At 58.7% G+C, this 122,724-nt stretch overlaps 5 protein-coding genes and 1 long non-coding RNA gene across 14 annotated transcripts; 3 read left to right on the forward strand and 3 right to left on the reverse strand.

Annotated features, from left to right (window-relative positions):
* Positions 1-549: 549 nt before the first annotated feature.
* ICOSLG (inducible T cell costimulator ligand) lies at positions 550-17,752 on the reverse strand. Of its 4 annotated transcripts, none has more exons than XM_055373700.2 (7): positions 17,571-17,584; positions 15,203-15,243; positions 13,622-13,972; positions 12,027-12,317; positions 7,992-8,156; positions 6,762-6,797; positions 550-5,771 (listed from the first exon to the last, which is right to left on the reverse strand). In XM_055373700.2, the coding sequence occupies exons 1-7, from the start codon at positions 17,582-17,584 to the stop codon at positions 5,761-5,763; spliced, it is 909 nt and encodes a 302-aa protein (XP_055229675.1). In that variant the 3' UTR covers positions 550-5,760. The 4 variants fall into 4 exon arrangements, with proteins under 4 accessions (XP_055229675.1, XP_055229676.1, XP_055229680.1 ...); XM_055373701.2 differs by having other exon boundaries at positions 550-5,855; XM_055373705.2 differs by lacking the exon at positions 13,622-13,972 and having other exon boundaries at positions 17,571-17,752.
* Positions 17,753-22,174: 4,422 nt separating this feature from the next.
* Positions 22,175-38,366, reverse strand: DNMT3L (DNA methyltransferase 3 like). The gene is made up of 12 exons (XM_055373698.2): positions 38,199-38,366; positions 37,613-37,725; positions 37,254-37,298; positions 36,099-36,178; positions 35,904-36,016; positions 34,990-35,161; positions 32,856-32,943; positions 31,393-31,481; positions 28,414-28,489; positions 27,609-27,748; positions 25,825-25,910; positions 22,175-23,302 (listed from the first exon to the last, which is right to left on the reverse strand). The coding sequence occupies exons 2-12, from the start codon at positions 37,716-37,718 to the stop codon at positions 23,134-23,136; spliced, it is 1,164 nt and encodes a 387-aa protein (XP_055229673.1). The 5' UTR covers positions 37,719-37,725; positions 38,199-38,366; the 3' UTR covers positions 22,175-23,133.
* Positions 38,367-61,566: 23,200 nt separating this feature from the next.
* AIRE (autoimmune regulator) lies at positions 61,567-74,751 on the forward strand. Its single transcript, XM_004062893.5, has 14 exons — positions 61,567-61,845; positions 62,279-62,453; positions 62,700-62,855; positions 63,239-63,313; positions 64,059-64,172; positions 65,373-65,518; positions 65,705-65,785; positions 66,812-66,927; positions 68,018-68,117; positions 68,750-68,932; positions 69,546-69,667; positions 70,219-70,321; positions 72,209-72,271; positions 73,572-74,751. The coding sequence occupies exons 1-14, from the start codon at positions 61,714-61,716 to the stop codon at positions 73,641-73,643; spliced, it is 1,638 nt and encodes a 545-aa protein (XP_004062941.4). The 5' UTR covers positions 61,567-61,713; the 3' UTR covers positions 73,644-74,751.
* Positions 74,752-75,953: 1,202 nt separating this feature from the next.
* PFKL (phosphofructokinase, liver type) lies at positions 75,954-103,861 on the forward strand. Its single transcript, XM_004062894.4, has 22 exons — positions 75,954-76,126; positions 83,028-83,101; positions 87,563-87,640; positions 88,670-88,859; positions 89,544-89,709; positions 90,204-90,248; positions 90,478-90,586; positions 92,805-92,900; positions 92,998-93,090; positions 95,027-95,152; positions 95,909-95,973; positions 96,641-96,704; positions 98,284-98,430; positions 98,688-98,758; positions 99,517-99,604; positions 100,244-100,396; positions 100,968-101,132; positions 101,332-101,393; positions 101,630-101,741; positions 102,441-102,540; positions 102,639-102,744; positions 103,203-103,861. The coding sequence occupies exons 1-22, from the start codon at positions 76,042-76,044 to the stop codon at positions 103,348-103,350; spliced, it is 2,343 nt and encodes a 780-aa protein (XP_004062942.1). The 5' UTR covers positions 75,954-76,041; the 3' UTR covers positions 103,351-103,861.
* Positions 103,862-105,421: 1,560 nt separating this feature from the next.
* On the reverse strand, positions 105,422-115,829 carry CFAP410 (cilia and flagella associated protein 410). Of its 6 annotated transcripts, none has more exons than XM_055373709.2 (7): positions 115,513-115,825; positions 114,225-114,243; positions 112,425-112,471; positions 109,479-109,708; positions 108,291-108,462; positions 106,945-107,367; positions 105,422-106,809 (listed from the first exon to the last, which is right to left on the reverse strand). In XM_055373709.2, exons 1-7 carry the CDS (start codon positions 115,794-115,796, stop codon positions 106,800-106,802), a joined length of 1,185 nt encoding a protein of 394 aa, XP_055229684.1. In that variant the 5' UTR covers positions 115,797-115,825; the 3' UTR covers positions 105,422-106,799. The 6 variants fall into 6 exon arrangements, with proteins under 6 accessions (XP_055229684.1, XP_004062944.3, XP_018873254.2 ...); XM_004062896.5 differs by having other exon boundaries at positions 107,271-107,364; positions 115,513-115,814; XM_019017709.3 differs by having other exon boundaries at positions 107,271-107,367; positions 115,513-115,813.
* Positions 115,830-115,874: 45 nt separating this feature from the next.
* Positions 115,875-118,007, forward strand: LOC129529255 (uncharacterized). The gene is made up of 2 exons (XR_008674718.2): positions 115,875-116,377; positions 117,337-118,007. It is a non-coding gene; the product is annotated as an uncharacterized lncRNA (long non-coding RNA).
* The last annotated feature ends 4,717 nt before the right edge of the window (positions 118,008-122,724 follow it).

Below are 122,724 nucleotides of genomic sequence, written 5' to 3' on the forward strand. Positions count from 1 at the left end.
GGTGGTGAGTTGGTTGCTGTTCTCAGCAGGATCCTGGGTGTAAACGGCCATGCCTGTCCAGCACGGCTTATGGGGCTGAGCATGCGAGAACTTGCGTGGCCTGTACCTGTGCAAACGCGTGTGCCCTGGGTATCACACCCAGAGCCCTGCTGTGTGAAGAAGCCTCAGTCATCACGTGTGAGCTCACAGTGGGCCTGGTCATGGGGCCCCTTCCACATGGTGCACTGCTGCTGCAGGAATTGCTGTGTCTGCAAATTCTGGACATACCAGACCCTAAATAGAATGCTGGGAGCAGGCAGGTTACAGAAGCCTCTGAGTGTGGCAGCTCTATGGGAACTGGGGTGCTTCACTCACAAGTATTTGAGGTATTACAATGTATCCAATCTTTTTTTTTTTTTTTTTTGAGACTGAGTCTCGCTCTGTCACCCAGGCTGGAGTGCAGTGGTGCAATCTCGGCTCACTGCGACCTCTGCCTCCCGGGTTCAAGCAATTCTCCTGCCTCAGCCTCCTGAGTACCTGGGATTACAGGCGCCTGCCACCGTGCCCAACTAATTTTTTTTTTTTTTTTTTTTTTTAGACAGAGTTTCGCTCTTGTTCCCAGGCTGGAGTGCAATGGCGCCATCTTGGCCCACTGCAACCTCTGCCTCCTGGGTTCAAGCAATTCTCCTGCCTCAGCCTCCCGAGTAGCTGGAATTACAGGCATGCACCACCACACCCGGCTAATTTTGTATTTTTAGTAGAGATGGGGTTTCTCCATGTTGGTCAGGTTGGTCTCGAACTCCTGACCTCAGGTGATCTGCCCACCTCAGCCTCCCAAAGTACTGGAATTACAGGTGTGAGCCACCGTGCCTGGCCAATTTTTGTATTTTTAGTGGAGACGGGGTTTTACCATCTCGGCCAGGCTGGTCTTGAACCCCTGATCTCGTGATCCACCCACCTAGGCCTCCTAAAGTGCTGGGATTACAGGCATGAGCCACCGCACCCGGCCTGTTTATTTTGTTTGTTTGTTTGTTTGTTTAACTCCCCCTGCACCTCCGCCAAAAAAAAAAAAAAGAAAAAGAAAAACTAACCTGTGACTCTGAAGTGTCTGGTAGCCAGGTGCGGTGGCTCACACCTGTAATCCCAGCACTTTGGGAGGTCGAGGAGGGCAGATCATTTGAGGTCAGGAGTTTGAAACCAGCCTGACCAACATGGTGAAACCCTGTCTCTACTAAAAATACAAAAATTACCTGGGCATGGTGGCGCACACCTGTAATCCCAGCTACTTGGGAGGCTGAGGCAGAATTGCTTGAGTCCGGGAGGCAGATGTTGCAGTGAGCAGAGATTGCACTCCAGCCTAGGTGACAGAGTGATACTCTGGCTCAAAAAAAATAAAATAATAAAGTCTCTTGCCTTTGGAGTCGGGCATGAAATCTTAATCCGTGAGTTTTCTACCTGGGCCACGGTGAGCCACTGACCACCTTCGGCCTGGATGGAGGCTGGCCTCCAGAGGGTCGCCAAGCTTTGCCAGTGCTCCCTGGCCTGCGTGGGGCCTGGCTGAGGGCGAGGGCAACAGGAATGCATTGTGTCTGGGGCTGAGCAGGACTTGCGGTGCCTGGGCCCTTTGAGCCTGGTGACTCCTGAGTGTGACTCCTGAGTCTGACCCCATCACCTGTGTGGGCTGACACCAGCACCTTCCACGCTGTGCTTCTGTGTTTGCCGCTGGTCTCCAGGAGTGGCCACTTCTCCATCAAATAATATACTCCAGTCTTCACGCCCATGGCTTCCCCCAGACCCCAGCCCAGCCAGAGAACAAAGGCTCAATTTTCCTTCCCTTGCAGCTGCGGTGGTTGCCACCACATGGAAGGCCCAGAGGAAGGGGGGTCTGGAGTGGCCTGGAGCTGTGGCCTCCCCAGGCTATGGCCAGGCCCGCCAGGAGGAAGCCCCTTGCAGGCTCCAAGGTTAACGCCGCCAAACCAAGTCCTGATCCTGAGAGGCTGGCTCAGGATGAGGATGGGCGGTGGTGTCATGCACAGGCACCTGAGGTCCCTGGCTGCTGCGGCACAGAGAGGCCCCCACGGAAGGACTCCGCAGGTGCTGGAGCTCGCTCCCTGCATGGACAGCTGCAGCCTGGGCAGGGATAGGGGAACAAAGCTGCAGGCCCGGCTCATCATGGAAATTCAGACCGGTGAGCCATGGAAGGACATCGCCAAGTCCATGTAGGGTGAGCTGGGGACAGCATGGGGAGTGGGAGGGGGGACAGTGGGGAGGAGGGAGAGCGGGGTGAGCTGGGGACAGCATGGGGAGGGGGACAGTGGGGAGGGGGGAGAGCGGGGTGAGCTGGAGACAGCATGGGGAGGGGGACAGTGGGGAGGGGTGAGAGCGGGGGGAGCCTGGGGACAGCATGGGGAATGGTGGGGGTGGAGGAAGGTGGAGGGAGGGCAGTGCATGGAGGACAGTGGAAGAGGGAGGCAGTGGTGACAGTGGAGAGGGAAGACAGTGGGGAGGTAGAAGGGAGGAGGGTAGGACAGTCCAGCCCCCATTGGCAGGGGCAGCTGGGGAGAGCAGGCCCCACCTTTGTGTGCCCCAGGGCCTGGGCCTGCCTGGTTAAGAGTCTGCACACTCCTAGAGCTGGAGCTTCTCAATGTCGCTCTTGCAAGGTGACCCCACACTCCACTGGGGACAACGCAGGGGGCCCAGGGGTCCTCCCTGGGAAAAGTGTGCTGTGCCCCGCCATAGGGTTCATGGCAGAAGCCCCTCCCCTGAGCTCAGGCCTCACCTCCGGCCACTGAAGACAAGGAGATGCAGAGAGGAGGCCTCTGGAGTCTTGCCCCTCACCCCTGCACCCCTGCAGCACAGGCAGGGTGTGGCAGCCTTCTTGGAGGCGCCCAGGCCTGGACAGCTATTCCAAAGCCATAGCTGCCCTCCCCAGGGTGGGTCGCTTGGTCTTAGGTGCGTCCAAGCTGCAGAGCCCAGTAGACAGAACCTGGATCCAGCGCCTCACTTTACAGGAGGGGAAACTGAGGCACAAGCATGTGCTACCTGGCTCGGGGGCCAGCAGGCAGCCTTTTCCCTTCTGTCACCTGCCCTAGGGATGGACCGCCCCATCTGCCAGCCTTGACTGGAGCCTCCCTGGTGGATGTTTACTGCACACCTACTATGTGCAGGGTGGTGCAGCTGGCAAGAGTCCCCTCTCCTGTTCCACAGACCGGCAAGGTTCCCCTGAGCCCTGGGGCAGGCAGGACCTTTGGCTGGAGGTGGGTGTGCAGGGCAGGGTCTCTGAGGGGAGACCTCAGACTGTGAACTTGCGGGTGGATGCTTCTCTCTGTCGGGGCCTCCCGTGTCCAGAAGATGTTGAACAGCATCTGAGGCTTCCACCCGCTGAAGCTGAGGAACAGCCCCCAGCTGTGACAACCCAAAATGCCTCCAGACCTGGCCCCATGTCCTCCAGGGGGACTGAACAGCCTGGTGTAGGGCAGGGTCCCCTGAGCAGGAGTGGCACCTGTTCCTGCTCAGACCACAGACAGCTGAGCTGGCTGTGCCCAAGACTCCCTGCACCCACCGAAGCCACAGGATACAGGCACGATTTGCATCTTACTCTCTTAAGTCAGGTTTCTGGAGATGGCTGTCCCAACACTGGAATCCAGCCTGTCTACAGCAAGGGAGAAAGAGGAAGCTGATGTTGGGCTGAGAGGGGCAGGCGTTACAGGGTGGGTCTCACAAATGCCGACGTGACAAGCAGGGTTTCTGAGGGGGCTTCAGGGACCAGCAGGGAGGCGAGACTCAGGCACTGACCCGCAGAGGGCATGGCCTTGGACGCACAGTGGTGACAGCAGCCTCCAAGTGTCCCCCGTGCCCTCAGGCATGAGGGATAGAAGCTTCTGGGGCCCCTGCATCTTTCCTGCCCGTCCCCTGGTGAAAGAAAATCGCCTCCGATGGCAAAAGCTGGGGCCAGACTCCCTCTCCCTGCATTAGTGTCGCCGTCCTGCCTGTGAGGTCCCCGGGCCCAGGGCACCTCCTGGGACACCCGAGTGGTGATGCACGACCCCTAGTCCTGGGGCTTAGGACCTCTGGGTGCCCCCGCAGGTCCGTCCTGGAGTCACTTCACAGTCACTGCAAATGGGCACCACACCCCACTTTCCAACGCCCCAACTTTCCACACCCAAGCAGCTCCTTGTCCCTGCCAATCAATGCCCGGTGATGACAACTGTTCTTTTATAAACACCACACATCTTCTAATGCTTTCATGTTAAAAGCGGGAGTGGATCCCACATTCACTTAAAGGCCCAGGTAGGGACTTTTTTTGCAGAAAACCAATTTCTTGTAACAAGTACTGGAACCTCATTGTAGCCATGAGTCCTCACTCCTCCTTTTGTTCTAAGTCTGGGTCTGAGAAGTGCAGGCCTCACACAGCTGTCAGTTCCAAGTGACCAGGGCTGTAACAGGTCCTGGCTGACCCTGGGAATGTCAGGGGATTCTGGGAAGTAAGAAGGAGGGGCATTTGCCCATAGCCCCGGGGCAGACACTGTGTCCCAAGGGCCAGGCCAGGCTGTCTACTCCATCTCCCTGGGGCGAGTGCACCCCGGGTCACCTGGCAGCGTCCTTTCCAGCCCTTCTGGAGACAGTCAGCAGCTGATTCATTCCAGGAACCAGCATGGCAGGTGCCGGGGCTGGTCAGGGCCCAGGGCTGTACCCCTCAGCACTGGGCCACCCCGTCTCCTGCACCCTTGGGACTGTTGGGCTCCAAGGAGCCTGGTGCTGGGGTCGGAGGTCTTCATCAGGACCCTGGGGACCCTCAGGGTTGAGTGGGGTGGGGCTGCTGAGGGTGGTGGGGGCCGGGGGAGCCACCTCTCACTTTGGGGATCATTGCTGAGGTGAGAAGGGGACTGTGGCCACCAGGTGATACCCTCTCCATGCACCTAACTGCTGCTCAGGACTCTGGGGACCGTGTTGCCAGGCCTGTGCCTGCTGGACATGGGCGTCTCCAGCCCTGCTGGGCTGTGTCTTTCTTGCTGCAGAGCCAAGAGCCCCGGCAGCCCCTGTAGCTGGCCAAACACGGCCCTGGCACAGCCTTTCTTCTGGCAAACTCCACCCGTGCGTCTTCCAAAGGTGGCTCAACTTTTCACCAGAACAGCCGAGGGACATTGTTCCTCCCAGGGAATGTGGCAGAGGACACTGAAGCCCAGCGGGGACTTCCGGGGGCTCCTCGGTGCGGACGGCTGCCTACACTCGTGGGCACACACATGCGTGGGTCCTGTGGCTTCCGGGCGGGAGGCAGGTTGGGAGCGTTCAGGGCAGAAGAGCTCCTGTGACCGTGTCCCCTGCAAACAGCCTCACGTGACCCCAGCAGCACAGAGGCCGTCCTGGAAGAGCGGACGCCCAGTCTTCTTTTTAAACCAAACACCCTTTGGTCTCAGGATCCCGCATCCCACGGGAAGACAGTGGGTCTGGGGTACTGGGAAGAGCCTGGTGCTGAATCCCACACGCTCCGGGTAGAGACAGCCCATCACCAGTCCCTTCCTGTGGGTGACTGGCAGTGACAGCGGGGAGCCCACTCACTTGGGGACATTTGCCTTTGGTGTGGATGACGCTTTTGAAAGGGCCTCATTCCAGGATCACAGCCAACGCCAGCAGGTTCTCCCTGGGATCCAGCAGTGGTCCTTCTGGGGGCTGCCCCAAGTGCTCCCCTGCAGTCTGTGAGTCCATTCTCAAGCTGCCACCTGGCCTCTCATGGTGGCGTCTCACGGAAGCCCTGTCCACGCTCCGGGCGGTGAGCTCCGGTCAAACATGGCCTTGGAAGGGAGATGAAGGAGAGAGAGGAACATGAAGCACCCCTTTCCATTCTGCAGGCAGACGTCGGTTTTCTCAGGACTCAGCTTGGAGGAAACAAAGGGTTTAAAGCTTCGGAAACAGCGGCCTGTACAGGGAACTTCGACTGGCTCTGACAGGAACAGGCCAGCTGTGTTTTTAGCGAGCTGTGTTCCTGCATCATGTGGATGGGCCGACCTGGCCTTGGAAGTGCGTTTCTGCGGTCGGCCATCAGCTCACCTGGGTCCACAGGTGACACCACAGCGTGGTGGCTGCGCACACCCTGAGCCCACTGTCCCCGGGGAACCCCTTCTCCTGGGTGGCAAACGGGGCTCAGAGGGGATCCTGGCCCATGGTGGGGAGCCCGGCTGGCCTGCCTGCGAAGCCCAGCGCCCCTTGCAGACAGAGGCACCTGCCAGGTGGGTGACCGTGTGTGGACATTTTTCCCAAATTGGACAGGAATCCACATCTATGTTGCTCCTGGAACTGAGGGGCAAACCTCCACCAGGAGACAGGGAGCCGCCTGAGAGCTGCAGGAGTGGCTGCCACAGAGAGAAGCTGGCGGTGCCCGGACCCGCTCCGGACCCCATGGGGGCTGGGCGCCGGTGCCTGGACCTGCTCCGGACACCCCATGGGGGCTGGGCGCCAGTGCCTGGACCCGCTCTGGACACCCTGGTCGGGCCTGGGCACTGGGGAGCACAGGGGTCTAGCACTCGTCTCTCTGCTTCTGTGCATGTTGGGAAAATCCCATCGCAGTGTGAGAAAGTGCACACCAGGATGCCATCCCATGCCAAGGGGAGGCTGCAGGAAATGTCGTGCACACCATCGAGGGCTTCACTGCGTCTCCAGGAGCAACAGTTGTTCAAGGCAAGGGACTTTTGCCTTTTGAAAGTTTTTTGAAACTCTGAAAGACAGCTGGCAGCCAAGCCTCCCCTGGGCCCCCCAGAACCTGCTGCTTCCCACGGCAAACTCACCAGTGAGCTCTGTCTCCGGACTCACAGCCCAGGCACCTGGAGGACAAACCAAAATGGTCAGGGCAGCAGCGACGGGGGGTGTCCCTAAAGCCCCTGGTGTTCCTGAGCTCTCAGCAGCCCCCTAAACACCCTACTTGGAAGTCTCCCCGAGGCTCCCAGCTCCAGGCGGGGAAAGCACTCACAGATGAGGGGCTCCCCGGGCCACGTGGCTTTTGAGAAAGATCCTCTTAAAGGGGTACGTGCCTGGGGAGCACTTAAAATGCTGTGACCTGGCTCTGGGGCCCTTCTGCGGCCCAGCCAGCAGTGGCATCAGGGCTGTGGAAGATGTTTCTGGGATGACTGAGATTGGCCACAAATGGGAAAGCCAGGGGCAGCCCACAGGAGCCGCCCCTACTCCGTGGCCACTGCGCCTGCACTCCATTGACTGCCACCCTTGGGGGGTTCTGGGACGAGCCCCACCCCCGTCATCAGGACCATCACTGCAGCCAACGTTCAGGGCTTCCTGCGCCACTGCGTCCTGCTGCTGTGTCTTACGTGGCTGAAACACAGACCTCCGGGCTCTGTCGCGGAGCTGGCCAGAGTCACAGACCCACAGGGCAGGGGTGCTCAAGGCAGCCTCAGCGGCTTCCCTGGAAATGACCACCACCCCGGCCTCTATATGCAGAAGCCACCCTGCCCACCCGACCTGCAGGGCAGACCTCGCAGTGCCCTTCTGGCTTGGCAGTGTCAGGAATGTCAGAGATGCTGGGTTTCAAAACCACTTTGTGGGAAAGTTCGGGTTGCTAAGCCTCATGAATATTAGTGCTACCACAACAAAGTTTCTTTTTTTTTTTTTTTTGGGGACGGAGTCTTGCTCTGTCACCCAGGCTGGAGTGTAGTGGCATGATCTCGGCTCACTGCAAGCCCCGCCTCCCGGGTTCACGCCACTCTCCTGCCTCAGCCTCATGAGTAGCTGAGACTATAGGCGCCTGCCACACGCCCGGCTAATTTTTTGTATTTTTAGTACAGACGGGGTTTCACCGTGTTAGCCAGGATGGTCTCCATCTCCTGACCTCGTGATCCGCCCGCCTCGGCCTCCCAAAGTGCTGGGATTACAGGCGTGAGCCACCGTGCCCAGCCTACCACAATAAAGTTTCAAGCTAAATCAGTATCAGTGGGGGAAGTTAAAGCAGGCGAACGTTCACACCAACAGAACAAACACTAACATCCACAATATGGGGCCGTCTCTACCTGCATAGCTGTGTTGGAGGCATCGGTCCCTGCACACCCAGCCTATGGCCACCGCCACGACCACAAGCAGGCACAGGACAGCCAGGATGCTCCACGTGGCCGCGTTCTTCTCGCCGGTACTGACTGGATTCTCTGTGATCTTGTCTCTCTCTCCGATGTCATTTCCTACAAGAAAGAGGAAAATAACCCGACTTAAAGGATCTTAGAGGAAAAGGGTCTTTTTTTTCATCCTTGAGTAGAAAGTGTTGCAGGGAAGTATTTATTCCAGAGAACTTCCCTGACATGATTTTGAGGTTTTAAAAACACCAAACTGATGAGACGAGGGTTTTCTCTTGCAGAGGGGCTTCATTTCCTGCAGGGATCTTGTTCCTCCCTGTCCTACCTGGGAGAGGCGATAACCCCAACCACAGCCAGGGGACCATAGGGCTGGGTATGGTGGGAAGCACAGGTTCTTACTGGATTTTTTTTTCCTTTTTTTTTGAGGCAGAGTCTTGCTCTGTTGCCCACGCTGGAGTGCAGTGGCCTGATCTTGGCTCACTGCAAGCTTCGCCTCCCGGGTTCACGCCATTCTCCTGCCTCAGCCTCCCGAGTTGCTGGGACTACAGGTGCCCACTACCACACCTGGCTAATTTTTTGTATTCTTTTAGTAGAGACGGAGTTTCACCATGTTATCCAGGATGGTCTCAATCTCCTGACCTTGTGATCCACCCACCTCGGCCTCCCAAAATGCTGGGATTACAGGCGTGAGTCACCGCGCCCGGCCCTTACTGGATTTTTAAAAATCAAAGTGAGGCCAGGCACGGTGGCTAATGCCTGTAATCCCAGCACTTTGAGAGGCCAAGGCGGGTGGATCACCTGGGGTTGGGAATTTGAGACACACCTGGCCAACATGCAGAAACCTCGTCTCTACTAAAAATACAAAATTAGCCAGGTGTGGTGGTGCATGCCTGTAATCCCAGCTACTCGGGAGGCTGAGGCAGAATTGCTTGAACCCGGGAGGCAGAGGTTGCTGTGAGCCGAGATCGCGCCATTGTACTCCAGCCCGGGCAACAAGAGTGAAATTCCGTCTCAAAAAAAAAAAAAAAAAAAACAAAAAAACAAGGTGAAAGCCACATAACATAAAATTAACCATTTCATTTTATTTATTGAGTTTTTGAGACAGGGTCTTGCTGTATTGCCCAGGCTGAAGTGCAGCGGTGTGATCATAGATCACCGCAGCCTCGACCTCCTGGGCTCAATCAGTCCTCCCACCTCGGCCTCCCAAGTAACCGGGACTGCAGGCGTGCACCACCAGGCCTGGCTATTTTTTTTTTTTTTTTGTAGAAATGAGATCTCACTATATTGCTCTGGTTGGTCTTAGGGCTCAAGTGATCCTCTTGCCTCAGCCTCCTAAGTAGCTGCAACTATAGGTATGCACCACCTTGCCCAGCCAAAATGAGCCACTTTATGCTTTATTTATTTATTTACTTTTTTGAGACACAGTCTTCCTCTGTCGCCCACTCTGGAGTGTAGTGGTGCGGTCTCAGCTCACTGCAGCCTCCACCTCCCGGGTTCCAGCAATTCTCCTGCCTCAGCCTCCCGGGTAGCTGGGATTACAGGCACATGCCACCACACCTGGCTAATTTTTGTATGTTTAGTAGAGAAGGGGTTTCACCATGTTGTCTAGGCTGGTCTCAAATTCCTGACCTCAGATGATCCACCCACCTCAGCCTCCCGAAGTGCTAGGATCAGGTGTGAGCCACCCCTCCCGGCCCAAAATGAACCATTTTAAAGTGAACAATTCAGGGTGCCAGTGCCATCATAACCACCACCTAATTCCAGGACCTGTAACCCCCAAAAGGGAACTTTGTGTCCATGAGCAGTCACTCCCCACTCTTCCCTGCCCTCTGCTGTCTTTCTGGGCAGTTCATCGGGGAGAATGGTCGTGTCCATTTCAGATGGACTGTGAGCCCGTGTCAGCAGCAAGAAGGAGCAGATCCAAATGAGGGGGTCTCAGAACAGCTGGGGCCTCTAATTTTTCTCTTAAATTTTGTTCTCATTTAGTGCTTCATGGCACTCCCTTCAAATTTCACTTTTAAAACTCTAGCTTGGATGTGGTGGCTCACACCTGTAATCTCAGCACTTTGGGAGGCTTAGGCAGGAGCATCGCTTGTGTCCAGGAGCTTGAATCTAGCCTGGGCAACACAGTGAGGCCCCATCACTACAAATAATCAAAATTAGCCAGGCAAGGTGCATGTGTCTGTAGTCCCAGATACTCAGGAGTCTGAGGCAGGAGAATTGCTGTCCTCCTGCCCCAGAAGCCTCCAGTTTGCTTTGTGTCTCAGTGGCTCACCCTATTCTGGACACTTTGCATACAGAGTCCCACAGGCTTGTCCTCAGGTGTCTGGCTCTGTCACTCGCATATGGCCTTGAGGTTCTCCATGCCGCAGCGTGCGTCAGGACAGCTGCCTCCTTCCTTTTTCAGGCTAATTCTCCCCTGCACACATGGATCACGTTTGGTGCATCCGTCCACCCACGAGGAACACTTGCGTGGTTCCCACCTTCTGGCTGCCATGGACATTCACGGACAGGCATTTGTTTGAGTCCCTGTTTTGAATCCTCTGGGCTATATCCCTAGGAGAGAACTGCTGGGTCCTGCAGTGCTTCCACGCTTAGCTTTTCAAGGAACTGCCACGGCGTTCCCCATGGCAGCTGCGCCCTTCTGCTTTTCCACCGTGATGCACAAAGCTAACAATGCCTCTGGTCTCTGTGTGCAATGCCTTTGCCCTTCAGAGAGCCGTCCTCACCGGCAAACAAGCAGCGGCATCCCCCTGGGAGCTAGTTCTGAATGCCCGGCGCGTCTCCAAACACACTTGGAGAAACCACCTGGACGGTGCTCAACCTTGAACCTCTGAAGCTTTTAGACACTGTCCCGATGCCAGGTGCCAGCCCAGAGCTTCAGGTGCAATGGGTCTGGGCATGGGGGCTTTCATAGGCTGCCCAGATGACCCCACTGTGTAGCCGGGGTTGAGACGACGGCCCTGGGAGAACCTTCTGCTGCCACCTGGGCTGCTCTATGGGGAGTATGCTGGCTGGAAGGCAGTTATCAGAGGCTGCTTTGGGAGCAGCCCCTCATCCTGCTGCACGCAGCTCACAGACTCTGAATGTTGAGTCAGAAGGGCTGAGCCCTGATTTCAAGAAGGAGAATGTCCAGCTCTGCTGGGGATCCTGGCGGCCAGGGTGGACTTCGAGGGTATGACCTGTGCAGGCTTCTGGGGTTGAGCTCAGAAAGGCCGGCAGGAGGTGCAATGCTTGTGGTCACTGTCTGGAATTCTTAATGCTCCTGAAACAAGGAGCCCTGCATTCTTGCTTTGCACAGGGCCACACGGTGAGTCCTGCTGGCAGCCCCTTTCCTGCAGCCAGCAGGGCCCCAGGATCCCTCCTTGATCATCTCCTGCCTCCACCTTCTGCCTCTCATCCTGACACAGGAGATGGGGACACAAATCGGGAGGGCCTGTGTCCTCTACAAAGGAGTCCCCGTAAAGGCACCCCTTCCACAGGGCACCCCTTCCACAGGGAGGAGCTGGGCACCCTTTCCACAGGGAGGGGCTGGGCCAGCAGCCGTGCGCAGTGGGATTCCCGTGTCTGGGGGCTTCAGTCTTCTCAGGGGACACACGCCCAAGAGGCAGGGAGCTTGGGTGGGGGCTGCACAGCTGTGGGCTTCTGTTCTGGGCTGCTGCTGCCTAGCCCTGCGGCTTCTGAAGTGTTACCCAGCCTCAGAGTTCAGCCCTCATCTGTAAAGTAGGTTTAAGAAAACTGACTCCAGGTGAAGAAAATGGAGCAATATGCACTGGGCACGGCACCCATTCCTGTTCCCGGAGACCGCGGTGGTTCTCACTGTGCGGCACGTGCCTCTCACCTCCTCTCCCTTCCAACCACCTTTCGGGTGCTGAGCCACGTCGAAGGGACTTTTTGTCTCCTACCTCAGAGGCTCTCCCAAGCCAGCCCTGGCCCCACTGTCGGGCTCAGCTCAGCACGCAGGCGCCGGGACCTTACCTGTCTGGCTGCCGACAGTCAGGTTCTGCTGCAGAAGCACGTTCTCTATGCAGCAGCCAATGTTCACGCTGGGGGTCCGTGCGATCCTGAGCACGCTGACCACGTCATACAGGCCCCGCGTGTTCAAGAAGACGGTGTCATTCTGCAGAGCCTGGTCCAGCAGGCTGTTGTCTGTCTTATTGATCCAGTACACGTTGGGCCTGGGGTAGCCGTTTATGGATGTACACGTGAAGGTGAGCTCATCCTGGGAGGGGCTGTGGGGGGCGCTGACGATGGGCACGCTGAAGTTTGCTGCAGGGGAGGGAAACAGGTTGTGAGAGATGCCAGGCCCTGCTGGTCAAGAAACAGAGGGTACACGGTGCCAAGGCTGGGTCAGAGGGGAGGCGGCCCATTGTGCCCCGACATGGGTGACAGGCCAGGACCAGGGCTGTGGTCTGAGCAACAGGCTCCGCCCTGTCCTGCCCAAGAGTCATCTCCCAAGCCAGTCCCAGTAGCCAGGGACCGCTGAGCCTGTCGGGCAGTGACTGGCACCCACAGACCCCCCACTCCACGGCCGTCGGCTGTGCCGGGACCCCCTCATTTGGATCTGGTCATTCTCACTGCTGACACAGGGGCTCACAGTCCATCTGAAATGGACACAGCTGTTCTCCCCAATGAACTGCCCAGAGCTCCTTGGTTGCCTCTTATTTTTCTCTTAAATTTTGTTCTCATTTAGTGCTTTATAGCGTTCCCTTCAAATTTCACTTTTAAAACTCTAGATTGGGTGTGGTGGCTCACGCCTGTAATCCCAGCACTTTGGGAAGGTGAGGCAGGAGGATCTCTTATGTCCAGGAGTTTGAGACCAGCCTGGGCAACATAGTGAGACCCCATTTCTACAAATAATCAAAATTAGCCAGGCGAGGTGGCATGTGCCTGTAGTCCCAGATACTCAGGAGGCTGAAGCAGGAGAATTGCTTGAGCTCAGGAGGTCAAGGCTGCAGCGTGATCACGCTACTGCACTCCAGCCTGGGCAACAGTGAGACCCTGTCTCAAAAAACAAACTAACTGGCCGGGCGCGGTGGCTCACACCTGTAATCCCAGCACTTTGGGAGGCCGAGGCAGGCAGATCACGAGGCCAGGAATTTGAGACCAGCCTGGCCAACATGGTGAAACCCTGTCTCTACTAAAAATACAAAAATTAGCTGGGTGTGGTGGCACACGCCTGTAGTCCCAGCTACTCGGGAGGCTGTGGAGAATTGCTTGAACCCAGGAGGTGGGGGTTGCGGTGAGCCAAGATCGTGCCACTGCACTGCAGCCTGGGTGACAGAGCGAGACTCCGTCTCAAAAAACAAAAACAAAAACAAAAGCTAACTAACTCAAGAGGCAAAGACAGCAAGGGTAGGAGCTCTTCCGGGAAACCAAGCAGCCGCAGGTCATGCACTAAGGATTTTTCAGCTGTTTAGTTTCCCTCGAAGTTAGACAGAAGCCTGATAACACAGATGAGAATTTTCTTCACTGGAAGAAACAGTGAATGAGCCAGGGAGGGGGTTTCATGAACACTTGTCCACGATGTGAGGCTGGGATGGACCCAGCTGTCCCCGCCTCGATGGTCCTACCTGCCACATGCAGTGTAACCTCAACACTCAAAACCTCCTGGAATCCCAGGGATTGGCTCAACACCAGGCAGAGAAACTTCTGCTCGTCCTGGGGGGTGACGTTGAACAAGCGCAGGGAGAAGTCGCCCCGCCGCATGCCGGCCGGTGACATCAGGGCTCGGTTCCGGTAGCGGCTGTCCACGTTTGCCAAGGAGCTGTTCTGTGGGATGTGGTAGGTCACCACGGTTTTCGATTCACTGGTTTGCCAATATACGTAAACATCATTTAAATCAAAACGGCTTCCTTCAGGGCAAGTGCAGCTGAGCTCCACGTCGCTGCCTACCATCGCTCTGACTTCCTTCTCCTGAGTATCTGCAATGGCCCAAAAGATGCAAAATCTGTTTTCGGAGGCTGATGCCCAGCCCATGAAGCTACTCTATGGGGCAGGCTTTGGGTTTCAAGCCTCAAACACCAACGGTGGCTCAGAATTTATTAACAAGGGACATGTAGGAATACAGTCAAACTTGAAAAACACAGACATTTCATGGTGAGGTCCATGTCAGTCTTTGGCTTCGATGACACACTCCTGTTATGTAGGGGCTGCCATGGGGAGGAGCGGCTGGATGGGGCCTGGCCACTCAGTGTTATTTTTGTTACTCAGCACTACTTTTACTACTTCTCGGGAGTCTATAATTAATGCAAAATAAAAAGTTCTTTAAGGGAAAGGCATTTAAGGGAAAACAATTTCTCAGCAGTTACATTATATTGCTGCTCACTTGCAGTAAGAAAGCTGTCACAAATGCAGCAGACACAGGGTAGCTTTACTGTTTGTGCAGTTACGTAAATGCCTGTGGGAAAATCTTTTTTTTTTGAGATGGCGTCTTGCTCTGCCACCCAGGCTGGGGTGCAATGGTATGATCTCAGCTCACTGCAACCCCCGACTCTGGGGTTCACGCCATTCTCCTGCCTCAGCCTCCCAAGTAGCTGGGATTACAGGTGCCCGCCACCACGCCCAGCTAATTTTTTGTATTTTTAGTAGAGATCGGGCTTCACTATGTTGGCCAGCCTGGTCTCGAACTCCTGACCTCAGGTGATCCACCCGCCTTGGCCTCCCAAAGTGCTGGGATTACAGGAGTGAGCCACTGCACCTGGCACCTGCAGGAAAATCTGTGTGTGTCCCCTGCCCCCAAAGCCCTCTGGGCTGGAAGGCTTGGCAAGGTTTCGGGTTTGTGCTGCGGAGCCTCATCCTTATTCCTGGCTCTTCCAGAGGCTGGTGGCTCTTAGGGCTCAGCAGGGCTGCTGCCTGGGACAGGGAGACCAGGGGACCCAGGAAGCCCTGGCTCAGAGGAACTGCATTCTGCCCGCAACAAACACGGAGTCAAACAAGAACTCCGGAGTTTGCAGAAGTGTTTCCCTTTAAGGAAACGCTTCTATCCTGTGCAGCAACCTAGGTTTAGGGTCCAACTGTCTCCAAAGGGCCACTTGAGAAGCAAGAAGGAGCCTGGTGAGGCTGCTCCCAGCGCCCTGCGGCCAGCAGTCCACACAGCCGGAGAGCCCATCTCTGAGCTGGGCGCCCCATGGCAAAGCACCCCCTGAACTTACCGGCTCGAAGGCTGCTGAAGAGCAGGAAGAGCAGTCCAGGACTGGAAAAAACAACCAGACAGGCAGGTGAGGTGGGGCCACCAGGGAGTTACTTGTATCTTCCAAACAGGAGCAGGCTGGTTCCCATGGGCAGGAGGTAGTTAGGCCCATCACAGAAATGTGAAGGCAGAGCCAGGAGCCTGCCTGCCTCTGTTCTCCATGGGAATTCGGGGTCCGGGGCCAGGACCACCACGCCCCTGCCCAGCACAGCAAGTCCGAGGGGCTGGCAGCCTCTCACCACTCTCTAGCTCTCGTGGTAACAAATCCCCAGAAACACAGTGATGCTGGCGTGAGGATGAAGGGGAGCGAGGGACACCACTGAGGCTGGTCTAGCCTTCCTGGGGACAGATGCCAAGAAGTTGTAGGAAATCAGAAAAAAAAAAAAAGCTCTCAGGGCACATATAGTAGGAGCGTCATTTAAAATGCCGGGGAGACGGAGAACATCAAGCGTGCCCGTGACAGGGTCAGGTGAGTGACGGGACAGCCCTGTGGGGAACGCGGATCATTTTGAAACCAAACCTGAGCTCCTCCTGTTTCAGATCCTGCTGCAGCTGGTGCCCCTGCCTCGGGCAGCAAATTCCCCTCGTGACTCCAATGCCCCTGCCATCTTGGGTCTGGGAGCCTTTGCACCCTGCACGCCACAGGCTCGCCACCTCCTCCCGCCAGCCCCCAGGATGCCTTCCCCACGTGGGGGCCCTTAGTGGCCGGGACCACTTTGGTAGCAGTGCTTACCCCAGCCCCCCAAACCATCAGTTTCTGGGGCCAGCTCCCCATGAAGCAGGAGCCCCTGGAGCAGGGACATCTCCTTCTCTGATGTCCCTGCACCTCCAAGGTCTGGGAGACGCTCATCCCTCTTCTCTGTGGCCTCTGCCTGGGAAAGCTTGGGGGCTTTGTAAGTCAAAGGTTGGTCTTGTGGGAACCTCCCAGTGGGCTGTCCCTGAGCCCTGGAGCCACAGAAACCCCTGCCCCACCCACGATGGCCGTCATCTGAGTCTGCATGGAGGTGTGTCTGTGCCAAGTGAGCACACATGCACCAAGGCCGCCCCTGGCCACCAGGGGCTCTTGAAGCCTGCAGGCGGCCCTTCCTCTCTCTCCCACTCCCCCTGTTGGGGCCACCATTCTGGCTGGCAAGATGGCTGTGATGGCCTCCAGCAGGCCCCCTGCCTCCACCTGTACCTCCCTGCCTCCAGCCTTAGCCCCTTCAAGCATCTCCCCAGAGCCCCCAACTAAACGACAGCTGTGAGAACCCCTCTGTGCCCCCATTTGTCTCCCACAGTGCCCATATTCATCACCAGCCCACAAGGCCCCTCCTGTCTATGGAGGCCTCCTCAGGACATCTGGGGGCTTCCTGGGCCAGGGTGGGGGGTGCCTGCTCCAGGCTGTTTCTGGCTTCTCCCCTCCCTGGCTGCTGCCTAAGCAGCGGCCTCTGTGTCCTTTCCTTGGGCCCTCAGCACCCCTGCATCGAACCTACCCCCACCCCGAGCTTGCCTCAAGAGCCAGCATAGACAGGGCCGCCTACCTGAAGGTGTGGGTGGCGGAGGGTAAGACATTTGGGAGGGCTATGACATTCCGGGACCTTTAAATTCTTTCTCTCTAGGGCAGGAACATAACTGCATACACTTCTAATGGGGAGGGGACCTGGGGAGTGTGACACCGCTGTGGCCCGGCTCTGGGCTGTGCGGGAGGCATCCTTGGGGTCAGGGGCCTCACAGATTCACCCAGGGGAGCACAGGCTGCGGACCCTACAACGTGGGTTGCTAAGAGTATATTTTGGATATTTTCGCAAAAATCCAGGAGGAAGCTGTCACTCCTGGTCCAGGCAGCCCCGCCTTCCCCAGTGTGGATCGGCTGCCGGGCTGCGGGGAATCCCACGTGTGTGGGGGAGGGCGTGTCCGCAGACCGTGGGCACCAGCTGGCCTTGGAGAGCGCTCGGCCGGTCACCTCCCTCCTTCTCCCTTCTTCTAGGAAATCAGCAGTGCCAGGGAGTGGAAGGGGCAGCGCCCGTGCCCCGGCGTGCAGGGTGCGCCCGCCTTCCCTCCCTCCTTCCAGCGTTCGCGGTCCTCCTTCCCTGGCAGGGACCCCGCCCCCGAGCCCGCCCCCGCACGGCTGTGCGTCCTGCCGTGGGTCCCGGTGCCAGGCCCCGCCGCCCACTGCCGTCCACGCCCCGCCGGCCGCCCCCGCGCCTCCGCCGCCCGCTCCTCGGACCCGCACTGCCAGCCCGGCACCTCCAGGCGAGCCCCGCAGGCCCCGCGTCCGAGCCGAGCTGGGGACGCGCGGGCCGAGCCACCCCGCCCCTGACCGCGGCGCCTCCGCTCCTTCCCCGGCTCACCTGCCCAGCCGCATGGTGCGGGCGGAGACCTCGGGGCGCGGAGAACTTGGGCCGCCGGAGACCTCGGAGAGGAGCAACCTCGGGGCGCGGGAGATCGGCTCTAACTGCGCTCCCGCCTCGCCCGAGGCTCTGAGCGCCCAGCGCGCGGCGTGCTGGAGGCAGCCGTGTCCCCGCCCCGTCCCCGCCCCGCCCCCGCCCCGCCCCCGGCCTGGCTCCTCTGGCGACCGAGACCGCCCCGGGACAGGAGGCGGGGCGCTGCGCGGCGGCTCCGGAAAGTTCGGCTCTGCCCAGACGTGTGCCCGTCGGCCGGAGGCGGGACAGAGGCAGGTCGGCCTGTCCGCCTGGACGCGGACCTGGGCGCCGTAGGTGCCCTGGGAAGCGCAGGGGTGGGGGGTACCCGGGAGGAAGGTGGCCAGGGGTGCTGCGGGTGCCGGCGCAGCGGGGGAGGGGACCGTGGGAGGCAAGGGCCGTTCCCCGCGCCGCGCACAATGCGCCGGTCCTGCGGCCCTCCCCGAGGAGGAGTCCGGGGACCCAGGCCCCAAGGCTGGGAGAGCGCCAGGCCCCTGGCCAGCTGCGCTCCGATGATCTCCAGGACTTAGGCTAGTGAGCTCAGCGACTGCTGAGGAATGAATGATTGAATGAACGCATGCATGAATGGAAGGAGGGAGGGAAAGTGGGCGGGCTCTACCCTCTGGGCCAGCCCCAGCCCGCCCCCACCTAGCCTTGCTCCCCTAGCCTTCTAGGGGTCTGAAGGGCGCTGGCGCAGCCTCTTTGCATAACACTGGCTCTGAGGATCCCCCGCCGAGAAACCGAGGCAGCCTTGCGGCTCTGGGCTCGTCAGCCTGGGCAGTGGCGTCTGGCCTGGAGTCTGGGGCAGCTGGTTTGGGAAAGGCTGCACCACGCAACCGAGGGTGGGACCCAGGGTCCCTGCTCCTTCCCCACCGCACCCAGCCCACCCCGCCCTCCCTCCCTGATCCCTGCAAGCCAGGTGAGGCCCAGGGGGGACGTGACTCCCTTTCTGCAGAGACCCCTCCGGAAGGGCCTGGGTGAGGCTGCTAGACAGGGCAGCGGGGCACCCTCCTCCTGGAGCCCCCGCCTCTGGGCTGAGGCTCGGATCCCCACCGCCTCCTGCGCATGGAGGAGGCGAGAAGCGCAGGGAGACGGGGGCCCCAGACGGCACCCCGCAGGCTGCCATTCCTTCAACCAAGATGTAGAGAACGCCGTGGACAAAAGTTTTAAAAAAATTCTGAAACCTCTGCCCGTGGGAAGTCAACATTTTAGCGGAGCAGAGAGGCCAGGCACAAAATAAGAAGGCGGAAGAGACGGGCTGGGGGGAAGGGCAGGGAGGGCGGCGGGAGGGCAGGTAGGGCGGCGGCGAAGGCGCAGGAAGCCCTGAAGCCGGGCGGCTTCCCCCTCCCAGGCCACGCTGAGAGACGGGGGTTGGGGGGATTTAAAATCGCGCGCCTGGCAGGGGCGGGGCGGGGGCCACCTGTCCTCCGGCGGGAAGAGCTGGGCAGGGCCCGCGGCGTGCAGGGCGGAGGCACTGGCGGTCCGCACACGGGTGAGGCGAGGCGCGTAACCCCATCTGAGCCGGACTCTTTAGGACGAGTCCCGTCCCTGGACCCAGAAAACCCGGTCCAGCGCCAGCGTGGACGTGCGCTTCCCGGGACACGCTCAGGGACGCCGGCTAGGACCGGCGAGGCTGGAGGGGTGGCGATGTTGGGGGCTGAGGTTCCTCGCCCCGGGGCGGGCGGCTGCTGGTAAGAGACCGCAGGGCCCCGCAGGTGAGGAGGGCGCAGGTGAGCCGGGCGGGCGGGCTGCGGGCAGCACCACCTCCTCCCGGAGGCCCTCCCTGATTGACCGGCCGGGATCCGCGCGCCTCTGGGCCTGCGGCTGAGGTCCGGGGCTGCGCCGCGCCGATTAGCTGACGCCGGGCCGAGCGCCCCACCCCCAGGGCCGGGCGCACCTGAATCCCCTCCACCCGCGGGACTGCGGGGAGGGGGACGGCCCCCGGATACCGCGTGGGGGCTTTGGGAGGATGGGAAATGGGTCCTGGGGGAGCAGAGCCTCCCAAATTAAGGCCTCCCAAGAGCGCGGCCGGTCATCCGCGGCGGCGAAGGGAAGGTGCCCTGTCGGTGGGTCCGGACCCCGCAGCCCCCCAGTGCCGCCCGGGGGCGGTGGGAGAGGGGCCGACACCGCAGGGCCCGCCGTGCTGTGGCCGAGGGGGCAGGTCCAGGCTGTGCTTCCCGGGCAGACGCCGGAGACCCCAGCAAGCCAAGTGCTGAGGGCAGGCCCCCCCGAGAGAGGGGACGCCGCGTGGAGGGCACAGCCAGGCAGGGGCAGGAAGGCAGCTGGGCCAGAAGGGGACACTGAGGCAGGCCGAGGCGGCCGCGGGGGAGGGTGCCAGGACCAGCCCAGGAACCTCGGAGACAACGGTAAGCGGTGGCTGGTTCAGATCCCAACTCCGGAGCTGTGTGACCTCAGAAAGTTCCTTAGCCCCTTGGTGCCTGCATCCCCTGATGTGTGACATATACATGAATGGCGTTGTTGTAAGTGAACGCACACAGCACACCGGCACATGGGTCACAACACTTAGATGGGTTTAGATGAAGAAACAGGAAAACCTTTGGGAAGTTTTCTGTAGTCAAAGGAAGGTTTTCGTTTTCCCCCTCAACCGTGACTGTTTCTTGGGCCGGCAGGATAGGCTTTTGTTCTAGGGGTGTGGAGAGAGGGCCCCTTGGCAGTGTCCAGGGCCAACTGGGAACCAAGCAGGAATCGTATTTGTGCAGCCTGGAGTTCGAGGCTCTGGGTGCGAGCCGTAGCGCTTAAGCAGGAAGCAGCTGCCTGATGCCCCTAGCCCCAGGCCGCCCTGCTCTGCCGTTTCGAGGGTGTGGGGGTCTTCTGATCTCCGCCTTGATGCACCTCCAGGCCCGGGTCCTTTTGGGGTCTGCCACAGCAACCTGCGTTTGACAGCATGGGTGTCGGCTGATGCTGAGAGCTCAACTTCTGGTCCAAGGAAGATCTTTTCTCTTCGGGGAACAGTCATACATTGTTTAACGAAAAGGATACATTCCTTCTGAGAAATGCGTCCTTAGGTGATTTTGTCCTTGTGTGAACACAGAGTGCACACACTGGCCCTGGTGGCACAGCCTGCTACACGCCGAGGCTGTGTGTCACAGCCTGCTGCTCCAGGGCCACGAGCCTACACGGCAGGTGACTGTGCTGAATAGCGTAGGCAGCTGTGACTCACTGGTATTTGTGTATCTAAAGCCATCTAAACATAGAACAGGTGCAGTAAAAATACCGCGCTGTGATATGGGAGCACTGTGGCATTGCTTGTTGACCGAAGGTTGTTAGGTGGTGCATGACTGTAGGTTCATTTCCTGTGGGCGCTGGAACTAATGACCTCACGCTTACTGGCTCAAAACAGCAGTCTATTCTGTCTCAGCCCTGGAGAGTGGAAGCCTGCCTGGTGGAGGCGCTAGGGGAGCATCCTACCTGCCTCTCCCAGCTCCGGGTGGCCCAGGCATCCCTGTGCTTAGCTCCAGCAGCCGCCTCAGTGGCCGTGTGGCTTCTCTGTGTGGTCAAGCCTCACTTTGCCCCTCTCTTATGAGGACCTTTGGGATGACACGTAGAACCCACCTGGATGATCCAGGGAGGCCTTCCACCTCAATTTAATCCCGTCAGCAAAGTCCTTCCTTTGCCACATGAGGTAACATTCACAGGATCTGGGAATGGGGACATGGGCATCCTTTGGAGGGTGGTTCAGCTGAGCATGGGATCATGATGCAGGTCCTGTGTATAAAATTCAAATACTTGGAAGGCCGGGCACAGTGGCTCACACCTGTAATTCCAACACTTAGGGAGGCCAAGGTGGGAGGATCACTTGAGCCCAGGAGTTTGAGACCAGCCTGGGTAACAGAGCAAGACCCCATCTCTACAAATAATTTTTAAAAATTAGCAGCGCATGGTAGCATGCACCTGTAGTCCCAGCTACTCCAGAGGCTGAGGCTGGAGGATCTCTTGAGCCCAGGAGACGGAGGCTGCAGTGAGCTGTGGTTGTGCCACTGAACTCCAGCCTGGGAGACTAGCTAGACCCTGTCTCAAAAAATAAAAATTTAAAATAAAATACATAGAGAATCTCAAGGTGGTGTGGACAGTTCTGAGTGTTGGGGAGAGAACAAAAGAAGGAAAGTGCATTTTGGGTGGCAGAAAGCCCCTAACAGAGCCTTGGGCCCCTGCTTTGAAGCAGCCCTCACAAACTGACCACGAGTTATGTTGGGCCCATGACACTGGTTCCCTGGGAGGACACAGCCTGAGCCCAGCCCGCCCTGTCTGGAGCTCTCACCACCCTGCCTGGCCCGTGCCCATGGGCGCACAATAGCTTCAACCCCGTTTATGTGTCAGCTCAAGCACGGCCTCCCCAGAGGGCTCATTTGCACTTGGATGCCCTCACCTGTGCTCCCTCTGTGGCTTCAGGAACCCTGGGGTCATTACAGAGCTTGCTAAATTCATCCCTGGATGTGAGATGTGTGTCGTAAGCATCCAGGACTGTCCCAAGATGGGAGAGGCATCCAGTCATGTTCATTCAAGTGAAGGCTTCTATTCTACTTCCAGATACACATTTTTAACCTTCAAAGGGTCCAATTTTAACCTTTCTTCCACAAAGCATTTTACGTACCACTAATAGTCCCAGTGCAGACCCCAAAGTTCCCCTGTAAGATTCATTTCCTGTGATTCGAGCCCATCCTGAGGCAGAGCTTTCCGCTGGGTTTATCCTCACTGAGACTCAGACTGCAGAGGGCCAGGAGGAGCCCTGCTTTTTGCAAGCAATACCACCTGGGGTAGGACCCACAAGTGACATCCTTTGTGCGTGGATCTGGCCTTGGCCTCTGCACCGTCTGTTCAGCAGTTCCCTCCTTTGCCTGCCAAGGCTGAGGTCCTGTACTTTTGTGCGTGGATCTGGCCTTGGCCTCCGCACCGTCTGTTCAGCAGGTCCCTCCTTTGTCTGCCAAGGCTGAGGTCCTGTACTTTTGCAAAGGTCCAGGCTGTTTGGTGCAGCTACAATCAGGGTGCGTGGTTTCTCTACTAACGCAAACAGCGGCCTCAAGGGGAAGACCCCGGCAGAAAGTGCATCATGCGGGACACGGTGCAGGCGCTCCGAAGACGCCTCCTGCTCACTTCTGGCCTCCACCCCCTGCCCTGCAGGGTGACAGATGGCTGTGCCTATACATAAAACACCAGACGTGACCAATAACTATCTTACAATAAATATACTTGAACTTCTCAACTAGAACACAGAAATGCTTTCAGGAAGTACATCGCGCACCACCACGTGTGGTCCCGTGTGCAGCGGCGTGGGCCTCGCCCCGTCCCATGAGCCAGCGTGATGGGGGAGAGACCCTGAGTCTCCAGAACCCAACGGATCGTGGGTCTGCAGTGAACGACGCAAAAAAAAAACCAGAGATGCAAAGAAACAAGAATCCGAAGAGGAAAGAGACAACGTGAGGAAAGTTGGCTTTGTTCTAGGAAAAGTCTTTTTCTTCACAGTGTAGTGACTCATTTATAAAGAGGAAGTGAGTTCTGTTGAAAAATACTTGAAATATTCTCTTAGGGGGAGAAAGCAGTTCTTCACCAGCTTGGTGGGCCACTTGGCCGCGAGCTTCGAGCTCTGCTTGTTCTGGGCCAGCAGGGACAATTCTTCTTCCGAAACCAGAGCCCAGTGCCTGCTGCTGAGAGGAGGGGAGGGAAGGTTGTGAGCAAGCGCAGCACCCACCGGGTGGCCCCGGAGATTGGGCTGGGAAGGAATCGCTGCGAGGGGGCGAGGGGAACAGCCTGCCTCTCAGTTGTCCCAGGTGCCTAAGACCCCCCCCGCCCCGGAACCCCCGCCTGATTCTGGGAGTTTTTCTCATGGAGGTGGAGTGAGCAGCAGGGGATCAGATGACTCCCCTTGCCTCCTGCCTCCCCTGGCCGGGGGCTGGTCCCCTGGGAAGCAGGCTGGGGGGTCACTCCGTGTGAACAGCGAGCTCCAGGGCCATCGCTAGAGGATGTCACCATCCCTGGGCAGCACCCCCGCAGAGGAAAGGATAGGACTCGGGGCAAAAGTTGGCCAAACCCTCACAGAGTCAGCGAGCATTCCCAGGGAATTCTATCACAAAGGCCGTTCCCTGGGTTCCTGGGGCTGCCTGTGCCGGGAGCCCCAGCCCTGGGCGCAGGAGGGCAGGTGGGGAGAGGAAAGGTCCCCTGCCAGCCTGCTGTGAGGAGCCCTTGAGGAAGACGGGCTTTGCAGACTTGGCACCAACACCCCCTCTCCTGCTCCCAGCCACCCCACTGGAGGCCAGGAACATTTCTCAGTTTATTTTGGGGTGAAGGCTGCGAGTGAAGTGCCAGATACAGTGTCCCCCTCCTCCTCCTCCTCCTCAGGCACCCTCCCTAGGGCAGTGGGGACTGTCCTTAACCATCCTGGGGGTGATGGTGGCTACCCCTGCAAAATGATTTCTCCTTTCAGTGAGTGGGTGTCTCTCATGTCACTGTTGAGACACCCAGGAGCCTGGGAGGGAAACCTGTGGGAAAGAACTGCCAGCCTCCTTCTGGGAACCAGGTGACCCCAGGATCACGGCTCAGGTGGATCCAGCCCTCGAAACCCTGTGAGGAGCTCTGTGGAGCCTTGCTCAGAAAGGGGGGCTGGGAAGAGGCAGCTGCCAGCCCACAGCCCAAGCCTGCAGGGGCCACAGGTGTGGCCACTGGAGGGGAGGGAGGCGCCTTTTGTGGAGCAGCAACCCTGGGTCTGGCTGCACCTGCCACTTAAGAACCCTGATGGGGCGCTGTTCTCACTGCTGTGTGGACGCATAGAGCCTCCGGGGGCCAAGGAGCCTCTGGGGCCAGGCAGCAGGTGAGGCATGGCCTGTAATGCACACAGGTGTTGCTGGGTCTGCCCCCACCTTCACCCCCGCTCACCCAGCCCCACAGAGCCTGGCATGGCCTCCCAGGAAGTGACATGGCGGGGAACAGGCTTAGGGTTAGGGGGAGGTTGTGTGAAGGCTGGCATGCAGGTGAGAGGGCTTCTGAAGAGAAAGCATTCTGGAAAAGTGCTTCAGCTCAGCCCCACCCAAACTCAAATCCAGGGGAAGCCAGGCCACCAAGACCTGCGGGTGCCATGCCTTGGCAGGTGCCAGGCAACAGGATCGTGCCTCGGTGGTGACGTGGGAGATGCTGGAACCCGGGAGGTGAGAGGGAGTAAGTTTCCAGAACTCACTCTCAGGCAGGAGGAGACATGACTCAGCTGAGCCAGAAAGCGCTCGTTCCACACGAATGCACGAGGCACGCCAGGCGAGTGTGGGAGTGAGGGGATGGATGGGCGGTTGGCTGGAGGTCGTGAGGTCTGGGCCGCCTGGAAAGGCTGTTGAGGGGCAGGGGCAGCTGGGAGAGGCTGTGGGGGCAGCAGAAGGGGGTGCTTAGCTGCAGAGAGGGCACGTGGGGAAAGGCCATGTGTTCAAGGCCCCAAAAGGTGGGGAGGGCAGCCCAGGAGTGCACCGTAGGGGGTGCAAGCGTGTGGGTGGGTGAGACTGATGCGTGTGTGCCTGTGTGATTGTGAGCACGTGTGAACGTGTGGATGCAGGTGGTAGTCGTGAATGTGCTTGTGTGAGCATGTGACTGAGGGAGCATGTGGGTGTGTGGATGAGCGTGACTGTGGGGATGACTGTGTGTGTGTGTGCATACATGAGCACACAGGCGTGTGGATGAGCGTGACCGTGGGAATGACTGTGTGTGTGTGTGCATACATGAGCACACAGGCGTGTGGATGAGCGTGACTGTGGGAATGACTGTGTGTATGCATACATGAGCACACAGGTGTGTGGATGAGCGTGCAAGTGAGTCATGTGAGTGTGGCTGAGTGTGAGCACGCATGAGCTTGTGGGTGTGCAAGGGAGGTGGGGAGGCCACACGGAATGAAAGCCTGGGGGCTGCAGCCGATTCAGGGCCAGGCCGCCGTGGCGCATATGGGTGTCCAGGGGCTGGACTCCGAGAAGCTGAGAGCCAGTGCTGGAGAAGCTCCCCAAGGGGAAAGGGGCATCCTCAGGCTTCGGTGCCTTCAGGGTCTCAGGGTGGCCCCGAAGGCTGACCGCAGTGCCACTGGGGCACAGAGGCTGCTCTGGGCTTGGCTCTGCTAGACAGACCCCATTTCCTCAGTGAACCCCGCTTCTGGGTCCATGTTCCCCTTGACCCTGAACGCTTTCAGCTGCCCAGGAAATACCTCCTTATGGCTGGGATGTTGCTCCACACGCGGACAGCATTCTGCAGGGATCCGCCGTGGACATCTGGGATGGTGACTGGCTCCATCTGGGGGCGGGAGGGTCGGCCGTGGGTCAGGGGACCTGGACGGTAAGCGCCCCCCACAGGCCCACTGGCCTCAGCCGCCAATGGCCCTGAGTGGTCAATGGACTTTCTAGCCCGACTGTGTTCCCTACGTCCTTTTTTCTTATAAATCACCTTTGGAGAAAAATGCTGATGAATTATTTTAAACTGACAGAACAGACTCTGTGGCAATAAGATATCAAATTACAAACAGGACCTCAGGCCGCGCCAGGCAAGGGTCGAGCCGAGCCGCGTACCCTACACTGAGAGGACGGACTCTGCCCTCACGCCACAGCTGCTGCTTTTTCTGCAGCGGCTAAACACACACTGGCCCCGCGATGAGGATGAGCAAGATTCAAACGACTGCAGCTCATCCACCTGCAGATGCCAACTGACCACGTTCCACAGCCATGACCACAGCTCTGACTGGGCAGGAGACTGACTTCAGGAACCTCCTCCTGATAAGGGACCCCGACCACAGACTGGCTCCGGCCGGTTTACAGAGGTTGTGCTCTTGAGGGCCTGTGTCCTGAGAAGACCTCTGAGGTTTAGGGCCTCATTGCGACACACTGACATGATAAGACTCCACCCCAGAGTGAACAGAGGTCGTGTAAGTTACACGGATTTTGTTCAGTACGCATGCAGCAGGACCCCCTTCATCAATATTCACCGCTCCTCCATAACCTGCCACACAGGTTTAGCCAACCCGGTCAGCACGGAGCTCCTGCCCCAGCCACCCCTCCCCTTCGAAGTGCCTCCTCCTGGCTCCTCTGGTCTTGGTGGAGGCTGTGCTTCCCAGCCTGGGGGACGGGACCTTGCAGGCTGTGCCCCTTTACAGAAACAAAGTCTCCTGTTCTAAAAGCACAGACTTTGTGATTTTCAGCTCATGGCGTTTGCTCCCCTTCTGAATAGCTGGATTTGCATTCCAGCCACTCCACGAGATTCCAGCACCAAAGGAACCTTAACGCCACCTGGATCCCCAGCAAAGGCTCTGGCCCACAGGTGCTGCCCACTTGGTGGGTCGGGCCCCCGCTGGTTGTGGCCCCTCCATGGAACCCGAGAGCATGAGGAAATTCCGCCTCCTGAGCCTCACGCCTGTCTCCTGTGGCTGAGGTGTGGCCGTCCCTCCCCAACCCTGGAAGTGTCTGGAACACCCGGCCCATCAGCCCCAGAGGGGACCCATCCGCTGAGTCCAAAAGTGGCTGCTCTGACAATCAGGATTCAGACGTGTGAAGAAAAGGCTGTATGTGTGTGGTGTGAGTATGCGTGCACGTAGTGTGCCTGTGTGTATGTGGTAAGTGTGTCCTTGTGTGCGGTGCATGTGTACAGTGACTGTGCACTGCAGTGTGTGTGCACCTGTGTGTGTGGTGTGATGTGCGTGTGTGTGGGTGGAGACTGAGGGGGCAGGGGCAGGAGGTGAGCCCCCGAGGCCGTGTTCTGTGAGCACAGGAGTGGTGCGAGGTGGGACTGCCCTCCAATGCTGTCCTTGAAGGGGCTTTGTGTCCCAGGCCGCAGTCCCTGCCCGGACTGTACAGCAGCTCTCCTGGGCCCTGTACACACCTGGAAACCAGGGGCCGCAAGGAGTCAGGCCCGGAGCCTGGGGTGTAGACTGAGCTCCACCAGAAAAGCCCCTCCCTCACGTGGGCAGGGGTCAGAGGGCGGCCCACGCAGCCCTGCACGCACCTCCAGGAAGCGAGATGCGACGTCCAGGTCTTCCTTGTTCAGCACCAGATTGTCCACGAACATCCAGAAGAAGGGCCTGGGGCTGCCTGGCTTGGGCCGTGCGTACTGCAGGAGCCGGTGGAACTGGAACAGGTACCAGCCTGGAGTGGGGTGAGGGGGCAGGGCTGAGGGGGGCCGGGGGGGCTGGTCATGGGGACGCTGTTCAGGTGCATCTGGGCGGGGGCCTAAGGAAACTGGGGCTTGAGAGAAGGGCTGAGGGGGTCTAGGGGACGCACCGGCCTGGGTCTGAGGGATCCCCCTGCCCCTGTCCCTCCAGCAGCAATGAAGCCCCGCCCAGTGCTGGGGCCACAGAGGTGCGAGGACCCCTCCTCCCCCAGGCAGGCCTAGAGTGGGGAAGAGACAGACAGGCAAGCCCGAGGGAGGAGCTGACGCAGAGCGCGTGCCGCAGCACAAATACCGCCTTTTAGAGGAAGCTCCAGAGGACACGTGAGCTGCAGTGATGTGGGCACGCTGGGGGCTGCATGGGGTCAGCGGGAGGCTTGGGGGCACAGGGAAGCCTGCAGTGATGGGGACGCTTACTCTGTTGCTCATGATGAGGGGTGCATGGGTGTGGAGCTAGCTCAGAACTCAACCAGTCGGACACACTGAATGCGTGCAACTTACTGTATGTCAGTGGTGCCTCGATAAAGCTGGTTTTGAAAAATGCTGACAATTTGCAGTTTCTGCCCTGGCATGGAGGTGTGAGGAGAGAGGAGAGGAGACAGGGGTGGTGGGGACAGGCTGCCAGAACTGAAGCATCACTCACTGGGAGGACGGTCACAGGTGTGGCCCAGGGGAGGTGTGGCGCCGTACACAAGATCGAAGGGTCCCCACTCCTCCACCTGCAGGACAGAGGGGCGTGGGCACTGAGAGGCAGCAGCAGTGGGCAAGGTCGCGTACGGCAGCACGAGATGACCCCAGGGCAGACCCTGCTCAGCTCGCAGGGCCCACAGGCCAGGGCAAGCTGAGGAGTGGAGCCCACTAGGGCAGAGCCACCCACAGCCACCACCAGCCTCAGGGGCTGCCTGCCTGGAGCCCAGAGGAGAAGGCTCCGGGTCTGAGGTGAAGACTCTGTGTCATGCATTTGGGGACTGAATTCTGCCTTTATTTTTTCTTGCTCAAATTCCTTTCTAAGGAGCGTAGGGGAATCGCGCCTTACAAACCACGAAAGCTTGTGGAATGGGTGTTTTTGACCCGGTATATTGTGACTCTGCCATGGCATCACACGACAGACAGCAGACTTCCTTATTTTAACTCAAGCGTTCCTTTCTACTGACTCCCAGTTTTTAGGCAAAGCTCAACTCTTTCAACCAACTGCCAACTAAAGAATCCCTAAACCCACCTATAACCTGTAAGCTTCAAGATATCCCGCCTTTTGGGGCTGATCCAATGCACATATTCTATATATTGATTGATTGATTGATTGATTTTTTGAGATGGGGTCTCGCTCTGTCACCCAGGCTGTAGTGCAATGGCGAGATCTCGGCTCACTGCAACCTCCACCTCCTGGGCTCAAGCAATCCTCCTGCCTCAGCCCCCTGAGCACCCCCAGGTGCACATCACCATGCCTAGCCAACTTTTTTGTATTTTTGGTAGAGATGGGGTTTCACCAAGTTGCTCAAACTGGTCTTGAACTCCTCAGCTCAAAGTGCTGGGATTACAGGCGTAAGCCACCGCGCCCGGCCCATGTACTGTTTTCTGATTCCACCTGCAGTTCGCATCTCCCTGAAATGTACAAAACCAATTGTGCTGGGCGTGGTGGCTCACGCCTGTAATCCCAGCACTTTGGGAGGCCGAGGCAGGCGGATCATGAGGTCAGGAGATCGAGACCATCCTGGCTAACACGATGAAACCCCGTCTCTACTAAAAATATAAAAAAGTTAGCCAGGCGTGGTGGCGGGCACCTGTAGTCCCAGCTACTCGGGAGGCTGAGGCAGGAGAATGGCAGGAACCCGGGAGGCGGAGCTTGCGGTGAGCCGAGATCACGCCACTGCACTCCAGCCTGGGCGACAGAGCAAGACTCCGTCTCAAAAACAAATAAATAAATAAATAAAATAAAAAATAAAAATAAATAAATACATAAAACCAAACTGTAATTGACCGTCTCAGGTGCACTTCCTCGGGATCTCTTAAGACTGTATTTCCCAGGCCATGGTCACTCTTATTGGCTCAGAATAAACCTATTTAAAAACTTTGGCAGAATTTGGTTTTCTGTCTGTCATCACATTGCCCTTAGAGAACCAGTCCTGGGAGGCCCAACATGCAGACTACCTAAGGAAGTAACTGTCATCTGTGAACACAGCAGGTGCCGTCCGCAGCCCTCCAGGAGCTAACAGCAAGGGCAGAGCCTTCCCTGCTGAACAGAAACAGCCCCCACAGAGTAGGTCCCCAAGGACCAGGCTATTCCATGGCCGAGCTGGAAGAAGACAAAACATAGCCACCCAACAATCTTGCCCGAACTCGTGCCCTTTAGTCACAAAAAGTGACCAAGGGGAGGCTGTGAGCAACACTGGCTTCATTAACAGTGATGGCCCTCACTCTGTCATTCTTCTTAAATAAAAATTAACAGCTGGACGTGGTGGCTAACACCTGTAATCCCAGCACTTTAGGAGGCCAAGGCGGGTGGATCACCTGAGATCAGGAGTTCAAGACCAGCCTGGCCAATATGGTGAAACCCCGTCTCTACTAAAAAATACAAAAAATTAGCTGGGCGTGGTGGCGGGTGCCTGTAATACCAGCTGCTTGGGAGGCTGAGGCAGGAGACTCGCCTGAACCCTGGAGGCGGAGGTTGCAGTGAGCCCAGATTGTGCCACTGCACTCTAGCCTGGGCAACAGAGACTCCATCTCAAAAACAAAAAACAAAAAAGCCCCCCAAAACTTAAGATAGTCAAGTATCAGAACCCCGTCTCCTGATAGCACCAGTCTACAATGGATTCCACTTCCCTGGACCCCCTCAAATCACATAACAGCCCGAATCCCATTAGCCCCAAACTCCTCATGCCTCCGGGGCATCATTTTGTGTCCTTCCACGATGTAGCAAGTGGATAAACCTAACTGTTGACGGCAGGTGCGACCTGAGGATCTCCGAGTGCTGAAAAGGCATGGTGGGGTGGGGACAGCGGAGGTGAGGGGGCGCTGCTGGTGCCAGGCCGGGACCCCCCAAAAGACCTGTACACAGGCGGCTGCTCATGCTTCTCTCACAGTGGCATGGGAAGGCACCAGGGCAGCAGGGAATCTGGCCTACAGGGGGAACGCACGACTAGAGCTGTGTCACCTCCTTCCAGCAGCGGAAGGATGCTTTCAAACAGTGACCAGTTGTCCAGGTCAAGGCTCGGCCTCCTCATTTTAGAGGGTGGAGTGGGGGTTCAGCCCCTCCTTGCCGGACAGCACCCCATCACAGGCAGTGGAATTTGGCTACTTAGATTTCAAGATGTTGGACAAGATGTTTGCCCAACTGCCCTGCTCTGAGCTCTGGGCTCTGGGCTCTGGGCAATGCTGGGACCACCAAAACGTGCTGCTCAGCCCTCCACTGTGGGGCGTCACAGTGGTGGCTGGGCCGGCGGGAGTGGGCTGACTCCTGTCAGACCCAGGATCCCCACCAGACTGCCGAGAGGCCCCCGTGTGTTCAGGACTCCTCCCAGCCCCTGCTGCCGCCTCCTTGCCCGCCTCATCCTTGGCATTTCCTCTGAGGAAGCTCGCACCCCCGCTCCCCCTACAGTGTCTGAGAGTTCACGGCGGTACTCACATCCTTCCTCACTGTGTCTGTGACATCAACCACATGCTTCAGTTGTCCCGGGTCAGAACCACTTTCCAAAAAGCCCAAACTCATCAGCTCTGGATGGGGAGAGACCAGAAGGGCCCAGAGGGTGAGCGTGGATTGTGCCCCTACAGGGACTCGAAAAGGCTGACGGCTGATCAGAGGACCCTCCCACCATTAAGGAGCCAACTGTATATTTTTGTTGTTGTTGTTGTTTTGAGATGGAGTCTCCCTCTGTCGCCCAGGCTGGAGCGCAGTGGCCTAGTGGCGTGATCTTGGCTCACTGCAACCTCCGCCTCCCAGGTTCAAGCGGTTCCCCTGCCTCAGCCTCCCGAGTAGCTGGGACTACAGGCATGTGCCACCACGCCCGGCTAATTTTTTTGTATTTTTAGTAGACACAGGGTTTCACCATGTTGGCCAGGCTGGTCTCCAACTCCTGACCTCAAATGATCCACCCACTTCAGCCTCCCAAATTGTTGGGATTACACGTGTGAGCCACTGCACCCCGCCCAACTTTATCTTCTTAATGACGTGGCAGGAGGATTAAGGATGGAGGTTTTTGTCTCACAACAAGCTAAACAGGCAAACATTGCCAAGTATTGATTTAAGAATGTCAAGCACGGCCAGGCACAGAGGCTCAAGCCTGTAATTCCAGCATTTTGGGAGTCCAAGGCGGATGGATCACCTGAGGTCAGGAGTTCAAGACCAGCCTGGCCAACATGGTGAAACCCTGTCTCTACTAAAAACACAAAAATTAGCTGGGCGTGGTGGTGAGCCCCTGTAATCCCAGCTGCTCGGGAGGCTGAGGCAGGAGAATTGGTTGAACCCCGGGGGCAGAGGTGCAGCGAGCTGAGATCAAGCCTGGGCAACAGAGCGAGACTCCGCCTCAAAAAAAAAAAAAAGGATGTCAAGGACTATATTACAGCACCAGGCATTTCTGGGATGCGATGTCACCTCTGGCTAGGAAATCCATAGAGCGGTGGAGTCCACTCCACTCTGCAGCTCGTGTGAGCTACAGATCCCTGGAACGGCCTTGGAGGAGGCCCTGGCTTTCTCAGCCCCGCCTGGGCAGCAAGACCTTGGACAGGCTGTGCAGGCGCTGCGGGATCAGGCTCCTGGTCGGCTGCATGGGGCAGATATGTGCTCCTGCGTGAGGCCGCTCTGAGACACTGTGGGCCTTAGTGGGTGTCCCAGCGGGACGCATCCCTAACGGCCAGAGGAGAGGGAGTGTCTTCATGGATTTGGCTGTGCCTGCGGGGCCCAGAAGACAAGTGCCATTTCCAAAGGCCCCAGTGCAGGGTCAGCATGGGCCCAGGGTGGGGAAGGGTGCAGGACACCAGCAGCTGGCCGGTCTAGGGGAGGGGGTGGGGAGTCCCGGGGGGTGGCCTGAGGGGCAGTCAGGTGTGTGGAGGCATCTTTCCATGTGTGTCTTTGGGACGTCACTGACTCACCTTTCTTGATGTCTTCAAAAAGGGACAGCACCCGGACTGGCTGTCTCCTCCACACAGGCACGGTTTCGAACATCTCAAGGGGATTCTCCTATTTATTAAAAAACCATAACAGGACATTGTGCCGGCTACTTGGCTACAGAGCCCTTGAGTTACAATGAAAATTCTTCCCTGGATGAACACTCACTCGAGACTCACCGGAGACACACATAAGACACACCTGCTGAGGCTGACTGGGCCTGTCCTGACCAGCACTGCCCCCCCAGGAAGGCCCACTCCACCCCCTGCCCCAGCCTCAGTCTCCCGCTCTGACCTGTCTCCAGCCGAGAGACAGTAGGTGTGGAGGGGTTTGCTGATTTTTTTTTTTTTTTTTGAGATGGAGTCTTGCTCTGTCACCCAGGCTGGAGTGCAATGGTGCAATCTTGGCTCACTGCAACTTTCCGCCTCCCGGGTTCAAGCGATTCTCCTGCTTCACCCTCCCGAGTAGCTGGGATCACAGGCACCCGCCACCACGCCCGGCTAATTTTTGTATCTTTAGTAGAGACGGAGTTTCACCATATTGGCCAGGCTGGTCTTGCTCATCCAGGCAGCTTCCAGAACCTCGGAGAAGAGAGCCCCAAGGCCAGAGATGCCAGGGAGAGGTGAGCCTCGGGGCAGGTGAGGCCTGTGGTTTTCCCTGCCCCTGCCAACCTGATGGGCCAGGCGGGCAGCCAGCTCCAGCCTCACATGCTCCCTGTTAGAGGGCCAACCCCCAAGGCCCAAAACTCGGGGGCCTCGGCTTTCAGAGTGCTGGGCTCTGTTCCTATAAAATACCTTCCCATCTGACCCTTTCCTTCGAATCGGAGCAGGCTGAAGCTTGCTAGGCAGGGAGAGATGACTTCGTTCAACCTTAACAAATGTGAGCTGGAGGCCAGTGCAGTTTCATGGTCAGCTCAGTGGTCCCTTGCTCCCCGCTGGCTGCCTCACCGGGGGCCACACCCCTTCTGTAGGAGCTTTCCGTGGCTGGCCTGCAAATTAAAACAGACTGGAGGGGCTGGGCCCGGTGGCTCATGCCTGTCATCCCAGGACTTTGGGAGGCTGAGGCAGGTGGATCACTTGAGGTCAGGAGTTCGAGACCAGCCTGGCCAACATGGTGAAACCCCGTCTCTACTAAAAGTACAGAATTAGCCGGGTGTGGCGGCGGGTGCCTGTAATTCCAGGTACTCAGGAGGCAGGAAGGAGAATCGCTTGAACCTGGGAGGCCGAGGTTGCAGTGAGCCAAGAGGGTGCCATTGCACTCCAGCCTGGGCAACGGGGCAACGAGCGAAACTCCATCTCAAAAAAAAAAAAAAAAAAAAAAAAAGCAGACCAGGGGACTTGGCACAGCAGAAATTATTCTTTCACAGCTCAGGAGGCCAGAGGTTTTGAAGTGAAGGTGTGCCGGCAGGCGTGCCTCCCTCAGAAGGTGCCAGGCGAGGACGTGCCAGGCCTCTCCCCCAGCCTCTGGGGCTGCTGGCACCCATGGCTGGTGGACACCTCACTCCAGTCTCTGCCTCCATCATCAGGTGCTGTCTTCTCCGTCTCCATTTCCCAAATCTCTTACAGTGACACTAGTCGCTGCATTGAGGGCCCACCCTAAATCTGGAATGATCTCATCTCGTGATCCTTAACTAAATTACATCTGCAAAAACCCTGTTTCCAAATAAGATAACATTCACAGGTAAGGGATGGAGACTTGGATGTCCCTCTCAGAGGGACAAAATTCCACCTTCTCTGCCTTTGTCTGAGGTTCCTGCCGGCCCCCCTGGCTCCTCGGCTGGACTCCCAAAACGGGTCACACCTGGCCAGCACAAGCCCAGGCATTTGCTCCTGAGGACTGGACTTTGAGACGTGCCAGCCACCCTCTCCCGGCCCCTCTCCTATCTGCTACCAGGGCCTCGTTCCTAGGCTTGGAAGCAACAAAACTGCCAAAGCAGTTTACCCAAAGCCACCATCTAGTGGAAGCCGCTATCGGAGAGGAACCCAGGAAAGAGTGTTTGCTCCCGAGGCTGCAGCCATGGTGCCCGTCGGCGCGCCTGCATTCTGCAGCGGGAACCGAGGGAAGGCTGTAAGTCAGGGCCTGCTGCTGCCGGGTCCTGCCCCTCCATGGGCTCCTTACCGACTCTCGGTCGTAGAAGGCCTTGAGCTGGCTGCGCCACTTCCTCCGACGCTGCAGCAGGCCGCTTCGGGAGGACGGCAGGCACAGGTAGCACACCCAGTTGCTCATGGCGTGCACCTTCCCCGAGGTCCCAGGGCCGACCAGGCTATCCACACACTCGAAGCAGTAGCATCTGAGGCCAGACAGAAAACCACAGCAGCGGACATGACAGCCCGCCTCTCCCGAGGATGGCGGAGGTGGGCCTGATTGAGCCTTGTTTTGGAGGGAAAAGTCACGCTGGAGCTCCCTTTAGGAAGACCAGGTGGTGGACTGGGAAGGGGCACACGGTCCTTCCTAGAGACGCAGAGTGACAGGAGCCAAGCCAGGTGCAGAAGACAAGGAGGTGGATTCACAGGCAATGACAGATCCAAGGAACCCCCTAAGCCACCTGTCTGCCCCCAAACTCGAGCCTGCAGAAACAGCGTAGGGACTCCCAGCAAAACCAAATGTAGCAACAGCAGCTGGGGGAGAGAACTTGAGGCGGGGGGAGCTGTAAATATGAGGATGGCCCAGAAGGACCGAGGAGAGGAGCCCACGGAGGGAGCCGAGGCCAGGGAGTAATGACTGAGGGGTGAGCATACCCCTTGTCACCCCGGTCATGACTGGCAGCCTGGGGTGTGGGGTTTCCATCGCTCCCCTGCACAGTGATGTGGCAATACCAACACCGAAAAGAAAAATCACAATCGCCAACCGTAGACACCCACCTCCCATAGCTCAGGGCTCTATGCCAAATGACGCGTTGGAGACAGAAATCAGAAGCTCTCAGGGAAATCATCCATTTGGGAGGAAAATCCACCCACACTCCAGAATGAGTAGCTGAAAGGATGGGTGTGTCCTCAGCCCCTTCACCCCCCTGGACAGGCCCCTCGCCTCACCGGGTGCAATCAGGGTTTCCGCAGATGAGCAGCGTCTCTCCGGAGCAGCAGATGGAGCAGTAGGATTGGTACCCGTCATCGTCGTACAGGAAGAGGGCATCCAGGAACTTGTCCTTGGAAGGAGCAAAGCAAGGCTGGCTTGTGTCATCCCTGCTCTGAGGCCATGAGGGAGTCACCCCCAGCCTCCCTGCCTACCTTACACGGGGCGCAGATCCCTCCCTCAAACAGAGGGTGCTGTGTGTGAACCTGGAGACTTCCGCAGCAGATGCAGATGTCTAAAGGAAACATTAAAAGCACACTGTGTTTTCCCAGTGCTGTCAAATACAGCAGACGACTTAGGAATAAATTTAGCCAAACAAATATGAGACTTATACACTGAAAACTGCAAAGCATTGTTGGAAGATGTTAAGGAAGATGGAACAAAATGGAAAGATATCCCATGTTCATGGATCAGAAGATTTAACATTGGCTGGGTGTGGTGGCTTATGCCTATAATTCCAGCACTTTAGGAGGCTGAGCAGGAGAATCACTTGAACCTGGTAGACAGAGGTTGCTATGAGCCAAGATCATGCCCCTGCACTCCAGCCTGGGGGACAGAGTGAGAGTCTGTCTCAAAAAAAAAAAAAAAGAAGAAGAAGAAGACTTAATATTGTTAAAATAGCATGAGTCCCCAAATGGAGCTGCAGAGCCCTCTCAAAATCCCAGCTGGCTTTTGGGCAGGAGTTGACAGGCTGATCCTAAATTCATACGGAAATGCAAAGGATCCAGAAAAGGCAAACCCACGTTGAGAGAAAGTCGAGGAGTGGTTGCCTAGAGTTAAAAGAAGGGAAGCAAGAAGGGGGAATTTGGAGTGACTGTTACTAGACATGGGTTTTCTTTTCGGGGTGATGAAAACCTTCTAAAATTAGATGGTGATGATGGTTGCTGACTCTGTAAATAAACTAAAATACATTGAACTGTATGCTTTAAATGAAGCTACAGGGGCCTTGGGAGGGGAAGAAGGGATACACGTGGCACAGTGGTGTCCACTGCCTCCTTCCAGGATCTCACTGTCACCCAGGCTGGAGTGCAGTGGTGTTATCATAGCTCACTGCAGCCTCGACCTCCCCAGCTCAAGCAATCCTCCCACCTCAGCCTCCTGAGTAGCTGGGACTACAGGTGCATGCCACCATGCCTGGTTATTTTTATTTTTTTGTAGAGACAGAGTCTCACTATGTTGCCTAGGCTGGTCTCAAACTCCTGGGCTCAAATGATCCTCCCACATTGGTCTCCCAAAGTGCTGGGATTATAGGTGTGAGCCACTGCGCCCCGCCTCTTCTGTCTGGTGTGGGCCAGTATGCAAACACTCACCTTCTATATTTCGCTGGTTAGCCTTGACTTCATATGCAATAAGATCTGGAAAAGAAGATAAGAAGTAGCCCCTTTCTTCTTCCTCTGATCTCTTAATTTAAATTCGGCCAGGAAGTGAGCATCACAATTCGTTTTCCAAAGTCGCAGGAGCCTGAGGTCCCCTGCCATCCCGCCCTCACACCTTATCTTGGTGTGTTAACCGCCCATACCTGGGGGACGACTGTGGGTGGGGAACCTCCTGCCCCAGCCCGGGTGTCTGAATAATGCATGAATACTCCAGAAGCCTGGAACTCCAGACCTCATCCAGGCCTGGGATCAGCATCCTAAGTGACTGGTCCAATAAGCAGAGGAGCCCTCACCTCTGCCTGTCCCGGGTGAAACGGAGCTTGAGAGCTCACTGGATCCCACCAAAATCACGTCCATGCTGGGCTCGGCCTCTGGGTCCAGGGCTGGGATGGCCGCCATGGGGATGCTGCGTCAGGACACACGGACACAGACATGAGAAAGCCGTCAGCCCCTGCTCAGATCCCTGATGCACCCCAGCATGGGAAGCAGCTTGCTGAGCAGACCCTGACTAGTTCAGGCCACCTGAACCCCTGCAGTGACACCCACCTGCCCAACCCAGGGATGAGGGGCAGGACAGCCAAGGCCAGTGCCAGCCCTGAGAGGGGCTCAAGGGTCCCCTGAGGCGTGCCCCCCACCTGCCTGGCCCTGTTACAACATGGAAGATGGGGCAAAAAGGGGAGGGCAGGGGCCTCATGAGGACCTGGGGCCAATGGCCGCTGCAGCCCCTGCTTTCCTCTGGGCCCAGCCTTCGACCCCTCAGGGACTCCCATGCCCCAGCCTCCTACAGTGTCCCTCAGGCCCAGCAGGGACCCCTGGGGATGGTCTTGGCCAGCCGCACCCTTGAAGGCAGGATGGTCAGGGAGTGGGAAAGAGACTCACGGGTTTCACGGGGCTGCTGCCACGGCTCCGGGTACAGCCAGCTGGTGGGTTCAAGGTTCCAGTGGTCCGGGGCTTCCAGGCTCAGGGTCCCCGGGGAGGACTGGGCCATGGAACGAGGGACGGCGCAGGCAAAGAATGAGCTGGAAGGATCCAGGCCCACCTGGGACAGCGGGTGGCCAGAGGTCACCAGGCTATGGGGGCGAAGAATCTGGGCGTGTCCCGCGGGGGCGGGGAGGGGCGGGGGCGGGGCAGCCCTTCAGTGCCGGTTTGCAGTGGGAGGGGCGAGGAGCTGCAGGGGGTCACTTGGGGTGGGGAGCTAGGAAGCTGGGGGAGGGGCAGGGAAAGGGAACCCTCAGGTGGGGAGGGTTAAGAGCTCAGTGGGGCTGGGGGATTGGGGTTCAGAGGATGGGGCCCTCAGGGTGGAGTGAGGGGTGGGATTTAGGGACCTCAGTGGGGGGTGGGGTTCAGGGAGGGGTGGAGATGGGAGGACTGGGGATGGGGCAGATGAGGGGGGTTTCAGTAGAGGGGGGCCCTTGGGGTGGGGTGGAGGATAGGGGTGGCTGTGGGGTAGGGGCAGGGCGCTCAGAGGTGGGGTTTAGGAAGGTCATAGGGGTGGGCTTCAGGGCAAGGGTGAAGAAAGGGGTGGAGGGGTGGAGGGGTGGAGGTAGGGCAGGGCGGGGGGTTTAGGTGGAGTTGGCCCCCTGGGTGGAGATGGATGAGGATTAGTGGAGGTGGCCCTCAGGGCAGGGTGGGTGGGTGGAGGGCGGGGCTTAGGGAGATCTGTTGGGGGATTAGGAAGGGAGTGGGGGTGGGGGTGGATGGTGAGTTGGAGATGGGGGCCTTCAGGGGAGGTGGTCCTTTGGCTGGATGGGGGTGATGATAGGGTGAGGGTGGGCACTCAGGGGCAGGGCTCAGTGGCGGGGGGCGGGGCTCAGGGCAAGGGTAGAGACGGGGTGAAAGTAGGAATGGGGGTGTGAGGCCGAGGATGGGGGTTTCAGGGGAGGTGGCCTTTAGGGCAGGATAGGGGTGAGAATGGGGTGGGGATGGGCCTTAGGGATCTCAGGGTCGGTTGGGATGGGAGTGGGGGTGGGGGTAGATGGTGAGGAGGAGATGGGGTGTTCAGGGGAGGTGGTCCTCTGGCGGGATAGAGGGAGGGGCGTTCAGGAGCCGGGCTTGGGAGCTCAGTCTGGAGCCCCAGGTTTGGGGGGCAGCTGTGGGGGAGAGAAGGAAACAGGGAAGGCCCTGGAGGATGGGGTAAGGGGTGTTGGGTGGGGAATGTCAGGGCAGGTGGGGGGTTGGGGAGCTGGGAGGGGTAGGTTCAGGGTGGGGGTGGAAGGTGGAAGCAGGGAAGGGAGCAGGAAGGTGGGGTGGGCAGAGGGGCAGTGTGGGAGGTGCGGGGTGGGTTGGGAAGGGGGACTTTGTTGGAGGGAGGTTGGGGGCTTCAGAGCAGGGGGCGGAGGACCGCCGGGCAGGGCTGGAGCAACAGGACAATTGTGGTGGTCGAAAGTGGGAGAAGACCCTTGTGGGAGGTAACCCCCCTGAAGTGTGGGCTGGGCCTGGTGACTTCCTTCTGCAAGTACTGCATGAGGGGTGACCACACAGGGGCAGCCTGATGACCCCTTGGCCCCTGGCCCAGGCCAGCGTCTCGGGGAGGATTCGCCTGGGTGGGTGCCCCGCACGGGGGCTTTCTCCCCCGACCCACAGCCCAGCCTCTCCAGGAGTGAACTGCTGGGTCCGAGCAGAGGCGGCCCAGTGCCTGAGCCCTCCTCCCTGGGGCAGTCAGGCCGCCCAACGGGGGAGTCTGAGAAACTCACAGCGGGGCGGGGTGGGGGTGGGGACCCTGAGGCACTGCGACAGTGAAGTGTCACGTGGGATCCCGGGACAGAGAGGGGCGGTAGGGAGTGGGAAATCTGAATAAAATGTGGCTCCTTGGCTCTAATTTGGTGTGTCTGCAGGTTTGTTCATGTAACCACAGTGTCCATGGGGGCCTGAGGGCTGGGTGGGGGTTGCGGCAGTTCAGGACTAGCGCCTCAAGGTTTGTATAACTTTAAAGCTGTTCTAACATAGTTACTTTTTTTAATGAAAAAAAGTGAAGGGAGAGAATACTGAGGATGACAGTGAGATCACTTCCCCGTGTTTGAGTAAAATGATCTTGTTTTCTCCTCCTTTTGTTCCAAAGAGCTTTGTTTTTCAGGAGCTCACGGGATTGAAAGTGATTAGAAGGAGACAGCGGGAGCAGCAGGCCCATCTGTCCCCTGACCCCAGCCCCACACCCAACCTCCCCTGCCCTGCAGGGCTGTTCCCACCAGCACAAGTGGAAAGGGGAGAATTCCTGGGGGCTGGTTTTGGCTCCAAGGAAGCGCAGTTTTCTTTTTTCTTTTTCTTTTTTTTTTTTTTTTTGAGATGGAATCTCGCTCTGTCGCACAGGCTGGAGTGCAGTGGCGCCATCTCGGCTCACCGCAAGCTCTGCCTTCCGGGTTCACGCCATTCTCCTGCCTCAGTCTCCCGAGTAGCTGGGACTACAGGCGCCCGCCACCATGCCCAGCTAATTTTTTGTATTTTTTTTTTTTTTTAGTAGTGATGGGGTTTCACCGTGTTAGCCAGGCTGGTCTCAATCTCCCGACCTCATGATCCACCTGCCTCGGCCTCCCAAAGTGCTAGGATTACAGGCGTGAGCCACCGCACCCGGCCTGTTTTTCTTTTTCTTTTTCTTTTTTTTTTTTTTTTTGAGACAGAGTCTCGCTCTGTTGCCAGGCTGGAGTGCGATGACGTGATCTTGGCTCACCGCAACCTTAGCCTCCCAAGTAGCTGTGATTACAGGCATGCACCACCATACTTGGCTTTTGTTTTGTTTTGTTTTGTTTTTTGAGGAGTCTCCCTCTATTGCCCAGGCTGGAGTGCAGTGGTGCCATCTCTGCTCACTGCAACCTCCAGCTCCCTGGTTCAAGAGAATCCTCAGCCTCCTGAGTATCTGGGGTTACAGGCGTGCACCACCACGCATGGCTAATTTTTGTATTTTTAGTAGAGACAAGGTTTCACCATATTGGCCAGGCTGGTCTCAAACTCCTGATCTCGTGATCTGCCCACCTTGGTCTCCCAAAGTGCTGGAATTACAGGCGTGAGCCACCGCGCCCGGGCTGCCAGGCTAATTTTTTGTATTTTTAGTAGAGATGGGGTTTCACCACGTTAGCCAGTACGGTCTCGATCTCCTGACCTCGTGATCTGCCCGCCTCAGCCTCCCAAAGTGCTGGGATTACAGGCGTGAGCCACTGCGCCCGGCCTTTCTTTTTTTCTTTTCTTTATTTTATTTTATTTTTTTTGAGACAGAGTCTCTCTCTGTTGCCAGGCTGGAGTGCAGTGACATGATCTCGGCTCACTGCCACCTCACCCTCCTGAGTAGCTGTGATTATAGGCACGCATCACCATGCCCGGCTAATTTTTTTTGGGGGGGGGTCTCGCTCTATCGCCCAGGCTGGAGTGCAGTGCTGCCATCTCGGCTCACTGCAACCTCTGCCTCCCAGGTTCAAGCGAGTCTCCTGCCTCAGCCTCCCGAGTAGCTGGGGTTACAGGCGTGCACTACCACGCATGGCTAATTTTTGTATTTTTAGTAGAGACGAGATTTCACCATGTTGGCCAGGCTGGTCTCAAACTCCTGACCTCATGATCCACCCGCCTCAGCCTCTCAAAGTGCTGGGATTATAGGTGTGAGCCACCTCACCCCGGCTGCCTGGCTAATTTTTGTATTTTTAGTGGAGACGGGGTTTCACTATGTTGGCCAGTCTGGTCTCGAACTCCTGACCTCAAGTTATCCTGGAAGGGCAGTTTTCTTTTTTCTTTTTCTCTTTTCTTTCTTTCTTTCTTTTTTTTTTTTTTTTTGAGATAGAGTCTCGCTCTGTGGCCCAGGCTGGAGTACAGTAGCAATTTCAGCTCACTGCAACCTCCGCCTCCCGGGTTCAAGCGACTCTCTTGCCTCAGCCTCCCTAGTATCTGGGATTACAGGTGCATGCCACCACACCCAGCATTTTTTGTATTTTTAGTAGAGACGGGGTTTCACCATGTTGGCCAGGCTGGTCTCGACCTCCTGACCTCAGGTAACCCGCCTGCCTCGGCCTCCCAAGGTGCTGGGATTACAGGTGTGAGCCACTGTGCCCGGCTTCCGGAAGGGCAGTTTTCTAACTTCACACCCCAGAACCTCCTGCAGTAAAGGAAGGTTCTGTCCAGGGCGGGTGCCCTGGCGTAGGCCACAGGACAGGAAGCCCCTCGCATCCATCAGAGCCCCCAGTCCCTGTGCACCCCACTGCTGCTCAGCAGAGACCAGAGCGGTCTCAGCAGGAGAGAGGCCCGGTGCTCTACAGATGGGCCCCAGAAAAGCTGGCCTCTCATGGGGAGCTCTCTGGGAGCTCAGTCCCTGAGGCCACCACTGGCATCGGCCCCTGTGATATACCCACCAGCATGCGGACCACAGGTGCTGGTCACTGGGGGACCTCTGGCCTCACTCTCCATGCCCCAGCAAGCCCCAAGGACGCAAACGTGGCAGGGTGGGCCTTAAAGCTCCCCAAGCAGGGCTACGGGGGCTGGTGGAGCACAGCCCCCGCTGTGTGGCTGCCCCTTCCTGGCACTCATGGATGCATCTGGAGTCTTCCTTCTGCATGAGCTCCCATGTCCTCTCCAGCCTGGAAGCCCTTCTGCATGAGTTCCCATGTCCTCTCCAGCCTGGAAGCCCTTCTGCATGAGCTCCCATGTCCTCTCCAGCCTGGAAGCCCTTCTGCATGAGTTCCCATGTCCTCTCCAGCCTGGAAGCCCTTCTGCATGAGCTCCCATGTCCTCTCCAGCCTGGAAGCCACCTGTGTGCTGGCTTGATGGGGTGACCCACAGCTCACTACACATTGATTTCTCTTTTTTTTTTTTTTGAGACGGAGTCTCACTCTGTCACCCAGGCTGGAGTGCAGTGGCGCATCTCCACTCACTGCAAGCTTACGACATTCTCCCAAGTAGCTGGGACTACAGGCGCCCACCACGCCTGGATAATTTTTTTGTATTTTTAGTAGAGACGGGGTTTCACCGTGTTAGCCAGGATGATCTCGATCTCCTGACCTCGTGATCCACCCGCCTCGGCCTCCCAAAGTGCTGGGATTACAGGCGTGGGCCACTGCGCCCAGCCTACACGATGATTTCTGATGCTGTTGACCCTAGGGGTCTGGAAAGGCCCCTGTGACTCAGCCTGGCCTTGGCCTGGGCCCAGCTGGACCCGGGGTGGCCACATACAGCCAGGGCCATGAGGGTCAGGAAGAAAGGACAGGATGGCAGCCTCCACTGTGGAAGCCCCAGGAGCCTGGGGGTGGTCACTGAAGCCTCACCCAGACCTGCTGGCCAATGCACTGGACCCCAGCAGGGGCTGCCGCTTCTCCCACCCTCCAGAAGGCACTGTCATGGGTGTGCTTGGGAACAGAGTGCATAGTCAGATTGTTTGGGACACACTGTCTGCCCCTCACCTACTTGGAGGGTTGCGATTTATATCCCTGCGTGAAGTTTCTGAGAAGCACATAGGACAGACACGCTTAATCAATGGAAGCCTCCATCTCTTCCAAAGCTGCTTCTGCAGAGAGCCTTCCCTTGATGGTGCATTTATAAATGGCACGTGAAACTGTGTTTCAGAAAACACCCATGTGGGAAATCGCACTCCAGAAGTGGGAAGACCGTGCAACTCATCTTCTCTCCAGGAGCCCGTGATAGTGCGAGGACTGGTGCCGATGGCCCGCTGGGGGCTGGGGAGGCCCGGGTACCCCATACCGTGTGCCCTCTGCCCTCCAGCCCACAGTGTGGAAGACACTGTCTCACCTCTGCTTGATCAATCTATAGACAGCAGGAGCCAAAGCCCAGCATCTGGAGACACACTCATGTCCTTGGGCCTCTGAGGGGCAGACTGAGGTGGTGATCACGGCAGGCGAAGGGGACGTGGTGACCCCTCCACATTCAGTGGCCACATCGAGTCACAGCTGTAGTGGGGTGGGGGGTGATATGTTTTGTGTTTGTGGAGTGAATGAACGAATGAGCAAACATTCATTTTTCTCCCGAAGACAAAGTGCCGCTGGAGTTAGAGGTGGCGTGAGCTCTTGCGTCTCCTGGTCTGGAGAGGACTGCAAGGCGCCCCAGGGCCCATGGGTCCCCAGACTGCTCTCCAGCGCCACACCCAGGCCTGCGGCTCTCTCAACCTTGGATGAAGCTGATGCTTTAATATTGAGAAAGACAAGCCTGGGAGTGGGCCCAGCGCCCACAGTGAGGTCCTGGTTCTCTCCTGCAGACGTCAGCAGCCTCACAGAGCAGGCCTCAGACAAGGCTGTTCGGGACAATAATAAAACGAGTGAAAAAATAAGGCCGCTTCCAAATCGTGGCTCCCACAAAAACAAGGTCCCGGGGCCACCCACAAAAATGACCGAATATCCCCCTCTCCTGGCTGAAAGGGGTGTGTGCAGCCTCTTCCCGGGCCATAGTTGGGGTTCACTGAGGCTCCCCGTTGAAGAACCACAGCGCTCCTAGCCGAGCCCGGTCCAGAGCTGCCACGGTGAGCACGGTCAGATAGTCAGGGACACACTCCGGTCACAGTTGGCATCTTTGTATTAGAGTCTCCGAGAATCCCGAAATACTACATCTGCCTCACCCGTTAAATTATCCACCATTTCCCCCAAACCTACTAAGTAAAGGAAATTTCCTTTATGGTACATTTATAAAAGCCATGTACGAAATTGTGTTCTGGAAAGCACGAGTTTTATGATGTTCGCATATGTCACATACTTTCATAGCTCAATATTCAAAAGCTGCAAAGTGGGAACAGTGAAATGGTGCTGGATTGTGCAGCCCCCAATGCTACTGAACTATGACATGAAATCTCTGGCAAAGCTTAAGTCTCTCTTCTCTGTTCCTTTCATTTTCTTTGTAACCCTTGGTTGTTTTTCTCTTATTAATTTGAAAGCCTCTTTATATGTTAAAGATATTGACTCATATAATCCTTGTATATATAAATCACAAGTATTTTCTTCAGCTTGTTAATCTATTTTAATGTTTAATGGCATTTTTCTATGCAAGCATATTACATTATCATTTAGTCAGGTCCATGAGTCTTTTTTTCTTTTTTTTTTTTTTTGAGAAGGAGTCCCGCTCTGTTGCCCAGGATAGAGTGCAATGGCGTGATCTCTGCTCACTGCAACATCCGCCTCCTGGGTTCAAGCAGTTCTCCTGGCTCAGCCTCCCGAGTAGCTGGGATTCCAGGCACGTGCCACCATGCCAAGCTGGTTTTTTTTTTTTTTGTATTTTTAGTAGAGACAGGGTTTCACCATGTTGGTCAGGCTGGTCTCCAACTCCTGACCTCGTGATCTGCCTCCCAAAGTGCTGGGATTACAGGCGTGAGCCACTGCGCTTGGCCCTGTCTACGAGTCTTTTTTTAGATTTCCATTCTTCCTAACACATTTAAAAAGTTCCTCTTCACCCCAAAATGGTATAAGCATGCACCTTTATTTTCTTTGGATATTTTATTTCATTTTTTCCATTTCATTATTTCATGTCTTCAAGTCATTTTATGTATTAATTCTAATTGGAATAATTTTAGTGTTTGCCATGGCTTTTGCGAATTACTATCCAGTTCTCTCAAGATCACTTTTGAATACGCCCCCCATTCCCTGATGCATTCAAAACCGTGTGTCAATCACCTGCCTCTCTGAGTGCCTGGGTCTCAGGCTTTGCATTTCTCTCCAGGGGTGTGTCAGTTTCTGCCTTGGAGCTCCTGCCACGCTGGCTGTAGCTTTATACCATGTTTAAACACCCCGCGCCGTGTGACAGTCTTCAGAAGTGTCTTGTCTCATGTTCACTCACCTTCCACAAGAACATTAAATCAAGTTCTTTGAAAAATCCCATTGGTAATTTGATTGGAATGAATGGTATTAGATTTACACACTAATTAAGGAAGAACTGACTTGTAAAAATACTATTAAGAAGTTAAATCCAGGCCGGGCACCGTGGCTCACACATGTAATCTGAGCACTTTGGGAAGCCGAGGCAGGTGGATCACCTGAGGTCAGGAGTTCGAGACCAGCCTTGCCAACATGGTGAAACCCTGTCTCCACTAAAAATACAAAAATTAGCCGGGCATGGTGACACATGCTTGTAATCCCAGCTACTCGTGTGGCGAGGCATGAGAATTGTTTGAACCTGGGAGGCAAAGGTTGCAGTGAGCTGAGATCGCACCACTGCACTCCAGCCTGTAGGACAGAGCAAGACTCTGTCTCAAAAAAAAAAAAAGTGAGTATTCACTGGTATTGTGAATATTTTTCCATTATATTTTATTTCCCTTTTCTTTCTTTTCTCTTTTCTTTTCTTTTTTTTTTTTTTTTTTTTTGAGATGGAGTCTTGCTCTGTCGCCCAGGCTGGAAGTGCAAAGACACGGTCTTGGCTCACTGCAACATCCGCCTCCTGGGTTCCAGCGATTCTCCTGCCTCAGCCTCCTGAGTAGCTGGGATTACAGGCACCTGCCACCATGCCCGGCTAATTTTTGTAATTTTAGTAGAGACGGGGTTTCACCATGTTGGCCAGGCTGGTCTCAAACTCCTGACCTCAGATGATCTGCCCACCTCAGCCTCCCAAAGTGCTGGGATCACAGGTGTGAGTCACTGTGCCCGGCCTAGTTCCTATTTTAACATCAGAATGAATCTATGCATATGTCTACAACTGAAGCCACACTTATGCTTGCAGATTAAACAGTGGCACGCTGGACCCCACGCAGTCTGAGCCCTCGGTCCCGGCTTCCCGTTGCTGGCTGGCCCATCATCTGTGGAGAGGGACGCCCGGTCTCTCACCTGCCCCCACTGAGGGACATTTGGGTAGTTTCCGTTCTTTTGTCCTCCCTCTTAATCTCAGGGGACTCCCTTCCAGCCCTGAACCAGGCCACATTCTCCTCTATTCTCTGTGCCTCAGCAGGCCAGGAACAGGTGGGGACATGGGTGTGGAAGGGACGTCCCCAGAGCACCCTGGCCTCAGTGCCCGCTTCCGTGGCCTGCAGTGGCTCAGGACCAGCACACCAGAGACCCGGCAGGGCTGAGGAATGGCTGGAGTCTGCCTGGGGGCTCAGGGCCAGGGCTGAGGATGCTGGAATGGGGGTGCCTGCAGAGGCCCTCTGACCCGGAGACTCCCTGTGTGTTTTCTGCACACGTTGCTATCACTCAAGGGTTGGCACCTTTCCCCAGCACTAACCCATCAGCACGTCTGGGGCCTGCTCCCCTTGTCTCTGGCCGGGTGGAGAGGCTGAGGGAGCCGTGTTCTTTCTCTTGTCCATGCAGCGGGTGTGTCCAGACATGCTCCAGGGCAGGCCCTGGGCAGACGCTGGGAGAAAGCCAGCCAAGTCTCTGGGAAAAGTGGACCCACCATGCAGGGCTGCGGCTCCGAGGCCAAGTGGGCTAGGGCGGGTTCTTTGGGAACCTGGGATAGCCAGGGGACCCTGCTATACAGGGGTGAGGCCAGAAGGGAGGCCTGCTGGGCAGAGGGAGGGTTCCTCCACGGCAGGGAACAGGGACTGGCTGCCTGGCAAAAGGCCAGCAGTGAGGGGCTGGGAAGTCAAGCTGCGCTAGGGTCTGGAGGAAGAGCAGGTGCTGGGCTGGGCCAGGAGGGGGCAAAGGGTGCAGTGCCTTCCTTTCTGGTGCCAAGGGCCACGGGCGGCTGCCAGTGTAGAAGGCTCCTGGGGCCCCTCTGAGCACAGGCTTCTCCTCGGTGTTGGGGGCTCTTCCTGCCCAGGGGGGAGCCTGTAAACCAGCACAGCCCTGAGCACCTGAGTCGACAGCAGAGGGGCAGGGCCCCAGGTGAGGACTGTCACAATGGGGCCAGGGTGAGGATGCGCCTTGGCACAGGTGGCCGGGTGCGGGTCCAGATGACAGGCTCCCCTGGGCCTCCAGCTGAGGACACCCCACTTACCCACCTCCCTCTGTCAGGGCCACCGTCTGACTCTGGATTCAGGGTTGACCAATGCGTTCTGGATCCTTTCCTTGTCCTTCACCTCTGCACTGCCTCATGGGGACAGACCCTGTGGGAAGCTCCCATCAGCACCCAATGCCCTGTGGTGGTTTCTTCCGTTCCTTTCGTTCTGGGCTTTCTGACTATGGTGGAGCTGGCTGTGTTTGCTGCTTGTTTTTAACCCCTTCAGTAACAAGAGCTCCGACTACAAACCCCAGTGCTGATGGGGCCCATGCCAGGGGTGGGGATGCCAGAGGGCTGTTCCCTGGTGCCACGCTGCTGACTTCTCGGTGCTGATGGAAGGCCCAGCAGGGGAGAGCCACCTACCCTGGCAGTGAGCAGGTGGGCAGAGGAAGATGTGGAGGGTGGAAGGGAGGGGGCTCTGTTCTAGGAAGTCCTTGGAGACCCCTGCGGGGCACCTTGGGCTCCCTCCGAGTGGTGCAATGTGAGCAGTACCTGGATCCCATCCAATGGTGGTGTCCACACCCACCAGCACCTCCGCCGGGCAGGCTGGCAGAGGCCTGAGCTCAACCTCGGTCCTGGGTGTGGGCACCTCCGCCGGGCAGGCTGGTAGAGGCCTGAGCTCAGCCTTGGTCCTGGGTGTGGGCGAGTTTCTGCAGGTTATGGGGGGCCTCTGAGGGGAGCCAAGAAGGGGTTCCCCCCACCAAAAGCCTTGAGGGGTTCAAGTGGCCCCAAGGACACAGCTCTAGAAATCAACAGGGTGACCCCAAGTTTCCTATAGAAATGCCAAGGACTTCTAAGAGCAGAAGCAAGAGGATCTCTGTGTGGCCAGACTCCAAAGACGTTGTTGTGTAGAGCCACAGTCACTAAGACCACAGGGCCCAGGTGAACCAATGGACACACGGACCGTGGAAGGGGGAAGATGCAGAAACAGACCTCATGCCTGTGGACAGCTGGCCTTCGACCAAGGAGCAGAGACCATTCAATGGAGAAAGGGGTATTTCTAGTGCCAGGGCAACTGGACATGCACCTGCAAAAGGATAAACCTCAGCTCCTGCCTACTTCACACCATACACAGAAGTCAATTTGAGGCCAGGTGTGGTGGCTCATGCCTGTTATCCCAGCACTTTAGGAGGCTGAGGGGGGCAGATCAGTTGAGGTCAGGAGTTCAAGACCAGCCTGGCCAACATGGTGAAACCCCGTCTCTACTAAAAATACAAAAAAACTAGCTGGAAGTGGTGGAGCGCACCTGTAGTCCCAACTACTCAGGAGGCTGAGGCAGGATAATCGCTTGAACCCGGGAGGCGGAGGTTGCAGTGAGCCGAGATCCCATCACTGCCCTCCAGCCTGGGTGACAGAGCGAGACTCAGTCAAAAAAAAAAAAAGTAAATGATGAAGTTTCCAGAACTTTTAGAATATAAGAGAATATCTGTGTGAACTGGGGGGTAGGCAAAGATTTCTTCGTGGGGGCACAAAAACACTAGCCATGAAAGAGAAATTGATGCACTGTGCTTTCTCGGAATGAAAAGCTTCTGCTCATTGTAGCAGAGGCAAAACATTTTTCTTGACCCTCGTAATTTATGTATGTATGTATGTATGTATTTATTTATTTATTTATTTATTTTTATTTTTTGTGATGGAGCCTCGCTCTGTCGCCCAGGCTGGAGTGCAGTGGTGTGATCTCGGCCCACTGCAACCTCCGCCTCATGGGTTCAAGCGATTATCCTGTCTCAGCCTCCCGAGTAGGCGGGATGACAGGCGCCCACCACGTCCAGCTACTTTTGTATTTTTAGTTGAGACGGGGCTTTGCCATGTTGGCTAGTCTAGTCTTGAACTCCTGACCTCAGGTGATCCACCTGCCTCAGCCTCCCAAAGTGCTGGGATTATAGGCATGAGCCACTGCGCCTGGCCCTAAATTCTTAGTTGGAATAGACCCCGTGACAAAAACCAGATTTTAACAAGAGAAACAAACAGAAGTTTATGAACGTGCATATTTCACGGAAGAACCCACAGAATGAGTTGTTCTCCAAGAGGTGACTTTGAATTCCAGCTTATGTAGCATCTTCAACCAAGGACAGTACATTTTTGGAGAAGTGACAAGGCAGAGGAGGACTTTGAGTCCCCAGGGCTGGCAGCTTGTGGGACGGCAGAGAACGGCAGATGGAGGTGACTTGGGGAAGCTTGCTTGTGTAGATGGTGTTAGGCCGTTCTTGCTTCACTCTAGAGAGATACCTGAGGCTGGGTAATTTATAAAGAAGAGAGATTTCATTGGCTCCCAGTTCTGCAGGCTGTACAAGCATGGCGCCAGCATCTGCTCAGCTTTTGGGGAGGCCTTGGGAAACTTACGATCACGGTGGATGGCAAAGTGGCAACAGGCACTTCCCATGGTGACAGTGGGAGCAAGAGAGAGGGGGAGGTGTCACATGCTTTACACAAGCAGATAGCATGAGACCTCACTTATCACCAAAGCAATGGTGCCAAGCCATTCATGAGGGATCAGGCCCCATGATCCGATCACCTGTTACCCTGCCCCACCTGCCCCACCTGCCCCACCTGCCCCACCTGCCCCACCTCCAATGCTGGGAATCACATAACCACCTGCTACCCTGCCCCACCTGCCCCACCTCCAACGCCAGGAATCACATAATCCCTGCTACCCTGCCCCACCTGCCCCACCTGCCCCACCTCCAACACTGGAAATCACAGAATCACCTGCTATCCTGCCCCACCTCCAATGCTGGGAATCACGTTTCAGTGTGAGATTTGGAGAGGACAAACATTCAAACCATATCATAGATTCTTCTAGTATCATCTTCAGGCCAATAAGAATCCAGTTGTTGTCAGTGATTAACCTTTGTTCCTGGCAGAGAGGGGAGGTGGAATATATTTTGTCATCATAAAAAGGAAAAAGTCACAGGATCAGATTGATTGATGCAGAAAAAGCATTTGACAAAATTCAATATCCATTCACAATAAGAACTCTCAGAGAAATAGAAATAATGGGAGCTTTCCTCAACTTGATAGAGAACATCTACAAAAAACATGCAGCTGTGGTTTCTCTTCAAATCGTATAAATCTTTCGCCTTTTACTACAAAAAACATGCAACTAATGCAAAAGACTGGATGCTTTCCCCCTAAGATCAGAAATGAAGCAAGGATGTCCACTCCCATGACTGTGATTCAACTTAGTGCTGGAAGTTTTAGCCAGTGCAATAAGGCAAGACCAGGAAATATAGGCATATAGGTTGGAAAGCAAGGAATCAAACTGTCCCTATTTACAGAAAACATAATCGTCTTGGAAAAAAAAACCCAAAGATTTAACAAAAACCACTCCTAGAATTAATGAAATGAGTTCAGCAAGGTTGTAGGATACAAGATGAACATGCAAAAACATTAGAATTTCTATATATCAACAATAAACACGTAGACACCAAAATAAAAACCACAAAACCATTCACACTTGCTCAACATAAAACATGTACAGGACTTTCATGCTGAAACTATGAGACACTTTTTTTAAAAAAATCAATGAAGGTTTCACAAAATAGAGAGGCATACGATGTTCATGGATCAGAAAATTCGCATCATAAAGATGTCAAGTTTCCCCAAGCTGATATATAGGTTAAATATAATTCCTATCAGAATCCCAGCAAGATTTTTTTTTTTTTTTTGACAGAATCTCACTGTGTCTCCAGGCTGGAGTGCAGAGGCGCGATCTCGGCTCACTGCAACCTCCACCTCCCAGGTTCAAGCGACTCTCCCACCTCAGCCTCCTGAGTAGCTGGGACTACAGGAGTGCGCTGCCACGTCCAGCCAATTTTTGTATTTTTAGTAGAGACAGGGTTTCACCATGTTGGCCGGGATGGTCTCGATCTCTTGACCTTGTGATCTGCCCACCTTGGCCTCCCAAAGTGCTGGGATTACAGGTGTGAGCCATCACACTTGGCCCAGAATCCTAGCAAGATTTTTTTAATAGATAGAAACAAAATTACTCTAAAATTTATATGAAAAATCAAAGAAACTAGAATAGCTGAAACAATTTTGAAAAATAAGAATGGGCTGGGTGTGGTGGCTCACATCTGTAATCCCAGCACTTTGGGAGGCCAAGGCAGGCTGATCACCTGAGGTCAGGAGTTCAAGACCGGCCTGACCAATATGGTGAAACCCCGTCTCTACTAAAAATACAAAAATTAGCCGGGTGTGGTGGTGTGTGCCTGTAGTCCCAGCTACTTGGGAGGCTGAGACAGGAGAATAGCTTGAACCTGAGAGGCGGAGGTTGCAGTCAGCCAAGATTGCACCACTGCACTCCAGCCTGGGTGACAGAGAAAGACTAAAAAAAAAAAAAAAGAAAAAGAAGAATGAAGTGAGAAATCAGTTTACTAGGTCTCAAGATTTATTATATAGCTACAGTAATCAAGACTGTGTGATATTGGTAAACAGACACATAGACCAATGGAACAAAGCAGAGAACCCAGAAATAGATCCATACGAATATGCCCAACTGCTTTTTAATTAATTAATTTGTATTATAAATTCACATAACATGAAAGTTACCATTTTAACCATTTGAAAGTTTAAAATTCTGTGGCAATTAGTACATCATGATATTGTACAACAGTCATCACTGTCTTAGTTCCAGAACTTTTTCATCCACTCTTAAGTGGAAACCCCATACTCATTAAACAGTCACTCCTGATTTCCCCTTCTCTCCAGCCCCTGGAAATCACCAATCTGTTTTCTGTCCCTACAGATCTGCCTATTCTGTGTATGTCATATAAATGTAATCATACAATGTGTGGCTCTTTCATGTCTGGCTTACTTAGCATAGCATTTTTTTTTTTTTTTTTTTTTTTTTTTTGAGACAGAGTCTTGCTCTGTCACCCAGGCTGGAGTGCAGTGGCGTGATCTCGCTCATTGCAAGCTCTGCCTCCCGGGTTCATGCCATTCTCCTGCCTCAGCCTCCTGAGTAGCTGGGACTACAGGTGCCTGCTACCTCGCCTGCCTAATTTTTGTATTTTTAGTAGAGACGGGGTTTCACTGTGTTAGCCGGGATAGTCTCGATCTCCTGACCTCGTGATCCACCCGCCTCGGCCTCCCAAAGTGCTGGGATTACCGGCATGAGCCACCGCGCCCAGCCAGCACAGCATTTTTGAGGTTCATCCACATTGCAGCAGGCATCAGTACTTTATTCCTATTTACAGCTGAATGATATTCCATCATATGGCTATTCCACATTCTATGTATCCATTCTTCTGTTGATGGACTTTTGGGTTGTTTCTACCCTTTGGCTGTTGTAAATGGTGCTGCTATGAACATTGGTGTACAAGCTTTGGCTTGAATACCTGCTTTCATTTCTTTTTGGTGTATCCCCAGAAGTGAAATTGCTAGATCATATAGTAATTCTATATTTAATTTTTTGAGGGACTGCCAAACTGTTTTCTACAGTGGCTGTACCACTTTCTGTTTCCATCAGCAACTTGTGGGGATTCCAATTTTTCTTTTCTTTTCTTTTTTTTTTTGAGATGGAGTCTCGCTCTGTTGCCCAGGCTGGAGTGCAGTGGCGCGATCTTGGCTCACTGCAAGTTCCGCCTCCCGGGTTCACGCCATTCTCCTGCCTCAGCCTCCCGAGTAGCTGGGACTACAGGCACCTGCCACGACGCCCAGCTAATTTTTTGTATTTTTAGTAGAGACAGAGTTTCACCGTGTTAGGATGGTCTAGATCTCCTGACCTCGTGATCTGCCCACCTCGGCCTCCCAAAGTGCCGGGATTACAAGCGTGAGCCACCTCGCCCGGCCGGGGATTCCAATTTTTCTACATTCTCACCAACACGTGTTATTTTCTGTTCTTTGATAATAGCCATCCTAGCTGGGGTAAAGTGGTATCTCATTTGATTTTAATTGGCATTTCCCTAATGATTGATGATGCTGAGCGTCTTTTCATGTGCTTGTTGGCCATTTGCCTATCTTCTTTGGAGAAATGTCTATTTTAGTCCTTTGCCCAGTTTTTAATTGGATTGTCTAAGAGTTCTCCATATGTTCTGGATATTAGACTGTTATCAGATATGTGATTTTTCAAATGTTCACATTTGCTCTCCAGGGGATTTTTTGCTCTCCTGACAGTGTCCTTTACTGTATAAACTTTATTTTATTTTTTTATTTTATTTTTTAAATTTTATTTTTCTATTCTATTCATTCTATTCTATTCATTCTATTCTATTCTATTCTATTCTATTCTATTCTATTCTATTCTATTCTATTCTATTCTATTCTATTCTATTCTACTCTACTCTATTCTATTCTATCCTATCCTATCCTATTCTGTTCTATTCTATTCTATGATGGAGTTTCACTCTTGTTGCCCAGGCTGGAGTGCAACAGCGAGATGTTGGCTCACTGTAACCTCTGCCTCCCGGGTTCAAGAGATTCTCCTGCCTCAGCCTCCTGAGTAGCTGCGATTACAGGTGTCCACCACCACATCCGGCTGATTTCTTGTATTTTTAGTAGAGACAGGGTTTCATCACGTTGGCCAGGCTGGTCTCCAACTCCTGACCTCAGGTGATCCACCTGCCTTGGCCTCCCAAAGTGCCAGGATTACAAGTATGAGCCACTGTGCCTGGCCTATAGAAACATTTTAATTTTGATGAAGTCCGGTTTATTTATCTGATGTTTTTGCCATCATATCTAAGAAAATACTAACAAATTCATGTCATGAAGATTTCTCTCAATGTGTTCTTCTAAGAGTTCTGTAGCTTTTGCTTTTCTATGTAGGTCTTGGATCCATTTGATTTACTGCCCAACTAATTTTTGACAAAGATATAAAATAAATTTAATGGAAGAAAGACAACCTTTCAACAAATTGGACACCCATGGAGTAGGGGCAAAGAGCCTCAGCCTAGGTCTCACATCTTCTGTAAATATTAACTTGGAAGGGATCACAAAGATTTAAATGTAAACGTAAAATTATAAAACATTCAGAAAAAAAACGTAGGAGAAAATCTTCAGGATCTAGGGCTGGGCAAAGAATTCTTAGACTTGACTCCAAAAGCACAAGAAAAGAAATGTAAAAGGAAAAATGGATAAATTGGACTTCTTCCAAATTGAAGGCCGGCCTTGTAACTGAAGCATATGGTCCTGCTACACCAACACTGGGCTGGTGGGTTAACTGGATGGAAAAATATGTTTATCCAAGCATGGCCTGAGGTCTCCAAGGACCATTCGGTGCCCTGCTGCAGTCAGCACCTGCTGTCATCCCCTCCTCCTAATTTTAGGCTTCCTGCTATTTGCAGTCCCTGGAGGATGGGCTGTTGACTCTGGGATCAAAACAGAAAAGCAGGTGAGCCCCATAGCGGGCTGTGCAGCTCCGGATGGGTGTCCTGCCCAACGCCAGAGTACTGCATTCTCCAGGGCATTTGACTTAGTGTCCCGGTGAGTTCATGGCCTGCCGCTGACCGCGCACCGACCCCCAAAGTCACTCTTTGCACCTGTAGGAGCTTTGGTCCGTTCAGCATGACCAGACTGGAGAGGGAGGAGACAGGCAGGGTGGGCAGAGAAACCGAAGTGACTCAGAAAGTGGGACGCTCAGCGTGAGAGGTGTGTCAGTCTGTGCTGCTGTAATAAAATCCTTAGAGTGGGCAATTACAAACAATAGAAATTGGCTGGGCACGGTGGCTCACGCCTGTAATCCCAACACCCTGGGAGGCCGAGGGGGCAGATCACAAGAGAGGCTGAGGCAGGAGAATCACTTGAACCTGGGATGCGGAGGTTGTAGTGAGCCGAGATCGTGCCACTGCACTCCAGCCTGGGTGACAGAGTGAGACACTGTCTCAAAAGAAAAAAAAAATAGAAATTTATCACTTACAGTTCTGGAAGCTGGGAAGTTCAAGATCAAGGCGCCACGTCTGGTGAGGGCCTGTTGCCTGTTTCCTGGTTCCTAGATGGCACCTTCTACGTGTCCTCACATGGAGGAAGGGACACAGGGGCTGCCTCAGGCCCCCCTCCTTTTTTTTGAGACAGAGTCTTGCTCTATCGCCCCAGCTGGAGTGCAGTGGCGTGATCTCGGCTCACTGCAACCTCCACCTCCCGGGTTCAAGTGATTCTCCTGCCTCAGCCTCCTGAGTAGTTGGGATTACAGGTGCGCACCACTCCTGGCTAATTTTTGTATTTTTACTAGAGATGGGGTTTCTCCATGTTGCCCAGGCTGGTCTTGAACTCCTGACTTCAGGTGATCTGCCCACCTTGGCCTCCCAAAGTGCTGGGCTTACAGGCGTGAGCCACTGTGCCCAGCCATTAGGCCCCTTTTATACAGGCAGTAATCCGTTCCTGAGGGCAGAGTCCTTTCGACCTAATGACCTTCCAAAGGTCCCACCACCTACTACTATCACCTTGGGAGTGAAGCTATAACATAAGAATGTTGGGGGGAGACCGACATTCAGCTAATAGCTGGTGGGCTTCGGAGGGGGCAGAGGGCAGAGCTCTGTTCTCCCAGGGCCTGTCCACCGAGAGGGCCCCGGCCCACCAGCTGGGCCTTTTGGTAAGATCGCAAGGCAGATGGTCAATTCTGCAAAAAAGAAGCCTGGGCGCGTGGCTCACGCCTGTAATCCCAGCACTTTGGGAGGCCGAGGCGGGCGGATCACGAGGTCAAGAGTTTGAGACCATCCTAGCTAACATGGTGAAACCCTGTCTCTACTAAAATACAAAAAAATTAGCCGGGTGTGGTAGCGGGCGCCTGTAGTCCCAGCTACTCGGGAGGCTGAGGCAAGAGAATGGCGTGAACCCGGGAGGCGGAGCTTGCAGTGAGCGGAGATCGCGCCACAGCACTCCAGCCTGGGCGACAGAGCGAGACTCCGTCTCAAAAAAAAGAAGAAAAAAATCTGGCACCACTCCCCCTAGTTCACTGAGAAAAGTGACGCTGTCTGGACACATACCCACAGTGGGATGCAGTGGAGAGGCCAGACCAGGGAAACTGAGGCCCAACCAGTGGGGCAGGTTTGAGGCAAGAGTAGTAGGAGGGGAGGGGGCAGGGAGTCACCCCCTCCCCAATGCCCTTGGCTGAGCAGGGGTTCTTCTGAGCTCACCGGTTCTCGGAGCTGCCTCCCTGACTTGGACACCCATGTGGAATGGCCATCCCGCCCTCAACAAGTAGAGGCAACTTCCTCTCTACAGTGAGGAAATTGAGGCCCAGTGAGGAAGCTTGTGGCCAGGAGGGTGCTAGGGTCCTCACAAAGTGTCCTGAGGAGACCCACCCCTCCCTTGATGCCAGACCACCTGGTCAGGCTGCAGGAGCAGGGCCCAGGGCCTCCAGGAGCCAAGGCCTGGCCAGGGCTCCATGTTCCCCAAGGCCTTCCTGACTCAGGCTCCTGGCTTCTGGGAGCCTGGCTCTTCCAGGGAGCCACAGGGGATGGAACCTCCATCTGGAGCAGGGGAGAAGGCATGGAGTCCAGGCTTGTTTGAGGGGCCAAGGCTGAGCCCCCTCCAGCCCCTTCCCTGCTCTGCCATTAGGACCTGGCTCCTCCCAACTTCTATACACATCACATGGGCGGCGTCCCCCCACTTTGCAGGCTGAGAACATCTGATGTGACCTGGGCACCTGAGGGGCACCCGGCACAGCAGGAGCACGGACCTGGAGAACCTCTGTTCTTCCGTGTATCAAGGTCCGAGTCGTGGTTCTGCCCCTTAGCAGCTGCGTGACTCTGGCCAAGCTCCTCCCGGCAACAGGCCTCAGTTTCCATATCTGTGGATGGCACTAATCATGATGATGACCTGAGGAGACCATTCTGCTGATGGAGTGAGCAGAATCACAAAGCTCTCAGGGCCTAGCCCGGGGCGTGGCAGGTCCGCAGGCGTCCAAGGGCACAGCACGGATGTGGGAGAAAGGGCTGTGGGTCCCTCCCACTCCAGCCGAGGACACGGGGCTCAGGGATGGAGCCCAATACTGTCCCAGAGCTCTGCTGCCCAGGTGCCTCTTGGGGAAACTGAGGCTCAGTCCCACAAAGGCATCAGCCCCACTGAAGACAGGGCCGAGTCCCCAGCCCCTCAACCCCCTCCAGGGGTCTGTGCCACCTCCAGGGAGCTGTGGCGGCTCCATGTCACCTGCGGGCAAGGGGCTGGCATGGAAAGCCCCACGGCATGGTGGAAAGTCCGAAATTCTACAGGGGCCTCTTTGTTAAACCTCCATGCAAGAGGCTGGGTGACGCCTGCCCGCAGGGGTCAGGCCCCAGCCCAATGACACAGGTGACCCGCAAAGACTGCAGGTCTTTTTAAAAAAGTGAAGTGCAGACTTGGATCTCGCTTTGCAGTTTTTAATTCCGCTTTAACCATCTCTGGGCTAAGGCATCCATTGACTCAACCATGTGGGGAGGGAAAAGCCACCAGGTTGCAGGGGGTGACTTTGGGGCAGGATGGCCTCTGAAGGGGTGGGTTGCCCCTCCACACCTGTGGGTGTTTCTCGTTAGGTAGAACGAGAGACTTGGAAAAGAAAGAGACACAGACAAAGTATAGAGAAAGAAATTGGGGGACCAGGGGACCGGCGCTCAGCATACGGAGGACCCCCGCTGGCCTCTGAGTTCCCTTAGTATTTATTGATCATTTTTGGGTGTTTCTCGGAGAGGGGGATGTGGCGGGGTCATAGGATAATAGTGGAGAGAAGGTCAGCAGATAAACATGTGAACAAAGGTCTCTGCATCATAAACAAGGTAAAGAATTAAGTGCTGTACTTTAGATATGTATACACATAAACATCTCAATGCCTTAAGGAGCAGTATTGCTACCTGCCTGTCCCACCTCCAGCCCTAAGGCAGTTTCCCCCTATCTCAGTAGATGGAATATACAATCGGGTTTTACACCGAGACATTCCATTGCCCAGGGACGAGCAGGAGACAGATGCCTTCCTCTTGTCTCAACTGCAACGAGGCGTTCCTTCCACTTTTACTAATCCTCAGCACAGACCCTTTACGGTGTTGGGCTGGGGGACGGTCAGGTCTTTCCCTTCCCATGAGGCCATATCTCAGGCTGTCACATGGGGAGAAACCTTGGATAATACCTGGCTTTCCTAGGCAGGGGTCCTTGCAGCCTTCTGCAGTGTTTTGTGTCCCTGGATAGTTGAGATTAGGGAGTGGTGATGACTCTTAACAAGCATGCTGCCTTCAAGCATTTGTTTAATAAAGCACACCCTGCACAGCCCTTAATCCATTTAACCCTGAGTTGACACAGCTCATGTCTCAGGGAGCACAGGGTTGGGGGTAGGGTTACAGATTAAAATGGAGTCTCTTATGTCTACTTTCTATGCAGACACATTAACAATCTGATCTCTCTTTCTTTTCCCCACAGCCTCAAAGGAGAGGAAAGCCAAGTTGCTGGGAGCAAGTTACTGGTCATCCCAAAGCTGTGTGCGCTGGTTCCCTGGCACCCCAGGGGCTTTTATGCATGAACTGTGCAGCCAGTGGGCCCAAGGGTTGCCATTGAACTTGATGTTAGTGAGCTCTCCCTTCGTGAGACCCCTGCCCATGGATGAGCAAGGAGAATGGGGGTGTTTCAGGAGCAGACAGGGATCCTGTTCAAAGCTGGGCTTCTGTGCAACTTTCGCTTGCAGTTATTTAAATATTTTTGCTGTAAATACAGAACTGCAGGGGAGAGGGCAGGAAACCCAGCGAGCAGCAGCCCGGCCTGGCTGGGGACAGGATGTGTCTGTTGGAGGGGGGACCGGCAAGGCAGGCATGCAGGCAAGGGGCTTCCCTCTCGGGGTCTTCGGAAGGCGCAGTGCAGGGAGTGAGAGACGCCCAGGCATGGGCAGCGAGAGGGCCCTGCTCCCCGCTCAAGGCTCCCAGGACACTCCACACAGGAGCCAGCCTGTTCCAACCCTGCACTGCCTGATACTCCACAGCCACCACTGGCTTTCCGAGATGGACCCTCTCCCCCTCAGCTCCCCACGACGTCCCCAGCACCTGACCCCAGGCTGACCACCTCGGCCACCACCTCTGGCCCCACCTTCCTCCCCAGGTTTGTTCCCAAACACCCCTAGAGTCTTTTCCGGAGCAATCTCAGACATGCAGAACGCTCAGGGGGACCCTGGGCCTGAAGGCGGTAGGAGAAACCGAGACTGACCCCCGGTCTAGAGGAGAGGTGTCTGCCGCTCCCCATCCTGGACTCTGGCTGCCCAAAAGCAAACGGCACGCCTGCTCACATGGGAATCTTGGTGGTGTCTCTCACTGCATCAGTTAGCCCCCAGCCCAGTGCTGCCTGGATTCAGGCTTCCTGGTACCTTCATCCACCCTTCAGCCCTAATCCATGCTGGCCAGGTCATCTCGTTCTCCAGCTCAGTGGGAACACTCGTGCCCAGAGACCTCTCGTGGTTCTCTGCAGCCTGCACACAGGGCCTGCTTCCCTGGCTTGACCGCACAGACAAGGGGACTGTTACCAAGGCCTCCCACTGAGGCCACCCCCCCTCCAGGCCATGCCTGCGGGGCCACCACAGCCTCAGCATCATTGCAGGCCCCAGGCCTCTGCACCTGGTCTTGTTTCACTGGGGGCACTGTCCCCAGTCGTGTCCACCTGGGACCCTCGGCTCCTGTCCACTGCAGCTCCCCTCCAGGACACCTTCCCAGATGCCCCCGGAAGCTCCTGTCCACGCCACAGCATCCCTCAGCCTCTGTCACTGGTCCTAGGAAGACCCTTTGGGAGCTCTCACTCAGGGCCACACTCCGGACCCCCGTTGTGGGGCTGGCCGCCTTCCTTCTAAAGCACCTGGAGGAAGGAAGGAGGGGGTCAATGCGAGAGCCTCAATCCCCAGGCGAGTGTGCCCCTTTTAAAGATGAGGGAACTGAGGCTCAGAGAAGGAAAGGACCTGCCTGGCGTCACACAGCCAGCCTAAGATGGTGAGGTCAGGAGGCTCCCCGGCAACGCCCAGGCTGCTGTACCGTCTCCTCCATCGACTGAGCCTCCATCGGGCTCCTCCCACAGCCCCAGGCGGGCCCCTGAGTAGGGGCTCTCAGCTTGTGTGGAGGTCCCCCAGGAACACCACCCCGATCCAGCCTCCATGGAGGCTCTTGCCCGCCACTGGGAGGGGCCAGTGCACCCTGGGCAGCCCCTGCCAGGGCCCTGAGACCCGAGCCTCCCCGCCGAGGGCACCTGTCTCGGCTTTGCCCCATTCGAGCAGGGCCCTCGCCGAGGCAGGACAGGGCCACATTCGGAAGTGAGAGTTCTCTGAGTCCCGCACAGAGCGAGTCTCTGTCCCCAGCCCCCGAGGCAGCTGCCCTGGTGGGTGAGTTAGGCCAGGCCCGGAGACTTCCCGAGAGCGAGGGAGGGACGGCAGCGCCTCCATCACAGGGAAGTGTCCCCGCGGGAGGCTCTGGCCCTGATTGGGCGCCGGGGCGGAGCGGCCTTTGCTCTTTGCGTGGTCGCGGGGGTATAACAGCGGCGCGCGTGGCTCGCAGACCGGGGAGACGGGCGGGCGCACAGCCGGCGCGGAGGCCCCACAGCCCCGCCAGGACCCGAGGCCAAGCGAGGGGCTGCCAGTGTCCCGGGACCCACCGCGTCCGCCCCAGCCCCGGGTCCCCGAGCCCACCCCATGGCGGCGGACGCGGCGCTACGCCGGCTTCTGAGGCTGCACCGCACGGAGATCGCGGTGGCCGTGGACAGCGCCTTCCCACTGCTGCACGCGCTGGCCGACCACGACGTGGTCCCCGAGGACAAGTTCCAGGTGGGCTCCCCGCCCGCCCCCCGCTGCCCCCAGGCCCTGTGAGCCAGGGATAGTCCCCGGGGAAGTTCCAGGAGGACCCCGCCCCATGCCTCCCCGCCCCTCCAGATCCCCAAGCCCCTCCAGCCTTCCCCAACTCCCTCCCCACAAGGAGCCAGGGGCGTCCCTGATGACAAGTTAGAAGTTGGTCCCCTTCCCCCAGCCGCCCCCACACCTCACCCCCAAGCCAAGGGAATGGCCTCCAGGTTCCCCCAGCCCCACCCTCAACACCCCTACACCACCACCTGACTCCACCACAAGCCGAGGAGATGGGCGCAGAGCTGCCCAGGTCGCCAGCGCCTCTGCCTGGGAGCTCCACCCTCTAGTCATGATGGAGATGGGCAGGCCGCAGGGTGTGGGGGACCATGGCAGGGACCCTCATGCCACCCCGCTGCAGGAGACGCTTCATCTGAAGGAAAAGGAGGGCTGCCCCCAGGCCTTCCACGCCCTCCTGTCCTGGCTGCTGACCCGGGACTCCACAGCCATCCTGGACTTCTGGAGGGTGCTGTTCAAGGACTACAACCTGGAGCGCTATGGCCGGCTGCAGCCCATCCTGGACAGCTTCCCCAAAGGTGGGTCCTGGTGGACTCAGCCATGCTGGGGGCCTGGGGCAGCTGCTGTCACCTGCTCAGCCCAGCTGGACTGGAACCGGAGTGGTGTTTGAGGAGCCCGTGGGTGATGTTCCAGGACCGTCTTGGATCCTAAGAGGCAAAGGGGCCAGGCCTCACCTCTCTGGCCAAGGTGTCCAGTTCTGGGGCCCACCCTCCCCCTGGAGAAAACCCTGAGGTTGGGACCCTGCTCCTGCCCCTGAGCTGCAGATGTGGACCTCAGCCAGCCCCGGAAGGGGAGGAAACCCTCGGCCGTCCCCAAGGCTTTGGTACCGCCACCCAGACTCCCCACCAAGAGGAAGGCCTCAGAAGAGGCTCGAGCTGCCGCGCCAGCAGCCCTGACTCCAAGGGGCACCGCCAGCCCAGGTACCCTCCCTGCAGGGGAAGCCAGCCGGGGTCTCCAGTCTTCCCGGGCTTTCCCGGGAGCCCACGCCCCCTCTCCACCTGGGCTCCCACCCACTGGGTGTGGGGCCAGCCTGCCTGGGGCTGTGGGGGTCTCCTCTGGGTACTAGACCCACACACTGGACCAGCCTCTCAGCTCCCTCCTGCCCGAAGGCTGAGCTCCCCGGAGCTGGTGAAGTAGGCGGGCGGGTTTCATTTCCTTTTTACTGCTGAGAAACCAGAGCCCGGCAAAGGGACTACCCAGCACTGGACCGCCCCCTCCACGCCCTCCCACCACGGGCCCCTGCCCACCGGCACTCACCCCCACTGAGAGGGGAGGCCAGGCTGCCCCCAGCTCCCCCATTCAGGCTCTCAACTGAAGGCCAAGCCCCCCAAGAAGCCGGAGAGCAGCGCAGAGCAGCAGCGCCTTCCGCTCGGGAACGGTGAGCGGGGCCCAGTGAGATCGCCTCCCTTCTCCCTGGCCAGGGGCAAGGGGTCAGGGGTCAGAGCAGGGCCTGCCCTCTGAGACCCTGTCCTAGGGGCTGGGGACATGCTGGCCTGGTGTGTCATTCCAAGGGCCTAAGCTGCACCACCAGACCCAGGAAGGGGACACCTTGGGTCTATGCATGATCTTGCCAGTCGCCCCTGCCCCCACTGCACCCTGGTTCTGGGACCCCCTTCTCTGCCCATCCACTCCCTATCCTTCAGGACCAGCCCAGACATAGCTTCCTCCAGAAAATTATCCCTGGCCCCCAGCTGCATGCAGGCTGAACCCTTCCTGTCTGTCCCCTTCTCCTTCCTTCCCAGGGCACTGGACTCCAGAGACCCCCTATCTCCCTGAGGGCAGAGCCTAGGAACTCTGTGTCCCTCCCGGCACAATACAGGGCCTATGTCATGGGGGGGTGGGGCTGGTCATTGGTCATGCCTTCCTATCCATTGTGCCAGCTCTGCTGACACTGCCACCCCCCAGCACACGCACACATGGGTGCACACACGAACACACACATTCTCATGTCTCTGCACTTACCTGTGGGCTGTCTGCACATGGCAGGGCTGGGTCCCCTCTTCGGCCTGCCCTGGCTGGAAGGAAAGGGCTCTGCAGCCCAGTGCTGCCTGCTCCTGGCATAGAGTATGTGCTTGGGAACCGTCTTCCCCACGGGTGACCCCAATGGGTGTTCCCTTTCCCAGGGATTCAGACCATGTCAGCTTCAGTCCAGAGAGCTGTGGCCGTGTCCTCCGGGGACGTCCCGGGAGCCCGAGGGGCCGTGGAGGGGATCCTCATCCAGCAGGTGTTTGAGTCAGGTAGACGCTGTGGCGGGGAGATGGGGCTGATGGGGAGACCCAGGCTCCAAGATGGAAGGAGGACCACGCCCCTTTACATCCTGGTGGTCCCACAGCAGACCGGGCTATTGCTCAGGTAGCCAGAGTTTCTGCCTGTGGTTCTGCTGACTTTGGAGGAGGAGGGTGAGCACTGAAGTCTCCCTGTCGGGGGACCTTCTGCAAGGCCGGCGGTCCAGGCCCACATCCCCACCCGGGATGTGCAGCACTCCCCAGTCACCTCCATCCATGTGCATGGGCCCTCCTGGGCCATGGGGTTGCATCCTTAGAAAGTTCTGCCTGTGCTGCTGAGACCCTCCAGGGTATTGGCATTCTTCAAACAGGACAGCCTGTAGCATGGCGTTCTTGCCCCCCATACCCTGGCCAGCCTGCAGTGTCCTCGCCCCCCATTCCCTGGCCAGCCGCTGACCCCATGCAATCACCAGTGCCATCTGACCAGGGCACAGCAGGGCCGCTGGTGGCAGACCCACCATGCCATCGGGGCATTCCATCTAAAGCCCCTGACACGGTGTCTCCTCGGTGCTGGACATGGGCTGGGAACACCAAGCACAGCCAGGGCCCTGGTCTTGCACCTCTGGATGGTCCCAAGGCCCACTCTGTTACTTCCTAAGGCTGTTGGATCAAATTGGCACAAACTGGGAGGCTTGAAATGACAGAAATGCCAACATCGAGGTGTCTCAGGGCCACACTCCCTCTGGAGGCTCCAGGGAAGAATCCTTCCTTGTCTCTCCCAGCTGTTGGTCGTTATGGGGGTACCCCTGTGCCCCTTGTTCCTGGGCTCAGGACCCCACCGCTCCAGCCTCTGCTTCTGAGGTCTCACAGCCGTCTCCCACGTGTCCTCTTTATAAGGACACCAGTCATTGAACTTATGGTCCATTGTGACCTCATCTTAACTAATCACATCTGCAAAGACCCTGATTTCAAGTAAGGTCACACTCTGAGGTTCTGGGTGGACATGAACTTCGGGGGACGCTGATGAACACCCTGGTGTAGATCCAGGACAATCCCCGGGCCCCAGACTCGACTGGGGTGGGGGCGGGCTGGAGGAATGCAGGCTGTGGGAACTCCACCTGTCTCTGCTAGACCCCAGCCCGGGGCCTACACGACTGCCAAGGCAGGTCCTGCTGGGCGGGTGAGCCAGGACCAGCCGGCATCTCCTCCCAGGGGGCTCCAAGAAGTGCATCCAGGTTGGTGGGGAGTTCTACACTCCCAGGAAGTTCGAAGACCCTGGCAGTGGGAAGAACAAGGCCCGCAGCAGCAGTGGCCCAAAGCCTCTGGTTCGAGCCAAGGGAGCCCAGGGCGCTGCCCCTGTAAGCACCTGACCGTCCCTGGGGAGCCCGGCTCTTGATGCACCCCCGCCCCAGGAACAGCGTTGCCTCTGGGGGAGTGGCTGTGCTGGGGGCTGGGGGCTGCTGCCGAGAGACGCCTGGTGCCACAGCCGTGTGCACCCTCGCTGCTGAGGCTGCCCCCATTGCTGATGCCCCTCTTCCTTGCAGGGTGGAGGCGAGGCTAGGCTGGGCCAGCAGGGCAGGATTCCCGCCCCTCTGGCCCTCCCCAGTGACCCCCAGCTCCACCAGGTAATGCCCTAGACCACAGGAGAGGCCCCTGTCTGCCCTCGCTCCCCTCGGGTGGGTCCTGCTGCCTCTGCCTTTACCTGGGCACTCAGGGATGAGCACCAGGGCCTGAGCCCCTACCCACAGGGTACAGCTCTTTTTCTTTAATAGACAGTATTTTTTTCCTGATAATACGCAATGGTAATAGTTTAAATGAGTCAGAGAAAGTGAAGTCTTCTCAGGCTCGTAAAAGCATGGCGTTTGGTCCAGGCCGTACCCGCTGCTCTCAGCTGGGCCCGTGGGTGGGCCGGGCACCCCTGCTATAGCCAGGAGGTCAAGGATCCACTGGGAATGCCAAGCTCATCTTTCGTCCCCAGCATGGTTTCTTAATGGGGTAGAAGCAGTGTGGGGGGTGCCTGCCGTGGTGGGTTACAGATCTTGACCACTTGGCACCAGGGGCTCTGTGGGGCCCTGGCACTTAGGAGTGACAGCACCCAGTCCTGCCCTGCAGGAGCACCCGGGCTGGTGGGCATCTGGGGGATTGTTAGAATGAGTGAGGTCATTGCCGTGCAGGACCAGCCTAGCCTGGCTGTCTGGGGGGATTCTGGAGGAGGTGGTACCTGGGAGACCCCTGAAGGCACAGCGGGCACCATCCAGGCAGGGCACAGGGACGGTGGGGGCTGCAGGTGGAGGATTCAGCAGGCGCTGAGGTCGGGAGAGACCTCCCTGGGCCTGGCCCCACTGCCCTGTGAGGAAGGGTTCGTGTGGTTGGTGTACAGCTCCGGGGCCCCTGGAACGCAGCAGCCTGCAAGAAACCGGGTTTTCTTCCCAATAGGGATGGCCCCGGGGGGTGTCTGTTGGAGACCAGATGGATGGGGAACGGGTGGTCAGGGCGGAATTTCAGGCCCTGGCAGCATGGGAGCAGGGCAGAGACTGGGGAGTTCAGGTACCCAGAGATGCTGCTGGGGGAGCCGTTTTGGGAAGGAGGTGGCTCTCAGGAGGGTGCTGCACCCCAGCCCAGTCTGCATGGGCGTCTCTTGCCTGTGCCAGAAGAACGAGGACGAGTGTGCCGTGTGTCGGGACGGCGGGGAGCTCATCTGCTGTGACGGCTGCCCTCGGGCCTTCCACCTGGCCTGCCTGTCCCCTCCGCTTCGGGAGATCCCCAGGTGAGCCTGCACCTCTGCCAGCGCAACCAGGCCACCCCGGGTCACGGCCGCCTCCACCCACTGACCCTGCAGGGAAGCCACCCCAAGCCTCTCCCATCCAAGATGGAAGGGGGTTCTGAGTCAGGTCACTGGGCCGTGGGGCCGGGGCCTGGGGTTTGCCCACCCTGCCACCTGCCTCCCGGTCTGGCCACACCTGCTGCCCAGCCTGGACAGCTGGGCCCCTGAGGGCAGCAAAGCAGAACAGAGGCCCAGGGCGAAGATGCCACCCTGTCCAAGCTCATCTCAGGCTGCAGCCCACGCCCCCATGGGTAGCCGGCCCCCACCCCCAAGCCCCACCCCAGAGTCCCACTCCAGACAGGGCTGGGGAGCACAGAGGCCACAGAGCTGTGCCCTCCAGGGCAGGTGGGAGTTTGTCCACCAATGCACAGGACGCCGGGCTTAGTGGGGGCGGGAGGCCTCCTCTGCATTCACATCCTGGTGCTCCTTCCCCACAGCCCACCGAGCCCTGCCCCCATTCCAACCCCACAGGACGTGGCAGTCTGTGGGAGGAAGAGCTCTGGGTGGAGTGGGGACCCACGTTCAGGCGAGGCTCTGCCCCAGCCCCTGAGTGGCCGTCACCAGGCCCCCTCTCAGCCTTGTGCCTCATCACTAGAATAAGGGGCACAGTGGGGGTCATTGCTCGGCTCCTGAAGCCGTTCCTCCTTGCCGTCTCTTCCTGCCCTTGATCACCTCCCCATTCTGCTGGGTGCCATTCCCCTTAACAGGTGGGTCAGCTGAGGGAGGCCCCCGGCAGGGCCCAGCCCTGAGAGGCAGGCAAAGCCACCGGGGCTCGCAGGTGTTGGGGATTCCTGGGGTTCATCAGAGAGCACGCCAAGGGACCCTGATCACGCTGGCCAGGGCCACCCCACGAAGAGTAAATGTCCCCTTGCTGGGCTCTCCCTTCCTGTGTCTCTGCCCATCTCTCTGCTGTGCCTCGGTTCCCCCTCTGTGAAAAGACATGGTTGGAGCCCTGGAGCTCCACCCGTGGGTTTGGGGATCTGTCACCCGCTGTCTTGTTCTGCATGTCTCTGACTGGTGGACACACGAGCAGTGGGACCTGGAGGTGCTCCAGCTGCCTGCAGGCAACAGTCCAGGAGGTGCAGCCCCGGGCAGAGGAGCCCCGGCCCCAGGAGCCACCCGTGGAGACCCCGGTATGGCCACGCCCCCTCCTAGCCGGGCCACCCCTCCTATCCGTATGGCCATGCCCCCTCCTAGCCGGGCCACCCCTCCTGTCCACATGGCCACGCCCCCTCCTAGGCTGGGCCACCCCTCCTGTCCGTCTGTCCCCTGGAGTCCTGTGGGACAGGCCTGCCCCAGCCATAGCACTATGTCCCCCATGCCCAAGCCCGGTCCTTGTGGTCTCCTGCGGTGGAGTCCCCATCATGGTTCCTATGGGCCTAAACCCAGCTCTCCTGGCTGCGGGTCCACCCCGGGGGGCACTATGAGCATTGATAACGGCCCCGGAAGATGTGTTCATCGTTCTGCTGCTGTGAGGATAGTAGGTCTACTGTGCACAGACCCAGCGTTCCCTCTGACAGCCCTGAGGGCCAGGGGGCCCCCCGTGTGTAGACAGGGGAGGAGGGAGGACCACAGGGCCAGGAAGTGCCACAGCCTTTCCCACTCAGTGTGGACGCCTTCCACCATGCCAGCCCTCCGCCCCCACCATGCCAGGCCTCTGCCCCCACCCTGCTGCCCTGGGTTTCAGGGTCCCAGCAGTCACTGACTCCTGGGTGGTGCCAGGCAGGTGCCCGCTGCCCCTCTGATGCTGACCCTTGGGTTCCAGCTCCCCCCGGGGCTTAGGTCGGCCGGAGAGGAGGTAAGAGGTCCACCTGGGGAACCCCTAGCCGGCATGGACACGACTCTTGTCTACAAGCACCTGCCAGCCCCGCCTTCTGCAGCCCCGCTGCCAGGGCTGGATTCCTCGGCCCTGCACCCCCTACTGTGTGTGGGTCCTGAGGGTCAGCAGGTGAGCGGGGAGTGGGGGTCAGGGTGGGCTCTTCAAGGAGCCCAGGACCTACGGGGTGGATGAATTCACCTGAAACAGGAGGAGAGGGAGGCCAGGGGAGAAAGGCTCCGGGAGGCACAGGGCCTGGGGCTGTGCGGGGAGCATGGGGGGCTGCGGGGGGAAGGGGACACTCCTAGACCTCCACTCCAGCTCCTGGCCCTGGGCATTACTGCTCCCCCCACAAGGCAGGACAATAAAGGGGGGTATGTCCCAGCACACGTGGGAGCCCTCCCCTCCCTGCCTCAATTCCCTTCACTGCACCCCTGTGGGTACCGCCTTTCAGGAGACTCCCGCACTCAGCCCCAAAGGAGGCCAGGCCCGCCAAGCAGGAGAGAGGTGCGGGCGCCAGGCTTGCAGGCAGCAGCCTGAGGGTGCTTGGGTCGCCCCTGCCTCCTGGGGATGGGACTGGTCCCGCTGTCCTGCAGCCTGCGTGGCACCATGAGGCTCCTCACTTGCGCCTAGACCAGCCGTCCAGCCCTGGGTGGTCCCAGGGGAGAGAGCACAGGGCTCGGGTTCGGGTTCAGCTACATTTCCCCCGGCCCCCCGCGTCACCCCGCGCTGTTGCCTCCCACAGAACCTGGCTCCTGGTGCGCGTTGCGGGGTGTGCGGAGATGGTACGGACGTGCTGCGGTGTACTCACTGCGCCGCCGCCTTCCACTGGCGCTGCCACTTCCCAGCCGGCACCTCCCGGCCCGGGTGAGTGAGCGTGGTCGGCGTGGAGGCCTGAACCCACACCCACACCCTACACCCCACCCCACACTCCCCACCCACATCATACAGCCCACAACCACACCCCACCCACACCCTACACCCATATTCCATCCCACACCCCACCCCACACCCCACACTCCCACCCACACCTTGCACCCCACCCCACACCCATGCCCTGCACCCCACCCCGCACACCCCCCTGCACCCCCACCCTACACTCCACAGCCACTCTCCACCACACCCCCACCCACACCCTACTCCCCACCTCATACCCTGCACCTCACCACACTCCACAGCCACACCCCACCCCACACCCCACACTCCCACCCACACCCTACACCCACCCCACACCCTACACCCAACCCAAACCCACCCAAACCCACCACTCCCACTCTCCACCCACACCCACACCCCTTCCTCACACCCCACACCCCCATCCCCCACTCACCACCCACGCCCACACCCCACACCCTATACCCCGGAGGTGGCACTCCTGCTCCCCCCCGGGCCTGGCAGCCTCTCATCCTCTGCTGCAGGACGGGCCTGCGCTGCAGATCCTGCTCAGGAGACGTGACCCCGGCCCCTGCGGAGGGGGTGCTGGCCCCCAGCCCCGCCCGCCTGGCCCCTGGGCCTGCCAAGGTCAGTGCCGCAGGGACCCTCCATGCATGCCGGTGCTGGGGGTGGGGAACCCCTTGGGTTGGTGTGGGGGGAGCATATCTCAGGGCAGACCCTGGGTGCCAGCTTCGAGGGTTTGCACCATACGCATTGACCATGTGCTCATTATCTGTAGAAAATATTTTCCCTTTAAACCAATTCTTTTTGGCAACTTAAATATAGTTAAAAAGGAAGCTCCCCCCGAGGGTTGGTGACTGACATCAGGGTTGGCTGGGTGGCTGCCTCACAGCATGAGCTTGAGAGTCCTGCCAGGGCTCCCTGGTGGGGTGAAGGGAGAGCGGGAGCGCCAGGCCTGCAGGAGCAAACCCCCACCCCGTCTGACCCCTCCAGGTTGTCTCACCCCCAGCCCTCCCTGGGGCCAGGATCCACCCCACTGTGTGGCCAGAGCCCTCTCAGAGAGGCAGAGCGACCCCGGGTCCAGCCAGTAGCTCTTCCTGTCCTCCTGCTCTGGGGTCAGAGAGGACCTGGGTGGCGCGGAGACCCCTGACTGCTGGGGCGGCTGGGCTTGCCCTGGAGCTGGCTGTGGGGGAGGCCCGAGTCGCTGCTGCAGGAGCCTCCAGGGGGGGTGGCCTCTTGCCCTGACCGTCCCCAGCAGAGGCCTCCTGAGCACATCCTGGCCACCGAGGAGCCTTTAGGGATCCTGGGGTGATGACACGTCCCACCTGCTCCACTGGCCCATGCTCTTTCCCAGCTGTGCCTCCGCCCCGTATACACCGTGTGGGTGACAGGCCACCCCGGCGTGGTACTCCCCAGGAGGGTGACAGCCTACCCCAGCGTGGTACTCCCCGGGCAGGTGACAGGCTTCCCCGGCATGCAGGCTCTGGCCTGGCATGGCACAAGCCTCAGACCAAGCCCTGCCCTTGGGGCTCTTGTGGAACAGTGGCGTGGCCCACAGCTGTCACTGTCCCCTTCCTTCTAGAAGCCTCCCTCCTCACATCACCGACCTGGAGTCAGGGGCCCAGCCAGGCATATACGCAGATGCCCCTCCCTCACCCCAGGCAGCTTTTTTGCAACTGCTCTCGCAGCGGGTACCTCGTCATTAACCTCCTGGGTTCTGTCTCTGAACAGCAGAGACCTCTTTCTTGTCATCGTGATGTGAAATGTAACGCCATGTCAGAGGAAAAGTTCTGGCTGGCCTTGGCCTCCCCCCTCAGCCTGCCCCCTTCCTCCAGCGTGGTTGGACGTGGCCCCAGACCCCGTCCTGAGCAGGTCTCCCACCCTCTGGGAGCATCCGTAGGACCAGGGAGCATCCAGGGGCTTTCCCCTCCAGACCGGGCAGCCCGTCCCTCAGCCACGCAGGGCTGCCGGGCCTCGCAGCGCCAGTGTTCACCCGAGTGGAGGAGCTGGGATGTGGCTGCTTGGGGCCACAAATGGGCAATTCCACAGGGTTCAATGTAATATGGTCTCCTCTCTGCTGGGGGTGCCTGCCTGGGGACCTTCTCCCACTCTGGTCGCTCACCTATAGTGTGGGCTGGCCCTGGTGGTGCTTGTCGGGGGCGGGGGTGGCATGGACCAGGCACTTTCCTCTCTGGGCCTCAGACTTCCCCTCTCAGAGTGGGACTCCTTGCTGGTTCCCTGAGCTTCCTCGTTTTCCCCAGGAGGCCACACAGTGTGGAGGCTGTCTGGGGGCCATGGGCAGCTGGCCGTGGGCAGTGGGCAGGACCCTGGGGAGGCAGCCCCAGCCCCATCATGCCCACGCAGCCCTGTGCCCCCACCCCCAATGGAGCTGGGTGTAAGAATTCCCATCTCAGTGTGGGGGAAACACCTCCGCGGCCCCTAGGCCCTGCGGCCTCTGTGTCCCCACCAGGACTGTGGGAGTTGGGCTGACCTCTTCTCTTTACTGGGTTCCAGGATGACACTGCCAGTCACGAGCCCGCTCTGCACAGGGATGACCTGGAGTCCCTTCTGAGCGAGGTAATGCCTCCCCTGGCCTCGGCTGCACCTGCTGCTCCTCCACTCCCCCTCCCCTGCCTCAGCCGGCACCCAGGCTCCCCACTCTGGGGGAGGACTGCCAGCCCCCACTGCTCTTGAGTCGTGGAAGCTCAGGCTGTCCCTGCTCCACCCACCAGGAGCCCCAGTGCTGCTGAGCACATGGCACCCCCCACAGGAGCCCCCCAGCCCCCTCGCAGGAGCCCCCCCCGGCCCCTCCCCCTGCGGGAGCCCAGTGCTGCCGAGCCCCTGGCACCCCCCTACAGGACCCTCCCAGCCCCCCTGCAGGAGTCCCTGTGGCCCCTTCCCCTGCAGGAGCCCAGTGCTGCTGAGCGCCCCCAGCCCCTCCCCAACAAGAGCCCCCACACGGCCCCTCCCCTGAGGGCCTGCACCCTGGCAGGCAGAGGCTCGAGTACCAGGCTCAAGATCCACTTTCCCAGGGAGGGTGGGGTGTGGGAGTGGGGGGGTCCCAGACCCCGTCCCTCTAAGATTTGCTTGCCCCTCCCAACTCAGGCCTCTCTACGCTAAGATGGGCAGGTAGAATCTGTGGGGAAAATGTGACTTTTAAGGGCTCTGTCTGTTTTTGCCAAGAGGATAAGCTCCTCTAGCCTCCACGGGTTCTCCTCAGCGTCTGATGTGGCACCTGGGGGTCCCAGCTGACCATGGGGCAGGGGTTCTGCCCTGTGCAGTGGCCGTGCCCCACACACCCTGACCGTGCAGGTGTCTGCAGAGCCCCAGGGCCTGAGAGTGGGCCAGGGGACCCAGCGCTGGGTAATGGAGCTGCCCCTCTGGATGGGGTCCCCGGGTATAGCTGGAGAAATGAGCGACGGGCTCACAGCCTCTCCCGGGTGGCGGTCTTATTCTGCTGGCATCGTGGGGCCCGTGGCCCTATCCTGTGGGAGCATCAGGCTCCTGAGCAGAATAAGCAGCTGGCCCCAACCCCTCCACCCCGAAGGAGCCACCCGAGGAGGCAGAACTGCCATGAACTGCCATGGGGATGTGCCCTGGGCTTATGGGATGTGGTGAAGTACACAGGACAGGGTCCTCGGTCTGGCCTGTGCCATGGGGACCTTGGGCCTCAGTTTCCCCACCTTTGATGGAATACGGTGAAGTGCACAGGACAGGGTCCTCCCCAGACTGGCCTGTGCCATGGGGCCTCGGGCCTCAGTTTCCCCACCTTTGACTTAGAGGGAAGGTTGGATGGTGACTTCTTGTAACGATGGCCATGATTCCGTGGCTGCGGCGGGGGCGCACCTGGAGGTTCTCACGTCACTCTGTCCCGCAGCACACCTTCGACGGCATCCTGCAGTGGGCCATCCAGAGCATGGCCCGTCCGGCGGCCCCCTTCCCCTCCTGACCCCAGATGGCTGGGACATGCAGCTCTGATGGGAGAGTGCTGAGAAGGACACCTCCTTCCTCAGCCCTGGAAGCCGGCCGGCTGGGATCAAGAAGGGGACAGCGCCACCTCTTGTCAGTGCTCGGCTGTAAACAGCTCTGTGTTTCTGAGGACACCAGCCATCATGTGCCTGGAAATTAAACCCTGCCCCACTTCTCTGGGGCCACTCTGCCCCACTCTGGAAGTCCCCGGGAGCCTCTCCTTGCCTGGTGACCTACTAAAAATATAAAAATTAGCTGGGTGTGGTGGTGGGTGCCTGTAATCCCAGCTACATGGGAGCCTGAGGCATGAGAATCACTTGAACTCGGGAGGTGGAGGTTGCAGTGAGCTGAGATTGCGCCACTGCACTCCAGCCTGGTCCGCAAGAGTGAGACTCCACCTCAAAAAGAAAACACATAACATAAACTTATCATCTCGACCACTTTTCAGTTCAGTGGCATTCACATCTCATGTAACCATTGCCACCACCATCTGCAGAGCTGTTCCAGCTTCCTGAATGGAAACTCTGGCCCCATGAAACACTCACTCCCCATTCCCCTCCCAACCCCTGGCACCCTCCACTCTACTTTCTGTCTCTATGACTTCTCCAGGGACCTCATGGAAGTGGAATCACACAGTATCTGTCCTTTTGTGTCTGTCTTATTTTACTCAGCATGGTGGCCCCAAGGTTCATCCATGTTGTAGCATGTGCCGAAATCTGCTTCCTTTTTTAAGGCTGAGTAATATTCCAGCACATGGATCGACCACATTGTGTTCATCTATGCTTTCCTCAGCAGACACCTGGGTGCTTCCACCTTTTGGCTGTTGTGAATAATGCTGCTATGAATATATGTGTGCAAATATCTGTGTGAGTCTTTGAGTAAAATCGCTGGATCACATGGTAATTCTATTTTTAATTTTTTGAAGAACTGCCATCCTGTTTTCCACAGCAGCTACACCATTTCACATCCCCACCAACACTGCATGAGGGTTCCAGCCTCCCCATATCCTTGAAACAATTACTATTTTCTGCATTTTTCTTTCTTTTCTCTTCTTCTTTTTTTGAGACGGAGTTTCGCTCTTGCTGCCCAGGCTGCAGTGCAATGGCACAGTCTCCACTCACTGCAACCTCTGCCTCCTGGCTTCAAGTGATTCTCCTGCCTCAGCCTCCTGCATAGCTGGGATTACAGGCGCACGCCCCCATGCCCGGCTAATTTTTGTATTTTTAGTAGAGACGGGGTTTCATCATGTTGGCTGGGCTGGTCTCGAACTCCTGACTTCAGACCTCAGGTGATCCACCCCCCACCACCCCCCCACCCGCCCCACGGGCCTCCCAAAGTTCTGGGATTATGGGCGTGAGCCGCTGCGCCCAGCCTGTGTTTTTCTTTTATAGTAGCCATCCTAATGGGTATGAGGTGGTACCTCATTGTGGCTAAACCACGTATGTTTAAGAATTTATACACACACACACACACGCACACACGTGATGAAGCTGTAAGAAAAAGGAGAGAATAATGACCCAAAATGTCAGCACAAGGATGCCTCAGGGGTTAGACACAGGTGTCTTCTTAGCGCCTTTTAGCCCACGCATATGTGCTTGCGCAGTCTCTCGGTGTGTTTTCTAACATTTCACAATTAAATAAGGAGTAGTTGATATTCACAGCCACCATTTCCACCGTATATGTAGAGAAAAATGCACAAATCCTAGCGATCAGCCCGCTGAGCTTTCACAAACCGAACACACCGTGCGGTCACGAGGCGGCTGTCCCGAACACCGGCTCTGTACCCCCAGGGCCCGGGGACCAAGACTTTCCCAAGGGCCCAGCAAAAGTGAGGAAGGAGGGAAGGAAAGGAGGGAGAGGGAGGGAGGAATGCTGGCTGCTTTCCGCCAGCGCCTCGTTTGGGTTTCGCTCTGCTGAGGCCTGAAGGCGCCCTGAGGGCCCCTGGGTGGCAGGGAGGGGTGGTGGCTGCGGCCGACAGCAAAGAACCTCCGGAGAAGCAAAGCTGGGCCAGACGTGCCACCGGGGCCTCGGCGCTGGCGAAGGGACGCGTGCGGCCGCACTGGGGCCAGCCCCGCCCTGGTCCCCGGCCACATCCTCGAGACCACCGGGGTGGAGGGGGGGGGGTCTCACTGCTCAGGGCCCGCGTCACATTGCACAGGTTTAGAAACGCACAGCGGGAAGGTGGCCCCGGCGGGCCGAGGGCGCGGGATCCCTGCTCCGTCCAGGGTCCGTCCTGCGAGGAGGCGCCGGGGGCGGGCCCGGGGCGGGGCGGGCGGAAGGCGCGCGCGGGGCGGGGACGGGGACGGGGACGGGGACGGGGACGGCGACGCGGCGCAGGCGGCGGGAGTGCGAGCTGGGCCCGTGTTTCGGCCGCCGCCATGGCCGCGGTGGACCTGGAGAAGCTGCGGGCGTCGGGCGCGGGCAAGGCCATCGGCGTCCTGACCAGCGGCGGCGACGCGCAAGGTGGGCGGGGGTCCCGGCCGCGTCGCGGTGCAGGGGGTGGAGGGCGCCTCCGCCCTGGCCTCTCCGGAGCGCCCGCTGAGCCCCGGGACCCGGGTCTCGGGCCTGCCCGGCCTCCCGCCCTGGCCTCCTGCCCCGGCTCTGTCCCCCGCTCTTCCCCGGCGCGGTCTCCGGCCTACGTGCGGCCGGCCACGTTCTCGGCCTCCGCCTGGGTCTTGGCGCCGCCCGCGCCCTGCCCCGGGGGTGTGTCCGACTCTGGGCCGAGGGGCAGGACCCCCCGAGGATTTCCCGAGGCCACGTGAGCGGAGGGCGCCGGTCCCGCCACCCCCAGAGCCTGGCCCTTCCTGGTTCTGAAGCGACCTGGGGACCCGGTGCCTCCCGAGGGCCGGCGCCAGGCTGCGGGCTTCCGGGACCTCCTCCCGGCTGGGCGGGGGCGGACTCACTCCCGGACCGCGCCTCCTCCTCGGGGCCCTCGCGGCCGCCTTCCGTGTGGGTCCAGCTGGGGAAGAGGGCGGTGGGGAGATGAGCTGCCCGGGGCATTGAGCAAAGCCCAGTTGTCACCCTTTTCGCAGGGGTACTGGGGAGGCCTCAGGTGGTGGGGACTGGGACTTGGCAGAGCTGGGTGGGGGTCCGGCCTGAGGGCGTGGTATCCTCGCACGCTCCCTCCTGGAGGCCTGGTCCTGCCCACTGCCGGCCTCCAGTGTCTCTGGCCTGACATGTCCAGTGTGGCACCTGTGGCACAGGACGCCACCTACCCTACCCCTCAGGAGGAGAGAGGAGAGGATTTAGGAGACCAGAAGTGAGGTGCTGGGTTGGGAAGGGGCCCAGCCAGCACCCCAAGGCTGTGCAGCGGGATCTGGTCTGTCTTTTAGAGTTCAGAAAATGGTTGAGAAAATGCGGACACACACCCCCACCCAGCTTCAGGCACCTGACCCTCCTTTTCCCTATCTGGAAGCCAGGAACAGGCGAGAAGGAAGCCGGCCTTGAGCGGGACCAAGCCAGGGAGGCAGGAGTGGCTCGTGGGTGTCACTGTCTGAACCCCGGCCTGCAGAGGGGGCTCCTTCAGACCTGGCTGAGCCAGGCCTGTGGTGGCTGCCCACCCGCCCTTCTCACAGCTGTGGCAAGAGCGGGAGCTGCTGCTTGTTGCCGGCCACTGGCAGTGTCCTGGAGCCAGTGTGGCTCCACAAGTCCTGTCCTGTGTGGCTCTGGGTCACGCCTTTCCTTTGGGCCAGGGGTCCGTGTTGTTGAGCAGGGGAGGGCGTTGTTCAAGGATGTCTATTTGCACAATAACCTGTGCAAAGGTAGCTAGAAGACTTGAAGCAGGCCGGTCGCGGTGGCTCACACCTGTAATTCCAGCACTTTGGGTGGCCTGGTGGGTTGTGGGCCCAGGTGGGAGAGGAGGCCCGTGGCCTTGGAGGGTGAACTCGGGAAGCTCCATCCTATGAGATTAGACAAGAAAGGCCCTGAGTCTGGAGGGCAGACAGGTTGCTGTGGGACCAGCCCGCCTGCCCACCAGGGAGGCGCTTTCTTGGTGAGGCTGGCGAAGCCCCAAAGCCCACCTGTGGCTCCCTGAAACACAGGGTCCCCAACCAGCTTCCTTGTCTGCAAAGTGGGAGCATCAGCAGCGGAGGGTTGGGAAGGTTGAGAGCCTGGGGTGGCACGTGCCCCCCCCACCCCCTGCCACCCCATGCACAGACTAAACAGAGAAGGGGGGCTCACTGGAGGTTGCTGAAGGGCCAGCCTGGCAGGTGGTTCTTGGGCCAGCGGGGAGGGGCACCCAGGGTGACAGACAGGCGGTTCTGGATGCTGGTGGAGGATCTGGAGATGGGAGGCCCCTCCTGGCCCTGTGGACAGGCCGGCTGGGTGGGCCTCCCATCTCTGTCTGAGCTGGGGGTTCCAACTGCTCAGCCTGGCCCCAGTGCCTGATATGGAGTGGGCAGCGCTTCCTGGCTGCAGCTGGGAGGGTGCCCACAGTGCACCTGCCGGCTGATCATGGCATGCCAGTTGGGTCTGTGCCTTCCTCTGCAAATGTCCTCCCTTCCCAAGCCCCGCGCAGCTGCAGCGTCTCTGTATGCGAGCTCCCATGCGTGGACAGGGAACAGGTGGTTTTCTGCAAGGGAGGAGGACTCCACACACTTCCCCAGTTCAGGGCTGGGGCTGATTCGTGGAGGATGATCTGGGGCGAGTAGGATGGGAGGAACTGACATTCTGGGCAGAACCAGAGTCCTGTTTCATGAGTTCCGAAAAGCAGTCTGCGGGGCTCTCCCTGGCCACCACTGCTGCTGCCGTGTGGCTCCCCGTGGTGGGTGCTCTGTTTTCCTTCTCGGGGCCCCACTGCCTTCCTAGAAAGGCTGACCCTGGTCGAGGGGAAGCCTGTGGCGTAGTGTGCCCTTCTCTGTTCCCTCTGTGTCAGCCGGGCAGCAGGAGAGTGGGGACTGGGAGGCACTTTCTGCCCCATTGCTGAAGTCTGTGTTTGTTGGATGTATGGAACAGCCAGCCTCACCATCCTACCAGTGTTGCCCAGTCCTGGGACTTCTCGGGCCTTGATTTCCCCTTCTGTGAAAAGGAGGGGTTGGGGACAAGACAGGCCACCTTGCAAGTTCCTTCCAGCCAGGCCACAAGTCCTGTCCTGTGTGGCTCTGGGTCACGCCTTTCCTGTTGGCCAGGGGTCCGTGCTGTTGAGCAGGGGAGGGCGTTGTTCAAGGATATCTATTTGCACAATAACCTGTGCAAAGGTAGCTAGAAGACTTGAAACAGGCCGGGCGCGGTGGCTCACGCCTGTAATTCCAGCACTTTGGGAGGCTGAGGTTGGTGGATCACCTGAGGTTAGGAGTTCAAGACCATCCTGGCTAACATGGTGAAACCTCGTCTCTACTAAAAATACAAAAAATTAGCTGGGCATGGTGGTGCGCATCTGTAATCCCAGCTACTCAGGAGGCTGAGGCAGGAGAATTGCTTGAACCAGGAGGTGCAGGTTGCAGTGAGCCGAGATCGAGCCACGGCACTCTAGCCTGGGCGACAGAGCGAGACTCTGTTTCAAAAAACAAACAAAGAAAAAACCCCAAAAATCAGCCAGGCGTGGTGGTGCATGCCTGTAGTCCCAGCTACTCGGGAGGCAGAGGCAGGAGAATCGCTTGAACCGGGGAGGCAGAGGTTGCAGTGAGCCAAGATCCTGCCACTGCACTCCAGCCTGGGTGACAGAACGAGACTCTGTCTCAAAAAAAAAAAAAAAAAGACTTGACAAAAAAAAAAAACCAAAACAGCCCGGCCTGCCTGTGCCCACCTTCATCTCGCCCTGGCCTGGGCACTTTTAATTCTCTGGGCCGTTTGTCTAGTGCCCCCTCCCTGCCCCTGCAGGACACCGTGCCCTGCCTTTCCCTGGCTGGTGTGTTTGGACGTTGGTTTCCTGTTATCGCAGGTGAGGACTTAGCTTCCTGGCCCGCCACGCCTCCCTGACATGGCCTCCTGTTTGGAGCCTTCAGGCTCTTGCTTACATCCTTAGCTGATCATTCAACTTTGTGACCATTTCATGCTCACTGCTTTCTTGCCCGGGAGCTAACGGTGAGGAAAGGTCACTGGGAACCAGCGCACCAACCTCAGACATCGATTTTGTTCCAGCCTTTTTTCCTGGGCAGGGGTGGCTATCACCTGCTGGTAGGCAGCGGCAGGCCCACTAGGACAGTGGCACTAGGCACTAGGCACTAGGACAGAGTGCCTGCCCTCTGACTGTGGTGTCGGCGACTGCTGCCCGAGGTTTATTTTGAGAAAGAAAAGCCGATTAAAGGGCCATTAAAAAGGTCTTTTGAAGATTACAGCTTCCAATGAGGTTGACAGAGAAAATTTCCTCCTTCAGGCCACAGCCAGTCCCGTTCTAAAATCCAGAACATGTCCCGTTCCAGTCCCATTCTAAAATCCAGTCCCAACAACAAAGTGGCCATGTGACATGGCCACTTTGTTCTCCTCCCAAGGGCTCAGCACAAAGCTGGGTTTTGGCAGCTTCATTGTCTCTGGGCGTCAAAGCAGGTTTTATTTTGCAGAGCACCCTGAAGACATTTGGAAGCGAGGGGTACCCTTGCTGACCCCTGATCCTGGGGCCCCTTTGCCGTTCCCAGGTCCCCTGACAAGCCCACCAGGCCCCCTGCTGAGATGGCTGTGACCCTGGGCTGACCCGCCCAGCGGCACATTGACTCTGCCTGGAGCTGGGGAGACCAGAGAGGCCCTGTGGTTGGACGGTGGCCTGGGTGCGCTGCTCCTGCCCTCTCCTTGCCCTGCCTCAGCTGCTGCCTGCCAGAGGTGGGCTTGGACCTGTGGTGGGACCGGGTCTGCAGGGAGGGCGAGGGAGGGACGGAGGCTTAGCTTCGGCCAGCTGTGGCTGAGTGGATCTCCCTCACTGCCTCCAGCTCCAGTGAGGGTGGGGGACAGGGTGCCTGCAGTCACAGCACCGCCTTGGACGCCCAGCCTCAGGCAGCAGGACTTGGCTCTGCTGACTGTTTTTGGTTGTCGGGTGCTTGGGGTGGCTCAGCTGTCTGGGGGGGGGGGCTCGGCTGTCTGTCTGGGGGGGCTTGGCTGTCTGTCTGCGGGGAGCTCGGCTGTCTGGGGGGCTCGGCTGTCTTTCTGGGGGGCTCGGCTGTCTTTCTGGGGGAGCTTGGCTGTCTGTCTGGGGGGCCTTGGCTGTCTGTCTGCGGGGAGCTCGGCTGTCTGGGGGGCTCGGCTGTCTTTCTGGGGGGCTCAGCTGTCTTTCTGGGGGAGCTTGGCTGTCTGTCTGGGGGGCCTTGGCTGTCTGTCTGCGGGGAGCTCGGCTGTCTGGGGGGCTTGGCTGTCTTTCTGGGGGGCTCGGCTGTCTTTCTGGGGGAGCTTGGCTGTCTGTCTGGGGGGCTTGGCTTTCTGGGTGTGTGTGGGATGCTTGCTGGGTTCCCGCCCCGGTTTCAGCTGTAGCAGCCATGCTCCCATCTATGTGGGGATGTGAGGGAGGCACTGTTCCTTTAGAGACGGCGTTGCTTGCTCAGGTGGAGAAGCTGCCAGTGTGGGCAGCTCCAGCTCCCTGCAGGCTCTGTGCTCTGCCCGTTCTAACGTCTGTGCCCCTTCTTCTGGATGGCTGCCGGGCTTGGCTCTGGCCCCCCTGTTGGATCCCCTGGCTGCTCGGTGGGGAGAGGGCCACCTACTGAACCTGAGGGTGGGTCCGGGTGAGTCCTGGCTCTGCGGCCACCTGCTGGGCTCTGGAAGGTCCCTCACCCTCCCTCTGGGACCTCGCTGGATTCCTGTAGTGTGGGGATGGTGGCAGATACTCTGGCTGCTACGTGGGAACAGTGTGCTGATCCCTGGGGTTTCTCAAGGCGTGGCACCTCACCTCACACCTGCTCCCTGCTGCTGAGCCCCACGCCAAGCTGGAGAGCGGATGAGAAGCATGTGTAACCAGGGTAGAGGTCGAGAGTCCTCTCGTGGGGGTCTCCATGTTCAAGGGAGCTGCTGAGGCTTGAGCAGGAGCCCCCAGCAGGTCAGCACCTCCAGCCTCTGCAAGTACAGGGGGGTGGGAGGGCAGGGGCTTTTGAGGGGCACGAGGCTTGGGGACAGAGGACCCGCATGGCTTAGGGATGGATGGCATGGTATGGGTGCTGGGAGGGAGGCAGGAAGAGCAGGGCTGGCCCCAGGGGCAAGCACAAACTCAGGCCTGTTACATGGCCCCAGACCTCACTCAGAGGGGGACCCTGGCCGCGGGCATGGGTTTCCTCCTCTCTGAAGATTAGGTGGTCTTGGCCGCCCCTTTTGTATGAAGTCATGGATATCTTTTGAGATGGGGGCTCTCGGGAAGAAGGTGTGGGGTACATTAGCACCAGTGTTTCCTGCGTGCCGCCTCCCCCGTTAATGTCCCTCTCCAGGAAACAGGCTTTGCCAAGGCCCCCGCTGGGATGGACTGTTTCTTTCACTGCAGTCCTGGGAGCCGAGGGCAAGGGGACAGGAAAGAGGAAGTGACCTCAGAGCCTGGTGGCACCAGCGTCATGTCCCGGCTGGGGGGTGAGGGTCCCTGAGGCCCTGGGGCAGGGCAGTGCTGTCCCCTGAGTGGCTGAGGCCGGAGGGGCTCTGTTCTCAGTCCCCCATCTCATTGCGGAGGAAGGAGCCCAAGCCCCTTCCAGCGGATGCTTTCCTCGGTGCCCAGAGGTGCTCCCCGGCTCCTCCATCCCCACGCCGCAGCTTTCCTCAGTGCCCAGAGGTGCTCCCCGGCTCCTCCATCCCCGCGCCGCAGCTTTCCTCAGTGCCCAGAGGTGCTCCCCGGCTCCTCCATCCCCGCGCCGCAGCCTGAATGTCTGGGGTGGGGCCGGTGTGGGAGATGCCGGCCTCTTTTCCACCTGCCCCGCTTTTTATCCTGCTCTGTGGTCAAGGCCTGGCCCCGTGGCCTGTGAGTGTGGGGGCTCCGTGGCAGAGGTTGGAGCAGCGGGGTGTGGAGTTCGGGACACCCACACATGCCTGATTGCCATGCCCTGCATGGGATGTTCCCAGTTTATCTCTGGGCACCATACTTCAGGTGCTCGGAAGCTGAAGCCTAGAGCCTGCTGGGTTCACCCGAGCCTCCACCCGGGGGCCCAGGGCTGGTCCTCAAGTTTCCTGGCCTGGTGCCTCCTGAGATGGGGAGGGTGACCAGGCCTTCCCTACCCCCTGCCCTCTGAGATGGGGAGGGCGTCCGGGCCTTCCCTGACCCTTGCCCTCTTGAGATGAGGAGGGTGACCAGGGCCTTCCCCCACCACCCACCCTCTGAGATGGACAGGGTGTCCAGGCCTCCCTGACCCCCTGTCCTCTGAGATGGGGAGGGTGTCCAGGCCTCCCCGACCCCCTGTGCTCTGAGATGGGGAGGGTGTCCAGGGCCTTGCTTCTCAGCGTGGGACTGACAGGTTTGCCCTGACCTCCACAGGCATGAACGCTGCTGTCCGGGCTGTGACGCGCATGGGCATTTATGTGGGTGCCAAAGTCTTCCTCATCTACGAGGTAAGGCCAAGGTGGGCTGTGTGTGTGCAGGGAGTGGGGACCTCCTGAGGCGCATGCCGAGGTGTGTTCTGTGTGGGTCACACTGGGAGACGGGGTGGTCCTGGCCTGGAGGAGCTGATGGGTATGTGGTCTTGGGGAGTGTGAGGGGGAGCTTGGGGCCAGGCCAAAGGCATCTGCAGAAAGAAGACCTACTGCCTTGGGACTCAGCCCAGCTGGAGACTCAGAGGCTGCAGAGGGCGGGCCTGGGGGCAGGGAAGGAGCTGGGTGGACAAGGAGTCGAGGCCCTGCCTACAGTGATCGCTGACGGGCCAGGCCCCACCCACCACACCCCTGCCTGGTGTCCCCCAGCCTGGCCCTTGTCCCGCCCCCAGGCCTCTGTGAGTGGGGGCCAGGGACCTCACCGCCTCTGCCCTTGTCCTCCCCAGCTTCCTGCCTCACCACCCAAACCCGGGGAACAGCCCCTGGCAGCAGCTCTGCTGTGTCCATGTTTATTGTGTTTCCGTAGGAGCAGCGGATGCCCTACTGCCTCAGCCCCAGTCCCTGTGGGAGATCTGGGGCTCGCCCTCCGTCCTGGGTATTTACACACCCACACTTGCACCCACACGTGTGCACACACAGGCGCATTCACACACTTGGGCCACACCACGCACTCACAGGCTGCATTCTTGCCTTGTCAGGTGGTTTTCCACATTCCACAAGACAAGGTCTTTTGTTATTTTGTTGCCACTTTTTATGTAATATGTAGCTGTTTATATAAAATGTAGCAACCCCAGCTCTGCAGCTCCAGGCACTCAGCCCCACCCCCCTCACTGCTCACTGCTCACTGCTGGCCGCTGACCACTCACCGCCCTGGGTCTCAGTTCTCCCATCTTGGCCCCAGGGAACAGCAGCCTGTCCAGCCCTCCCTCTGCAGGACTGCGTGAATGAATGAGTGAGTGGGCAGTCTGTGCTGGCCCGTCCTCTCCCTGTGGCCAGGCTGGGGTGGGGCTGGGGCCCTGCCAGTATTGGATTAGGAAGCAGGTCTCAGAGCCCTGGGGAGCTGGGTGTGGGGGCCTCTCTAGGCAGGCTGGGCTGTGTCCGTACAAACCCCTCCTGCCACCTGCTCGACCTTCAGTTTCTTCTTCTAAGTGGCAAAGGGGAGAAATTAGGGTTTTCCTGAACCCCCACACATTTGTGGTTGGGAAAGACTCTTGTGGCAAAAGACAGAAAACAGGTTCATCGGTGCAGGGCGTGTCCTGGAAAAGGGGAGAAGAGGCACTTTGCCGTGCCTAGAGTCCTGGCTTCTGCAGAGCCCAGCAGAGACCAGTGCACATGGAGAAGCCCAGGGGTACAGGGACGCAGCGCGAGGCCCTCGGAGGTGGGGGAATGCAGGAGGGTGAGTTTATGGGAAAAAGAATGAAGTGGGTGGGTGCGGGTCCTGGGGCTGTCTCTGGGTCCTGAGGGCTGTGAGGGGCATTTACATCCTGTCCAGGCGGGAACAGGAGGAGCCTTAGTCTTGGGATGCTGTGTGCTGCTTTCCTCTCGAAGGGAGGCAAGGCTGAGAGCTTCCCTGAACCTGCTGCCTAGTGGGCTTTAGCTCAGAAATATCCACATCTAAGAGGCAGATTTTGAGATGAGACATTCTGATATAGCAGCCCAGGGAAGACTTCCCTTCCGTAGCATGAAGGTTCTTGGAAAAATCCGCTTGCGAAAAGCGGATTAATAGGGCAGAGGTGCTGGCATTCATTGTGAACAGGCATAGAGAGGTAGGGCAAAGATGCTGACCTGCCCTCCTCCCAGGGAAAGGGGCATGGGCAGCCTGGATGATTCTAGGGGGGTAGGAATTTTTTTTTTTTGAGACAGAGTCTCATTCTGTTGCCCAGGCTGGAGCGCAGTGGCACAATCTTGGCTCACTGCAAACTCTGCCTCCCAGGTTCAAGCAATTCTCCTGCCTCAGCCTCCTGAGTAGCTGGGATTACAAGCATCCACCACCACGCCCAGCTGTTTTTCGTATTTTTAGTAGAGACGGGGTTTCACCATGTTGGCCAGGCTGGTCTCGAACTCCTGGCCTCTGGTGATCCACCCGCCTCTGCCTCCCAAAGTGCTGGGATTACAGGCGCGAGCCACCGCGCACGGCCATGAATGGTTTTTAGGGGATTCAATGGGCTTGGACAGCGTCTGTTAGCCCTGGTGACCACCTGCCCAGGTGTGTTGGCAGACACAGGTCTTTCTTCCTGCGATGACCTCAGTGCATGGAAACTCAGGGAGGGGACTGGCCGTCACTGTTCCTTTCTCCAGCAGCTATGGGTTTAGGCAGATTCGCGGGCTTCAGGGAGCAGCTGCATCCTGAGCTTGGAGGAGGCAGAGGGTCGAGAGGCAGAAGGGGGAGGTCAGGGAGACCTGCGGCTGCGTCAGTTCACATCAGACTGCATTTTGGGTTTCTGAGCCCCCAGCGCTGGCTTCCTTCAGCAGGGAGACCGATCCCTTCTCCTTGGGGCTATTGTTAGGGCAGAAAGGGAGGGTGGCCTTGGAGGTGAAAACCCTTCTCAGTTCTGACACAAGGGAGGGCTCAGAACAGGCTGCTCTTATCCCCCCAGGCAGAGCCCACAGCGCAGCAGGGAGGGCCCTGAGCCTGGGTCCAGGCCTGCAGGGGTGAGAGGAGGGGGCGGGGTCCAGGCCTGCAGGGGTGAGAGGAGGGGGCGGGGTCCAGGCCTGCAGGGGTGAGAGGAGGAGCGGGGTCCAGGCCTGCAGGGGTGAGAGGAGGGGCAGAGTCCAGGCCTGCAGGGGTGAGAGGAGGAGCGGGGTCCAGGCCTGCAGGGGTGAGAGGAGGGGCAGAGTCCAGGCCTGCAGGGGTGAGAGGAGGGGGCGGGGCTAGAGGGGAAGGAGAGAAAGGTGAACTGGGCCTAGGAGGACAGATACGGAAACAGAGTGGGTAGAGGGGGGCAAACCGCTTCTAGAAGGTTCCAAGGGTAGGAGGAGGTTGTGTCTGTGAGACTGATTCCAGCAGAACCGAGCCACTGGCCTTGCGGGGTCTCTGGGGACTGCTGGGCTGGCCACACCTGCCTGCCCCTCTACCCAGTGGGTCAGGGGCCTGGCTGGCGCCTGGGCTCTGTATTGGATCCTGAGTTTTGCAGACAGACCTGTGTTTGGTGGCCTTCTGCTCAGGTGGGGCTGTGGGTTTGGGATCATTTTCCTGTTTTCCTTGTTCCTAGCTCAGGGCTGGTACAACCAGAGGGGGCCAGGCTGGCCTGGCCTGAGCCGGAGGAAGTAGCTCTGTGGTCCCTCAGATCAGCCCCTGAGATGGGGCAGGGGCACCTGTCCCCCAGCCCAGCTGGTGGGGAAGGGAAGCTGTCAGGCTGGGAGCCGGCCATGGCCAGAGTGGGGATGTTCACACGCCCTGCAGCGTGCACTATCCCTTGACCCCCTGCCTGGTTGAGGCACTTGCTCTCCTGGCCCCCAGGGCCCTGACACCCGGTTGGGGAGGAGGCGGAGGGAGGAGCAGAAGCCCACAGCTGAGCTGGCATCAGCCCCGGCCGAGGAATGGCTGCTCCACTGCCTCACCTTACGGCCTGGAGAAGGCTGCTGATGCCATGGAGGGACCGGGGCTGCACGGAGGAGGCCGCCCTTCTCCTCTCCACACCCTTAGTGAAATGCAGTCATGAGTATCCCTCCCCTCAAACAACAAGAAAGGGCTGGCCGTGCAGTAGGAAACGGGCATGTGGCACGGAGGCTGAGCAAGTGCCATCTGGGAAATCCCAGGTAGAACCGCATGAGAGGCAGATCCACGGTACTGGATGGAAGGCCCAGCGTGGCCGGCGTGGCGGGACACGGAGCCTGGAGCCCCTGGCTGGGGTGTTGCCGGCCCTACGAGCGATGGCCACTCGGGTCCCCTGGACCCAGGAGCTCCCTCGGGCGGGGGCCCACCTGTAGGGAGGTGTGTGTGTTCTCAGCTTCCCGCTCTGGCGGGCAGATGGTAGCCTGGGCTGTTCACACGGCCGCCACACAGCAAGAGCACGCACCGCATACCCCGCCGGCCGCATGCCTGGGAGGACTCCAGAGGGGACAGAAGGAGCCACACACAGCAGCCTCTGCGGTGTCATTTCTAGGATGTTCAGAACAGGCAGACCTAGGATGCGCCCTCAGGAGCTGGATGGCGGGCTCCGCTGGGGCCTTCGGGACGCTGAACTTGCCTGTGTGGATCTGGGTGGGGTGAGGGAGCTCAGACAGGCCCCTGCACCAAAGCACTTGCCACAGGAGTCACGCCCCGGGACACACGGACTCACCAGCTGTGCAGAGGGTGTCTGGAGCCCCCTAGGGGGCACCCGGACCCCGTTACCCCAGGCCCTGGGATGATGGTGAGGCCTCACAGTCAGCACCCTGGTCCTGCTTTCTGCTGGTGGAGTGAAGATCCTGCTCCCAGACCACATGCTGCCGGCCGCCATGGGGTCCCCTATCTCATGCCTGCCCCACTCTTGATTTCAGGGCTATGAGGGCCTCGTGGAGGGAGGTGAGAACATCAAGCAGGCCAACTGGCTGAGCGTCTCCAACATCATCCAGCTGGTGAGGCCTGGGAACGCGGATGCATGTTGCACTTGGACTCACAGACAGACACACAGAGACAGACCTGCACACACAGACACACACACAGAGACAGACACGTGCACAGACACACACACGCAGACACACAGACATGCACACAGACACGCACACACACAGATGCGTGCACACACAGACCCGTGCACGGACACACAGGCGCGCACAGACACAGACACGTGCACAGACACACACAGACATGCACACACACAGACACACAGACGCTCGCACACATACAGACACACAGACGTGCACACAGACACACAGACGCGCACACAGACACACACAGATGCACACAGACACGGAGACAGACACACATGGATAGACACATGCAGACACATAAATACACAGATACACACGTAGACACACAGATGCGCACACAGGTACACAGATACAGAAACATACAGACATGTACTCAGAGTCACACACACACGTGCCCCATCGCACAGGGACTCAGGTTCAGGCCGACCCTGTCATCTGCTGCCATGGAATTGTTGGGTCGCAGGGTCATGGGGTTGCCAGGGGCCAGGAGGACCTGGAGACGTGGCCGTGCTGGGTCCTGGGGGAGCCCTGGCTGAGGCTGGCTATGAGGGGCCGCGTGAGCGCACCTGGAGCTGGTGAGGCTTAAGCCCTGGAGGCCCTGGCCAGTTCCCTGAGTTGGTACAGGGCCTGTGTGTGCACGTGTGCACGCACATGTGTGTGGCAGCCTATGCGTGTGTGTACTGTGCTTTCCGGTCTCCAAAGCCTTCCACTCTATTACCTTGGGGCTTCCCAAGCCCAGGACCGGACGGACATCATCCTCCTCTTTGTCTCTCCAAGGAGAGAGGCCCAGGGAGGTAGGGCCACCTCAGGTTTCCAGAGACCCCGGGGCTTCTGCCTCTCACTCTGCAGGGTCTGCCAGCCCCTTGCTGCCCAGTCCTGGCGTCCCTCCGGTGATCCCCAGGGGCTGTCTGCCGCCTGCCATCCCTCCTGAAGTCTCTGGTCTCCTCTGTGCAGGGCGGCACTATCATTGGCAGCGCTCGCTGTAAGGCCTTTACCACCAGGGAGGGGCGCCGGGCAGCGGCCTACAACCTGGTCCAGCACGGCATCACCAACCTGTGCGTCATCGGCGGGGATGGCAGCCTCACGGGTGCCAACATCTTCCGCAGCGAGTGGGGCAGCCTGCTGGAGGAGCTGGTGGCGGAAGGTGGGTCTGTGCCCGGCGCCCTGTAGGCCCTGGGGTTTTGTTTTGCCGCTGCTGCCAGGCGTGGGAATGGGCAGGACAGAGGGACGAGGGATCCCTGGGTGCCCCGAGGCAGAGGAGGGGCTGTCTGGCCGTTGGCCGGGGAGTAGTGGTGTCTGCCAGCGCGAGCTCAGATGTCTCCCAGAGATGGAGGTCAGTGCTCAAGCCTGAGGGAGGGCACCCAGGCAGTGCATGGGGCTGGTGGAGGCCGGCGTCGCTCACCCTACGCCGCATGGACAAGTCTTCTCTGTGATTGATCCGAGCGAGATTCTGGACATGCATGGTCACAGTTTGCAGAAATAGAGTTGAAGTTGGGGTGACATAAGACACAGAGTCCCGAGATTGCTGCTTGGAAAGTGGCCTCTCGGAGCCATGTCTGTTCCATGTCCCTCATGTGGGGGACCCTGAGGTGAGGCCTTGGCCGCTCTGCAAGGCACCCCAGAGGTCCCCCGTCTTGCACTTGGCCCCAGCGGATCCAGCCATGCTGCCACAGGGTTCTAGGCAGGAGGAGGCTGAGCCTGGAACTCCGGGGCCCCTGCCGGGCTGCACGCCTGGGATGCGGGGGAAGGGGTGGCAGGAGAGGGGTCTCTGGCCCTGTGGTGGGGCCACTGGAGCCTCAGCCAGGTCCTCCTGCCGCTCCTGGCCCAGGTAAGATCTCAGAGACTACGGCCCGGACCTACTCACACCTGAACATCGCGGGCCTAGTGGGCTCCATCGATAACGACTTCTGCGGCACCGACATGACCATTGGCACAGACTCGGCCCTCCACCGCATCATGGAGGTCATCGATGCCATCACCACCACTGCCCAGAGGTGAGTGAGGCTGGCGCCGGCGGCCAGCTCAGGGCCCCTCCTCCCCGCACGGTGGTGAGGTGGTCTCAGGGTGACGGCCATCTGCAAGGGCAGTGGACTCTGGTAGCCCCAGCATCCAGGCCAGCCGCCCTCAGCCCCCAGCTGGGGGAACGCACAGCGGGCTCCACTCCCACTCTGCCAGGCTGCGGGGGGCCTTTGTGCAGCCTCTTCTGAGGGGCAGCTGCTTGCCCTGGGGTGTGACGCCCCCAAAGGAAGTCCTGGGCTGGCCAGGCCTGGGCTCGGCAAATGACCCTCAGCCTTGGAGGAGGTCAGTTGAAACCAGCCCAAAGGCTGGAAGGATCCCAAGGTATCTTTTAGCTCAGAGCCTGGGCATGAGAAGGGGCTGTCCCCTGCCTGCCTCTCCATCCACTGGGTCCCTTGAGCACCCCGCAGGGAATCGGGCTGGCAGGGCCGTGTGGCTGGCACTGATGCATCCTCCTGTTCCATCTCCACAGCCACCAGAGGACCTTCGTGCTGGAAGTGATGGGCCGGCACTGTGGGTGAGGAGGGGCTTCCTGGCCCGCTGGGTGGCCCGGGTGCTGCTGGGGACCGCAGTGACAGGTGTGGCATATTTATTCTAGGGCTCAGTTAATGCCATGGGTGTGAGAGAGCCGGGTGGGGGCCGGGAGAGACAGAGAAGCTGTGGCCCAGAGTCGGGCCTCTGGGTACAGGGAAGCTCCCCTCAACGACTGGGTGGGGTCCTGAGCAGGCAGGCGCTTGCTCCTCCAGGTACCTGGCGCTGGTATCTGCACTGGCCTCGGGGGCCGACTGGCTGTTCATCCCCGAGGCTCCACCCGAGGACGGCTGGGAGAACTTCATGTGCGAGAGGCTGGGTGAGGTGGGTGCCGTCCAGCCTGCTGGGGGCCGCAGGTGTCCTGGTGCACTGGGTAGCGCCCCTGGGGTTTTGGGACCAGCTTTGACCAACTCATCTATCACTCATGGGTTCATCAGCAGCTGCAGGTGCCCCTCGGGGCGGGACGCACAAGGAGTCGGGGGCTACGGGGCTGACCTCAGTGAGGCACCTGTGGTCCTGCCCCCAGTGGGCAGGAGGCAGAGAGGGTCACTCAGGCCGCCGCCGCCCCAGGCTCAGCTCCGTGGTCAGTGTGGGGAGCTCGGTGAGGCTGCTTCCTGGGGTGGGACTGCTGAGCCTGGGGTGGTGGGAGGTGGTTGGTTGTGAGGGAGTGGCCCCAGCAAGGTCCAGACGGCAAGGCCGTGGGGGTGGCGAGGCCAGGAGCTGGGCCAGTGGGGAGCAGGGCCTTCCCCTGAGGGCGGTCGGGGCCGGGGGGTGGGTTCTAGGCTGGAAAGATGTGGCGGAACGTGGCTGTAGCCACAGGGTGGACAGGAGGTCCCGGAAGCAGGAGAGGGTGGGGAGGCTGCTGGGAGGCCAAGACCACCTCTGGGAGGGATGGGGGGGTGCCTGGCGGGGAGGGGTGTGTCTGGAGTGGGGGTGCCTGGAATGCCGCCCTCTGGTTCCCTTGGGGTGGAGTTGGGGGCTCTGGCCTAGAACAGGCTGACACTGCCCTGTGGACCCTGAGACCCCTCAACTAGGACAGGTCGGCCCCTCGGTTGGGTGGGGCTTAATGGTGGACCAGAGGCACGGGCCATTCAGGCTGTCCTTCGCCCACACCCGACCATGCAGGGCAAGGCCAGGGGCCCCCGTGGCTCTAGCTCTGTCCTCTGTGCGCTGAGGCTGAGGTAGGACCACTGGAACCAGCCCTGGGGGCAGAGGGTGGGTTTGGGACTAACACGGTATCCCTGTCCCCATGTGAAGGTGGCAGCGTCACTCCCATCTGTGTGGACACTGGTTCCACCTCCACGTGGCTGTACAGTGCTGTCAAGGGCAGTGGGAGAGGCCGTGGGTAATGACCTGGCTTCTAGAACCTTCCCCAGTGGAGCCTAGGGGCCGGGCGGAGACGGAGCCCAACAGGCGAGGCTGGCCCGAGGTGCGGGTCCTATGAGGGGCTTGCTCTCCTAGGGCAGGGACTTCACGGGGGTCCCGGCTCCAGTGGTGACCTCGGCCTTAGCTTATGTCTGTGACTCACGTTGGGCCCTCCTAGAAGTGGTCTGGATGCAAGGTCGGCCCACCTGGTTCCTTCCTGCTCTGTGTGAGCAGCTCAGGCCCTCACTGAGAGTCTGTTTCCCCCTGTAACATGCGGGTTCCTGCCTTGCCCACCACCCAGGGTGCACTGGGGCAGGGAGGGTGGCACAGCTCTCCTGCGGGACCTGCAGCCCATCTTCCGGGTGTCTGACCTCACCTGCACTGGCGCCACCTCCTCCAGGTAGCCCTCCACTCCCACCGCACCCGGGCCCTGTCTGAACTGCTCCAACCCTGTCCCTGTAGGAGGCATTGTGGCCCATGGTGGGCAAACATGGGGCTTGCGGCTCAGAGCGAGTCCCACAAATGTTGGCTGGGTCATTGAAGTGGACGGGTGGAAACCCCTTTCAGTTCCCAGAGAGCTGGGCCGCGGCCGGTGTGTGGTGCTGAGGCAGCAGCCTGAGGCTGGCAAAGGGGATGGTGTGTCCTATGTGCACCAGTGTGGACCCACAGTGGCTTCAGGGTGCAGGGTGTCCGGGGAGCCCTGGCTGGTGCCAGCGATGCGAGGCCCCTGGTTGTAAGGATGAGCAGATGGAAACTCACAGGGGCCCCAAGTGGCCCAGGCTAGCCCGGGCAGGCCCCTCTGCCCTGTGCCCCGTGGAGCTGCAGCCCTGTGGGTCTTCCTGCCTGGAAGGCTTCACCAGACACAAGGGCCCAGCCCCAGCTGTGTGTGTGCTGGGCCCAGCCCCGAGGGCCCCCTTCCTTCCCTGCTGCCCTACCCAGGCCTTTCGGGCAGAGCCCTCTTGTTTACTGCCTCCAGGAGGGCGGGGGGTCCTAGTGGGCCCAGCCTCATCTCTGCCCTCGCGCTCCAGGCCTGCTTTCCTCCTGCTGGGTGGGGGTTGTGCCCTGGCCCACGTGGGTTGGGGATGGTGGCCCCAGGGAGGGCTCCTGGCGCCCGGGGGCTGTGTCCGGGGCAGGTTTCCCTGCCTGGCAGCTGAGCCCTGTCGTGTCTTTGACCCAGACTCGGAGCCGTGGGTCCCGACTGAACATCATCATTATCGCTGAGGGTGCCATTGACCGCAACGGGAAGCCCATCTCGTCCAGCTACGTGAAGGACGTGCGTGTGGGCCTGGGGGTGGCCACTGGGCAGACCCCCTGCTCCTCTAGGCCGTGTGGGCTGGGGCTCAGGGCTGGTCCTTCCCACTGTCCTGCAGCTGGTGGTTCAGAGGCTGGGCTTCGACACCCGTGTAACTGTGCTGGGCCACGTGCAGCGGGGAGGGACGCCCTCTGCCTTCGACCGAATCCTGGTAAGTGGCCATCATCCTGCCCTGCGCACGTGCGTGGGTAAGCGTGGTGTGTGTGTGTGGGTGTGGGCAGTGTGCACGTGAGCGTGGCACGTGCACTGTGTCCATGTGGCTGTGGGTGAGTGTCCGTGTCTGTGTGTGGGGGTGTATGTGTGGGGGACGCTTGGTCCTTGTGGGTGTGTCTGTGTCTGGTCCTTGTGGGTGTGTGTGGCAGTATGTGTGGCAGTGTGGGTGTGTGGTGGGTGTTCCCTCAAGCTGTTGCTCCTCCTGGGGGAGACTGAGGCCTGGCTTCGTTCCCCTGAAGGTATAGGGAACTCAGACCTGGGGACCATGGGAGGCCCCCCACCAGCCTGTGCCTCCCGGCCGTTCTGCCCCCCACCCCCTGCCAGCCCAACGTGGCAGCAGTCAGGGCCAGGGACAGGCCCTGGGAGAGGGGCTGGGTGGGCAGAGGGTGGTGCCCATGGCGCCTGTGGCGTCACAGTCTGGGAGGCTGGTGCTGGGAGGGAGCATTCGGGGTCTGGCCTGGCCTCGCCGTCCTCGGTCCTGATCACCGCTGGGTCTCACTTTGTTCTCTGCAAAATGGGAGTGAAGTCGGAGCCAAATGGAGTGGGTCTGGGACCAGGAAGGCCCCATGGTAGGCAAAATGCCTGTGTATGAGGGTGGTCACCCTCTCAGGCAGGGCCAGAGACTGTCAGACTGGTGGGACTTGTGCTGAGGGAGACCAGGTGACTGCGCCCAGCCCTGTGACCGCACCTGACCCTGTGACTCGTGTGCTGAGCCGAGCATTCCCAGGGAACCCACAGAGCTGGACGAGGGCCACTCTACAGAGGGGACGCTTCCTCAGAGAGGGGCCCCGCCGACCTAGCCAGGCAGCTGCTGTTCCCTCTGTGAGGCCTCAGGCTCACTCTGAAGAGCCTCTTGAGGGGCCTGGGACATCAGGGCAAGCCAGCCGCTGCTGCCGAGCCTGGGGTGATGGAAATGCCGCTGCTGTGACTGGGCCAGCCATGCACTCCCAGCCTGCAGGCTTCCGGCTTTTCCAGCCAGTGTCTTGGATGCCCGATGCCGGGTGTGAAACAAAGGACAGTTGATCGCCCCCAGCCGCGGCTGTCACCCAGAGCGTCAGCATTCTTGTGCTCCCTGAGCCCGTATTCCCACTGGGTGCTGCGAAGGGGGCCAGGGGACCCTAGCACGTGCGGTGGTAACCTGGACTTTTCCAAGGAGGCTCATCCTGCATGGGGGGTGTCTCCGAGGCTGCTCCCTAAACAGCGTCCTGGAGAGACCGCCCAGAATAAGGTGCCGCCTGTGCCTCACTTGCAAGATGAAGAAACCTGTGTGGACCACGGAGGGCTGTCTGTGGCCCCGGGGGTCCAGCTGCTGGGCTTCTACAGGGCCGGCCACTGGTGGTCATGGGACGTCCACGGCAACTGCAGGCCTGGCTTTCTTGTCCATTGTGGCCGGTTCCCGGGGTGGGGCTGGGGCCTGCCTTTGCAGTGTGTCCCTGGGGGGCAGCTCCTGGATGTGTCCACTGCCCAGCCCCTCGGCCGGTGCGGACACACACCAGGGAAGTCACGACATGAGGGCCTCCACGGGAGGAACCATCGCAGCGGATGGGGCCCTGGGGACCTGGCTCCCGCCCTTGCCCTGCGCGCCCAGCGATGGCACCGAGCGACGGTGGGTGGGTCGCATTGCATGGCACCCTGCAGCCAGCCAGTGCAGGCTGGGCCTTCCAGCAGGGCAGCGAGGACTCTGTGAAACGGTGTCTGGTGTGCCGTCGTGAATGCTGGTCAGACACGTTTCCATCTCTGATGCCACCTGTTCTGGAAGATTCCTTCAGTGTGGGGGGCTCTGGAAGCTGGGGTTTGCACATCTGCAGAGGATAGGCGTGTGGCTTGGGGTAGAGGGACCAAGTGGGTGTGCCAGCCTGAACGCCTCCCCACAGAGCAGCAAGATGGGCATGGAGGCGGTGATGGCACTGCTGGAAGCCACGCCTGACACGCCGGCCTGCGTGGTCACCCTCTCGGGGAACCAGTCAGTGCGGCTGCCCCTCATGGAGTGCGTGCAGATGGTAAGCCCTGGGCACCCCCCATCAGAACCGCCTGGCCCCTCTCCCCAGTCCCCACTCACAGGCCCCACTACTCTCTGGGGGCCCCAGCACTGTGAGCACCGGAATGCAGGGCCTCGTGGCTGGCCCAGGGCATCCCAGGTCTCCAGGGAGGGGAGGGATGTGAGCACATCCCTGGGTGGGACATGGGACCTGGGACGTTCCCCAGGAGGTGTGTCGGAGCTGCAGGGAGCCTGGTGAGCAGGGGAAGTCACAGGGGTCCACGGCCACTGAGCTTCTGTAGGCAGTGGTGGGAGTTGGGGTTACGATGGGATGGAGGAGGAGGGGCCGGTGATCAGAGCAGAGCCCTGGGAGGAGCTCGGGCAGGTGATGGGGAACACTGGGGTAGCTGGAGCAGGGACCCCAGGAGAGGAGGTACGGGGAAGGCAGAGGCGAGGGGGCCGGGTGTGGGGGCTGGTCCAGCCCTGGCTCAGTGGGTTTGGAGGCCTGCAACTGGGGCAGAGTGGCCCTGCCTGGAGCTGGAGCTGCTGAGAGGAGAGGAGGGCAGCTGGGGTCAGGGTAGGGCCTCCTGGCCTCAGCCAGCCCCAGAAAAGCTGGCCTTGGTGGTGACCGCTGTTCCTAGGGAGAGGCTGCCAGGCCTGGGCCAGGGTCAGGAGATGCCAGCCAGATCTGCCCTCGTCAGGCCCACCAGACAGGGCAGTAGCCATGGGTGTGCGGGCCGGGCCCTCCATAGTCTGTGTTCTGTTTTTCTTCCTTAAGACCAAGGAAGTGCAGAAAGCCATGGATGACAAGAGGTTTGACGAGGCCACCCAGCTCCGTGGCGGGTAAGCCCCCTCAGCAGACCCCTGCACTCTTACATGGCTGGGTCCCGGTGCCAGGCAGCATGTGCTGCGGTGGCGCTATGCACGCCTGGCCTGGGTCATCCTTCTAGGCACCGCGTCTGAAGATCGAGGGAGGAAGGGGCCTGCGGTGGTACAGGAGGCGGGCTGGGAGGTGTGGTGCCACAGGAGACCCTGGGCGGTGGCACGGGCAGGGCCCAGTGCACAGGGATCTGGGCATGGCGAGGGGATGAGAAGCTGTGGATACAAGCCCAGGACATGGGGTGGCCCCGCGGGGGCTGGAAAGGCTGGCAGATGTTGGGTGTGGGTACAGCCCCCCTGCAGGCGTCCTGGCGGCCGGGTCAGGCTGGATTGGACGTCTGGTTTCCCATCCGTGCCTCCACCCACTACCAAGGTGGCCAACCCTCCCTTGAGCTGGATGCTGGCCACGTGCTTTGCTGCACGGGCTGGCATGGCCTCGTGTTGTGTTGGGGGTCTCGCACCTTCTGTGGAAGGTGCCTTGCCTGGCATGCGCAGTGTCTGCTGCCTCATGGCTGAGCTTCCATCGGGCCGTGTGCCTGTGACCAGCCTCCTGGGCTCTGTCGCGGCTGCGCTGTGGCTGTACGCCGTGGCGCTGCAGGGCTGTGCATGGTGTGACCCGAATCCTTTCCAGGAGCTTCGAGAACAACTGGAACATTTACAAGCTCCTCGCCCACCAGAAGCCCCCCAAGGAGAAGGTGAGGCAGGGAGCGGCGCCCACAGAGGGAGGAACGGGCTTAGTTATTCTGCAGCCTCTTCACGCTGGCCCCGTGGCTGGGCCTGCCTGCCCCCGCCTTCCCTCCTGCTGGGGTCCGAGCTGTGAGCTGGGAGGGTGGGCTTGACCTCTCCCTGGGCTCAGGCACCACTGTGGCTGGCAGGTCCCGGGTGCTGGGACCCTGGCTGCAGGGCTGGCTGTTGCTTCTCAGTGGTGGATGGAAATGAAGTCAGGCCACAGGCTTAACTCAGGAGAGGAGAAGCCATTGTGTAGAAAATGTCCCCCAGGGCCAGGCTCACACCTGTAATCCCAGCACTTTGGAAGGCTGAGGTGGCCAGTTCACCTGAGGTCAGGAGTTCGAGACCAGCCTGGCCAACATGGTGAAACTCCGTCTCTACTAAAAATACAAAAATTAGCTGGGCGTGGTGGTGGCACATGCCTGTAATCCCAGCTACTCAGGAGGCTGAGGCAGGAGAATAGCTTGAACTCGGAGGTGGAGGGTGCAGTGAGCCGAGATCGTGCCATTGCACTCCAGCCCGGACGGCAAGAGTGAAACTCTGAAAATAAAATGTTCCCAAACAGCTGAAAACCTCAGGAAATGGGATCTCTCTAAAATAAGGATGAAATGGCTTGTTTCTAAAGTCCTGGGGGACAACGAGGGTCCTGTAGAGAGAGTCATGGCCAGTGAGGTCCTGGCTCCCAAGCCCCTTGAGCCACAGCCGGAGCTGCAGGCTGGGGCAGACAGCATGGCCCAGCCTGAGTCTGGTCCTCCCTTCTGTGGACATCTTTGGGTGTCCCTGCTGCTCCAGCCTCCTGCTTATCCCCAGAGCTAGTCAGTGGGCTCTACCCTCCGTGGTGGGGCAACATGGTCTCCACGAACCCAGAACCTGGCAGGGGCGTGACTGGCTTTGTGGGCAGCAGGGCTGGCTCGTACCAGGACCCAGTGGGGCCATGTGGCTATGGAGCCCTTGGGTGTGGCTGCTGCCAAGTGGGGTGTGCTGCACGTGACAGGTGCACGCCAGGTTCAGAGCCTCAGCACGGTGGGTGGAGGGAAGGTGGTGGCGGCTGTCACTGGATTCACATAGACGTGGTGGGGTTTTGGGTCCATCAGGTTAAATTAACTGTAGTCCTGATGCGACTGTCTCCCTGTCTTTTCCCTTCCCTTAACGTGGCTACTAGAAAACAGGATAGTCAGGGCCCCTTCCTTACTCGTGGCTGTGCACCCCCCACCCTCCCGCCCGCTGCCAGCCCCTTGTGTGGGCAGTGACCTGTGCTCCCGCCCGCAAGCCTGGCTTCACAACGGTGCTCGCCCCCTCTGCCTCCTCTGCTGCCTGCATGCCAGGGGGCCAGGCTTGCACCGTGTCTCTTTTGGTCTTCACCAGAATCTTCTGGAATTAGAACAGATACCGTATTCCCAGGGCAGTTGGTGTGCCGGGCAGCGTCCAGGCTGGTGGCAGGGCCTGGCCCCTTTTTCCAGAACCTGCCGGCCTGCTGACCTCCTGTGCAGGTTGGGGGTCCCCTCCCCGGCTGTGCCTCACGCTCGTCTCCCCTTCTCTCTGAAGTCTAACTTCTCCCTGGCCATCCTGAATGTGGGGGCCCCGGCGGCTGGCATGAATGCGGCTGTGCGCTCGGCGGTGCGGACCGGCATCTCCCATGGACACACAGTATACGTGGTGCACGATGGCTTCGAAGGCCTAGCCAAGGGTCAGGTGGGTCCGGCCGGGGCAAACAAGTGAGGACTTGGGCCTTCTGTGTGCACACTTGGGGCGTTTCCTGTGGAAGGCCGGCTGCTGGAGGTGGAGGCCGAGACCTGGGTCCGCGTGTCGGTGCCCACCCGGGCCTGGGTACTCAGCTCTGCCTGCAGCGTGATGCCCAACACTGGCTGGCCCCCGGGCACAGGCCCACCCCTAGGGGGAATTGGCCAGAGGCTCAGGCTGGCCCCTGAAGCTGCATCTCCTCCTGGCAGGTACAAGAAGTAGGCTGGCACGACGTGGCCGGCTGGTTGGGGCGTGGTGGCTCCATGCTGGGGACCAAGAGGTGAGCTGCCTGCTGCGGGTACCTGGGGGCAGGAGGGCCAGGGCGCAGTATCCAGGCCCTGCAGGTGGGGGCGGCAAGGGGAACTCAGCCCGGGGCCCTGGGCTCGGCCCCTCTTCCTGCTGGTGGTCTGCCCAGAGCAGGCTTCACACCTCCCGCCTGGGGCTTCCTGGCCTGAGCTCAGCTGTGTAGGGCAGGCTGCTCTGGTGGCCCCATGCCCACGGTGGGCTCTCCGTGGCAAGGAAGCTGGCCAGCGTCTGTCCCTGCCTGGCTGGACCAGGCAGCCTGCACTGTCAGCACTCTGGCTGAGGCTATGGGCCTGTCTGATGGCTTTTGTCCCAGGGCCTGAGACCCTTCTGTGGGCATGGGGTGGGCACAGTCCCCCTGTGTGACTACAGGAGAAGTTGCTGAGTCCTGAGCCACTGAGTGGCTGCAAGGGCCGGAGGAAGCATCCCCTCCTGCCGCTGAGTGTTGGGCGAGAAAGCCTCGGGCAGGAAGGGGTTCCCACGGGGAGCCCAGCGGGGTGGGGGGTTCACTCGGTTGCCTGGCCGGTGCCTGGTGATGCTGAGTGGTGCCCAGGCGGCTCACGCTGGGCCTGTGTGTCCCTCTCCGTGTGGAGCCACAGCGCCACATCCAGGGCATTGCAGTGACTGCTGAGCGGCTCAGGGAACGGCCAAGGCAGTGCCTTTCTGTGATGAGATGCAATCTGGACACGCGTCCCCGGGTGCTGCGTGTTCACGCCGACGTGTCTTTGACTGCAGGACCCTGCCCAAGGGCCAGCTGGAGTCCATTGTGGAGAACGTCCGCATCTATGGTATTCACGCCCTGCTGGTGGTCGGCGGGTTTGAGGTGAGAGCTGCCCACGGACGAAAAAGCACCGGGCACAGGAGACCCACGGTGTCCTCCCGCCGAGGGGGCCCATCCTGAAAACCCGTGTGCCGCCTGGGCCGATGCAGGGGCCGAGAGGGCCGGGGTTTTAAGTGCTGTGTGTGGGCTCGGGAGGGTTCTTTACTTTCTCCGGAAAGCTTCACGAGGTTCCGATTAACCCCGGTGCTGGGGAGGGGCAGGGGAGGAAGGGGGCTCGGAAGCCGGAGGACGAGAAAGGAGGGAGGTGGAGGAGGCAGAGGTGTAGGTGCTGGACGGCATCGCTGAACGTGGTGTCCTGGCACTGGGCAAGCTGTCACTAAATAATGAATAAATGACAGCCCTTCCCCCTTGCCCTCCATGGAGTGGATCTGGGGTCAGAGTGGGTTGGAGGGGACTCCTGACCCTCATTAGAGTCCAGTTTCCCTGGTAGGCGTCCTGAGATGACACCAGGCTGACTGCCTGGCCCAGCCCCAGGGGATTGAGCAGGTGGGTCCTGGCGTCCAGCACGGGGCACATGACAGGTCAGCAGGGAGCAGGGCTGGGCGGCCGCCGGCAGAGCCTGTCCCTGGCCCACCCTGGCCTCGGTGCTGCCCTTGACCTGCCCCGTCCCTACTGCTGCAGGCCTATGAAGGGGTGCTGCAGCTGGTGGAGGCTCGCGGGCGCTACGAGGAGCTCTGCATCGTCATGTGTGTCATCCCAGCCACCATCAGCAACAACGTCCCTGGCACCGACTTCAGCCTGGGCTCCGACACTGCTGTAAATGCCGCCATGGAGGTACGGGGCTCCTGGACACCTGCCTGCCATGCCCAGGCCCTTGTGGGGTGGGGCTGAGCCTACGGAGGCTGCTGGAGGGGACAGTGCGTGGTGAGCACCTGGGAGGGCTGCCAGGGTTGGGGTTTGTGGGGCACAGGCCCGGGTGAAGGGGCTCAGCTCCCTGCCATAGCCACTTCCAGGTCCAGGGGGGCCCTGCGTTGTTCCTTGCTACTGTGATGAGCTCAGATGGGGAGACTGAGGCGGGAATGTCCCTGCGCCCCAGTGCTGGGTAGTCTAAGAGCAGCGCCTGGCCTCTGTCCAAGGGTGCCAGGGACACCCCTGCCCGCTCACAGCCAGTGTGTGTGCAGGCCGCTGTCCACTGTGCCCTGGGGGGTGGGGTCGCCTGGTTGAGAACCCCTGGTCCTGTGGGGCCCAGGTGGGAGGTGGGCCCAAGCCTGGTGCTGCTGGCTGTCTGGGTGCGTCAGCCCCAGGCTGGCTTTGGAGACACAGGGCTCCCTGCGGGGTAGCCATGCCGACGGCCTACAGGGAAGGGTGGGCACGTGGAGGACCCCCGACCCCCCTTGTCCCCCAGAGCTGTGACCGCATCAAACAGTCCGCCTCGGGGACCAAGCGCCGTGTGTTCATCGTGGAGACCATGGGGGGTTACTGTGGCTACCTGGCCACCGTGACTGGCATTGCTGTGGGGGCCGACGCCGCCTACGTCTTCGAGGACCCTTTCAACATCCATGACTTAAAGGTGAGCCCAGCCCACCCCTGCTGCGGCAGACCTGCCGGCATGCCAGCCTGCGCCCCAGACACTCAGGCCGGCCAGCACAGGGCAGGGCCCGGGCAGGTGGGACTCGTAGCCCAGTGCTCCTGCTGGCCCTGGATCGCCGGTCAGCCTGGAATTCCCTCCCCACAGTCCTCCGGCTCATCCGTGTCCGCCCCTCCCGCAGGTCAACGTGGAGCACATGACAGAGAAGATGAAGACAGACATTCAGAGGGGCCTGGTGCTGCGGTGAGGCTGCCGTGGGTCCCCGGCCACAGCTGCGCTTCCAACTCTCGGGGCTGGGGTGGGGCTGCTGAGGAGCGGCTGGGCAGGAGAAGGCAGGAGGGGTCCTTGGAGAGGGTGGGCCAGGGCGGCTTTCCTGGGAGCTGCCACTCCCTCTCCCAGGCCTGGCCCAGCGGGGACTCAGGATTGGGGGGAGACCTGAACTCGTTCCCCGCTGACTCAGGCCCTGCTGTCCCTCTCAGGAACGAGAAGTGCCATGACTACTACACCACGGAGTTCCTGTACAACCTGTACTCATCAGAGGGCAAGGGCGTGTTCGACTGCAGGACCAATGTCCTGGGCCACCTGCAGCAGGTGTGGGGCAGGGGTGAGGCTCTGAGAGGCCTGCCCCTCTTTCCTGCCACCATCTGTCCCCGGGCCCCCAGCCCTCACGGGCACCCACGGGCACTCCCGGCAGGCCCTCGGGCACGTGTGCCCTTCCCCATTGAGGGGACCGAGGGCCGTATCTAGGTGAGGTCTCATTTCAAGAAGGGGTGGGGCTGGGGCTGGAGCCAGGGCCCGAGCCAGGGCATTCACATGCTGAGCCGAGCTCCCCACCCCTGCCAGGCCTCCCGCGGCCACTTCCGCCGAGCCCCTCACCTAGATCCCCGCATGCTCCCTGCCTTATGGTGGCCCTGCAGGAAGCCCGCGTCCTGGGGTTTTCTGAGCCAGGGAGGGGAGTCAGGGTGGCTGGGCATGGGGCCTGAGGTGATAGGGCCCGAGGTGGGGCCGCTGGCTGCCGATGCAGGGCCCAGGAGTCACTTGACTTGGCCAGGGGCAGCCGACTGCCGGCCTCGGGAGGCAGCTTCTGGTCTGGACTTGGAGCTGGAGAGAGCAGGCAGGGTCCTCGATCAGGAACAGACGGGAACGGTGCACGGGTTGGAAGGAATGGGTGTTCACAAGCTGCCTGGGAGGCTCCCCGTGGGGACCCTGTCTGCACTGGGGTTGGGCCTCCCCTCTCCTTGGCCCAGGCAGCCCAGGGGAGTCCAGGAACCGGGCCTCACCTGTTTCCAGGGTGGCGCTCCAACCCCCTTTGACCGGAACTACGGGACCAAGCTGGGGGTGAAGGCCATGCTGTGGTTGTCGGAGAAGCTGCGTGAGGTTTACCGCAAGGGTAGGTGGTGGGTGCGACCCGAGGCCTCACTTTGCCCTCCCCTGGCTCCCTGGGGCAGGGCCTCACCATGGAGGGCTGCCACGTGCCTCTGTTTGCAGGACGGGTGTTCGCCAATGCCCCAGACTCGGCCTGCGTGATCGGCCTGAAGAAGAAGGCGGTGGCCTTCAGCCCCGTCACTGAGCTCAAGAAAGACACTGATTTCGAGTGAGTTCCACCGAAGCCTCGTGGAGGCGGGGGGGGGGGGGGATGCTGAGGGGTGGCCCAGACCTTCCCTGAGGCAGGTGTGCCAGGCCCAGCCCCACTGGCACCCTGACCCCGCAAGGCCTCCTGGGCCCCCATGCCCAGGTCCCCACCAGGCCGTGGAGAGCAGGGACCATGCCCAAGTCTTCTGATCACAACACTGGGCAATACTTTCGGGTGGGCATGGGGGCACAGCGGGCAGCCAGGAGTGGGCACGCTTGAGGGCGGCTGAGGCTGACTCTGTGCTGTGCCTCCGAGGGATGGGGACCCCAGATCCGTCCCAGCTCCACGGATATCGAGATGTTCAGAGGGAGGGGCATGCACAGGCCGCAGGGTCGGGGGGGTGGGGGGGCTGGGGACGTGGCTGAAGAGCTGCCCTGACCCCTGACTCCCCATCATCCTCCCATCCCCGTCCTGCACAGGCACCGCATGCCGCGGGAGCAGTGGTGGCTGAGCCTGAGGCTCATGCTGAAGATGCTGGCACAATACCGCATCAGTATGGCCGCCTACGTGTCAGGGGAGCTGGAGCACGTGACCCGCCGCACCCTGAGCATGGACAAGGGCTTCTGAGGCCAGCCATGCCCACGCCCCTCCCCAGCCCCCACCCATGCCAGCGCAGCGCCAGGGCTCAGATGGGGCCTGGGCTGTTGTGTCTGGAGCCTGCAGGCAGGTGGGGGCTGCGTCCCTGCTCAACCCACCCCCTGCCTCTATCCCTGGCCATCCGCCAGGCCTCCCTGGGGCTGGTGTCTTGAGACCAGCCTGCCAGGCCCTCCAGCAGGAGGACAGAGTGCCCTGGGGCATCCACCTTCCTGCCCAGGGGACGTGGCACTGTCGGTGTTTGGAGGCTGCTGCCCCCTGGCTTTGGTGCCCCATGGGCCCTCAGCGTCTCCCCACGCTGGGCTCACTACATGGGCCAGCCCTTGTCCTACCTGGCCGGTAGGCTGCTGGCGCCTGGGTTGTGTTGAGAGGGGGATGCCCCTGGCCCTGCCTCACTGTGACCTGCTCCTGCCCACGTGCAGCACCTGTCACCTTTTCTAGAAATAAAATCACCCTGACTATGGGGTGCATCGGTCTCCGGAGAGCACAGCCTGCAGAACTCCTCGGAGAGGGGAGCAGCACCGTGCGGCCAGCCCAGTGGGCAGCGGCCCCAGGGGTGGAGGGCCCTCTGGCCAGTGCCTGGGCCAGGCCAAAGGGACATGTGCCCTGGGAGGCCACAGGTGCTCTCCACGACTCTCTGGGGGCCACCAGGGTGACCTGAGCCCCTCCTGGTCCTCCCCTGGGGGCAGAAGGGTACAGCCTCACTCCTCTGTCTCCCCAACCTCAGCCTGAGTGGGGGTCTCCAACCTGCAGGCTGGTGGCTGGCTTGAGCCAGCATCCAGGAGACATTGACGGTGGACACGCAAGAGGGGAAGAGAAGGCTGCGCCCACCCGGGGCTAGGGCTGAGTCCTGCAGGCGGTTACGGGGTGGTGGATGCCCTGCTTGCAGGATGCCTGTTAACCTTAGTGTCGAAGCCCATGCTCTGCATTATGAAGGTGGGAGGTGCTTGCCCAAGAGGGCTGCTTCCTGCCCGCAGTGCCACCCTGGGGATGTGGTTTTGGGACACAGGAGGTGTCTCAAGGGAGACCCTGGCTTGGAGGGGCCTAAGGGCCACTTTGAGGGCCCCTGGGCAGTATCCTGGTTGAGCTCAGGCCAGTGGGGTGGCTCTAGGGACCTGGTGAAGGGGCTGGGGACCCTCTTGCTCTCAGGCACCTTGATATTCCCAAGAGCCCCTCACCGTGTTGGCCCTAGTGCCGGAGGCCTCCAGATTGCTTAACTCTGGAGCTGGGGTGGAGGGGCCCACACCTAGTGGCCTTCTAGTTCATTCTGAGCTGGGCCATCCTGGGGCCAGGCCCAGGAGTGGACAGTTGTCCAAGGACAGTGCTCTCGGGTCTGCAGCTCTGTCTCAAAGGAACAGAGAAACAGGTTCACAGGCCCAGGGAACCACACAGGCATGCTCTGGGGGCCTCCGTTGTGTCACACCGTCTGGGATCAGGACTCAGTTCTGAGTAGACCCCCCTTGGCCTGCCCTGCCTGAGGAGGTGTTAGAACCTGTTCAGCTGCCACTCAGCTGCTGCACCCAGGTGGTCGCCTGTGGCTGATGCCCGGGACAGTGGCCGCCTCCCTCCTGGGTGACGTGCTGTGGCGAGCGCCTGCGTCAGGCCCACTTCTGGCTGCGTGGAGTTGGCGTTTCTGGCATTTCGGGCAGAGTGATGCGACCTCCTGGGCCCTTGGTCTTCTCCTGTGAACTGGGTGAATGGGACAGAGTGTGATGCCAGTGCTGCTCGGCTTGAGAACCCACTTTTGGGGTGACTTGGGGAGGAGTGGAGTGGGACTGTGGGGTGCCCCGGGCTGGATGTGCTTCTGGCTGTCCTCCATGGCTGGGGGCATTGGGTGAGGAGGTGCCGGGAGGGGAACAGGCAGGAGGTGGCAATGGTGGGGACGGGGTAGGGGGAACCGTGGGGCTGAAGGCAGGCAGCTGCCCCCACAGGTCCCACCCAAGGTGTGCACGATGTGGGGCAGGAGGGCGCCGGTGTAAGCCCTGCATGTCCGTGGCAGCCCATGTCAGGGGAAGTGGAAGAGACTCAATTTAAAACGACCTCAACCATTCCAACAAAGCGCTTTACTGAGGGCACCCACTCCACAGTCCCAAGGAGGCAGACACAGGCCTGAACTGTCCACCCTCTATGTCCCGAGTGGTGACTCCACTCCCCACTGCTCAGAGATCACACCCCTTCTGGAGAGAGAGCTCGCACCCCTTCTGGAGAGCTTGCATGGATGAGCGACTGTCTTCACCCTGGGCTTCCCCAAGTCCGGCGACAGTGGCTGCCCCAGTGCTGCAGCTGGCTCTGGTGACGGTGGCACAGCATGGCCCCGAGCTTGGGAGAACAGCGGCCTGCACACATGGTCACGCATCACTGCTCGGCGGAGGATGGGAACATCTCATGGAGATCTGGATCTCAACCCCACACGGGACAAGGGCCCAGGGAGGTGGCTTTCCTACACACCAGCTGGAAGGCTGACTCCCCATCTTACGTGAATGCTTCCTTGGTTTTGGGGGGGCACTAGGAAGGTCCCCAGGGCCGCGGGTCACTGCCCAGATTGTGGCATCCTCATAAGACTTGCGACTCTTCCCAGAGGAAAGAAAACCCCTCTCAGTTGCTCCAAGGAATCCCCTAGTCCAGCTGCTTCCTGTGCCAGGCCCGGACCCCAGGGCGAACAGGCCTGTTCATCCACAGCCTCACAGCTGAGGGCCCTCCTGCAGTTCTTCACAGGAGAGAGAAAGGAAGGCGCACCTGCCCAGCCCAGCCAAGAAAACAAAACCCTCTCCCGTGGGTGCGGGAGGCTGCTGCCTGCCTGCTGAGCAGCTCAGGGTAGATGTTGCTATGGGTGCCAGCATTCTCGAAGTCTCCCTTGCCCAACAGAAATCTATCCAAGGACCAAGGGCTGGAATCGGCAAAGCCATCTGTGAAGACCTCCTCATTCTGTGGAGAAACGGCCCTTGCTTTCAGGAAGACTGTCACAACCATGCCTTGGGAAACGTCACCTCCAGATCAACCTTGGGAAAATCTTTTATTAGGGAGGACAGCCTGCAAAATCCTCCCTTTAAGAGCCCAGGCCAGCCTAGAACCTCCAGACCACAGAAGGGGAGTCCTGGGGACAGGACTGGTGTGGACAGGCATCTCCACCGCCCCGGTTAGCCAGTACCTAACAGCCACTCCCGCCCTCGGCCGATGTGGCAAACCGGGGAGGCTTTTGTGTGGGGCCGGGGCTGCGGCCGTGGCAGCCACCCTCCAGCTCCCGGGGGCTGGGGAAGATGCTGGGGTCCCCGTGGAGGGTGGAGCGGCGCTCAGGTCCTGCGGTCACTCGGCGTGCTCCTGCACCTCTTCCCCACGCAGGGCCTGCAGCCGGCTGCCCACAGTCTGCTGCACGGCCTCCAGCCCCTCTGCGTCCAGCTCCCGCAGCAGCAGCAGGATGGCAGTCAGGATGTTCTGAGGGCAGAGAGGGGTGCGGACTAAGCCCACCCAGCACGGCGAGGCTGCTTCCCTCAAGGGCTGGGGCCTGGCCAGCGGCGCCCCACCACGGAGCGACTGGTCCTGGGGGTGTGGGCCGTCCAAGTGACTGACCCGCACACTCGGAGAATCTGAGCAGAGGAGCCCCGCCTGTGGACACGTGTGTGGCGCCTCTTCCACGTGACTCCTGTTGCCCTCAGCCCAGCAGGGCCCGGGCCCACATTCCACAGACCAGGACAGCAGGAGAGGCTGAGGGGCAGGACGGCTCCGTGCGGGGCACGTGTTACACGTGTGTGCGCATTCACAGACCCGCACATGCAGCTCCCCCTGGGGCGCAGCTCTTCGAGGCCCTGTGAGGCTCCATGCTCCCTCCCCACGGTTTCTGTGCAGTGGGTGCAGTGGACAGAGGCAGCCGCGGCCCCTAGCGGCCTGCCACTCACCCTGCCCCTGTGGCTGCTCGAGGCATCCCTGGCTGAGAGGGAAGGAAACTGGCCCCGGGAAGGCGGCTTCAGGCCACGTTCATCCTGGGCGCCGCTGCTGAGAGGGAGACAAAGGCGTGTGAGGGTCAGGGGGCTCATGGCACCGGGGGGGCCTCTGCAAACCCTGTCTGCGGGTCGCATCCAAGCAAAGGAGGGGCTCATACAAATCCCACCTGGGACACGGGGGCAAGAGAAGGGAGGCAACTCCCGGGGGGTCAGGGGCTACAGATGGCAGCTCCTGGAGAGCCCAGCACTTACTTCACCTGTGGGGTGCCCTCCCGGCACCCTGGGGCTCCCCAGCTGTAATACCTTCCACCTAGGGCTTCGGGGGCAGGGTGGGGGGCACCCGAACACACAAATGTCGGGGTAGAGCTCCTGACCATGGGGTCAAGCCCTGTGCTGGACGGCAGATGCCTAACAGAGATCACATCCTGATGCCCCCACCACAGGCACCAGCAGCGGGTGTGATCTGCCAAGCAGCAGAGAAGTGCCCAGCTTCTGTCAAATGCGTTCGTGACCCGCAGCCAACTGCCCTGGGAGGCGCCGGCGTCTCACTGCAGAGTCAGCCCTGTGGCCCCTCCACGGCCCCCAGGCCCAAGGCCATACGGGCACTGATGGCCGTGCCCACAAACAATTCCAGTCACTGTGGCCCTAGGCCACACCCCCCACCAGGGGCTCCCTGCACCTCACGAGCTCCAGTGCTGTGAGCCTTCTCTGTGCCAGGGCACGGGGCCTGGCTCACCCCCTCTCCTGCTCCCTGGCACATCCGCTGTTGGGCAAAACATGGACTTGCCACTGAAATCACTACCTGGGCACTGAGTCACTCCCAGAGAATATGGATGAGAACAGACACTCCCCCCGGATAATCCCTCTCCCTCACTTCCCAGAGACGCAGCTCACGGGAAGCCCCATTCACTCCCCGTGGGAGGACCCTGGGGGACAGGGATGGGCTGCGGAGTCCCCGCTGCCCTCCAGCCTCACGTTGCCTCCTCCTCGCTGTCCAGCGGGTCCCGGCCAGTCTCAGCAGCGGAGCTGAGGGAGCTCAGTGTGCAGCATGGCTTGGGGCCGCCATGGCCTGTGCCCTCTCTCTCCGGGGCTGCAGTGATCTCCTCTCCCTCACTCAGTGCACGGGACAGCTCCTCCTCTGTCACAGCTTTGGGATGAAGGACAGAAGACAGCATGAGTGGCCTCACCCACATGCAGTCCACATGCACTGCAGCTCCTGTCCTCACTGTGGCTTCAGGCACAGTCTGCTTGTGAAATGCATGCACGTGTATCCACCTCCAGGGACAACTCCCAGAGTAGGAGCCGGTTCCTCACTGTCCCATCCCCAGCCTGGCACAGGCTGACACACAACAGATGGTGGAGGGCTGCTCAGGAATCTCAACACCAGCCTTGGCCAGAAGCAAATACTCCTCAAAACCTCAACTAAGACACAATAGAAAAAGGAACAGACCATACTGAATTTATTCCATTTCTCTCATATATCAATTTCCCTGAAGTTTATATTATTAATATCAATAAAATTGTCTGGGAGAAAATAGTAGTGTCCGTATACCTGACAAGGATGAGACACTAGTGTGCTGAGAAAGCCAAGGATGAACAAACAGCATGAAACCACAGCCTGGAAAACTGTGTCGGTGCTGGCGCTGGCTAGAGGAGGCACGAGTGCCTCCAATAGGGGGAGCACAGCAGCAGGCACTGCGGTGCTGGGACGGCCCCTCCCCACGGCGGGGGCACGATGGCACCCCCACCCTAGGTTCACAGTGGCCCCTGGAGCCTGCCCAGTCCCTGTGGACCAGTGCGACGCTGCTTGCCAGACTGACGCCCCCGCTCGCCATGGCGCATGGCGATGGTCAGAGCAGGGCTGCTACTCACAGAAGCAAAAGAAGGACCCCTTTTGCTTTGCTACCAGGTCCTGCGGTCGTCGGGGGATACGCAAACTGTCAGTCCCAGGAGGGACCCTACACTGCGCTGCTGCATTCGGGTGGCGGGATCAAGAGGAGACACAGAAGCCAGGGGAACAGCCTCTGGAGGACACTTCACAGGACACATCTGTGTCCCGCCAGACCAGGTATTTGCAGAAAAGGAGAAGAGAAAAGAGGGCTGGGGACATCCCCTTCCAGGGATTGTTTTGGGAGGGCCGGTGACTGCGCTGCGGCCACCTACCCTGGTTGTCCAGCTTCTGTAGGCGCGGCAGGGTGCGCAGCACGGTCATGCGGTAGCGGTGGGGGCTGGTGCCGCAGCACGGGTTCTCGGCCAGCCACAGCACCCGCAGACGCGGCAGCCCCTTCAGGTAGAAGAGCTCAGCCAGGTTGGGGATGCGGTTCCTCCGCAGGTACAGCTCACTCAGGCGCTGGCACCGGCTCACAGGCTCCAGGGTGGAGATGCTGTTGACGCTGCACGGAGACCAGCACAGTCAGCGAGGGACGTGGCCAGGGCCCCCAGGGCCACCTCTCAATCCCCACCCCCAGTAAAAGGCACTCACGGGACCTGTGTCCCTGCCCTCTCCTGAGAAGCCCAAATCGGATGTCACGAGTCACGTGCAGCAGGACCTGGGCCGAGGAGAGAGCTGTAGGAAGGCCAGGCCCTGAACTCAAAGCGGACTGGGGTGGACCCCACCAGCAACAGCCCCTTGGCCGGACGCTCCACATCAGCTCCTCAGGGCGCTAGAGTGCGGGAGGCGGGGGATGTGGCCCTCCTTCACAGGTGAGGAAAATTAAGGCCTCTCAAGGGACATATCACGTTGCCCCAAAGCAGGGAGCGGCCAGAAAAACTCATGGCAAAGACTAGGAGCTAGCTCCATGTGACATGGGAGTGAGCACGGACCTTCCAAACCCCCACGTGAGGGCGGCAACACTGGGGATGGGCCTCATTTCCATTCTACAGAATGTGGACGCGTCAGAGAGTAGAGAAACACGACAGGCCTGGAGCGGAGACCTGCAGGCTTTACCCGACAGCGTGGGGCCCGTCCCCTCCACAAGCGAACACGCGGAGCCGCTCCCGCAGGCCCTCAAAGGCGCGGAGCCAGGGCCCCCTGCCTGGAGGGCTGCACTCGCGTCCGGCAGGCGCCTCGGAAGGGCGGTCACCAGGCCCCCATGGGCAGCCTGCGGTGCTGAGCCCCCCTCCCCATGCCATCCCTTCACTCGGGGTTTCCCAGGTATCGTCTCATGCAGCTCCTAGCTATGAGGCCGCCCCACTTTTTTACCAAGAGCAAAACTCAGGCTGTGGGACTCTTTCCAGGATGGGGTCTGCCCCAGGCACAGGCAGCAGCGTGATGTGCGGACCACGCCCGCGGCCTCGAGGCTTCCTGCTCCGCTCCAGTGCAGTCAGGCGTGCAGGCACCACGCACCTGAGCTCGGTCAACACCCTTGGGGTCCTGTCCCTCCTGAGATGTGACAGAAATGGCCCCACACACGAGCGGCCTGATGCTCGGAGGCCCTGTGGCTCCTGGGTGACTCAGTGAGCGGCAGGGATAGGGCTGGATCCGCAGCCCCGCCCCAAGCTTCCTGCCACCGTGGGAACCACAAGCTCCACGTTTCCCCGTCAGGTAAGCCTTTCGGAGGCAGGCCTGAAAGCCCAGCCTCACTGTGTCGCCTGACTAGTGAAACGAGCCCCGCGGCAGGCACGCGCACCCCCCCTCAACCTCTGCGCGGGCACGCGCACCCCCCGCTCAACCTCTGCGCGGGCACGCGCACCCCCATCAACCTCTGGGCGGGCACGCGCACCCCGGCCTCAACCCCTGGGCGGGCACGCGCACCCCCCCCCGCTCAACCCCTGGGCGGACACGCGCACCCCCCCCGCTCAACCTCTGGGCGGGCACGCGCACCCCCATCAACCTCTGGGCGGGCACGCGCACCCCCATCAACCTCTGGGCGGGCACGCGCACCCCCATCAACCTCTGGGCGGGCACGCGCACCCCTGCTCAACCTCTGGACTCGGGCTCCATCTCCTCCTCGTCTCCCTGTGGGGTGGGCACTTGTAATACCTCCATGTTACAGAAAGGAAACTGAGGCACAGAGAGGGCCATGCCTCGCCCAAGGTTAGCCAGCCAATAGATGGGAAGGCTGAGATTTGACCCATGAGCATGCCTCCAAGCCCATTTCATTCATTCAGCAAGGCTCGGGCAGGACAGGCTGGTGCCCGCGCTGGGGATGCCTGAACACCAGATGGACTGGCCGCAGCCCATGGCGGGCAGCAGGCTGGGCACGGGCATCAACATGGCAATGCCAACCTCGGAGGGCATTACGGAGGATGGGCAGGGGCTGGCCTACCCCGTGGCTGCCTGTGAGATCAAGAAGGTAGGTCACAGTCAGGAACCAGGGGCCTGGAACACCCACTCTCAGAGGGCAAGCCCTGGAGACTTCTGAGCTGCCAGAGGGGTGGGCCTTCCCCACAGGGTTTAAACCCTTGTGAGCTTTTAAATGCGGAAACCCACAGAAGGGGCCCATCCAGCGTCTGGTGGGCAGTGGTGAGCCATGAGCGTCTGCTCCCTCCCTGGGTCCCACAGTAGGCAGGAGGGAATTCAGGGATAAAGGGAGCTCTTCTCTTCCCAGAGCCTCCAAATACACCCCAACTGCCTGAAAGTCCAGTAACGTTTGTTCATTCAAGCTTCCCTTAGTCTGCTGGGAGGGCAGTGACCCCAGAAGACGGGCACAGGTCATGGGGTGCAGAGAAACTGGTAGGCAGTGGTGGCACTGGGGGGCAGAAGAGGCCAGGACTCTGGGGGTCCCAGGGCAGATGTGGCCACTGTGGGGGCGGGCGGGGCGGGCCACCGTGAATCCTTAGGAGAGCTCCACCACCGACTGGCCCAGTGAACACAGCAATGGCTTATCGGAGCACACAGGCCAAGGGTGGGCAGGGGTACAGCAGGGCAGGCAGGGGACAGGAGCCATCAGGAGGCCCAGGTGAGGCTCTGAGGAAGGAGGGCTGAACATGGGGGCCACAGGGTAGGCCCAGCTCTCGCTGTCCTGGCCCCTCCCCTTCTGGAAGCCGCCCTCAGTCTGTGTTGGAGGTTTCCAGGTTATGTCACAGTGCTGGGTCCCACTGGAGGGACGTGAGGCTCTGCCCCGGCTTCCAGGCCCCAGGCTGAGCATGACAGCAGGAGCGAGGTACCTGAGCGTGATCACCTCCAGGCTGGGCATCTCCCGGCAAATGGAGATCTAGGAGGAAAAGAGCATGACTAGCAAGCATGGCACAGCAGGGCATCGCGGCCGCACTGCCATCAGCCACAAAGAACTGTCGAAGCCACGGCCAACCCACTTCCGGGGCCTGAGGGGCACGGCCCTACTCAGCCAGTGTGCCCAGGGTGAATGCCCAGGGCCTGAGGGGAGCGGCCCTGCTCAGCCAGTGTGCCCAGGGTGAATGCCCAGGGCCTGAGGGGAGTGGCCCTGCTCAGCCAGTGTGCCCAGAGTGAATGCCCACGAGTATGCCAGGTTCCCCTCTGACACCACCTTGCAGCCCAGACGCCCCACAGACTGAAGGAGAAATGTGAGGCTCCTCCTTGCACGCACTGTCTTTATTAAATTTTACAACAGCATCGCTGCTGTCAGACGCTGCCAGCAGTGGAGACAGAGCATTCATTACTTTAGATGCCCTCAAAGGACATCAGGTAAGGGGACCCCATTGTCCCCTACGCAGGGATAGAAAGCAAGGAAAGGATGGAAATCCCTTCTTGATAACAGGTCTGGGCCAAAAGGAAGACAGGCTTGAAACTGGATCTCAGATCACATTGGTACTGTCAATTCAGGGGTGAGGTGCCCGGGGTGGTCCACAAAGCCTCACAACCTGCAAAGCTCCCACATATGTGAGAGCCCACCATACGCCAGGCACGGCACCAGCAGCTCACAGCCTGGTCAGATGCGTCCCACGTATAAGGGACTCGTGTCTATGGACATGGTACGTTTGTATATTCACTGCTAAACATGCAGTATTTCAGTTACAGCACAAAACAGATTACATCCAGATGCCACGTATCCAGGCTTTTTTTTTTTTTGTCTTTAAGAAAAGGTACAGTTCAAATTAAAAAAACAAAGGAAAATAAAGAGATAAATAATTGGGCTGGACATGGTGGCTCACACCTGTAATTCCAATACTTCGCGAGGCTGAGGCAGGTGGATCACCTGAACTCAGGGAGTTTGAGACCAGCCTGGCTGACACAGTGAAACTCCATCTCTACTAAAAAGTACAAAAATTAGCCAGGCATGGTGGTGGGTGCCTGTAGTCCCAGCTACTCAAAGGCTGAGGCAGGAGAATCGCTTGAACCCGGGAGGCGGAGGTTGCGGTGAGCCAAGATCGTGCCACTGCACTCCAGCCTGGGCGACAGAGAGAGACTCCGTGTAAAAAAAAAAAAAAAAAAAAAAAAAGAAAGAAACAATTGGTATGCGATCCCTGTGTAAATTGGGGACATTTTGGACTGAGAAAGACAATGAGGGAGAGAAGAAAAAAATCTTTCACAGACGCACACGCTCTAGTTCTCCCAGCAGGGCTTATTCTCTGCCTGCCTTTGGGGCAGCGGCAGGCGGGTACAAGGCTAGATGTGACCAAGAAGAGGGGGTGTAGACCTTCAACTTCCCCCGTAACAAAGTAAAACAAGCCCTCCTGGGATTCCTTTCCAGGTGAGAGCAAGTTCCAAACTATCGCTCCCCTCCTCTGCGACCAAGTGACAAAGGGCGTTTCATTTATAGGGATGTTGACGGGAACTGCAAAATAAGCCTGGCACTAGAGAATTGTTTTTCCATTAGTGGTTCTGCAGAATGAAAACCGCTAAGTGAACAAAGTACCAAGTGTGGGACTGAATTGATAGGTGCAGTTTTGTCAACTTAAAAATTCTCTTGGGAAAAAAGCTACAACATTTGGGTTGAGGCTATTTGGAGATGATCAGTGCAATACTTACATCTGTGAGGCAATACTTACATCTGTGAGGCGGCTGCCCCTGGGGAGAGAAAAGATACATACTTTAATTTTGTTAAAGTTGAATAAAAAACACTGAAGACAAAAATTCCAAAAATCACCGATGACTCCCTACAAACCTTAAGATTCTAGGATTTTAATGGCATGGCAAAAAAGGAAGGTTGCCCAGATAACTGGCAAAGGTGTAAACAATTGTTTTAGCTGATTTTCAACTAAACTGTATGTTTGACGTTGGGGTGGTACTTTTTAGATAAGGAGCAGCAGGGTTGCTCCATTTGTAAGACACTTTTTGTGTCTTTTTGATGAACTCTTCCTCATGGTCCCTGAGTAGCAGAAGGTTCATTTGTCTCACTGACAGACATAAACAAGGGCGTCTTTATAAGAGGCCAAGTTCAAAGGGTGAACAGGCAACTTATGAAGCAAACTTTAAAAGCCTGAAATAGGGTTGTTCTTTCTCCCAGCTTAGTGAGAGTACTGACCACCCCATGCAAAACAAAGAAATGCATTATTGAAAGCAAATGACACAGGGGAATTGTAGCCAAAACACCAGATATGCCAGGGCAGAGAGAAAAAGCTTTTTAATTAACAGGGAAGAGCTCACTCTCGGCAGTCTGGGGACACCCCTGGGAGGAAGCGTCTGCTCTCGCTGACCCCCACACCCGCCTGCACGGTGCGGCCAGTTGACACGGCGCGGTCACTCTGCTGAGTCCCCAGGGAACCCTGGAGATCTTGCAGGCCTCAACTCCAGGCTCCCTCTTCTGGAAGCTCCTGGTCTTCCTTGGCTCAGTGAGACTCAGCATTACCCGCCTTTCAGCCTGCATGGGTCCCACCGCACCCACGTCCCTTCCTGTCACCTGCTAGGAGTACCCTGGGAACGGCCGCCCCCAGTACTGATTACCAACGTGTTTCCTGACTCAGTCCTGGAGAGCTCAGTTCTCTCCCCTATTCCACTTGGTCCCAGTGACTCCTGGCAACCCGAGACAACAGACCCAGCCCACAGGGCAGCCGGGGCAAAGGCGGGCCGGGAAATGGAGGGGGGGGCCCAGGCGACCCCGACCCCCGGCCTCCTCCCCTCCCTCACCCGCGGGTCCTTCGCCGCCCTCGCCCCTGCCCCTCCCCCCTTCCACTCCGCCCCCGCCCCGCTCCGCCCCGCCCCGCCCCGCCTCCTCCCTCCGGCTCCGCCCTCGCCCCGCCCCGCCCCCTCCCTCCGGCTCCGCCCTCGCCCCGCCCCGGCTCCTCCCTCCGGCTCCTCCCCCCACCCCGGGGCGGCCGCGGCCAGGCCCCGCCTCACCAGCAGTTGAGCTTGCGCACGCTGTGCAGCTCCGAGGCCTTGGCCCGGGTCAGAACCATCTTCCGCGTCAGCTTCATGGCGGCCGCCCAGGCCCGACCGGCGGGCGCCCCGGGCCTCCTGCTCCCGGGCGGGTGACGACTGCGTGGCGCGTGTCTCCAGGGGCGGGGCCGCGTCGTCAGGGGCGGATCCTGAGCCCATTGGCGGCTCGGTGAGGAGAGTGGGGCGACGCGAGCCCGCTGGGGCCGCTTGGGCGCCGCTGACACGTTGGCTCTGCTCCTGCTCATGCGCGGCCTGGGGCGCCCGGCTCTGACGCGATTCTAACGCGACCCCGGAAGCGCGCGGCGAGCAGAGGGTGGGTGCAGGTGGCGGTCCCCGAGTCGGCCCAGTGAGGGCTGAACTGCTGCTCCCAGGAACCGAGCGGGGTGGGCTCGGTCCGACGCGCATCATGGCCGAGTGCCTAGGCCTGACTCTGAGCGCAGGCCTAGCGTGGATGGGATGGGCGCGACACAGCTCCAAGTTACGCGATTCAAACTCTTGGAATAAACCCAGGGCAGCCCTGGGGCTGTGTTGATTCCTTGTCTCCCTCCCTCTCAGCATTTACAGAAAAGACGCATTTATGGGAAAGACGCACGGGCAGGTCCAGCAGAGCCCTTACAAGCATTTCAGCCTTTTAGAAATCAGATAAGAGCCTCTAAACATCGTTACATGGGCCGCAGTTACATTAAGACAGGCGTTCTGACGTTCTGAAACCGCCTTTGCAAAAAATTGTATCGGTGAGAGAAGGATGGCCTTGAAGGAGATCTGGCCAACCCCCATCTTGCCTTTGGCCTTAAAGCTGCCCTTAATTATTCCTGGATAAGCAAAGGTAACTTTGGGAGACATTTATAGTTTAAGTGATAGCAGCCCTTCCTCAAAACTAAACAGCCTTTGTAAAGCTAATGAGACCACTGAAACCGCCTTTGCAAAAATCATAACTGAAGAAATTATGACGGGAAGATCTCCTAACCCACCCCATCTTCCTACTATCCTCTAAGCTGCTTTTGTTCATTCCTGGGTGTAGACCAGACTAGCCTTGGGAAGGAATTTAGTTTATAGATTAAACTGAAACAAAATTGATAATAGCCCTTTCCCAAAAAAACCCTTCTTGCCTGGGGACCAGTCTGCCTTTGTAGGACTAACAAATTAAGCTACGAGATTAAAAATTACAGTTTAGGGGCCATGCAACCTCTGGCGGCAAGAGTCTGAACCTCCCCAAATTGCTTCTGGGAATAACATCACTGTTGCAAAACTTAAGATCAGTGCTTGAAATATTTTGTAGACCCTGCATTCAGAGGCAGCAGATGACACCACCCAAATGGATAATCTGGCTCAACCATGTGTGTGATCCCACCCAGGGACAGAAGTCAGCCAGAACTCATTTTGACCCCCTATGATTTAATCTTCGACCTGACCAATCAGCACTCACCACTTTCTGAGCCCATACCCGCCAAATTATCCTTAAAAACACTGATCCCCGAATGCTTGGGGAGACTGATTTGAGTAATAATAAAACTCCGCTCTCCTGCACAGCCAGCTCTGTGAATTACTCTTTCTCCATTGCAATTCCCTTGTCTTGATAAATCGGTTCTGTCTAGGCAGTGGGCAAGGCGAACCCATTGGGCGGTTACACTACCAGCCTAGAAGGATAGAGGAGCATGAATTCCACTAAGATGCGATGTAAACATTCGTCAGCCATTATTCTGGAGGTCACAAGATAAGCTACTTCCCCAATTACTCCTGCAGGTAACATCACTATTGTAGAACACCACTATTGTATCTTTGCAGGTTTCTTGCACGTCTGACACAGATGGATCCAGCTAGATGTCTTGCCAACAGCTCCTGTGGCCCCACCCAGAAGCCATGCAGCACAAAAGGACCAAAAGGACAGCTAGATTTCATCTCGCACCTAACCAATCAGCACTCCCCATGCCCTAGCCCCCTGTTCACCAAACTACCTTTGAACAACCCCTAACCTATGAGCCTTCAATTGTAACCGAGCAGCTTAGCAGCTGTGAATCCAAAATATCTGAGACAGGACTCAATCTGTTTAGAAAGTTTATTTTGTCAAGGTTAAGGACAAGCCCATGACACAGCCTCAGGAGGTCCTGACGACACGTGCCCTGGGTGGCTGGGGCACAGCTTGCTTTCATACATTTTTAGGGAGACATGAGACATCAATCAATATGTGTAAGATGGAAAAAGAAGAAAAAATATATGTATAAGATGTACATTAAGCTGGGCGCGGTGGCTCACGCCTGTAATCCCAGTACTTTGGGAGGCTGAGGCAGGTGGATCGCCTGAGGTCAGGAGTTCGAGACCAGCCTGGCCAACATAGTGAAACCCCGTCTCTGCTAAAAATACAAAAAATTAGCTGGGCGCGGTGGTGGGTTTCACTCGCGTCCATGTGAAGAGACCACCAAACAGGCTTTGTGTGAGCAATAAAGCTGTTTATTTCACCTGGGTGCAGGTGGGCTGAGTCTGAAAAGAGAGTCAGTGAAGGGAGATAAGGGTGGGGCCGTTTTATAGGATTTGGGTAGATAAAGGAAAATTATAGTCAAAGGGGGGTTGTTCTCTGGCGGGCAGAGTGGGAGTCACAAGGTGCTCAGTAGGGAGCTTTTGAGCCAGGATGAGCCAGGAGAAGGAATTTCACAAGACAATGTCATCAGTTAAGGCAGGAACAGGCCATTTTCACTTCTTTTATGGTGGAATGTCATCAGTTAAGGCAGGAACCGGCCATCTGGATGTGTACGTGCAGGTCACAGGGGATATGATGGCTTAGCTTGGGCTCAGAGGCCTGACAGTGGGTGCCTGTAATCCCAACTACTTTGGAGGCTGAGGCAGGAGAATCGCTTGAACCCGGGAGGCAGAGGTTGCAGTGAGCCAAGACTGTGCCATTGCACTCCAGCCTGCGCAACAAGAGCGAGACTCCGTCTTAAAAAAAAAAAAAGATGTACATTAGTTCAGTCTGGAAAGGCAGGACACCTTGAAGGCCGGGTGGGGTTGTGGGGGTGGAGGGAGGCTTCCAGCTTCCAGGTCATCGGTGGATAAGAGACAAAAGATTGCATTCTTTTGAGTCCTTTCACTGAATACACAATTTGGTCTAGCTTAGTGAATCTGCATTTTTACATAAACAATAAGGCAGAGAAAGCAAACAGATAGGCATGTGTCTCCAGTGAGCAGGGGGATGACCTCCTGTCCCACACCTGTGAAGATCAGCTATCAGTTTACATTCCAGGGTGAAATTCAACGGAACTGTTTGAGGGTAAAGATCTTGAGGCCCACAAGGAATTTCCCTGTGGGCAAATTGTGAGGGAGCTTCATAGCTTTTTATCTTTGTAGCGATCTTTATTTAGGAATAAAATTGGAGGCAGGTTTGCCTGATGCATTTTCCAGCTGACTTTTCCCTTGACTGAGTGATTTTAAGGCCTTGAGCTTTATATTCCTTTCACACAGCTAAGCCTCAAACCATGTTTTAAAACTTTTTCCCCTTTCCCCTTTCCTCCTCCTCCACCCTAGTCTGAAGATGTAGCTGAGACAAGCTGCTTGTGTTACCTTGCATCTTGAAATACAGCCTGGGAATGTGAACCTCCACTCCGTTCCCATCCTGTGCTCTCAGGCCTTATGCACATTTAGTTTACCTGGATGCCTGTTAAGCACACACCATGCTCACTTATCTGGTCATCTCTTTGCTTGGAAGCTTCAGGGGTCAGCTCCTGAAAGGGACCGGACACCTCATTCTGTCTCCAACAAGATTACTTCAAGGCCAGAACTCAGTCTCGGCCTTGAAGTAATTGAGGACTAAACTCTGATTTTTCTTTTTTTATCTTGCCCAAATTCCTAAAGGGTATGGACAGTCATGCCCTACAAACCATAAATTCTCATCAGATGGGTTTTATTTAACCTTCTACGTCGTGGTGTTGACAAAAAGAGTCGAACTCTGTAAAATATTTTAAGAGATTTATTCTGAGACAGATATGAATGACCATGGCTCGTGACGCAGCCCTCAGGAAATCCTGAGAACATGTGTCCAAGGTGGTCGGGGCACAGCTTGGTTTTATACTTTTTAGGGAGGCATGAGACAGCAATCTAATACATTTAAGAAATACGTTGGTTTGATTCAGAAAGGCGGGACAACTCAAAGTGGGGACTTCCAGGCTATCGGTGAATTTAAACATTTTCTGGTTGACGGTTGAGTTTGTCTAAAGACCTGGGATCCATAGAAAGGAAATGCTTAGGTTCAGATAAAAGACTGTGGAGACCGTTGGGCACAGGGGCTCGCGCCTGTAATCCCAGCACTTTGGGAGGCCGAGGCGGGCGGATCACGAGGTCAGGAGATCGAGACCATCCTGGCTAACACGGTGAAACCCTGTCTCTACTAAAAATACAAAAAACAAACAAACAAAAAAATTAGCTGGGCGTGGGGGCGGGCGCCTGTAGTCCTAGCTACTCGGGAGGCTGAGGCAGGAGAATGGTGTGAGCCCGGGAGGCGGAGCTTGCAGTGAGCCGAGATTGCGCCACTGTCCAGAAAAAAAGAAAAAAAAAGACTGTGGGGACCAAGGTTCTTTTGAAGTCTTTAATGGCTGCCCTTAGAGACAATTGATGACGAATGTTTCCTATTCACACCTTTAAAAGGTGCTAGACTCTCAGTTAATCTCTTCAGGATTGGGAGGGCCTGGAAGAAAAAGATCAAGCTATGTGAATAGAGATTCCTTCCAGATGCACATTTTCTCCCACAAAGGACAGCTTTGCAGGAGCGTCTCAAAATATGGCAGGGAAACATGTTTCGGGGTCAAATATTTTGATTTTATTTCTTGTCATGTTATGCCAGAGTCAGATTGGAAAGTAAGTTATGACATATAGGGTTAAGTAAAACCCGTCTGATGAGAATTTATGGTTTGTAGGGCATGACTCTCCATATCCCTTAGATAGGAACATAGGCAAGAAAAAAAATCAGAGCTGGCCAGGCGCGGTGACTCACACCTGTAATCCCAGCACTTTGGGAGGCCAAGGCAGGCAGATCACGAGGTCAGGAGATTGAGACCATCCTGGCTAACACGGTGAAACCCCGTCTCTACTAAAAATACAAAAAATTAGCTGGGCGTGGTGGTGGGCACCTGTAGTCCCAGCTACTTGGGAGGCTGAGGCAGGAGAATGGCGTGAACCTGGAGGGCGGAGCTTGCAGTGAGCCGAGATCGCGCCACTGCACTCCAGCCTGGGCAACAGAGCGAGAATCCACCTCAAAAAAAAAAAAAAAAAAAAAAATCAGAGCTTAGTCCTCAGGTTGGTGTAAGATGTGGGATGATAGAAAAGTCTCAGAGCAGTGCCTTCTGAGCTCTTCTACACCAAGCAGACAGAATGTTCAGTGCTAATGAGGCTGGAGCTGGTCCCCAGCAGTGGTAGGAAGCTTCCAGCAGGCTCAGGCTGTGGGTGCTTGCAGGGGCACAGTGTGACGGCCACGGGCCTCAGAGCTCTGGTGGGCTCACGAAGGCTCTGCTGGACCTACGTCACAGCCTTGGCCCCCTGCCCAGCCCTGGGCCTCCCTTCTTACAGGGGGTGAGTTAGGCACGCTGCTCCCTAGTAAATCTCAGGGGGCCACACACAGATCCTGCTTCCCAGAGACATGGAGAGTGGGGGACACAGGAGCTTCCTGTTGAGTCTTTGAAGCAAGGCCACCACCGCCATCACCAGGCACACAGGGCCGACACCCACTTTGTGGTTTCAGCCAGTGGGTCGGGGTTTCTGGCTTGCAGCTAGGGGTACTGCTGAGGACAAGGTACCATGGATCAACCGCTGCTCCCTCCTGCCCTGACAGCTGGGAGTTCTGCAGGGCTCAGCAGGGCAGGCTCACCCCCAACTCAGGCAAACACTATCCTGATGACACCTGGCGCTGAGTCCCATGTGCCCCAGGCCCCGTCCTTGTCTCTTCTTTCCTCCACCACCTTCGCCCCATAGGTGACACCCCCAGTCCAGACCCCCTCCAGGCCGATACCCTAGTCACCTGCATTGCATAACAAATCACCGCCAGACTTAGCAGCTCACAATAGACATCGCCGTTTCCCGGTTTCTGAGGCTCAGGCATCTGGAGCAGCTGAGCTGCATGGCTGGGCTCAGCCTCCTGGGAGGGAAGGGGGGCCGTCTCTGAGGACCTGGCTGGGGTCTCCCAGCTGCCCCACAAGCTGTCGGTGGGAGGCTTCGCTCCCTGCAACATGGCCTCTCACAACATGGCCTCCCAAGGAGTGAGGGATGAGAGGGGCAGGGAGAGGGGGAGAGGAGGAGAGGGAGACAAATGGAGAGTCAGCAAACGTGCTCCGGAGCTGAAGTTTTCATGATCTCGGAGTGACCACCTCTCCCCTGCCCATGTTGCTGGCCTCGCCACCCACCTGGTATGACTTGGGGGCAGAACCTGGTCCACCCTGGAGGCTCTGGGCTCCACACATCCCTGAGGCAAACTTTGGAACTCCTCAGGTGGCAGGTGCGGCACACCCCTCCCAGATGCCCTTGGGAACTCGAATCTTCTCCCTTGGTCTCAGGAGCCAGTGCGGTGGGTAGCCTGCCTGACCCCCTGCTGACCGAGGATTCCCCCACGGCTGGTGCTGCAGATGGTTCAGATCCCTGTGGCAGGTCAGAGCCAGGCCTGGGAGAAGGGACAGGCAGCACGTGTTGATTTACATTTTTTCAGTGTCCTGAGAGGTCTTCAGGCCTTGTGGTCATCTCCAGCTTCGTTCTCGTAATTGCCATTCTGGGAGCCATTGGGGCAAGGGTGCCTGGGACAGAGAGTTTACAGTGGCCATGCTGGCTGCAGTCTTTACCCTGGCGTGGCATCCATCGCTGTCCTTTCACATTTTAAGAACAGTTCTGCTGTATATTTCCAGAATGCAGATGACTCTGTGGACTCCAGAGATGAAAAGAAACATGTCTGTTCCCTCAGCCCGAAGTCCTGCTCTAGACCAGGTGTCGGCAAATTGCAGCCCACTGGCTAGATTGGGCCCACCACTTGTTTGCAAATAAAGGGTTTTTTTTCTTTCTTTCTTTCTTTTTTTTTTTTTTTTTTGAGATATAGTCTTGCTCTGTCACCCAGGCTGGAGTGCAAGGGCCTGATCTTGGCTCACTGCAACCTCCCCCTCCTGGGTTTAAGTGATTCTCCTGCCTCAGGCTCCTGAGTAGGTGGGACTA

This window comes from Gorilla gorilla, chromosome 22 (assembly GCF_029281585.2).
Source record: "Gorilla gorilla gorilla isolate KB3781 chromosome 22, NHGRI_mGorGor1-v2.1_pri, whole genome shotgun sequence".
NCBI lineage: Eukaryota > Metazoa > Chordata > Mammalia > Primates > Hominidae > Gorilla > Gorilla gorilla.

Excerpts from the sequence above, each read along its gene's own strand:
- CFAP410 (XM_055373708.2), bottom strand. The coding sequence starts at position 115,796 with ATGAGCAGGAGCAGAGCCAACGTGTCAGCGGCGCCCAAGCGGCCCCAG. Across the intron at positions 109,709-112,424 it reads CTGGAGGTGATCACGCTCAG|CGTCAACAGCATCTCCACCC; the intron begins GTACCTCGCTCC and ends GTCTCCGTGCAG. Across the intron at positions 108,463-109,478 it reads ACAGAAGCTGGACAACCAGG|CTGTGACAGAGGAGGAGCTG; the intron begins GTAGGTGGCCGC and ends TTCATCCCAAAG.
- DNMT3L (XM_055373698.2), bottom strand. The coding sequence starts at position 37,718 with ATGGCGGCCATCCCAGCCCTGGACCCAGAGGCCGAGCCCAGCATGGAC. Across the intron at positions 36,179-37,253 it reads TAACCAGCGAAATATAGAAG|ACATCTGCATCTGCTGCGGA; the intron begins GTGAGTGTTTGC and ends TGTTTCCTTTAG. Across the intron at positions 36,017-36,098 it reads GGATCTGCGCCCCGTGTAAG|GACAAGTTCCTGGATGCCCT; the intron begins GTAGGCAGGGAG and ends GCTCCTTCCAAG.
- AIRE (XM_004062893.5), top strand. The coding sequence starts at position 61,714 with ATGGCGGCGGACGCGGCGCTACGCCGGCTTCTGAGGCTGCACCGCACG. Across the intron at positions 63,314-64,058 it reads GCGCCTTCCGCTCGGGAACG|GGATTCAGACCATGTCAGCT; the intron begins GTGAGCGGGGCC and ends TCCCTTTCCCAG. Across the intron at positions 65,519-65,704 it reads GAGCCCAGGGCGCTGCCCCT|GGTGGAGGCGAGGCTAGGCT; the intron begins GTAAGCACCTGA and ends TCTTCCTTGCAG.
- PFKL (XM_004062894.4), top strand. The coding sequence starts at position 76,042 with ATGGCCGCGGTGGACCTGGAGAAGCTGCGGGCGTCGGGCGCGGGCAAG. Across the intron at positions 98,431-98,687 it reads AAGGCCTAGCCAAGGGTCAG|GTACAAGAAGTAGGCTGGCA; the intron begins GTGGGTCCGGCC and ends TCCTCCTGGCAG. Across the intron at positions 101,133-101,331 it reads TCAACATCCATGACTTAAAG|GTCAACGTGGAGCACATGAC; the intron begins GTGAGCCCAGCC and ends CCCCTCCCGCAG.
- ICOSLG (XM_055373700.2), bottom strand. Across the intron at positions 12,318-13,621 it reads GGTTACACTGCATGTGGCAG|CAAACTTCAGCGTGCCCATC; the intron begins GTAGGACCATCG and ends CCTCCCCTGCAG. Across the intron at positions 8,157-12,026 it reads GACTGTCGGCAGCCAGACAG|GAAATGACATCGGAGAGAGA; the intron begins GTAAGGTCCCGG and ends TCTTTCTTGTAG.